The 144,179-nt window shown below is 44.9% G+C and overlaps 2 protein-coding genes and 1 long non-coding RNA gene across 4 annotated transcripts in view; 2 read left to right on the top strand and 1 right to left on the bottom strand.

The window, feature by feature from the left end:
* The first annotated feature begins 841 nt into the window (after positions 1-841).
* On the top strand, positions 842-102,109 carry CLDN11 (claudin 11). The gene is made up of 3 exons (XM_063916226.1): positions 842-1,341; positions 70,783-70,947; positions 99,558-102,109. Exons 1-3 carry the CDS (start codon positions 1,116-1,118, stop codon positions 99,791-99,793), a joined length of 627 nt encoding a protein of 208 aa, XP_063772296.1. The 5' UTR covers positions 842-1,115; the 3' UTR covers positions 99,794-102,109.
* Positions 102,110-119,818: 17,709 nt separating this feature from the next.
* The window catches only part of SLC7A14 (solute carrier family 7 member 14), a 246,794-nt gene continuing 222,433 nt past the window's right edge, over positions 119,819-144,179 (bottom strand). For both annotated transcript variants that reach the window (XM_063916224.1, XM_063916225.1), the window contains one exon: positions 119,819-133,913. In XM_063916224.1, coding sequence (XP_063772294.1) covers positions 133,597-133,913 — 317 coding nt within the window. In that variant the 3' untranslated portion in view covers positions 119,819-133,596. The remainder of the gene's footprint in view (positions 133,914-144,179) is intronic.
* The window catches only part of LOC134909407 (uncharacterized), a 14,616-nt gene continuing 4,102 nt past the window's right edge, over positions 133,666-144,179 (top strand). Inside the window, exon 1 of the long non-coding RNA XR_010175919.1 lies at positions 133,666-133,827. This is a non-coding gene — a long non-coding RNA (uncharacterized LOC134909407). The remainder of the gene's footprint in view (positions 133,828-144,179) is intronic.

The following is a 144,179-nucleotide window of genomic DNA, read 5'->3' on the forward strand; positions in this document are numbered from 1 at the left end:
GTTGTTGTGGGTTTTTTTCTGCATTAATGACCCATGAATTGTCTAAACACAAGAAACATCTTGCGTAATATAGAGGAATATTGAAAAATGACTGGTTTGACATCAGCCAATAACGTGCCTCTGTATGAGCATATTTTCAGTCCTCTGGGGCAGATGTATTAACTTGGAGAAGGCATAAGGGTGTGATAAACCAGTGATATGTGCATGGTGATAAATGCACCAGCCAATCAGCTCCTGTTAATTTATATATTGGAGCTGATTGGCTGGTTCGTTTATCACCTTGCCCATATCACTGGTTTATCACTTCCTTATGCCTTCTCCACGGTAACTAATCTCTGAGGGAAAAAAATAGCGCCTCATATACTTCTAGTGTTATACACATTGCATTACTGACATCACCCACTAGCTGTCTCCACCTGACCAGTAATTGGAAGAGAACTCTCATTCCCCAGCCTCGCACTGCGGTCTCTTAGTAGGAGCAGCCTGTAAATGAGTAATCCGGGTGCTTACTGTACCTGGGCTGGGGAACAAAGTTATGAAGGAAAAAAGGATTTATTTTTTCTTTATATGATATGCAAACCGGGAAATAATAGTACATAAAAAAACGAAATAATATGTGTGGAATGGGCTGGACAGGTTGTATTAATTTATGTATTAGGTTATATTAGGTTATTTATATTAGGTTATAATGGTTATTAGTAATTTATGTATTAGGTTGTATTAATCCTAAAACGTCATTAATCAGCCATGTGTTATTATCACAGGTAGGCTACCCCAATGTCAGGTGAGCATGAGGCGCTAGTGAGACAGCGGAGCGGCAGATGTACGGTGCACAGAGACATGTAGCGACTGGTTCCGTCTCCAGAAGCCACAATTAGGGCTGTTATGGGGTTCAGATTGCCGCCTCCCCCTCTTCCCATGTCTCCCTGTAATTGGGGGCAGGCCACCATGTCCCTGTGACTCTGCAATTGGCTAGAAGTGAGTTTGGGTCCCCCTCGTGTAGTGGGAGTGGGGAGAGGAGACAGCCCGGCGGTCAGAGGGTCTCATCATTAGCCGTACACACAGACAGGGCACAGCATCCTCCCCGCACTCCCCAGCACAGGACACCCTCTGCCATGGCCGGCACATGCCTTCAGTTTTTTGGCTTTGTCTCCAGCTTCATCGGCTGGATCGGAGTGGTAGTGGCCACCACGACCAATGACTGGGTGCTGACCTGCGACTACAGCATCAACACCTGCAGGAAGCTGGACGAACTTGGCTCCAGGGGGCTGTGGGCAGACTGCGTGATCGCCATAGGGCTGTACCACTGCAAACCCCTGGCTGACATACTCACCCTGCCCGGTAAGTGTCCTTAGCCCCCTCCCTTCCCAGTACCATCCAGAGGGTAATTGGGCTGCTTCTCACCATCACCGTTTAATATAAAAGCTTATGGTCACTCACCTTTGCAGCAGCAGTTCAGGGTTTTGTCATTGTTTCCCAATTTGTTTTATTTTGCAGTTGTAAGTTAATACTGTATGTGTGTCCTATAGGCAATCCATGTACTCTACTGTATCTGTGTCCTATAGGCAATCCATGTACTCTACTGTATCTGTGTCCTATAGGCAATCCATGTACAGTACTGTATCTGTGTCCTATAGACAATCCATGTACTCTACTGTATCTGTGTCCTATAGGCAATCCATGTACTCTACTGTATCTGTGTCCTATAGGCAATCCATGTACTCTACTGTATCTGTCCTGTTCTAAATCAGAATTTCTTGCAAACGTTGTTTATGGAGCATGTTCCTAAGCCTGCGCCTCCCTTATCTATAGGCAAAGTAGTGTTTCTGCTATGATGATCTTCCTGCACACAGTTATGAATGTGACTACTATAACACCATTAGATGCTGGGAAACCAATTGCCAAGTCACCAACATGTGACTCCTGGAATTCACAAATGATACTTGCTTTAATTAGAAACTTCTGCTGACTCCCATCATTTGTTTCTGAACGATAACCACAAGACTCAACATTTTTTTTTTTTCTTCTGGGACAGCACATTAAGTAAGATTGGTTTCATCATAACTCAAGGACTACAGCTGATACACATTGTACCTGGAATTGTCTCACATTTATCTGATAGGACAACCTTGACTTGTACCAAAGAAATACATTTTAAATCACGCTTATTGTGAATTCGTTTTAAGACCTATTTTTATAACTTTACAGTGGTACTATTACCCCTGTTATGCAGATCAGAGAACCTGGGTTATTGCTGGGGCAAGCCAGCATGACCCGGATAGTACACCTCCGGTCCGCAACACGGGTCACTACCCGGGGTTATTCCTGGGTCCGACCCAGGTCATGCTGACAAGGCTGCTAAGTGGTAGGCTCAGGAGCAGTTGGAGATGACGTCCTGTGTGAACAGCAACGACTCGGGAATAATCCGGGTCCTAGCTGCGGTCTGAAAGGGTGAGGGCTTGTGAAGCACCAGCCCCGACCCATGTTCAGTATCCCGGGTCGGAGCCGGTGCTTCTGTCGGAAAGAGATATATCTGACCATAGTGCCAGCAGACAAGATGAATGTGATTTCTGACGTTTTTCCTGCAGTAAAGGATGGCTTAGTGTTTTTATAGATACATTTTTTTTTTAGAATATGTTGTAAGAAACAAATCTGCCATGGAGGTTATGTGGTACCAGAGCCGGCCCTAACCAATATGATGCCCTAGGCAAGATTTTGGCTGGTGCCCCCTAGCACCACCGCTAGTTCTGCAGGACATGCCTGGCATGAGTCAGCTGGCAGCTCTGCTAACGTTGGGGCACCTTTTGTTTATGAAAATGCGTCTTGTTTGCATTACTATGTGGCTAGGATGCACAAGCAGCTTTTGCTGATTAAAATGATATGCAGCATGCCTATATACTGTGTGAGACTGGCTGTATCTGCATATGAAATGCTACATTACAGTGATTTCCACAGAATATAGGCATGCCGCATATCATTTTAATCAGCAGAAGCTGCTGGTGCCCCTAAGCATACCAAATGCCCTAGGCATTTGCCTAGTTTGCCTATGCCTAGGACCGGCTCTGTGTGGTACAACAGTGGTGGGTTGCTTGAATGGTTTGCTTTAATTATTTTATAAACAAATGAATGCAGATGTTATGTTTTAGAGCAGTTTGTATTATTTTTTAAGACTGTTTAACTTCCTATTTAGGAAAGCTGGTCGAATCCCTAAACCGCCTTTTTAACTACCCTAGGCGTTTGTACCCATTTACCATTCCTCTACACAATTCATACGTAACGTTACATTTATTTATTTACATTTAAATAGCGCACACATATTCCACAGCGCTTTACAGAGAGTATTTAATTCATATCAGTCTCTGCCCCAGTGGAGCTTTCAATCTATCACATGTACACACTAGTGTTAATTCTTAACCTATTACCAACAATATATTTATTCTCTTCCTATAGCCAAACAAGCTTCTGGATTTTAGTCTCTGAAATTCTGCTACCACGCTGTATACATATGACAATACCACTGCTAATTTAGTAGATTTTTTTTTTCTTTCATATATGGGGGTCTATTCATGAAGCAGTGAAAACTGTGGAGAAGTGAGCCTGTGGAGAAGAACCAATCCGCATTGAAGTAACATTTATAATTTGCATACTATAAAATTATACAGAGCAGCTGATTATACAGAGCAACTTCTTCACTTGCTCACTTCTCCACTCGTTTCACTGCTTCATGAATAGACCCCATGACCTGAAAACTGTTTACACTAATGGTTCCCAAACTGTGTGCCTAGGCACCCTGGCTCTTGCAGGGATGCCTCGGGTTGGTGGTCCAGGACCAAATCAAATTACTTATGGTCAAACCATAAACCAGTGATAGTGGCTGCCAATTATAAAATGCGTGGACAATCAGAAGCACAGCTGTATGAGGACCTGAGGATGATAGGTAGGCACAAATTACTTAATTTTATTTTTATTTAATTTTTTTTACATTTTATTAAAAAAAACTTTTTTTTTATCCTAGAGTGCTGTGAAAAAAAATGCTGGTACTCTAGGGTGCCGTGATTCAAGAAAGTTTGGGAATCTCTGGTTTTCACACATGAGCAGAGTTGCCTAGTAACCATTTTCTCAATATCTTAGGTTCAGGTGTTTTTTTTATGCAGTAATGTGCAAAATCCACCATATTTTAAATCCTCTATTCACTAATTCCGAATAAAAAATTATCGGATTCGGTGACTCTGTGATTTTTAGAATGTACGATTTTGCCGTTTCTATTCTATGCATGGCAATCATAGGGACCAACCTTATTGTAAATTAGGGTTTTTATTCTTGTGTGTGAAAGGTAAGAACCACATATTGCAGTCACATAATCTGCTGTTGGGTTCTCCTTGGTGTGTTCCTGTTCATCAGTTTATGGTAAGGGATGGATAATGCCGGAGTCCACAAGGTTCTTGCCTTTCACTTAGAATTCTGTGAAATCCCAAGCTAGATTTCCTAATTCTCTTATCAAAATTTGGGCTGACCAAATCCCAACAGTTTGCCTAAAAAACGCCATCAATCAGAATTTACCTACAATTTTAATGTGTCATAGGCCCTACACACATGCCGATTTGTTTGAAAGATATGAACGATCTCGTTCATAAATGAACGAGAACTCGTTCATATCTTTCAGTGTGGAGGCTCCAGCGATGAACGATGCGCGGCCCCGCGCTCGTTCATCGCTGGTCCCTCGTCAGCTGTGCATGCAGGCCAATATGGACGATCTTGTCCATATTTGCCTGCACTTCAATGGAGCAGCGTGACGGGGGGAGTGAAGAAACTTCACTCCCCCCGTCACTGCCCCCCCGCCGCCGGGTCGCTCGTCGGCCGTATCCGCCGTCGGGCAGCTCGGCGGCGGATCGGCTAGTGTGTAGGGCCCATAAGAAAGAATGATTGATCCCACTATTTCATAGCAACAATGTTACCAATTAGGTTAATTTAGCTCAGTTTAAATTTTTGGTTTGTAAAATGATTGTATTTCTGCTAAAGCATAAAATAGAGCTTTAAGGGTGGGTACTATCTAGACGTGTTTCTAGTGCACCACAAATTTCTTTATAATCATAATTAAAATTTATATTTCAAGCCTTTGTAGACTGTTTTGTGGACTTTCGCAGACATTGGAGAAAGACACACATAATATTCCTGTAACATGGCCCATTTATTAATTAACTTACTACTGTACTGCACTATAAATCTAAGCTGTAAGAGGTTCTGCAGCAGCACAAAAAAACCCATTAAGACACAGAGAACAGCCTGCAGTTTATTCAGCAGTCATAATTCACCTATGGATTGTATTATTAAAGTATATTTTATTTATAGATCTCTAAAGTTGGGCATACACTACACAATTATCTGTCAAATAATTTGTTTGATCTAGCTGGTTAAAATTAAAATCTGGTAATGGATGAGAGCAAATGAAAATCGACCATTTGCTACCAAACACTGGAAGATGGTCAAAACCTATCCGTGCTTAAACCAATTTGTATTAATGACAGTTTTTATCCATTTTCCAGTGTTTTGGAGCAAATGGTTGATTGTCATTTGCTGTAATCCATTGCCAGATTTTCATTCCAACCAGCCAGATCTGGTAGATTATCTACCAGATAATTGTATAGTTTATGCCTATTTTAACATATATTAAAAAACAGCAAAGAAATATGAGCTGTAATAGTGCAATCTGTAAACCGCTTTCATATGTGCAATGACATTTAGCCTTTTATGATTGTTACGTTGTTTTTTGCAATTTTATATGTGGCACACCAATGTTGACTACCTTGGATATGTCTCCTATTTATCTACATATAACATGGTGCTTAATCATCCAACAGCTTTATTGGAAACTTCATTAAACAATAGCTAATTTTGTCTCGCCGGCAGTTATCCTATTAGCCCCGATAAGCCAGCGCAGGGCGCTGCTTATTGGGTATTTTGTGTCACCTGCCTTAGGCAGGCAAAACAAAATCCCCGGAAATGGCAATGTTTCTACCAAAAACACACAGGTTTCTCTGAACCTGTTTGTTTTCGGGAGACATTTTTTTAATTTGTTTTTACATGCAACCAAATTGGATAGTCTGTAAAAAAATACAAATAAAAAATAAAAAGTGGTGAAAAATCCGCCTGATGTGTCCTCTCAGGTAATATATCTGTATAGTACCAGTATACTTCACAGCGTTCCACAACCTGTGACACAATAATGAACATAACTATTATTACCAAATAGATGTAGAGAGAAGAGGATCCCTGCTCACAAGCTTAGAATGGAAAAGGTCATTGCAGTAGTTAAAGTCAGAGGTTATGAGTATGATTTTGCAGTATTTTGTATGAGGTATGTGAATTTTCTGGAGATGATTTGTAAACTGGGCACTCACTGTACAATTATGTGGCAGATCATCTGCCAAATCTGGTAAGGGCTGAGAGCAAACTATAATTGTACATTTGCTCTCAAACACTGGAAAATGATCAAAACCTGTCGTTCAAATCTGTAATTTAACTAATTTGTATGAACAAATGTTTTTGTCTGGTTTCCAGTGTTTGGGAGCAAATGGTCAATTGTCATTAGCTCTCATCTCTTACCAGATTTTCTTTCCAATCTGAAGATGTTCTGCAGATAATTCTATAGTGTATGCATAAAAATGTAACAACAGATTACAGTATATGTGGGGAACAAAGGGCATTTTAAGAATGGCAACAGACTTGAGGGAATAGTGTTCGTCATGATATGCAGAAATAGGAAGTGGCAGTAGTATTATGCTTTACTTATAAAGCCAGGGTTGGACTGGCCTACAGTCCTTAACCACTTCAATGGCAATAACGTATGTGATGTGACCGCAGCCAGGTGTGAGTTACCTGGCCAGATCGCATCACATACGTATGGCTGGCCCACTGCTTCTTCCGTCTTAAATGGAGGAAATCTGTTATGCACAAGTGCAGGACAGACTACCTTCTGCTGCAGCGGCCCACTGGGCGTGGCACAGCGGTCATCACTCCTGAAATTGCACCCCAGAATGCCTTGCAATGTCTTCAATAATGTGAGGGGAGGGGCTAGTAAAATAAGGGGGAGGTCACGTCTTGACACTAGGGGGGTTAAGGAAAGGCCCCATAAAAAGTGTTTTTGTAGCTTGGGGGGGGGGGGGGGGGCGATTATATATTAAATATAAAAAAATGACACTTAGTGGCACATGGGGGGTGGGGCACCTCTGCCATTGGGATCTAGAGGGGTGGGGTTAGGTAATGCAGGGGATCTTTTGCCACTGGGGAGGCTGTTTCTGATTCGGGGTGGCAAGTAATTTTACAATGGGTCCCCCTAGGTATATATTTAAAAAAAAATATTTGTATATTTTATTAAAAATACTTTTTTAAATAAAAAAAACAAAACCACCAATTTCTGAGCTTTTTTTGCAACAAAAATTATCAGTTAAGTGGTTAAACATGGGCCTTCTCCAATGCATTCCCTGGTGGGCCCTTCATACCCCAGTCTGACACTGTATAGAGCACCATCATATTATATACCATTGAATGTTGATGGACTCATGATGCAAATAAATAACATATAACACACAACAGAAGGTAAATTACCTTACTATGAGAGTTGTGGGGAACAACTGATCCATAAAGTAGTGATTTAAGAATTTTAGCTGAAGATATACTGTAAGGTAGCCTAGCTGTTGCCTATTGAAAATATTAATAGTTCTGTTTTTGAAAGTTAGAGGTGGCCTTTAAAATGAAATGACAAAAATCCATTCTGTAACACGGGGCTGACTGACACAAAGGTTGAAAGATTCAGAGAGGATTGTGTGATGAGTGAGCTGCTATGATAGCCAAATGCAGGATAGAGGTCAAGGAGATTTTAAAGTACATTACTCCCTTCTGGCATAGCTGTGATGAAATCATTGGCAAATTTAGTTGGTGTAATCTTTATAGACTCTCAAGAAGCTTAGAGAAGCTTTGGATTTGAGGGTTGGGGCTCTAATCTTAAAGACAATTTGGGTATGATGCTGTGTGTTTTAGTTTGTTTGAATTGAAGTATTTACCACATCTACTTTATAATCCTACAAATCTGTATGTCTGTTTATGACATGCACAGTGAGAGTCAGGCAATAGCGTGCGTCCCCTGCTTTGTAGAATTATAATAGATGTTGTGGTACAATGCCCTTCATAAAAATGGTCGCCCGTACTTCAGCATCCTTTCTGTAATAAACCAACATGTACTTCACACTCTGGAAGGTTTTATTGTGGACTACATGGCATTGGAAGTGTTACCAGAGTAAAGAGAAATTCTCATTCATTCTAGAACTATCAGTGTTACTTATTCCTGCAGTGCTCCCTGAGTAGCATCCCTTGTCTTCAGAGAGTGTCGCTGGTTTGCTGGGAGAGCCCGGCATCTCCAGTAGTTGGCATGTTCTCCTGTTGCAAGAAAGGTAAAAGCTGCAGTGTCAAACCTTGGCTATAAAGTACATGTGCTGGTAGCAGAGGTCTTACAGCTAGCAGCTGTACTGTAAAGACCGTAAATGTGGAGTGAATGCAGAGGTGAAAGTGGAGGATTGGATGGGTATTATATGGCAGAAGGATGCTGCCACCCTGAGTGAGACAATAGAGCAGGCCTGGCCATCTTGTGGCTCTTCATCTGTTGTGAAACTATAAATCCCAGCATGCCCTGCCACAGTATTGCTATTAGGGAATGCTAAAACTGTGGCAGGGCATGCTGGGATGTCTACACAACAGCTGGAGAGCCATATGTTGGCCAGGCCTTCGATAGAGGTTAGATATTAAGCATGGGACAGATAAAAAATGGATGTGACAACCCTGGAAGCCGTAATGCGTGGACTGAAAGCTATGGAATGGGATATGCAAGATGATATTGATATTTGGAAGATGGATATGAAGGGGTAGCTGGGCGTGACAGCCAGAAAGCGTGACGTTGTTACATAAGTGAAGCATGTTCATATCGGTGCAGGGTTTGTGCTGCACACAGGCTCCTGGGTCCAGGGGGGCCCACACCACACACTCTACACCCATCACAATACATACCTCTCCATTGGTGGTGCAGATATCACTAATAACATGGCGCAGATGCCATGTTTTCAGAGAACTGCACCTTAGATATCACTGGAAATATGAAGCTTGTGCAATTTTTCACAGACAGCGGCGTATGCCAGTGCACAGTGCCAGAATCTATTCAGCACATGCACCAGTGAGGGGCGAGGGGGTGGTGCAACTTTCTCCTTTATTGAACCACCCCTAAAGTAAAGAGTAGCATCAATGGAAGCTGCATGTGCTAGAGAAGTTGGGATGAATTTGGGTGATTGACAAGAAGAATGACATTGGGCCGGATTCAAATCCTATTGCACCCGTTATCTCCCGTCTAAAGTGACGGGAGATAGCAGGGCACATTTGAATATCGCCCCTCTATCGCCCCTATCATGCTCATTACAGTCTTGTTTAGGCACGTCAAGCACGGCTAGCAAAGTGAGGCCACAAGGGTACATATTTCTACAAATTTGGGTTTTGCTGTATGTGGTTAAACATACAAAATGACAAAGTGTCGACTATGTTCATGCCAATCTTTTTACCCTGTCAACCTTTTGTACATGTCACCCTTGTGTACTGTCTACTTTTTTCATGTCGACTTTTTGACCCTGTCGATCTTTAGTTACCTCTTGACTGTCGACATATTGACTGTTGACCTGTTATTCCACACCAGGCTGAGACACCCACTTTAAGTGTCTTTAGACACTGTAATACTACTTGGTGCATCTATAGACGCCACCATCAGTCGCGCCATGGATACTTGCACCAGCCCTATGGTAGGCACAGATTTTCCATCTAAGTATGGCCTCCAATGTGACTCGTAGCATGCCCATTAGACAGCCCGTCTCCATGCATCTGAATAACCACCTCCCAGTCACCACCCAGGAGTGCCCAGTCCAGTACATTTGTCATACCGTGCATCTCAGCAGCTGTGTTTCTGTGCGTAGCAGAACATTGGCATTGCGTGCAGCTCAGAACAAGCACTATAGGCATTAAATAAGGACGCTGAGGCTGGAATGAGCAGAGAAGACTGATCAGCTACAGTATATGTGAGAGGGCTAGGTGGACAGATAGTGGAGTGGGAAGGGAAGAAGAGGGTAGACGCTTAATAATTATTTCAGGGATCAAATTTAGAGAGCAGGTGCCAGAGAGTAGGCTGTTTCTTGGGGAAGATTGTACTGTTTCATGTCAGATTTTATGAATTTTGTCTGAAAGTTAAAAACACGTTCATGGTGAGAAGTGTGATCCTAATAACGGTATCTAGATAGACAGTCAACAGGTCAACATATGGTCGACAGGGTCAAAAGGTTGAAAGGTAAAAGGTAGGCAGTGCTTAAGGTTAACAGGTTCAAAAGGTCAACATAACCATAGTCGACATACATATGGTCAATAGAGGTTTTTTGGGGGGTTTCACATATTTTTCAACTTTTGCTTGATTTACCACCCGTGTGCACTACATCGGGAATAGTAACCTTGGCCGAAGCATGGCGAGTAAAGCGAGCCCGGGAGAGTCTACGTTTTGCTATAATTGGGGGTCACATATCATGCAATATAGAAAATAACACCCAAAAAAGTTTAAAAAAACTTATGTTGACCTTTTCTGTGTCAACCATTTCAATCTCAACTTTTTGAACCTTTCGACCTTTTCTACTGTCTACCTTTTAATTCTGTCAACCTTCTGTGACCCTGTTGACTTAATTCATGTCGACAATATGGAGTCAACATAATGACTGTCTATCTAATTCCTGTAGATCTTCTATACCACAGCCTCTAATAACATGCTTTCTCTTAATGGTGTTGTGGATTCGCCTTGCGTCATGTACCCTCCATGCTTTAGTGTTCTGTTCTGCAGAAGCATAACAAAGAAAGTAATTAGCTGAAACTAGAGCTGATGTTATCAGCTTGTATAGAACAGTGACATTATTAATATGGGGCTCAGAAATACAAATGACTCCTTTCTTCTGATTGTGTGAGACAAGATGTTGTCCCTATAGTGTGACATCTCTGTTTGCTGTGTACCCTCCTGGCGTATGTTTTGAAATGAACAGGCTTAAAAATGCAATATCCCTTATGATTTTAACTCCGTTAATCTAGTGTACTTCATTTCCTGTGTCGTCATTGATATTGATACCATAAAAGAAGCAGCTAATGCCCACAAGTAAGAAATAATCTGTTCCTAGTAGCAAAAGAGAAACATTCTGTTGTGCACAGATGTATTTGTGTGCACAGACAGAGCCGGCCTTAGGTATAGGCAAACTAGGCAAATGCCTAGGGCATTTGGTATGCTTAGGGGCACCAGCAGCTTCTGCTGATTAAAATGATATGCGGCATGCCTATATTCTGTGTGTGACTGCGGCTGTATCTGCATACGAAATGGTACGTTGCAGTGTATTCCTGGAAATCACTGTAATGTAGCATTTCGTATGCAAATACAGCCGCAGTCGCACACAGAATATAGGCATGCTGCATATCATTTTAATCAGCAGAAGCTGCTTATGCATCCTAGCCACATAGTAATGCAAATAAGATGCATTTTCATAAACAAAAGGCGCCCGACGTTAGCAGAGCTGCCAGCTGACTCATGCCAGGCATCTCCTTCAGAACTAGCGGCGGTGCTAGGGGGCACCAGCCAAAATCTTGCCTAGGGCATCATATTGGTTAGGGCCGGCTCTGTGCACAGACTATGAACGTCTGGCTGGATTCTTCTCCAAATATTTTGTCTTAATATCGAATGCTGTAGATATTATTTTTCTCTGACGTCCTAAGTGGATGCTGGGACTCCGTAAGGACCATGGGGAATAGCGGCTCCGCAGGAGACTGGGCACAACTATAAAGAAAGCTTTAGGTCTAACTGGTGTGCACTGGCTCCTCCCACTATGACCCTACTCCAGACTTCAGTTAGAATCTTGTGCCCGGCTGAGCTGGGTGCACACTAGGGGCTCTCCTGAGCTCCTAGAAAGAAAGTATATTTTAGGTTTTTTATTTTACAGTGAGATCTGCTGGCAACAGACTCACTGCAGCGAGGGACTAAGGGGAGAAGAAGCGAACCTACCTGACTGGAGATAGTTTGGGCTTCTTAGGCTACTGGACACCATTAGCTCCAGAGGGATCGAACACAGGACCCGACCTCGATCGTTCGGTCCCGGAGCCGCGCCGCCGTCCCCCTTACAGAGCCAGAAGCATGAAGATGGTCCAGAAAATCGGCGGCAGAAGACTTCGGTCTTCAACAAGGTAGCGCACAGCACTGCAGCTGTGCGCCATTGCTCCTCATGCACACCTCACACTCCGGTCACTGATGGGTGCAGGGCGCTGGGGGGGGGCGCCCTGCACAGCAATATAAACACCTTGGCTGGCAAATCATCACAATATATAGTCCCAGAGGCTATATATGTGATAAATTACCCCTGCCAGAATTCCTGAAAAAAGCGGGAGAAGTCCGTCGGAAAAGGGGCGGGGCTAACTCCCTCAGCACACTGGCGCCATTTTTCCCTCACAGCTCCGCTGGAAGGATCGCTCCCTGGCTCTCCCCTGCAGTATCAAGCTACAAAGGGTAAAAAAGAGAGGGGGGGGCACTAAATTTAGGCGCAGTATAACTTATATAGCAGCTATAAGGGGAAATAATTCAGTTAATCCCTGTATTATTATAGCGCTCTGGTGTGTGCTGGCATACTCTCTCTCTGTCCCCCCAAAGGGCTTTGTGGGGTCCTGTCCTCTGTCAGAGCATTCCCTGTGTGTGTGCGGTGTGTCGGTACGGCTGTGTCGACATGTTTGATGAGGCTTATGTGGAGGCGGAGCAGATGCCGATAAATGTGATGTCACCCCCTGCGGGGTCGACACCTGAGTGGATGGCTCTGTGGAAGGAATTACGCGACAGTGTCGACTCCTTGCATAAAAGGTTTGACGACATACCAAATATGGGTCAGCCGGCTTCTCAGCCTGTACCTGCCCAGGCGTCTCAAAAGCCATCAGGGGCTCTAAAACGCCCGCTACCTCAGATGGCAGACACAGATGTCGTCACGGATACTGACTCCAGTGTCGACGACGATGAGACAAATGTAACTTCCAATAGGGCCACACGTTATATGATTGAGGCAATGAAAAATGTGTTGCATATTTCTGATGTTACCCCGAGTACCACAAAAAAGGGTATTATGTTTGGAGAGAAAAAACTACCAGTAGTTTTTCCTCCATCTGAGGAATTAAATGAAGTGTGTGAAGAAGCGTGGGCTTCCCCCGATAAGAAACTGGTAATCTCTAAAAGGTTACTAATGGCGTACCCTTTCCCGCCAGAGGATAGGTCACGTTGGGAAACATCCCCTAGGGTGGATAAAGCACTCACACGCTTGTCAAAGAAGGTGGCACTACCGTCTCCGGATACGGCCGCCCTAAAGGAACCTGCTGATAGAAAGCAGGAGGCTATCCTGAAGTCTGTATATACGCACACCGGTATTATACTAAGACCAGCTATTGCTTCAGCATGGATGTGCAGTGCTGCAGCTGCGTGGTCAGATTCCCTGTCGGAAAATATTGATACCCTAGACAGGGACACTATATTGCTAACCGTAGAGCATATTAAAGACGCAGTCTTATACATGAGAGATGCACAGAGGGATATTTGCCGGCTGGCATCTAAAATAAGTGCAATGTCCATTTCTGCCAGGAGAGGGTTATGGACTCGGCAGTGGACAGGTGATGCAGATTCTAAAAGGCACATGGAAGTTTTGCCTTATAAGGGTGAGGAGTTGTTCGGGGATGGTCTCTCGGACCTCGTTTCCACAGCAACAGCTGGGAAGTCTAAATTTTTACCCCATGTTCCCTCACAGCCAAAGAAAGCACCGTATTATCAGGTACAGTCCTTTCGGCCCAATAAGGGCAAGCGGGTTAAAGGCGCGTCCTTTCTGCCCAGAGGCAGAGGTAAAGGGAAAAAGCTGCAGCATACAGCCAGTTCCCAGGAGCAAAAGTCCTCCCCCGCTTCCTCTAAGTCCACCGCATGACGCTGGGGCTCCACAGGCGGAGCCAGGTACGGTGGGGCCCGTCTCAAAAACTTCAGCAATCAGTGGGCTCGCTCACGGGTGGATCCCTGGATCCTTCAAGTAGTATCTCAGGGGTACAAGCTGGAATTCGAGACGTCTCCCCCCCGCCGTTTCCTCAAATCTGCCTTACCAACAACTCCCTCAGGCAGGGAGGCAGTGTTAGAGGCAATTCACAAGCTGTATTCCCAGCAGGTGATAGTCAAAGTGCCCCTACTTCAACAAGGACGGGGTTACTATTCCACAATGTTTGTGGTACCGAAACCGGACGGTTCGGTGAGACCCATTTTGAATTTGAAATCCTTGAACACATATATAAAAAAATTCAAGTTCAAGATGGAATCGCTCAGGGCGGTTATTGCAAGCCTGGACGAGGGGGATTACATGGTATCACTGGACATCAAGGATACTTGCCTGCATGTCCCCATTTACCATCCTCACCAGGAGTACCTCAGATTTGTGGTACAGGATTGTCATTACCAATTCCAGACGTTGCCGTTTGGTATATCCACGGCTCCGAGGGTATTTACCAAGGTAATGGCCGAAATGATGATACTCCTTCGAAAGAAGGGAGTTTTAATTATCCCGTACTTGGACGATCTCCTGATAAAGGCGAGGTCCAGGGAGCAGTTGTTGGTCGGGGTAGCACTATCTCGGGAGGTGCTACAACAGCACGGCTGGATTCTAAATATTCCAAAGTCACAGCTGGTCCCTACGACACGTCTACTGTTCCTGGGGATGGTTCTGGACACAGAACAGAAAAAAGTGTTTCTCCCGGAGGAGAAGGCCAAGGAGCTGTCATCTCTAGTCAGAGGCCTCCTAAAACCAAAACAGGTGTCGGTGCATCACTGCACGCGGATCCTGGGAAAGATGGTAGCTTCCTACGAAGCAATTCCATTCGGCAGGTTCCATGCAAGAACCTTTCAGTGGGACCTGTTGGACAAGTGGTCCGGATCGCATCTTCAGATGCATCGGCTGATAACCCTGTCTCCGAGGACCAGGGTGTCTCTGCTGTGGTGGCTGCAAAGTGCTCATCTTCAAGAGGGCCGCAGATTCGGCATACAGGACTGGGTCCTGGTGACCACGGATGCCAGCCTTCGGGGCTGGGGGGCAGTCACACAGGGAAGAAACTTCCAAGGACTATGGTCAAGTCAGGAGACTTCCCTACACATAAACATTCTGGAACTGAAGGCCATTTACAATGCCCTAAGTCAGGCAAAACCCCTGCTTCAAAACCAGCCGGTACTGATCCAGTCAGACAACATCACGGCAGTCGCCCATGTAAACCGACAGGGCGGCACAAGAAGCAGGACGGCGATGGCAGAAGCCACAAGGATTCTCCGATGGGCGGAAAATCACGTGTTAGCACTGTCAGCAGTGTTCATTCCGGGAGTGGACAACTGGGAAGCAGACTTCCTCAGCAGACACGACCTCCACCCGGGAGAGTGGGGACTTCATCCGGAAGTTTTCAACTGATTGTAAACCGTTGGGAAAAGCCACAGGTGGACATGATGGCGTCCCGCCTAAACAATAAGCTAGAAAGATATTGCGCCAGGTCGAGAGACCCTCAGGCGATAGCTGTGGACGCTCTAGTGACACCGTGGGTGTACCGGTCGGTTTATGTGTTCCCTCCTCTTCCTCTCATACCAAAGGTACTGAGGATAATAAGGAGAAGAGGAGTAAGAACTATACTCATTGTTCCGGATTGGCCAAGAAGAGCTTGGTACCCGGAACTTCAAGAAATGATCTCAGAGGACCCATGGCCTCTGCCGCTCAGACAGGACCTGCTGCAGCAGGGGCCCTGTCTGTTCCAAGACTTACCGCGGCTGCGTTTGACGGCATGGCGGTTGAACACCGGATCCTGATGGAAAAGGGCATTCCGGAGGAAGTCATTCCTACGCTGATTAAAGCTAGGAAAGAAGTTACCGCAAACCATTATCACCGCATTTGGCGAAAATATGTTGCCTGGTGTGAGGCCAGGAAGGCCCCAACGGAGGAATTTCAACTGGGCCGTTTTCTGCACTTCCTACAGTCAGGGGTGACTATGGGCCTCAAATTGGGTTCCATTAAAGTCCAGATTTCGGCTCTATCGGTTTTCTTCCAGAGAGAACTGGCTTCACTACCTGAAGTTCAGACTTTTGTTAAGGGAGTGCTGCATATTCAGCCACCTTTTGTGCCTCCAGTGGCACCTTGGGATCTCAACGTGGTGTTGGATTTCCTAAAGTCACATTGGTTTGAGCCACTAAAAACCGTGGAATTGAAATATCTCACGTGGAAAGTGGTCATGTTGTTGGCCTTGGCTTCGGCCAGGCGTGTATCAGAATTGGCGGCTTTGTCATGTAAAAGCCCTTATCTGATTTTCCATATGGATAGGGCAGAATTGAGGACTCGTCCCCAGTTTCTCCCTAAAGTGGTATCAGCTTTTCATCTGAACCAACTTATCGTGGTGCCTGCGGCTACTAAAGACTTGGAGGCTTCCAAGTTGTTGGACGTAGTCAGGGCCCTGAAAATCTATGTTTCCAGGACAGCTGGAGTCAGAAAGACTGACTCGCTATTTATCCTGTATGCGCCCAACAAGTTGGGGGCACCTGCTTCAAGGCAGACTATTGCTCGCTGGATCTGTAGTACGATTCAGCTTGCACAGTCTGCGGCTGGACTGCCGCATCCTAAATCAGTGAAAGCCCATTCCACAAGGAAGGTGGGCTCTTCTTGGGCGGCTGCCCGAGGGGTCTCGGCTTTACAACTTTGCCGAGCAGCTACTTGGTCGGGGTCAAACACATTTGCTAAATTCTACAAGTTTGACACCCTGGCTGAGGAGGACCTAGAGTTTGCCCATTCGGTGCTGCAGAGTCATCCGCACTCTCCCGCCCGTTTGGGAGCTTTGGTATAATCCCCATGGTCCTTACGGAGTCCCAGCATCCACTTAGGACGTCAGAGAAAATAAGAATTTACTCACCGGTAATTCTATTTCTCGTAGTCCGTAGTGGATGCTGGGCGCCCATCCCAAGTGCGGATTGTCTGCAATACTTGTATATAGTTATTGTTTAACTAAAGGGTTATTGTTGAGCCATCTGTTGAGAGGCTCAGTTGTTGTCATACTGTTAACTGGGTATTGTATAACGAGTTATACGGTGTGATTGGTGTGGCTGGTATGAGTCTTACCCGGGATTCAAAATCCTTCCTTATTGTGTCAGCTCTTCTGGGCACAGTATCCTAACTGAAGTCTGGAGGAGGGTCATAGTGGGAGGAGCCAGTGCACACCAGTTAGACCTAAAGCTTTCTTTATAGTTGTGCCCAGTCTCCTGTGGAGCCGCTATTCCCCATGGTCCTTACGGAGTCCCAGCATCCACTACGGACTATGAGAAATAGAATTACCGGTGAGTAAATTCTTATTATATACAGTGGTGCTTGAAAGTTTGTGAACCCTATATAAATTTCTATATTTCTGCTGAAATTTGGCCTAAAACTACCTAAAATTTGCACACAAGTTCTAAAAGTAGATAAAGAGAACCAAATCAAACAAATGAGACAAAAAAAAATTAGACATGCACATTTTTTTTATTGACGAAAATGATCCAATAGTATGTGAACCTTTAGGCTTAGCAGATATTTTGAAGGTGAAATTAGAATAAGGTATTTTCAATCTATGGAATTACAATCAGGTAAAGTCTGATGTTCACATGTGTGGAAGTGTATCATGTCACAAACAAAGAAGATTTCTGAGGACCTCAGAAGAAGAGTTGTTGATGCTTATCAGGCTGAAGAAGGTTAAGCCTCGTACACACGGGGAGAAGATGTGTGCTGAGCGATCTCTCACAGACCGCTCAGCACACATATCTCCCCCGCTCAGCACACAGCGCGACATGTGTTGAGCGAGGGGGGGGGCCCTCGTTTCACCCAGCGATTGTGCCTGCATGCAGGCCAATGTAGCATCGGCGATAGAGCCGAGCATCGCTATTGCTGTAGGGGGTACACACGGAAGATCTGTGCTTAGCTTCTAAGCAATCTAGTCAGATTGCTTAGAATTTAAGCACAGATTTCTCCGTGTGTACCCCCCTTTACAAATCCATCTCTAAAGAGTTTGAACTCCACCAATCAACAGTCAGACAGATTGTGTACGAATGGAGGAAATTCTAGACCATTATTACCCTAGCAGGAGTGGTCGACCAACAAAGATCACGCCAAGAGCGATTGTGCATGCAGGCCAATCTAGCACCGGCGATAGAGCCGCGTATCGCTATCACTGTAGGGGGTACACACGGAAGATCTGTGCTTAGCTTCTAAGCAATCTAGTCAGATTGCTTAGAATTTAAGCACAGATTTCTCCGTGTATACCCTCCTTTACAAAACCATCTCTAAAGAGTTTGAACTCCACCAATCAACAGTCAGACAGATTGTGTACAAATGGAGGAAATTCCAGACCATTATTACCCTAGCAGGAGTGGTCGACCAACAAAGATCACGCCAAGAGCAAGGCATCTAATAGTTAGCTAGGTTACAAAGGAACCAATGGTAACCTCTAAGCAACTGAAGGCCTTTCTCATATTAGGTGATTGTTATTGTTCATGAGTCCACCATCATTGAATAACAGTGGTGTGCATGGCAGGACTGCAAAGAGTAAGCTGCTGCTCTCCAAAAAGAACATTTCTGCACGTCTGCAGTTTGCTAAAGATTACCTGGACATGCCAGAAGGCTATTGGAACAATGTTTTGTGGACAGATGAGTCCAAACTAGAGTTTTTTGTTGAAATGAGAAGCGTTATGTTTGGAGAAAGAACACTGCTTTGCAGCATAAAAACCTCATACCATCTGTGAAACACGGTGGTGGTGGTGGTGGTATCATGGTTTGGACCTGTTTTGCTGCATCTGGCCTATGACGACTTGCCATCCTTGATGGGACAATGAATTCTGAATTATACCAGAATATTCTTAAGGAAAAAAAGTGTTGTAACTTTTGAACCATAACTGCTATTTGCAGCAATACATTTTTCAGCAAATTCTGATGTTTGACATGTTACACGACCCCCTTTCCATTTGAAGAAACTGACTTAGATTCAAGATGGTCGATTTCAAGATGGTGCCCAAGTTCGGTACATACCCTAAAAGATAGCCCACCTTAACCATACCTTACTGGAGTATTCAGTTTTCTCATTTTCTGCACAGTTTTTGTAACAAAAGGGTGTACTGTGACTTTTGAATCACCTTGTATAATAGATAAACCACTCTTGGGTATGCAGTCGCATACTAATATACGTTCAACCACCCAAGGCGTGTATATATATATATATATATATATATATATATATATATATATATTTAACACAATATACCCAACTGCGCTAGAGCTAATGGACAGCAGCACCTCTAGAAGAGCCCCCCGCTAGCAAGGGACTCGAAAATGGGATATGTAAAACAATTCTGAGGGCGCTACTTGTGTTTATTAAAAACAAAATGATAATAAGGTGTTAGAAAGCTGTATAGTACCACTATACTAATTGCATAAAAGTCTTTGTGAAACACAAACTCCTTCAAATAGATACAATTTATTTTACAAAACCACACAAAAGAGCAGTAATGCTCAGATTAACAATAGATTTTACATAAATGTGTAGATTAATCCAATTTGGACAGGGTAAATTGCTTTTGTCGAATATTTGTTCAGGTGGTGGTAAATGAAAGACAAAAAGACACAGAACCCAATGTGTTTCGTCCCGAAGGACTTCTTCAGGAGCAAGTATCAATATTAATAGGCAAATATGATATACAGGAGTATGTCACTAGAAGTGCCGGTTTGAAAAAATCTGAAAACAGATTGGTTTTCCATATAGGAAATTACTACAGAATTCATTAAAATCGGATAAAACAGGAACTTTTATATATGGTTACCAACGATTATATTGGACCAAAGAAGCAAATGAACAAAGGGAACACTATGGAACAATTTATGTTTCCAATGGATGAAAAACTGGATTCGCTGAACCAGCACCATAAATAGTAGCAGCCTGGTGTGTGTCTGTCAAAGTTCCAATAGTGAAAACTCATTGGTAACCATATATAAAAGTTCCTGTTAGGGACCTTCATTGATTGAAGATTTTTATCCGATTTTAATTAATTCTGTAGTAATTTCCTATATGGAAAACCAATCTGTTTTCAGATTTTTTCAAACCGGCACTTCTAGTGACTTACTCCTGTATATCATATTTGCCTATAAATATTGATACTTGCCCCTGAAGAAGTCCTTCGGGACGAAACACATTGGGTTCTGTGTCTTTTTGTCTTTCATTTACCACCACCTGAACAAATATTCGACAAAAGCAATTTACCCTGTCCAAATTGGATTAATCTACACATTTATGTAAAATCTATTTTTAGTCTGAGCATAACTGCTCTTTTGTCTGGTTTTGTAAAATAACACCAATAGCTCCCTCAGAATTGTTTATATATATATATATATATATATATATATATATATATAGAAACAAAAAGTTCAGCACTCACCAAAATGAGCTCACTTATCCTCACAACATCAATGAATAAATGAATAAATAATGGGGGTTTAGTTAGTGAATTGGCCAATGCACGGAAGCCTGCATACCGCTCGCCAAGGTACCCCACCTTCATGCAGGTCCTACACTATCACAAAATCATAAAAATTAAAACCTTCGCACTGTATCACATAATATAACTGCAAATATGCCCTCTTGGTGTAAGGTGTACCTGCCATGAACTGCATGGCTTTTAAAAGGTACACTAGTCACCTGACACTGGCTGATAAATTACTAAAGGGCAGCTGACACAGGTTTAAGGTAATTGGGGTGCATGAACAAAGTTTGTGGCCACAGTTAATGAGTTAACCAAGGATTAACCCTGAAATACACCAGCAAATAGAAAACCACAGCACTCGCCACACCAGAAGCGGGGTGCAGTATCCGCACTCGCCACCTAGAGTGGGGTGCATGTAGCCCATGGCCACCTACTCAAAAATATAGAAACAAAAAGTTCAGCACTCACCAAAATGAGCTCACTTATCCTCACAACATCAATGAATAAATGAATAAATGATGGGGGTTTAGTTAGTGAATTGGCCAATGCACGGAAGCCTGCATACCGCTCGCCAAGGTACCCCACCTTCATGCATATATATATATATATGAGAGAGTGACACCTAGCAATAGTATGTCTATCTTATAAAATGGTCCATGTTTTGACAAAATAGTTATATGTGAAGATAATGTAGGGTGAGACAGATGTTTGCTGATTCTGAAGTGGCTGCTTGAATAGAATGATCATCATTGTACAAGTCATGTGTGATGAGGTCTGATGTGAAATCGTTTGAGTTATATGGGAACTATAACATTTTGGGAAATTTTTGGTCAGAAATATCTGTCATAAGGGTAAATGTATGAAGCAGTGATAAGTGTAGAGAAGTGAGCCAGTGGAGAAGTTACCCATAGCAACCAATCAGCATTGAAGTAACATTTATAATTTGCATACTATAAAATTATACAGAGCAGCTGATTGGTTGCCATGGGCAACTTCTCCACTCTTACCACTGCTTCATACATTTACCCCAGAGTGAGGCAGTGATGTGCTGCTACCCTATGAGCAGTGTCCTGTGTGAGAACTGGTACTGGTTACACTTGTGGAGTGATACAGCTGTGGCTTTGTGATTTGTTTCAAATGACAGTTGGAAGTAGATCAGGCCTGAGGTGTGTGGTCATGTTGGTGAAATCTATCTCAATATACCACACCATTTTATGAAATATATATAAAATAAACGACGTAGTGACACACACTACACAATTTTGTCCAGCAGAGGGTTGCACCATTGAAGACCACATAAGTCCAATAGTATCCAGAAAAATTAGGGCGCGCACCAATGTAAATGCAAAAGGTAGCCAAGAATGTAATAACTCACAGACTACAATAAAGTGCAGTTGATGTTTCGATCCTTTAAGGACCTTTGTCAAGACAATTAGGACAGGATAAGGATAAAGTGCAAGCAGCAGCCAACCCTCCCCAAAAAATAAATAAATATGCTTACCTTACCCTGTCTGGATTCCGACCATCGGAAAGCCGCGGTCAGTATTATGACCTCCGGCATCTTATACTCTGGCAAATCGATCCCAAACTGTGTGTGTGTGTGTGTGTGTGTGTGTGTGTATATATACATATATATATATGTATGTATATAGGGGGTCATTCCGAGTTGATCGCTCGCTGGCGTTTTTCACAGCGTAGCGAACAGGTTACTACCACGCATGCGTATGCACCGCAATGCGCAGGCGTGTCGTACAGCTACAAAGCGGATCGTTGCTGAGCGATGGATTTAATGAAGAATCCATTCGCATAGCCGATCGCAAGGAGATTGACAGGAAGAGGGCGTTCCGGGGCGTCAACTGGCCATTTTCCGGGAGTGGTGCGGCGAACCCAGGTGTTTGGAGGGCGGATGTCTGACATCAATTCTGGGACCTGCAATGCTGGATTAATCGCACAAGGTAAGTAACTCTTACCCTGGTCTTGTTCTACACAAAACGTTTTTGCATAGCAGGGCTGCACAAGCGTTCGCAGCCCTGCTATGCAAAAAAACCCTCCCCCCATAGGCGGGGTCTAGTTGATCGCACGGGCAGCAAAAAGTTGCTATGTGCGATCAACTCGGAATGACCCCCATAGTCGGGCATCTTTTTCTCTGTAAATGCAATTTGACTAGGATGCACGAGGAGACTGTGCTGATTCATTTGACTTATGGCACTGGTATATCTGTGTGGGGCTGAGTCTCTGAATCTTTATACATAGTGCTACAATGTAGCAGCCGCAGCTTTGTTCTGCTCCATATACAGACTCAGGGGATAATTCAGACCTGATTGCTGGGCTGCTAACTTTGCTGTCCTGTGATCAGATAGTCGCCGCCTCCAGGGGGAGTGTAAATTCACTGTGTAAGTGTGTGATCGCATGTGTATGCCAAGCTGCGAAAATACAGTGTGCACAGTGTGTGCGCAGCCCAGGACTTACTCCTACAGTGCGATGAGAACAGGCTGATCGGGGCCGGAGCTGACGTCAGACACCCTCCCTGAAAACGCTTGGGCACGTCTGTGTTTTTCCGGACACTCCCTATAAACCAGGCATGTCCAAACTGCGGCACTCCAGCTGTTGAGAAACTACACATCCCAGCATGCCCTGAGCCAGCTATAGCATTCTCTGACAGCAAAACTTTGTCAGGGCATGCTGGGATATGTAGTTTCATAACAGCTGGAGGGCCACAGTTTGGACATGCCTGCTATAAACGCTCAGTTGCCACCCACAAACGGCCTCCTCCTGTCAATCACCTTGCGAACATTCGTGCAAACTGATTTTTCGCACCATCCCGTCGCTGACCGGCGATGCCCATTGTTGTTTTCTGACTCTAGTGCGCATAGCGGTGCATATGCATGTGCAGTTACTATCTGATCGTCCGCTGTGCGAAAACGCACAGCAGCGATGAGATCTGAATCACCCCCTCAGTCACACACAATACACAAGTGTTGTATATCAAATAAATCAGCACAGTCTTCTGGTGTGTACTAGTCGCATTGCATTGTGACGAAGATGCATTTTCGGTTAAAAAAAAGATGTCTGACGTTAGTAGAGTTGGACGGTACTTGGCTGCTCAGTCTTGCCAGGCATCTTGCAATACTTGCCTACTCTCCTGGGTCCTGCGGGGTACTCCCGATTTTTGGGGTAGTCCCCCGCAACCCGCAGAAGAGTGGGCATCCCTCCCGCATTCTGCGCATATCCTAGTGAAGAGGGCAGAATGGGATAACAGTAACAGGAATACGCTGTACGTGTGGAGAGAGAGGGCCGACTACCGCGATTCTATAGTAATCGCGTCATTTAGGTCGCAACCCATATTTAAATATGCGGGATTGGTGGCACTTTACTGTAAGTGGGCGGGTCCTATTAACGCGAGCGCCCCAGGCCCACCCACATCACAGTGTACCTGTTTATCCTCCCCGGGCTTCTGCCGGAGAGGACAAGTTAAAAGTAGGTAAGTATGCATCTTGCACTGCATAGCGTATTTAGTCCAGATGTACAGTATGTGGACATATCTCTAAACACACAAGATTTTCTGTGTCATGAGATGTGTAGTATTCGGTATTTCTCTATCGTCCTTGTGGATGCTGGGGTTCCTGAAAGGACCATGGGGGGATAGCGGCTCCGCAGGAGACAGGGCACAAAAAGTAAAGCTTTCCGATCAGGTGGTGTGCACTGGCTCCTCCCCCTATGACCCTCCTCCAGACTCCAGTTAGATTTTTGTGCCCGGCCGAGAAGGGTGCAATCTAGGTGGCTCTCCTAAAGAGCTGCTTAGAGAAAGTTTAGCTTAGGTTTTTTATTTTACAGTGAGTCCTGCTGGCAACAGGATCACTGCAACGAGGGACTTAGGGGAGAAGGAGTGAACTCACCTGCGTGCAGGATGGATTGGCTTCTTGGCTACTGGACATCAGCTCCAGAGGGACGATCACAGGTACAGCCTGGATGGTCACCGGAGCCGCGCCGCCGGCCCCCTTGCAGATGCTGAAGTAAGAAGAGGTCCAGAATCGGCGGCTGAAGACTCCTGCAGTCTTCTAAAGGTAGCGCACAGCACTGCAGCTGTGCGCCATTTTCCTCTCAGCACACTTCACACGGCAGTCACTGAGGGTGCAGGGCGCTGGGAGGGGGGCGCCCTGGGAGGCAAATGAAAACCTTTTTTGGCGAAAAATACCTCACATATAGCCCCCAGAGGCTATATGGAGATATTTAACCCCTGCCAAGATTCACTAAATAGCGGGAGACGAGCCCGCCGAAAAAGGGGCGGGGCCTATCTCCTCAGCACACAGCGCCATTTTCTCTCACAGAAAGCCTGGAGAGAAGGCTCCCAGGCTCTCCCCTGCACTGCACTACAGAAACAGGGTTAAAACAGAGAGGGGGGGCACTGATTTTGGCGATATTGAGATATATATAAAGATGCTATAAGGGAAAACACTTATATAAGGTTGTCCCTATATAATTATAGCGTTTTGGTGTGTGCTGGCAAACTCTCCCTCTGTCTCCCCAAAGGGCTAGTGTGGGTCCTGTCCTCTGTCAGAGCATTCCCGGTGTGTGTGCTGTGTGTCGGTACGTGTGTGTCGACATGTATGAGGACGATGTTGGTGAGGAGGCGGAGAAATTGCCTGTAATGGTGATGTCACTCTCTAGGGAGTCGACACCGGAATGGATGGCTTATTTAGGGAATTACGTGAGAATGTCAACACGCTGCAAGGTCGGTTGACGACGTGAGACGGCCGACAAACTATTAGTACCGGTCCAGGCGTCTCAGAAACACCGTCAGGGGCGTTAAAAACGCCCATTTACCTCAGTCGGTCGACACAGACACGGACACTGAATCCAGTGTCGACGGTGAATAAACAAACGTATTTCTCATTAGGGCCACACGTTAAGGGCAATGAAGGAGGTGTTGCATATTTCTGATACTACAAGTACCACAAAAAAGGGTATTATGTGGGAGTGAAAAAACTACCTGTAGTTTTTCCTGAATCAGATAAAATAAAATGAAGTGTGTGATGATGCGTGGGGTTACCCCGATAGCAAATATTGGCGTTATACCCTTTCCCGCCAGAAATTAGGGCGCGTTGGGAAACACCCCTTAGGGTGATAAGGCGCTCACACGCTTATCAAGTGGCGTTACCGTCTCCAGATACGGCCGCCCTCAAGGAGCCAGCTGATAGGAAGCTGGAAAGATATCCTAAAAAGTATATACACACATACGGTGGTTATACTGCGACCAGCGATCGCCATCAGCCTGGAGATGCAGTGCTGGGTTGGCTTGGTCGGATTCCCTGACTGAAAATATTTTATTCATATAGAGCATTTAATAGGATGCATTCTATATATATGTACGTGAGATGCACAGAGGGATATTTGCTCTCTGGCATCAAGATAAGTACGTTGTCCATATCACCCAGAAGATGTCATGGACACGACAGTGGTCAGGTGATACAGATCCCATACGGCACATGGAAGTATTGCCGTATAAAGGGAAGGAGTTAGTTGGGGTCGGTCCATCGGACCTGGGGACCACGGCAACAGCTGGGAAATCCAACCTTTTTACCCCAAGTTACATCTCAGCTGAAAAAGACACCGTCTTTTCAGCCTCAATCCTTCCTTTCCCATGAGGGCATGCAGGCAAAAGGCCAGTCATATCTGCCCAGACATAGAGGTAAGGGAAGTAGACTGCAGCAGGCAGCCCCTTCCCAGGAAAAGAAGCCCTCCACCGCGTCTGCCAAGTCCTCAGCATGACGCTGGGGCCATGCAAGCGGACTCAAGGTGGGGGGGTAGTCTCAAGAGTCTCAGCGCGCAGTGGGATCACTCGCAGGTTGACCCCTAGATAGTACAAGTATTATCCCAGGGGTACAGATTGGAGAGTCGAGACATCTTCTCCTCGCAGGTTTCTGAAGTCTGCTTTACCAACGGCTCCCTCCGACAGGGAGGCAGCATTGGAAACAATTCACAAGCTGTATATCCAGCAGGTGATAATCAAAGTACCCCTCCTACAACAAGGAAAAGGGTATTATTTTTCCACACTATATTGTGGTACTGACGCCAGACGGCTTGGTGAGACATAGTCTAAACTGAAATCTTTGAACACTTACATAAAAGGTTCAAATCGAGATGGAGTCACTCAGAGCAGTGATAGCGAACCGGAAAAAAGGGGACTATATGGTGTCCCTGGACATCAAGGATTACCTCCATGTCCAAATTTGCCCTTCTCAACAAGGGTACCTCTGGTTCGTGGTACAGAACTGTCAATATCAGTTTCAGACGATGCCGTTTGAATTATCCACGGCACCCCGGGCCTTTTACCAAGGTAATGGCCGAAAAGATGTTTCTTCAAAGAAAAAAGGCATCTAAATTATCCCTTACTTGGACGATATCCTGAAAAGGGCAAGTTCCAGAGAACAGTTGGAGGTCGGAAGAGCACTATCTAAAGTAGTTCTACGACAGCACGACTGGATTCTAAATATTCCAAGAATCGCAGCTGTTTTCCGACGATACGTCTGCTGTTCCTAGGAATGATTCTGGGCATAGTCCAGAAAAAGGTGTTCCTCCGGGAGGAAAAAGCCAAGGAGTTATTCGACCTAGTCAGAAACCTCCTAAAACCAGGCCAAGTATCAGTGCATCAATGCACAGGAGTCCTGGGAAAAATGGTGGCTTCTTACGAAGCGATTCCATTCGGCAGATCTCAGGGGATTTGCTGGACGAATGGTCCGGATCGCATTTTCAGATGCATCAGCGGATAATCCTGTCTCCAAGGACAAGGGTGTCTCTTCTGTGGGGGCTGCAGAGTGCTCATCTTTTAGAGGGCAGCACACTCAGCATTCAGGACTGTGTTCTGGGGACCACGGATACCAGCCTGAGAGGCTGGGGAGTAGTCACACAGGGAAAAAATTTCCAAGGAAGTGTGGTCAAGTCTGGAGACTTCTCTCCACATGAATATACTGGAGCTAAGGGCAATTTACAATGCTCTGAGCCTAGGAAGACTCCTGCTTCAAAGTCAACCGGTGCTGATCCAGTAGGACATCATCATGGCGGTCGCCCACGTTATCAGACGGGGCGACACAAGAAGCAGGAGGGCAATGACAGCAAGGATTCTTCGCTGGGCGGAAAATCATGTGATAACACTGTCAGCAGTGTTCATTCAGGGAGTGGGCAACTGGGAAGATTTTCTCAGCATAAATGAATTCCACCCGGAAAAGTGGAAACTTAATCTGGAAGTTTCCACATGATTGTAAACCGTTGGGAAAGACCAAAGGTGGTTATGATGGCGTCCCACCTGAAGCGCCAGGTCAAGAGACACTCAGGCAATAGCTGGGACGCTCTGGTAACACCGTCGGTGTACCAGTCGGTGTATGTGTTCCATCCTCTGCTTTTCATACCCAATGTATTGAAAATGATAGGAAGGAGAGGAGTAAGAACTATACTCGTGGCTCCGGTTTGGCCAAGAAGGACTTGGTTCCCGGAACTTCAAGAGATACTAAGAAGGGTCTTGATTCGGCAAGAACCGTGTCTGTTCCGGGACTTACCGCAGCTGCGTTGACGCCAAGGCGGGTGAACGCCGGATCCTAAGGGAAAGAGGCATTCCGGAAGAGGTCATCCCTACCCTGGTCAGAGCCAGGAAGGAGGTGACCGCACAACATTATCACCACTTAGGTGAAAATATGTGCCAGGGTGTGAGTCCAGGAAGGCTCCACGGAAGAATTTCAACTAGGTTAATTTCTACATTTCCTGCAAACAGGAGTGTCTATGGGTCTCAAATTGGGTCCATTAAGGTTCAAATTTCGGCCTGTTGATTTTTTTCCAGAAAGAAATTGGCTTCAGTTCCTGAAGTCCAGAAGTTGTTAAGGGAGTACTGCATATACAGCCCCTTTGATGTCTCCAGTGGCACTGGGCGATCTCAACGTAGTTTTGGGATTCCTAAAAAATCACATTGGTTTAAACAACTCAAATCTGTGGATTTGATATATCTCACATGGAAAATGACCATGCTGTTGGTCCTGGCCTCGGCCAGGCGAGTGTCAGAATTGGCGGCTTTATCTCACAAAGCCATATCTGATTGTCCATTCGGACAGAGCAAAGCTGCGGACTCGTCCCCAGTTTCTCCTTAAGGTGGTGTCAGCGTTTCACCTGAACCAGCTTATTGTGGTACCTGCGGCTACTAGGGACTTGGAGGACTCCAAGTTGCTGGATGTTATCAGGGCCCTGAAAATATAGTTTCCAGGTTGGCTGGAGTCAGGAAATCTGACTTGCTGTTTATCCTGTATGCACCCAACAATGCTGGGTGCTTCTGCTTCTAAGCAGTCGATTGCTCGTAGGATTGGTAGCACAATTCAACTTGCACATTCTGTGGCAGGCCTGCCACAGTCTAAATCTGTTAAGGCCCATTCCACAAGGAAGGTGGGCTCATCTTGGGCGGCTGCCCGAGGGGTCTCGGCATTACAACTTTGCCGAGCAGCTACGTGGTCGGGGGAGAACACGTTTGTAAAATTCTACAAATTTGATACCCTGGCAAAAGAGGACCTGGAGTTCTCTCATTCGGTGCTGCAGAGTCATCCGCACTCTCCCGCCCGTTTGGGAGCTTTGGTATAATCCCCATGGTCCTTTCAGGAACCCCAGCATCCACAAGGACGATAGAGAAAATAAGAATTTACTTACCGATAATTCTATTTCTCGGAGTCCGTAGTGGATGCTGGGCGCCCATCCCAAGTGCGGATTATCTGCAATACTTGTACATAGTTATTGCTAACTAAATCGGGTTATTGTTGTTGTGAGCCATCTTTTCAGAGGCTCCGCTGTTATCATACTGTTAACTGGGTTCAGATCACAGGTTGTACAGTGTGATTGGTGTGGCTGGTATGAGTCTTACCCGGGATTCAAAATTCCTCCCTTATTGTGTACGCTCGTCCGGGCACAGTACCTAACTGGAGTCTGGAGGAGGGTCATAGGGGGAGGAGCCAGTGCACACCACCTGATCGGAAAGCTTTACTTTTTGTGCCCTGTCTCCTGCGGAGCCGCTATCCCCCCATGGTCCTTTCAGGAACCCCAGCATCCACTACGGACTCCGAGAAATAGAATTATCGGTAAGTAAATTCTTATTTTCTGTATACTGCCTTCTGCAAAGCCTATGGGTGGGTACACACTGAAGCGACTAGCAATTTTTGCGACTACACTGACTATTTCCCTTGAGCCCAGAACAAGTGATTCTGACCCTACACACACTGCAATCTTGCTAACGACCTAACAATATGTTGTATTGTTATGTCGCTAGCGATGTATTGCTGCTCCTGTACACACTAGAACAACCTTCATGCCACTCAATTCTAGGGAGTGGCATGAAGGTGACGCATAATTGCTACAACATATTGTTTGTCATACGGTTAGCTGTACTCACTGTGCGATAGGCGCAAAATCCCTAGTGATATTGCTAGGTTTGATGTGCAGCACTGATGACAAGGGGCCTAATTCAGACCTGATCGCAGCAGCAAATTTGTTAGCAGTTGGGCAAAACCATGGGGGTCATTCCGACCTGATTGTAGCTGTGCTAAACGATCACTTACACTGACATGCGGGGGCACGCCCAGCACAGGGCTAGTCCGCCCAGCATGTCATGCCGCCCCCCCCCCCCCCCCATCCCTGCACAAGTACAAAAGCATTGCACAGCGGCGATGCTTTTGTACTTGAAGAGTAACTCCCGGCCAGCGCAGCTCCTGCGGCTGGTCGGGAGTTACTCGTTGCTGACCTGGGTCGCAGCGGCTACGTGTGACGTCACGCAGCCGCCGCGGTCCGCCCCTTGCATGGTCCGGCCACGCCTGCGTTGGCCGGACCACGCCCACAAAATGGCAGTCAAACGCCGCCGTGCTGCCCCCTCCCACCCAGCGACCGCCTCTGCCTGTCAATCAGGCTGAGGCGATCGCTAGGCAACGACAGCCGTCGGCTGTCAGCCATGTGCCAGCGCACTGTTATGACCTGATTGCTGCACTGCGATAAACTGCAGCGAGTGATCAGGTCAGAATGACCCCCCACGTGCATTGCAGGGGAGGCAGATATAACATGTGCAGAGAGAGTTAGATTTGGGTGGGGTGTGTTCAAACTGAAATCTAAATTGCAGTGTAAAAATAAAGCAGCCAGTATTTACTCTGCACAGAAACAAAATAATCGACCCAAATCTAACTCTCTCTGCACATGTTATATCTGCCACACCTGCAGTGCACATGGGGGGTCATTCCGAGTTGTTCGCTCGTTATTTTTTTCTCGCAACGGAGCGATTAGTCGCTAATGCGCATGCGCAATGTCCGCAGTGCGACTGCGGCAAGTAAATGTACTATGCAGTTAGGTATTTTACTCACGGCATTACGAGGTTTTTTCTTCGTTCTGGTGATCGTAATGTGATTGACAGGAAGTGGGTGTTTCTGGGCGGAAACTGGCCGTTTTATGGGAGTGTGTGAAAAAACGCTGCCGTTTCTGGGAAAAACGTGGGAGTGGCTGGAGAATCGGAGGAGTGTCTGGGCGAACGCTGGGTGTGTTTGTGACGTCAAACCAGGAACGACAAGCACTGAACTGATCGCACTGGCAGAGTAAGTTTCGAGCTACTCAGAAACTGCTAAGAAGTGTCTATTCGCAATTCTGCTAATCTTTCGTTCGCAATTTTGAGAAGCTAAGATTCACTCCCAGTAGGCGGCGGCTTAGCGTGTGCAAAGCTGCTAAAAGCAGCTTGCGAGCGAACAACTCGGAATGACCACCATGGTTTTGCCCAACTGCTAACAAATTTGCTGCTGTGATCAACTCTGAATTACCCCCATGAGCCAGTAGCTAGTGACCAGCGGGAGCGCACAATCATGCGTACACACTGAGCGATGTAGGCGATATGTAATTTCAAAACGGCATTATTTTGGTGCAGTCAAATACCACAAATGGAATCAAACAATCAAAAAGAAATGTATTGTCAGTATAGTATTAACTAAACTTTCAAATTGCTACAAAGTTTATGGACCAAGGGGGTAATTCAGACCGCATTACAGCGATCGCAGTCTGTATTTTTTTGTGGAGTGCGCATGCGCACCCTGGGAGCCCAGTGAGATACTAAAAGCATCTCTGGGCTGCAATCGCCTCTGCCTTGTTGACAGGCAGATGCGGGAGGGGGCGTGCCAACGGCGTTAGAATGCCGTTGGCAGGGCACGGTCCAGACCGCTGGGGGTGCAGGCCGCGCGCTGCGACCAGGGATGCGGCGGGTAGCTCCCGGCCAGAGCCAGAGCTACTTGCCGGGTGCAAAAGCATCGCCGCCATGCGATGCTTTTGCACCAGTGCGGGGGGGTGGCAGAGCCAGACATGCTCTGCCCCCTGTGCTGGGCGTCTCCCTGCATGTCTGAAAAAATGATCGTAGATCAGGTCTGAATTAGGCCCCAAGTCTGTTGAAGATGAGTGTAATCTGGGCATTTTGAATGCACACATATCCACTATATTTAATTTAATATGGATTATTGCTGTTTGTGTATTTCTGCACATAAGATATAGATGAGTTGTGTTTGTCTTTGCATAACAGCATATTTGGCTAGTCCTTACCATCAGCATAGAAACATAGACTTTGCCGTCAGATAAGAACCACTTGACCCATCTATTCTGACCCTTTTTTAACTATATTGTTACCTCAAACCCTGGGGCAGATGTATTAAGCCTAGAGAAGTGAGAAAGAAGTGATAAGTGGAAGGCGATAACTAGAGATGAGCGGGTTCGGTTCCCTGAGAACCGAACCCTACCGGACTTCACTACCCGAGCACGGATCCGAGTCAGGCTCGCGTTTTCCCGTCTGACTCGGAAACCAGAATGAGGAAAAACGTCATCATCCCGCTGTCGGATTCCATATAAGGAGCCACGCGTCGCCACCATTTTCACTCCGGCATTGGAGAGTGTAGCGAGAGGACGTGTTTCAGTCCTCAGTGTCCTGCATCAGTACAGTGGTAGTGTCTTGTGCTGCATCAGTCCAGTCACAGTGGTGGTGTCCTCTGCTGCCATATGTCCAGTGCTGCTGTATAAGTCCCATCCAGTGGTGCTGTGTTGTACTGCAGCAGTTCAGTGGTGGTGTCTTGTGCTGCATCAGTCTAGTCACAGTGGTGGTGTCCTCTGCTGCCATATGTCTAGTGCTGCTGTATAAGTCAAGTCCATTGCAGTGGTGCTGTGTTTTCCTGCATCAGTACAGTGACAGTGTCTTGTGCTGCATAAGTCCAGTCACAGTGGTGGTGTCCTCTGCTGCCATATGCAGAGCCGGCCCTAACCAATATAATGCCCTAGGCAAGATTTTGACTGGTGCCCCCTAGCACTGCAGCTAGTTCTGCAGGACGTGCCTGGCATGAGTCAGCTGGCAGCTCTGCTAACGTTGGGGCGCCTTTTGTTTATGAAAATGCATCTTATTTGCATTACTATGTGGCTAGGATGCGCAAGCAGCTTTTGCTGATTAAAATGATATGCAGCATGCCTATATTCTGTGCGCGACTGCGGCTGTATCTGCATACGAAATGCTACTTTACAGTGATTTCCACAGAATATAGGCATGCCGCATATCATTTTAATCAGCAGAAGCTGCTGGTGCCCCTAAGCATACCAAATGCCCTAGGCATTTGCCTAGTTTGCCTATGCCTAGGGCCGGCTCTGGCCATATGTCCAGTGCTGCTGTATAAGTCCAGTCCATTACAGCGGTGCTGTGTTTTCCTGCATCAGTACAGTGGTGGTGTCTTGTGCTGCATCTGTCCAGTCACAGTGGTGATGTCATCTGCTGTCATATGTCCACTGCTGCTGTATAATTCCAGTCCATTGCAGTGGTGCTGTGTTGTCCTGCATCAGTCCAGTGGTGGTGTCCCTGTGCCGCTGTGTATGTCAAGTGGTACTGCCGTATATGTCCAGTGATACTGCTGTATTTAAAAACAGTAAATATCAAACCCGCGCTCCAACTCAATAGTGCTGCGGCGCCTGCTGGAATGGTCACCTCCACTCCAAGAATGTCCACAATAAAAGTTCACAATTTGCAGATGCGCGCTCCTTCTGGAATAACTCAGGATGTCTGACCACAGGAAATCTTCCAACTCTCCTACAGTCTTTAAATCAAATGCGGTTCATCTCCAGAATATTATCTCCCCTTGTCCATATACCTCAAACAGAACAAATAATGGGGGATAATAGTGAAGTACAGTTTATTAAGATAATACAATAAAACAGCTCCAATAAAATAAATCCAAAAAGCACACCCAAAGCACAAAAAGCACAATTCTAGGTCAAGGTGTGCGTACCAAAATACGTGGGGCGTCATAAGATGCCCACCCAGTAGCGCTTGTATAACGTTACTCAGGTACCTCCCGGGATATCAGCACCCATTTACCGCTGGCCAGGTACCTTCGTTCATGTAGTTGGTCTGCAATCAGTCTGTCCTAGATACCACCAACGCGTTTCTGCTCCTTAGAACCTTTTTCAAGGTGTGTGGTGGACTGGATACTTCCTGGGTATTTAAACCTATAGATGTGGTATCATTGGTCCAGACTGCTCAGACCTTAATTAGTCCATATTAGTATATATTTTCCTAAAAACTGCGGATTTGCACATGGAAAGCACGGTCTCCTGTGCGTTCCACCGGGTTACTTCCTCCCTTCGGACCGCACATTGAACCATCCGTAATGGGGACACATAATATTATAGGGTGCGTAAAACATGTTAAAAAGGTCACCTATATTATACAATCATTTAGGATGGTCACATATATTATACAATCATTTAAGATGAATGCCATAAAACTCTTTCATATGTTTGTTAAAACACCCCTAATTGGGACACAATTACCGTCTAGGTATATAAATATTCCCACTTAAAAATGTATCATCCTGTTATAAGGTGCTTGGTACATACTGAAAAAAAAGTCACTTGTACTACACAAATAGTTGAAATAAATACCATAAAAAATATCCTTTTTAAAAAACATCAATCTTTCCCATATAAAATACCCATATAAGAAGCTTATTACTTTTGTAGAAGATATTTTTTAAACTAATAACCTTAAAAGCGAAAACAAATTAAAGAAACCATTTAAGTTCGAAATCTAAATTAAGTCCTTTAGGTGCCAAAGTTCCCATATTAAAAATCCATTTCATCTCAGTTTGTGCCAAATTTTCCTCTATATTACGCTTACACCAATGGTTTTGAACCTATTTTATACCAATCACTTTAACTCTAAGGGATTAATTTTATGTACTTCTCCAAAGTGTTTGGAGACTGAATGATTTTCATATCACTTTTTGATGTTTCGAATGTGCTTTGACCAACATTCTTTCAATGGTCTAGAGTTGTGCCCGATATACTGTAAACCGCAACTACATTCCATTAAATAAACACAATTTTTAGTGTTGCAAGTTATAAAATCATTAATAGTATAGACTGTCCCTGTCATTGATTTAAAGTCTTCAATTTTACTGGACTGATTAGTGTGTGTTCTGCACATCTGACATAAACCGCACCTATGAAATCCTTTGTTTTTTATTTGTCCTGATTTTTTGGGGGGAATGGCACTTTTAACTAATTTCTGTCTTAAATTAGGAGCTTTTCTATATATAAATTTGGGATTCTGTGATATAAATGTTTCTAAAACGGGGTCTCTTCTTAATAGATGCCAATGTTTCCTTATAATGGTCTCAACTTCCTTATGTTGACCATTATATGTTGTAATAAAAGGTAAGACTATATCATTATTTTCTTCTCTTGCTCTTATTTTGAGAAGATCAACCCTATCCAGTTTCTGAATTTCCTCAATATATTTGTTTACTTGATGTCCATTGTAGCCCTTAGATAGAAATTTGTTCTTCAGGACTCTAGATTGTGAACTAAAGACCTCCACATCCATGCAGTTTCTCTGCATTCTTCTAATTTGTCCCTTTGGCACATTGTTGATCCAATTTGTATGATGGTTACTGTTAACAGGGATGTAAGAATTGCTGTTGGTGGGTTTAAAAAACGCCCTAGTTTTTAACAGGCCATCTTCTATATAAACCGTCAGATCAAGGAAATTAATTTATTTTCTACTGGAATTAAACAACAATGATATATTAAAATCATTAGTGTTTAAAAAATTATAAAACAAACCCAAATCTCCATCCGTTCCTTCCCATATAAAAATAATGTCGTTAATAAACTGGTACCATAATTTGATGTTAATTAAAAAGGGATTTGTTTCCGTCCACACATAGTTATCCTCCCACAGGCTCATGAACAAATTGGCATAAGCGGGGGGAAATCGTGTTCCCATTGCTGTGCCCACTTTTTGTTGGTAAAACTTGCCATTGTGCCAGAAAGAGTTATTGTTTAAAATAAATTTAATACTATCTAAAATGAACGGTATTTTTTCAGTCTCTACATTTCCTTTCTGGAGATGATATTCTACTGCCTTTATTCCTTTTGTATGTTCTATATCCGTATATAAACTACTAACATCCGCTGTATCCAAGATAAATTCTGCTCCCAATTAAAATCTCCTAATTTTACCAAAATATCTGATGTATCCCTTATATAGGATTTCATTTTGAGGACTTCGGGTTGAATATGGTGGTCTACGAAGTATGAGAGATTAGATGTGATCGAATTTGTCCTGGCCACTATCGGTCTACCCGGAGGATTGTCAGTATTCTTGTGAACCTTTGGTAGAATATAGAACACCGGGAGACTGGGATCTTTTACGTTAATATACTTCTTGGTTTCTTTTAAAATGCCTTTATTCTTATACTTAGCGACTAAACTTCTTAATTCCTTTTCGATTCTTTCACTCGGATTTCCTCTTTAGATTGAATAAGTACCTTTATCCTCCAGCTGTCCCTTTACCTCCTGTTCATATTTCTGTACATCTAGAACCACAATTCTGCCTCCTTTGTCTGCAGGTTTTATAATTATTTCTTTATCACTTAACATTTGGATAGCTTCTCTCTCTTTTCTGGTGATGTTCTGTTCTTTCTTCCATCCTGGTTGAATCTTTTCCAGATCTGATATTACTTCTTTATTAAAGCTCTCCACAAAATATCCTCAAGCAAAGGTAAGGTTGAATAAAGACTTTGTTCTAAATGGATCTCTTTCAAGGGTGGTCTCACCTTTCTGACTCAAAAAATATTTATTTGAGACACTTTTCGTACAAACCTTTGGACATCCAAATAAGTTTCAAACTTGTTTAGTTTGTTATCCGGCGCAAATTTTAGGCCTTTCTCAAGAACTTTTCTCTAACGTCCTAGTGGATGCTGGGACTCCGTCAGGACCATGGGGGGGATAGCGGGCTCCGCAGGAGACAGGGCACATCTAAATAAAGCTTTTAGGATCACATGGTGCGTACTGGCTCCTCCCCCTATGACCCTCCTCCAAGCCTCAGTTAGGTTTTTGTGCCCGTCCGAGAAGGGTGCAATCTGGGTGGCTCTCCTAAAGAGCTGCTTAGAAAAAGTTTTTTTAGGTTTAAATCTCAGTGAATCCTGCTGGCAACAGGATCACTGCATCGAGGGACTTAGGGGAGAGATTTCCAACTCACCTGCGTGCAGGATGGATTGGAGTCTTAGGCTACTGGACACTTAGCTCCAGAGGGAGTCGGAACACAGGTCCTCCTGGGGTTCGTCCCGGAGCCGCGCCGCCGATCCCCCTTACAGACGCTGAAGACGGAGGTCCGGAAAGCAGGCGGCAGAAGACTCCTCAGTCTTCATGAAGGTAGCGCACAGCACTGCAGCTGTGCGCCATTGTTGCTACACGTCTCACTGATTCAGTCACGGAGGGTGCAGGGCGCTGCTGGGGGCGCCCTGGGCAGCAATATTAAATACCTTTAGTGGCAAAATAAATACATCACATATAGCCATTAAGGCTATATGTATGTATTTAACCCAGGCCAGTTTTCTTAAAACCCGGGAGAAAAGCCAGCCGAAAAAGGGGCGGAGCTTATTCTCCTCAGCACTCAGCGCCATTTTCCTGCTCAGCTCCGCTGGTGAGGAAGGCTCCCAGGACTCTCCCCTGCACTGCAAAACAGGGTAACAAGGAGAAGGGGGGCATAATTTGGCGATATTGATATATTAAAAGCGCTTATATCAAAAACAACACCTTCTAGGGTTGTTTATATACATTTATAGCGCTTTTGGTGTGTGCTGGCAAACTCTCCCTCTGTCTCCCCAAAGGGCTAAGAGGGTCCTGTCTTCGATTAGAGCATTCCCTGTGTGGCTGCTGTGTGTCGGTACATGTGTGTCGACATGTATGAGGACGATGTTGGTGTGGAGGCAGAGCAATTGCCGGTAATGGTGATGTCACCCCCTAGGGAGTCGACACCGGAATGGATGGCTTTAGTTATGGAATTACGTGATAATGTTAGCACATTACAAAAGTCAGTTGACGAAATGAGACGGCCGGAAAACCAGTTAGTACCGGCTCAGGCGTCTCAGACACCGTCAGGGGCTGTAAAACGTCCCTTACCTCAGTCAGTCGACACGGGTACCGACACAGATGAATCTAGTGTCGACGGTGAAGAAACAAACGTATTTTCCAATAGGGCCACACGTTATATGATCACGGCAATGAAGGAGGCTTTGCAGATCTCTGATACTGCTGGTACCTCAAAAAGGGGTATTATGTGGGGGGTGAAAAAACTACCTGTAGCTTTTCCAGAATCAGAGGAATTGAATGACGTGTGTGATGAAGCGTGGGTTAACCCAGATAGAAAACTGCTAATTTCCAAGAAGTTATTGGCATTATACCCTTTCCCACCAGAGGTTAGGGCGCGCTGGGAAACACCCCCTAGGGTGGATAAGGCGCTCACACGTTTATCAAAGCAAGTGGCGTTGCCGTCTCCTGATACGGCCGCCCTCAAGGATCCAGCAGATAGGAGGCTGGAAACTACACTGAAGAGTATATACACACATACTGGTGTTATACTGCGACCGGCAGTAGCCTCAGCCTGGATGTGCAGTGCTGGGGTAGTGTGGTTGGATTCTCTGACTGAAAATATTGATACCCTGGATAGGGACAGTATTTTATTGACTCTAGAGCAATTAAAGGATGCTTTTCTTTATATGCGAGATGCTCAGAGGGATATTTGTACTCTAGCATCAAGAGTAAGCGCGATGTCCATATCTGCCAGAAGAAGTTTATGGACGCGACAGTGGTCAGGTGATGCGGATTCCAAAAGGCATATGGAAGTATTGCCATATAAAGGAGAGGAATTATTTGGGGTCGGTCTTTCGGACCTGGTGGCCACGGCAACTGCCGGCAAATCCACTTTTTTACCTCAGACCCCCTCCCAACAGAAAAAGACACCGTCTTTTCAGCCGCAGTCCTTTCGCTCCTATAAAAACAAGCGACCAAAAGGACAGTCTTATCTGCCGCGAGGCAGAGGAAAGGGTAAGAGAGGGCAGCAAGCAGCCCCTGCCCAGGACCAGAAGCCCGCCCCGGGTTCTACAAAGCCATCAGCATGACGCTGGGGCTTTACAAGCGGACTCAGGAGCGGTGGGGGGTCGACTCAAGATTTTCAGCAATCAGTGGGCTCGCTCACAAGTGGACCCATGGATCCTGCAGATAATATCTCAGGGTTACATGTTGGAGTTCGAAAGGTCTCCCCCTCGCCGGTTCCTAAAGTCTGCTTTACCAACGTCTCCCTCAGAAAGGACGTCGGTTTTGGAAGCCATTCACAAGCTGTATTCTCAGCTGGTGATAGTCAAGGTACCCCTCCTACAACAGGGAAAGGGGTATTATTCCACACTATTTGTGGTACCGAAGCCGGACGGTTCGGTAAGACCTATTCTAAACCTGAAATCCTTGAACCTGTACATACAGAAATTCAAGTTCAAGATGGAGTCACTCAGAGCAGTGATAGCGAATCTGGAAGAAGGGGACTTCATGGTGTCCCTGGACATAAAAGATGCTTATCTGCATGTCCCAATTTACCCCTCACACCAAGGGTATCTCAGGTTCGTGATACAAGACTGTCATTATCAGTTTCAAACGCTGCCGTTTGGTTTGTCCACGGCCCCTCGGGTCTTTACCAAGGTAATGACCGAAATGATGGTTCTTCTACGAAGAAAAGGCGTATTAATTATCCCTTACTTGGACGATCTCCTGATAAGGGCAAAGTCCAGAGAACAGCTGGAAGTCGGTGTAGCACTAACCCAGGTAGTGCTTCAGCAACACGGGTGGATTCTGAATCTTCCAAAATCTCAATTGACCCCGACAACTCGTCTGCTGTTCCTGGGAATGATTCTGAACACGGTTCAGAAAAAGGTGTTTCTCCCGGAGGAGAAAGCAAGGGAGTTATCCGAACTTGTCAGGAACCTCCTAAAACCAGGAACTGTGTCAGTACATCAATGCACAAGAGTCCTGGGAAAGATGGTGGCTTCTTACGAAGCGATTCCATTCGGCAGATTCCATGCACGGACATTTCAGTGGGATCTGCTGGACAAATGGTCCGGATCGCATCTGCACATGCATCAGCGGATAACACTGTCACCAAGAACAAGGTTGTCTCTCCTGTGGTGGTTGCAGAGTGCCCATCTGTTAGAGGGCCGCAGATTCGGCATACAGGACTGGGTCCTGGTGACTACGGATGCCAGCCTACGAGGCTGGGGAGCAGTCACACAGGGAAGAAACTTCCAGGGCGTGTGGTCAAACCTGGAGACGTCCCTTCACATAAATATACTGGAGCTAAGAGCGATCTACAATGCTCTAAGCCTGGCAAAATCGCTGCTTCAGGGTCAGCCGGTGTTGATCCAGTCGGACAACATCACGGCAGTCGCCCACGTAAACCGACAAGGCGGCACGAGAAGCAGAAGAGCAATGACAGAAGCTGCAAGGATTCTGCGCTGGGCGGAGAATCATGTCATAGCACTGTCAGCAGTGTTCATCCCGGGAGTGGACAACTGGGAAGCAGACTTCCTCAGCAGACACGACCTTCACCCGGGAGAGTGGGGACTTCATCCAGAAGTCTTCCACATGATTGTGAACCGTTGGGAAAGACCAAAGGTGGACATGATGGCGTCTCGCCTCAACAAAAAATTGGACAGATATTGCGCCAGGTCAAGAGACCCTCAGGCAATAGCTGTGGACGCTCTGGTAACACCGTGGATGTACCAGTCAGTGTATGTGTTCCCTCCTCTGCCTCTCATACCAAAGGTACTGAGAATTATACGGAAAAGAGGAGTAAGAACAATACTGGTGGCTCCGGACTGGCCAAGAAGAACTTGGTATCCGGAACTTCAAGAGATGCTCACGGAGGATCCATGGCCTCTACCTCTAAGAAGGGATCTGCTTCAGCAGGGACCTTGTATGTTCCAAGACTTACCGCGTCTGCGTTTGACGGCATGGCGGTTGAACGCCGGATTCTAAAAGAAAAGGGCATTCCAGAGGAAGTTATTCCTACCTTGATTAAGGCTAGAAAGGAAGTGACTGTACAACATTATCACCGCATTTGGCGAAAATATGTTGCGTGGTGTGAGGCCAAGAAGGCTCCAACGGAAGAATTTCAATTGGGTCGATTCTTACATTTCCTGCAAGCAGGATTGTCTATGGGCCTAAAATTGGGGTCCATTAAAGTTCAAATTTCGGCCTTATCAATCTTCTTCCAGAAGGAATTGGCATCAGTGCCTGAAGTACAAACTTTTGTCAAAGGTGTACTACATATACAACCCCCAATAGTGCCTCCAGTGGCACCGTGGGATTTGAACGTAGTTTTGAATTTTCTCAAATCTCATTGGTTTGAGCCTCTAAAATCGGTAGATTTAAAATACCTTACATGGAAGGTAACCATGCTATTGGCCCTGGCTTCCGCCAGGAGAGTTTCAGAGTTGGCGGCTTTATCATACAAAAGCCCATATCTGATTTTCCATTCGGACAGGGCAGAACTGCGGACACGTCCTCATTTTCTCCCTAAGGTGGTTTCGGCTTTTCACTTGAACCAGCCTATTGTGGTGCCTGCGGCTACTAGCGACTTGGAGGACTCCAAGTTACTGGACGTTGTCAGAGCATTAAAAATATATATTTCAAGGACAGCTGGAGTCAGAAAATCTGACTCGTTGTTTATATTGTATGCACCCAACAAGATGGGTGCTCCTGCGTCTAAACAGACGATTGCACGTTGGATCTGTAGCACAATCCAACTTGCACATTCTGTGGCAGGCCTGCCACAGCCTAAATCTGTAAAGGCCCACTCCACAAGGAAAGTGGGCTCATCTTGGGCGGCTGCCCGAGGGGTCTCGGCATTACAACTTTGCCGAGCAGCTACGTGGTCAGGGGAGAACACGTTTGTAAAATTTTACAAATTTGATACTCTGGCTAAGGAGGACCTGGAGTTCTCTCATTCGGTGCTGCAGAGTCATCCGCACTCTCCCGCCCGTTTGGGAGCTTTGGTATAATCCCCATGGTCCTGACGGAGTCCCAGCATCCACTAGGACGTTAGAGAAAATAAGAATTTACTTACCGATAATTCTATTTCTCATAGTCCGTAGTGGATGCTGGGCGCCCATCCCAAGTGCGGATTGTCTGCAATACTTGTACATAGTTATTGTTACAAAGATCGGGTTATTACTATTGTTGTGAGCCATCTTTTCAGAGGCTACTTCGTTTTTTGTTATCATACTGTTAACTGGGTTCAGATCACAAGTTGTACGGTGTGATTGGTGTGGCTGGTATGAGTCTTACCCGGGATTCAAGATCCTTCCTTATTGTGTACGCTCGTCCGGGCACAGTACCTAACTGAGGCTTGGAGGAGGGTCATAGGGGGAGGAGCCAGTACGCACCATGTGATCCTAAAAGCTTTATTTAGATGTGCCCTGTCTCCTGCGGAGCCCGCTATCCCCCCCATGGTCCTGACGGAGTCCCAGCATCCACTACGGACTATGAGAAATAGAATTATCGGTAAGTAAATTCTTATTTTGTTTCATCTTTTGTCAGGACGTAATTGCTCAAGTTAAAAATGTTTGTTTTTTCTAATGGGGAATTTTTTTTCTAATTCAACTGAATGAATTTATCTTTCAACCCTCTAGCTCTTTTCCCCCTTTTTTTTCTTTGAGCGTCTGAAGACTAAAATCTATTGAATCTCCTCCTGCTCGAGCCTAAAAAATCTTTGTCATTAAATGCCCTGAATCTGTTGTTACTCTCTCTGTATTGGTGGTCCCGTTCTTTTTGGCTACTACGCCACTCGTGCTTAACATAAAAGTCTGTTCTTTTTCGTGGCCTCTCTGTCCTCTCTGTCCGCTCACGATTTTCTTCATATACTCTCCTATTTCCATTCTGATATCTCTTAAAGGGCTGTTGTCTTCTATACTTATTTTCTGGAGTTCTTTCTTTTTCTATCTGTCATCCATCTATGTCTCCTCTCCTCGTTAGGGTTCCTTTCTGATCTTTTTGGTGGGATTTAATCACAATCACACAGGGATTCTTCTCATGCCTCCCCTAGTGTTGTAGGGATAATCTGATCAACTTCTTCTTCTTCCTCATTTTCAGAAATTTCTACCTTCTCTCAAATATTTTCATATTTTCTTTTTTTCTCTTAAAATGACCTCTTTTTCTCTTTTTATTATCCTTCTTTCTATTTTCCTTTCTATATCATGATATTCCTCTAACTCTCTAAAAGGAGCTAGATCGGTTGTAAAACTTTCAATTTGTTTCTCTAGCTGATCTAGATTTTTTTCTCCTTTCTTGTACAATGAGCTTCATAAGTGATACTGAACAGTTATCTATTATAAGATTCCGTTTCTTATAAAATTCCGCACTTTCGCTGTCTGACGAAGGTTTTTTATCTATTTTTAGTCCTATTGGAATTCATTTTTCTGAAATATACGGCTCTAGAGTAGTCGCTTTCCACCAAACTTTCCTTTCCTTAATGAGGATATACTCTAATGTCTTCATTATAGTTTCCATCTCAATTATATTCCCCTGTGTTCTACTTGCTCCTTCTACTGCGTTTTCATTACTATCAAAAACTGAACTTAGTAATAATTTTCTTTGTTCCCTATATCCCAGCATGGTGCTGCAGGTTCAAGGTGTGACAAATACAAACAAATGCAAAAACAGTAAATCTCAAACCCACGCTCCAACTCAATAGTGCTGCGGCGCCTGCTGGAATGGTCACCTCCATTTCAAGAAAGTCCACAATAAAAGTTCACAATTTGCAGATGCGCGCCCTTTCTGGAATAACTCAGGATGTCTGACGACAGGAAATCTTCCAACTCTCCTACAGTCTTTAAATCAAATGCGGTTCATCTCCAGAATATTATCTCCCCTTGTCCATATCCCTCAAACAGAACAAATATTGGAGGATAATAGTGAAATACAGTTTATTAAGATAATACAATAGAACAGCTCCAATAAAATAAATCCAAAAAGCACATCCACCACAATTCTAGGTCAAGGTGTGCGTACCAAAATACGTGGGGTGTCATTTGATGCCCACCCAGTAGCGCTTGTATAACGTCTCAGGTACCTCCCGGGATATCAGCACCCTTTTACCGCTGGCCAGGCACCTTCGTTCACGTAGTTGGTCTGCAATCAGTCTGTCATAGATACTACCAACGCGTTTCTGCTCCTTAGAGCCTTTTTCAAGGTGTGTGGTTGACTGGATAATTCCTGGGTATTTAAACCCATAGATGTGAACTTTTATTGTGGACTTTCTTGGAGTGGAGGTGATCATTCCAGCAAGCGCCGCAACACTATTGAGTTGGAGCGCGGGTTTGAGATTTACTGTTTTTGCATTTGTTTGTATTTGTCACACCTTGAACCTGCAGCACCATGTTCAGTTTTTGATAGTAATGAAAACGCAGTAGGAGCAAGTAGAACACAGGGGAATATAATTGAGTAAAGTAAAGTATGGTGGGAGGCGACTACTCTAGAGCAGTATATTTCAGAAAAATGAATTCCAAGAGGACTAAAAATAGATGAATTACCTTCGTCAGACAGCGAAAGTAAGGAATTTTATAAGAAATGGAATCTTATAATAGATAACTGTTCAGTATCACTTATGGAGCTCATTGTACAAGAAAGGAGAAAAAATCTAGATCAGCTAGAGAAACAAATTAAAAGTTTTACAACCGATCTAGCTCCTTTTAGAGATTTAGAGGAATGTCATGACATAGAAAGGAAAATGGAAAGTAGGATAATAAAAAAAGAAAAAGAGGTAATTTTAAGAACAAAAAAGAAAATATTTGAGAGATAAGGGGGTATATTTACTAAGGTCCCGATTTTGACCGAGATGATGTTTTTTCTTCAAAGTGTCATCTTGGGAATTTACTAAACTCAAATCACGGCAGTGATGAGGGCATTCGTATTATTTTGGAAGTCCTAGGAAAAAATTACGAATCAATACACCATCGGTCAAATACGCCTGGAATTTGGTAGAAATCGGTCATTTACTAAAAAGTGCAAATCACAAACACTGCCGACAATAGCCAAACACTGCCGTGATAAAATACAAATCGTGAAAAAGTGCTAAAAAAAAACAGACCTGCTTTTTTTTACCGTGTTCGGATAGGCATGCACGGATCCATGAGATCCGTCCATGTTTTTCAGTGGGAAGGGGTGGGAAAGTTTTATTTTTTTCTAAAAAAAAATGCGTGGGGTCCCCCCTCCTAAGCCAAACCAGCCTCGGGCTCTTTGAGCCGGCCCTGGTTGAAAAAATATTGGGGGGAAAATGACAGGGGTTCCCCCATATTTAAACAACCAGCACCGGGCTCTGCGCCTGGTCCTGGTTCCAAAAATACGGGGGACAAAAAGCGTAGGGGTCCCCCGTATTTCTGAAACCAGCACCGGGATCCACTAGCCAGATACATAATGCCACAGCCGGGGGACACTTTTATATAGGTCCCTGCGGCCCTGGCATTACATACCCAACTAGTCACCCCTGGCCGGGGTACCCTGGAGGAGTGGGGACCCCTTCAATCAAGGGGTCCCCCCCCTCCAGCCACCCAAGGGCCAGGGGTGAAGCCCGAGGCTGTCCCCCCCATCCAAGGGCTGCGGATGGGGGGCTGATAGCCTTTTTGTCAAAAAATGAATATTGTTTTTAGTAGCAGTACTACAAGTCCCAGCAAGCCTCCCCCGCAAGCTGGTACTTGGAGAACCACAAGTACCAGCATGCGGTGGAAAACCGGGCCCGCTGGTACCTGTAGTACTACTACTAAAAAAATACCCCAATAAAGCCAGAAGACACACACCTTGAAAGTAAAAGTTTAATACATACATCCACACCTCCATATACACATACTTACCTATGTTCACACGAGGGTCGGTCCTCCTCTACATGTAGAATCCATGGTGTACCTGTTGAAAAGATTATACTCCCAAAATCCAGTGTAGATGGCTCCTCTTCTTTTCTATTTGTAATCCTGGTACTTTGCAAAATAACAAAACGGACACCCGACCTCGCACTGAAAGGGGCCCCATGTTTTCACATGGGACCCCTTTCCCCGAATGCCAGGAACCCCCCCTGACTTCTGTCTAAGAGGGTTCCATCAGCCAATCAGGGTGCGCCACGTTGTGGCACCCTCCTGATTGGCTGTGTGCTCCTGTAGTGTATGACAGGCAGCACACGGCAGTGTTACAATGTAGCGCCTATGCGCTCCATTGTAACCAATGGTGGGAACTTTGTGGTCAGCGGTGAGGTTACTTTCGGTCAACCGCTGACCACAAAGTTCCCACCATTGGTTACAATGGAGCGCATAGGCGCTACATTGTAACACTGCCGTGTGCTGCCTGTCATACACTACAGGAGCACACAGCCAATCAGGAGGGTGCCACAACGTGGCGCACCCTGATTGGCTGATGGAACCCTCTTAGACAGAAGTCAGGGGGGGTTCCTGGCATTCGGGGAAAGGGGTCCCATGTGAAAACATGGGGCCCCTTTCAGTGCGAGGTCGGGTGTCCGTTTTGTTATTTTGCAAAGTACCAGGATTGCAAATAGAAAAGAAGAGGAGCCATCTACACTGGATTTTGTGAGTATAATTTTTTCAACAGGTACACCATGGATTCTACATGGAGAAGAGGACCGACCCCCGTGTGAACATAGGTAAGTATGTGTATATGGAGGTGTTGATGTATGTATTAAACTTTTACTTTCAAGGTGTGTGTCTTCTATTTTTATTGGGGTATTTTTTTAGTAGTAGTACTACAGGTACCAGCGGGCCCGGTTTTCCACCGCATGCTGGTACTTGTGGTTCTCCAAGTACCAGCTTGCGGGGAGGCTTGCTGGGACTTGTAGTACTGCTACTAAAAACAATATTCATTTTTTGACAAAAAGGCTATCAGCCCCCCATCCGCAGCCCTTGGATGGGGGGGGACAGCCTCGGGCTTCAACCCTGGCCCTTGGGTGGCTGGAGGGGGGGACCTCTTGATTGAAGGGGTCCCCACTAGAGATGAGCGCCTGAAATTTTTCGGGTTTTGTGTTTTGGTTTTGGGTTCGGTTCCGCGGCCGTGTTTTGGGTTCGACCGCGTTTTGGCAAAACCTCACCGAATTTTTTTTGTCGGATTCGGGTGTGTTTTGGATTCGGGTGTTTTTTTCAAAAAACACTAAAAAACAGCTTAAATCATAGAATTTGGGGGTCATTTTGATCCCAAAGTATTATTAACCTCAAAAACCATAATTTACACTCATTTTCAGTCTATTCTGAATACCTCACACCTCACAATATTATTTTTAGTCCTAAAATTTGCACCGAGGTCGCTGTGTGAGTAAGATAAGCGACCCTAGTGGCCGACACAAACACCGGGCCCATCTAGGAGTGGCACTGCAGTGTCACGCAGGATGTCCCTTCCAAAAAACCCTCCCCAAACAGCACATGACGCAAAGAAAAAAAGAGGCGCAATGAGGTAGCTGTGTGAGTAAGATTAGCGACCCTAGTGGCCGACACAAACACCGGGCCCATCTAGGAGTGGCACTGCAGTGTCACGCAGGATGGCCCTTCCAAAAAACCCTCCCCAAACAGCACATGACGCAAAGAAAAAAAGAGGCGCAATGAGGTAGCTGTGTGAGTAAGATTAGCGACCCTAGTGGCCGACACAAACACCGGGCCCATCTAGGAGTGGCACTGCAGTGTCACGCAGGATGTCCCTTCCAAAAAACCCTCCCCAAACAGCACATGACGCAAAGAAAAAAAGAGGCGCAATGAGGTAGCTGTGTGAGTAAGATTAGCGACCCTAGTGGCCGACACAAACACCGGGCCCATCTAGGAGTGGCACTGCAGTGTCACGCAGGATGTCCCTTCCAAAAAACCCTCCCCAAACAGCACATGACGCAAAGAAAAAAAGAGGCGCAATGAGGTAGCTGACTGTGTGAGTAAGATTAGCGACCCTAGTGGCCGACACAAACACCGGGCCCATCTAGGAGTGGCACTGCAGTGTCACGCAGGATGTCCCTTCCAAAAAACCCTCCCCAATCAGCACATGATGCAAAGAAAAAGAAAAGAAAAAAGAGGTGCAAGATGGAATTGTCCTTGGGCCCTCCCACCCACCCTTATGTTGTATAAACAAAACAGGACATGCACACTTTAACCAACCCATCATTTCAGTGACAGGGTCTGCCACACGACTGTGACTGATATGACGGGTTGGTTTGGACCCCCCCCAAAAAAGAAGCAATTAATCTCTCCTTGCACAAACTGGCTCTACAGAGGCAAGATGTCCACCTCATCTTCACCCTCCGATATATCACCGTGTACATCCCCCTCCTCACAGATTATCAATTCGTCCCCACTGGAATCCACCATCTCAGCTCCCTGTGTACTTTGTGGAGGCAATTGCTGCTGGTCAATGTCTCCGCGGAGGAATTGATTATAATTCATTTTAATGAACATCATCTTCTCCACATTTTCTGGATGTAACCTCGTACGCCGATTGCTGACAAGGTGAGCGGCGGCACTAAACACTCTTTCGGAGTACACACTTGTGGGAGGGCAACTTAGGTAGAATAAAGCCAGTTTGTGCAAGGGCCTCCAAATTGCCTCTTTTTCCTGCCAGTATAAGTACGGACTGTGTGACGTGCCTACTTGGATGCGGTCACTCATATAATCCTCCACCATTCTATCAATGTTGAGAGAATCATATGCAGTGACAGTAGACGACATGTCCGTAATCGTTGTCAGGTCCTTCAGTCCGGACCAGATGTCAGCATCAGCAGTCGCTCCAGACTGCCCTGCATCACCGCCAGCGGGTGGGCTCGGAATTCTGAGCCTTTTCCTCGCACCCCCAGTTGCGGGAGAATGTGAAGGAGGAGATGTTGACAGGTCACGTTCCGCTTGACTTGACAATTTTGTCACCAGCAGGTCTTTCAACCCCAGCAGACCTGTGTCTGCCGGAAAGAGAGATCCAAGGTAGGCTTTAAATCTAGGATCGAGCACGGTGGCCAAAATGTAGTGCTCTGATTTCAACAGATTGACCACCCGTGAATCCTTGTTAAGCGAATTAAGGGCTGCATCCACAAGTCCCACATGCCTAGCAGAATCGCTCCCTTTTAGCTCCTTCTTCAATGCCTCCAGCTTCTTCTGCAAAAGCCTGATGAGGGGAATGACCTGACTCAGGCTGGCAGTGTCTGAACTGACTTCACGTGTGGCAAGTTCAAAGGGCATCAGAACCTTGCACAACGTTGAAATCATTCTCCACTGCACTTGAGACAGGTGCATTCCACCTACTATATCGTGCTCAATTGTATAGGCTTGAATGGCCTTTTGCTGCTCCTCCAACCTCTGAAGCATATAGAGGGTTGAATTCCACCTCGTTACCACTTCTTGCTTCAGATGATGGCAGGGCAGGTTCAGTAGTTTTTGGTGGTGCTCCAGTCTTCTGTACGTGGTGCCTGTACGCCGAAAGTGTCCCGCAATTTTTCTGGCCACCGACAGCATCTCTTGCACGCCCCTGTCGTTTTTTAAAAAATTCTGCACCACCAAATTCAAGGTATGTGCAAAACATGGGACGTGCTGGAATTTGCCCATATTTAATGCACACACAATATTGCTGGCGTTGTCCGATGCCACAAATCCACAGGAGAGTCCAATTGGGGTAAGCCATTCCGCGATGATCTTCCTCAGTTGCCGTAAGAGGTTTTCAGCTGTGTGCGTATTCTGGAAAGCGGTGATACAAAGCGTAGCCTGCCTAGGAAAGAGTTGGCGTTTGCGAGATGCTGCTACTGGTGCCGCCGCTGCTGTTCTTGCGGCGGGAGTCCATACATCTACCCAGTGGGCTGTCACAGTCATATAGTCCTGACCCTGCCCTGCTCCACTTGTCCACATGTCCGTGGTTAAGTGGACATTGGGTACAACTGCATTTTTTAGGACACTGGTGAGTCTTTTTCTGACGTCCGTGTACATTCTCGGTATCGCCTGCCTAGAGAAGTGGAACCTAGATGGTATTTGGTAACGGGGGCACACTGCCTCAATAAATTGTCTAGTTCCCTGTGAACTAACGGCGGATACCGGACGCACGTCTAACACCAACATAGTTGTCAAGGACTCAGTTATCCGCTTTGCAGTAGGATGACTGCTGTGATATTTCATCTTCCTCGCAAAGGACTGTTGAACAGTCAATTGCTTACTGGAAGTAGTACAAGTGGGCTTACGACTTCCCCTCTGGGATGACCATCGACTCCCAGCGGCAACAACAGCAGCGCCAGCAGCAGTAGGCGTTACACGCAAGGATGCATCGGAGGAATCCCAGGCAGGAGAGGACTCGTCAGAATTGCCAGTGACATGGCCTGCAGGACTATTGGCATTCCTGGGGAAGGAGGAAATTGACACTGAGGGAGTTGGTGGGGTGGTTTGCGTGAGCTTGGTTACAAGAGGAAGGGATTTACTGGTCAGTGGACTGCTTCCGCTGTCACCCAAAGTTTTTGAACTTGTCACTGACTTATTATGAATGCGCTGCAGGTGACGTATAAGGGAGGATGTTCCGAGGTGGTTAACGTCCTTACCCCTACTTATTACAGCTTGACAAAGGGAACACACGGCTTGACACCTGTTGTCCGCATTTCTGGTGAAATACCTCCACACCGAAGAGCTGATTTTTTTGGTATTTTCACCTGGCATGTCAACGGCCATATTCCTCCCACGGACAACAGGTGTCTCCCCGGGTGCCTGACTTAAACAAACCACCTCACCATCAGAATCCTCCTGGTCAATTTCCTCCCCAGCGCCAGCAACACCCATATCCTCCTCATCCTGGTGTACTTCAACACTGACATCTTCAATCTGACTATCAGGAACTGGACTGCGGGTGCTCCTTCCAGCACTTGCAGGGGGCGTGCAAATGGTGGAAGGCGCATGCTCTTCACGTCCAGTGTTGGGAAGGTCAGGCATCGCAACCGACACAATTGGACTCTCCTTGTGGATTTGTGATTTCGAAGAATGCACAGTTCTTTGCTGTGCTGCTTTTGCTAGCTTGAGTCTTTTCATTTTTCTAGCGAGAGGCTGAGTGCTTCCATCCTCATGTGAAGCTGAACCACTAGCCATGAACATAGGCCAGGGCCTCAGCCGTTCCTTGCCACTCCGTGTGGTAAATGGCATATTGGCAAGTTTACGCTTCTCCTCCGACAATTTTATTTTAGGTTTTGGAGTCCTTTTTTTTCTGATATTTGGTGTTTTGGATTTGACATGCTCTGTACTATGACATTGGGCATCGGCCTTGGCAGACGACGTTGCTGGCATTTCATCGTCTCGGCCATGACTAGTGGCAGCAGCTTCAGCACGAGGTGGAAGTGGATCTTGATCTTTCCCTAATTTTGGAACCTCAACATTTTTGTTCTCCATATTTTAATAGGCACAACTAAAAGGCACCTCAGGTAAACAATGGAGATGGATGGATTGGATACTAGTATACAATTATGGACGGGCTGCCGAGTGCCGACACAGAGGTAGCCACAGCCGTGAACTACCGCACTGTACTGTGTCTGCTGCTAATATATAGACTGGTTGATAAAGAGGTAGTATACTCGTAACTAGTATGTATGTATAAAGAAAGAAAAAAAAACCACGGTTAGGTGGTATATACAATTATGGACGGGCTGCCGAGTGCCGACACAGAGGTAGCCACAGCCGTGAACTACCGCACTGTACTGTGTCTGCTGCTAATATATAGACTGGTTGATAAAGAGATAGTATACTCGTAACTAGTATGTATGTATAAAGAAAGAAAAAAAAACCACGGTTAGGTGGTATATACAATTATGGACGGGCTGCCGAGTGCCGACACAGAGGTAGCCACAGCCGTGAACTACCGCACTGTACTGTGTCTGCTGCTAATATATAGACTGGTTGATAAAGAGATAGTATACTCGTAACTAGTATGTATGTATAAAGAAAGAAAAAAAAACCACGGTTAGGTGGTATATACAATTATGGACGGGCTGCCGAGTGCCGACACAGAGGTAGCCACAGCCGTGAACTACCGCACTGTACTGTGTCTGCTGCTAATATATAGACTGGTTGATAAAGAGATAGTATACTCGTAACTAGTATGTATGTATAAAGAAAGAAAAAAAAACCACGGTTAGGTGGTATATACAATTATGGACGGGCTGCCGAGTGCCGACACAGAGGTAGCCACAGCCGTGAACTACCGCACTGTACTGTGTCTGCTGCTAATATATAGACTGGTTGATAAAGAGATAGTATACTCGTAACTAGTATGTATGTATAAAGAAAGAAAAAAAACCACGGTTAGGTGGTATATACAATTATGGACGGGCTGCCGAGTGCCGACACAGAGGTAGCCACAGCCGTGAACTACCGCACTGTACTGTGTCTGCTGCTAATATATAGACTGGTTGATAAAGAGATAGTATACTCGTAACTAGTATGTATGTATAAAGAAAGAAAAAAAAAACACGGTTAGGTGGTATATACAATTATGGACGGGCTGCCGAGTGCCGACACAGAGGTAGCCACAGCCGTGAACTACCGCACTGTACTGTGTCTGCTGCTAATATATAGACTGGTTGATAAAGAGATAGTATACTCGTAACTAGTATGTATGTATAAAGAAAGAAAAAAAAACCACGGTTAGGTGGTATATACAATTATGGACGGGCTGCCGAGTGCCGACACAGAGGTAGCCACAGCCGTGAACTACCGCACTGTACTGTGTCTGCTGCTAATATATAGACTGGTTGATAAAGAGATAGTATACTCGTAACTAGTATGTATGTATAAAGAAAGAAAAAAAAACCACGGTTAGGTGGTATATACAATTATGGACGGGCTGCCGAGTGCCGACACAGAGGTAGCCACAGCCGTGAACTACCGCACTGTACTGTGTCTGCTGCTAATATAGACTGGTTGATAAAGAGATAGTATACTCGTAACTAGTATGTATGTATAAAGAAAGAAAAAAAAACCACGGTTAGGTGGTATATACAATTATGGACGGGCTGCCGAGTGCCGACACAGAGGTAGCCACAGCCGTGAACTACCGCACTGTACTGTGTCTGCTGCTAATATATAGACTGGTTGATAAAGAGATAGTATACTCGTAACTAGTATGTATGTATAAAGAAAGAAAAAAAAAACACGGTTAGGTGGTATATACAATTATGGACGGGCTGCCGAGTGCCGACACAGAGGTAGCCACAGCCGTGAACTACCGCACTGTACTGTGTCTGCTGCTAATATAGACTGGTTGATAAAGAGATAGTATACTCGTAACTAGTATGTATGTATAAAGAAAGAAAAAAAAACCACGGTTAGGTGGTATATACAATTATGGACGGGCTGCCGAGTGCAGACACAGAGGTAGCCACAGCCGTGAACTACCGCACTGTACTGTGTCTGCTGCTAATATATAGACTGGTTGATAAAGAGATAGTATACTCGTAACTAGTATGTATGTATAAAGAAAGAAAAAAAAACCACGGTTAGGTGGTATATACAATTATGGACGGGCTGCCGAGTGCCGACACAGAGGTAGCCACAGCCGTGAACTACCGCACTGTACTGTGTCTGCTGCTAATATATAGACTGGTTGATAAAGAGATAGTATACTCGTAACTAGTATGTATGTATAAAGAAAGAAAAAAAAACCACGGTTAGGTGGTATATACAATTATGGACGGGCTGCCGAGTGCCGACACAGAGGTAGCCACAGCCGTGAACTACCGCACTGTACTGTGTCTGCTGCTAATATATAGACTGGTTGATAAAGAGATAGTATACTCGTAACTAGTATGTATGTATAAAGAAAGAAAAAAAAACCACGGTTAGGTGGTATATACAATTATGGACGGGCTGCCGAGTGCCGACACAGAGGTAGCCACAGCCGTGAACTACCGCACTGTACTGTGTCTGCTGCTAATATATAGACTGGTTGATAAAGAGATAGTATACTCGTAACTAGTATGTATGTATAAAGAAAGAAAAAAAAACCACGGTTAGGTGGTATATACAATTATGGACGGGCTGCCGAGTGCCGACACAGAGGTAGCCACAGCCGTGAACTACCGCACTGTACTGTGTCTGCTGCTAATATAGACTGGTTGATAAAGAGATAGTATACTCGTAACTAGTATGTATGTATGTATAAAGAAAGAAAAAAAAAACACGGTTAGGTGGTATATACAATTATGGACGGGCTGCCGAGTGCCGACACAGAGGTAGCCACAGCCGTGAACTACCGCACTGTACTGTGTCTGCTGCTAATATATAGACTGGTTGATAAAGAGATAGTATACTCGTAACTAGTATGTATGTATAAAGAAAGAAAAAAAAACCACGGTTAGGTGGTATATACAATTATGGACGGGCTGCCGAGTGCCGACACAGAGGTAGCCACAGCCGTGAACTACCGCACTGTACTGTGTCTGCTGCTAATATATAGACTGGTTGATAAAGAGATAGTATACTCGTAACTAGTATGTATGTATAAAGAAAGAAAAAAAAACCACGGTTAGGTGGTATATACAATTATGGACGGGCTGCCGAGTGCCGACACAGAGGTAGCCACAGCCGTGAACTACCGCACTGTACTGTGTCTGCTGCTAATATATAGACTGGTTGATAAAGAGATAGTATACTCGTAACTAGTATGTATGTATAAAGAAAGAAAAAAAAAACCACGGTTAGGTGGTATATACAATTATGGACGGGCTGCCGAGTGCCGACACAGAGGTAGCCACAGCCGTGAACTACCGCACTGTACTGTGTCTGCTGCTAATATAGACTGGTTGATAAAGAGATAGTATACTCGTAACTAGTATGTATGTATAAAGAAAGAAAAAAAAACCACGGTTAGGTGGTATATACAATTATGGACGGGCTGCCGAGTGCCGACACAGAGGTAGCCACAGCCGTGAACTACCGCACTGTACTGTGTCTGCTGCTAATATATAGACTGGTTGATAAAGAGATAGTATACTCGTAACTAGTATGTATGTATAAAGAAAGAAAAAAAAACCACGGTTAGGTGGTATATACAATTATGGACGGGCTGCCGAGTGCCGACACAGAGGTAGCCACAGCCGTGAACTACCGCACTGTACTGTGTCTGCTGCTAATATATAGACTGGTTGATAAAGAGATAGTATACTCGTAACTAGTATGTATGTATAAAGAAAGAAAAAAAAACCACGGTTAGGTGGTATATACAATTATGGACGGGCTGCCGAGTGCCGACACAGAGGTAGCCACAGCCGTGAACTACCGCACTGTACTGTGTCTGCTGCTAATATATAGACTGGTTGATAAAGAGATAGTATACTCGTAACTAGTATGTATGTATAAAGAAAGAAAAAAAAACCACGGTTAGGTGGTATATACAATTATGGACGGGCTGCCGAGTGCCGACACAGAGGTAGCCACAGCCGTGAACTACCGCACTGTACTGTGTCTGCTGCTAATATATAGACTGGTTGATAAAGAGATAGTATACTCGTAACTAGTATGTATGTATAAAGAAAGAAAAAAAAACCACGGTTAGGTGGTATATACAATTATGGACGGGCTGCCGAGTGCCGACACAGAGGTAGCCACAGCCGTGAACTACCGCACTGTACTGTGTCTGCTGCTAATATAGACTGGTTGATAAAGAGATAGTATACTACTAATATTATATATACTGGTGGTCAGGTCACTGGTCACTAGTCACACTGGCAGTGGCACTCCTGCAGCAAAAGTGTGCACTGTTTAATTTTAATATAATATTATGTACTCCTGGCTCCTGCTATAGCCTATAACTGGCACTGCAGTAGTGCTCCCCAGTCTCCCCCACAATTATAAGCTGTGTGAGCTGAGCAGTCAGACAGATATATAATATATATAGATGATGCAGCACACTGGCCTGAGCCTGAGCAGTGCACACAGATATGGTATGTGACTGACTGAGTCACTGTGTGTATCGCTTTTTTCAGGCAGAGAACGGATATATTAAATAAACTGCACTGTGTGTCTGGTGGTCACTCACTATATAATATATTATGTACTCCTGGCTCCTGCTATAACCTATAACTGGCACTGCAGTAGTGCTCCCCAGTCTCCCCCACAATTATAAGCTGTGTGAGCTGAGCAGTCAGACAGATATATATAATATTATATATAGATAATAGATGATGCAGCACACTGGCCTGAGCCTGAGCAGTGCACACAGATATGGTATGTGACTGAGTCACTGTGTGCTGTGTATCGCTTTTTTCAGGCAGAGAACGGATTATAAATAAAACTGGTGGTCACTGGTCACTATCAGCAAAACTCTGCACTGTACTGAGTACTCCTAATGCTCCCCAAAATTAGTAAATCAAGTGTCTCTCTAATCTATTCTAAACGGAGAGGACGCCAGCCACGTCCTCTCCCTATCAATCTCAATGCACGTGTGAAAATGGCGGCGACGCGCGGCTCCTTATATAGAATCCGAGTCTCGCGATAGAATCCGAGCCTCGCGAGAATCCGACAGCGTCATGATGACGTTCGGGCGCGCTCGGGTTAACCGAGCAAGGCGGGAAGATCCGAGTCGCTCGGACCCGTGAAAAAAAACATGAAGTTCTGGCGGGTTCGGATTCAGAGAAACCGAACCCGCTCATCTCTAGTCCCCACTCCTCCAGGGTACCCCGGCCAGGGATGACTAGTTGGGTATGTAATGCCAGGGCCGCAGGGACCTATATAAAAGTGTCCCCCGGCTGTGGCATTATGTATCTGGCTAGTGGAGCCCGGTGCTGGTTTCAGAAATACGGGGGACCCCTACGCTTTTTGTCCCCCGTATTTTTGGAACCAGGACCAGGCGCAGAGCCCGGTGCTGGTTGTTTAAATATGGGGGAACCCCTGACATTTTTTTACCCATATTTTTTCAACCAGGACCGCCTCAAAGAGCCCGAGGCTGGTTTGGCTTAGGAGGGGGGACCCCACGCATTTTTTTTAAAGATTTTAACAATGATTTCTATTTTAATAAAGGTGCACAATGAAGCCCAGCACGGATCTCTCAGATCCGGCCGAGATTCATTGTGTTAAAGTCGGCAGTGTTTTACAAGTCACTCACGTAAAACACTGCAAAAAAAAAAACGAATGACATCGACATCGGTAAATACGAAAATGCAGAATACGACAGCTTAGTAAATTAGTCGTAATAAATTTTCGATGTCATTCGTGATTGAACTTTAACCTCAGTCGGGAAAATACGAATTTTAGTAAATATACCCCAAGGTATACATTTATGAAAATGAGAAAGAAGATGGAGTTGATCAGATTATCCCTACAAAACTAGGGGAGGAACGAGAAGATTCCCCATGTGATGGTGATAAAAACCCACCAAGAAGATCGGAAAGGAACCCTGACGAGGAGAGGAGACATAGATGGATGACAGAAAAAGAAAGAACTCACACGATCCAGAAAATAAGTATAGAAGACAACAGCCCTTTAAGAGATATCAGAATGGAAATAGGAGGGTATATGAAGAAAATCGTGAGCAGACAGAGAGGCCACGAAAAAGAACAGACTTTCATGTTAAGGACGTGTGGCGTAGTAGCCAAGAAGAACGGGACCACCAATACAGAGAGAGTAATAACAGATTCAGGGCATTTAATGACAAAGATTTTTTTAGGCTCGAGTAGGAGGAGATTCAAAAGATTTTAGTCTTCAGACGCTCAAAGAAAAAAAGGGGGAAAAGAGGTAGAGGGTTGAAAGATAAATCCGTTCAGTTGAATGAGAAACAAAATTCCCCATTAGAAAAAAACAACATTTTTTAACTTGAGCAATTACGTCCTGACAAAAGATGAAACAAAAGTTCTTGAAAGGCCTAAAATTTGCGCCGGATAACAAACTAAACAAATTTGAAACTTATTTGGATGTCCAAAAGATTGTACGAAAAGTGTCTCAAAGAAATATTTTTTGAGTCAGAAAGGTGAAACCACCCTTGAGAGAGATCCATTTAGAACGAAGTCTTTATTCAACCTCACCTTTGCTCGAGGATGTTTTGTGGAGAGCTTTAATAAAGCAGTAATATCAGATCTGGAAAAGATTCAACCAGGATGGAAGAAAGAACAGAACATCACCAGAAAAGAGAGAGAAGCTATCCAAATGTTAAATGATAATAAAGAAATAATTATAAAACCTGCAGACAAAGGAGGAGGAATTGTGGTTCTAGATGTACAGAAATATGAAGAGGAGGTAAAGAGACAGAGGATGAAGTTACTTATTCAATCTTAAGAGGAAATCCGAGTGAAAGAATCGAAAAGGAATTAAGAAGTTTAGTCGCTAAGTATAAGAATAAAGGCATTTTAAAAGAAACTGAGGAGAAGTATATTAACGTAAAAGATCCCAGTCTCCCGGTGTTCTATATTCTACCAAAGGTTCACAAGAATATTGACAATCCTCCAGGTATACCGATAGTGGCTGGTACAAATTCGATCAAATCTAATCTCTCACACTTCGTAGACCACCATATCCAATCCGAAGTCCTCAAAATGAAATCCTATATAAGGGATACATCAGATATTTTGGTAAAATTAGGAGATTTTCATTGGGAGCAGAATTTTATCTTGGGTACAGCAGATGTTAATAGTTTATATATGGTTATAGAACATACAAAAGGAATACATGCAGTAGAATATCATCTCCAGAAAGGAAATGTAGAGACTGAAAAAATACCGTTCATTTTAGATAGTATTACATTTATTTTAAACAATAACTTTTTCTGGCACAATGGCAAGTTTTACCAACAAAAAGTGGGCACAGCAATGGGAACACGTTTTGCCCCCGCTTATGCCAATTTGTTCATGATCCTGTGGAAGGATAACTATGTGTGGACGGAAACAAATCCCTTTTTAATTAACATCAAATTATGATACCGTTTTATTGACAACATTATTTTTATTTGGGAAGGAACGGATGAAGATTTGGGTTTGTTTTATAATTTTTTAAACACTAATGATTTTAATATATCATTGTTGTTTAATTCCAGTAGAACAGAAATTAATTTCCTTGATCTGACGGTTTATATAGAAGATGGCCTGTTAAAAACTAGGTCTTTTTTAAACCCACCGACAGCAATTCTTACATACCTGTTAACAGTAACCATCATCCAAATTGGATCAACAATGTGCCAAAGGGAAAAATTAGAAGAATGCAGAGAAATTGCATGGATGTGGAAGTCTTTAGCTCACAATCTAGAGTCCTGAAAACAAATTTGTATCTAAGGGCTACAATGGACATCAAATAAACAAATATATTGAGGAAATTCAGAAACTGGATAGGGTTGATCTTCTCAAAATAAGAGCAAGAGAAGAAAATAATGATACAGTCTTACCTTTTATTACAACATATAATGGTAAACATAAGGAAGTTGAGACCATTATAAGGAAACATTGGCATCTATTAAGAAGAAACCCCATTTTAGAAACATTTATACCACAGAATCCCAAATTTATATATAGAAAAGCTCCTAATTTAAGACAGAAATTAGTTAAAAGTGCCATTCCCTCCAAAAAATCAGGACAAATAAAAACCAAAGGATTTCATAGGTGCGGTTTATGTCAGATGTGCAGAACACACACTAATCAGTCCAGTAAAATTGAAGACTTTAAATCAATGACAGGGACGGTCTATACTATTAATGATTTTATAACTTGCAACACTAAAAATTGTGTTTATTTAATGGAATGTGTACGTATAAAGTAAATTATAGTATATATATTACTAAGTGCAAGTGCCTTTTTAGGAACATATGTACTAATATGGACTAATTAAGGTCTGAGCAGTTTGGACCAATGATACCACATCTATGGGTTTAAATACCCAGGAATTATCCAGTCCACCACACACCTTGAAAAAGGCTCTAAGGAGCAGAAACGTGTTGATGGTATCTAGGACAGACTGATTGCAGACCAACTATGTGAACGAAGGTGCCTGGCCAGCGGTAAAAGGGTGCTGATATCCCGGGAGGTACCTGAGTAACGTTATACAAGCACTACTGTGTGGGCATCTTATGACACCCCATGTATTTTGGTATGCACACCTTGACCTAGAATTGTGGTGGATGTGCTTTTTGGATTTATTTTATTGGAGCTGTTTTATTGTATTATCTTAATAAACTGTACTTCACTATTATCCCCCATTATTTGTTCTGTTTGAGGGATATGGACAAGGGGAGATAATATTCTGGAGATGAACCGCATTTGATTTAAAGACTGTAGGAGAGTTGGAAGATTTCCTATGGTCAGACATCCTGAGTTATTCCAGAAGGGGCGCGCATCTGCAAATTGTGAACTTTTATTATACTGCGTATATGTCCAGCGGTACTGCCGTATTAATCCAGTGATACTGCCGTATATGTCCAGTGGTACTGCCATATAATTCCAGTGATACTTCCGTATATATCCAGTGGTATTGCCATATAATTCCAGTGATACTGCCGTATATGTCCAATGGTACTGCCGTATAAATCCAGTGATATTGCCATATATGTCTAGTGGTACTACCGTTTAAATCCAATGATACTGCTGTATAATTCCAGTGATACTGCCGTATAATTCCAGTGATACTGCCGTATAATTCCAGTGAAACAGCCGTATAATTCCAGTGGTACTGGTGTATAAGTCCAGTCCAGTGGTACTGCCGTATAATTCCAGTGATACTGCAATAATTCTAGTGATACTGCTGTATAATTCCAGTGGTACTGGCGTATAAGTCCAGTGATACTGCCGTATAAATTCAGTCCAGTGGTACTGCTGTATAAATCCAATGGTGCTGCCGTATAATTCCAGTGGTACTGGCGTATAAATCCAGTTATACTGACGTATAATTCCAGTGGTACTGGCGTATAAATCCAGTGATGCTACTGTATAAATCCAGTCCAGTGGTATTGCCATATAAGTCCAGTGGTTCTGCCGTATAATTCCAGTGGTACTGCCATATAAATCCAGTCCAGTGGTACTGCCGTATAATTCCAGTGATACTGCAGTATAATTCCAGTGGTACTGGCGTATAAATCCAGTGATACTACTGTATAAATCCAGTCCAGTGGTACTGCCGTATAAATCCAGTGGTACTGCAGTATAATTCCATTGATATGGCTGTATAATTCCAGTGATACTGCCATATAATTCCAGTGGTACTGGCCTATAAATCCAGTGATGCTGCCGTATAAATCCAGTCCAGTAATACTGCCGTATAAATCCAGTGGTACTGCCGTATAATTCCAGTGATACTGCCATATAATTCCAGTGGTACTGCCGTATAAATCCAGTCCAGTTGTACTACCATATAAATCCAGTGATACTACCGTATAATTCCAGTGGTACTGCCATATAAATCCAGTCCAGTGGTGCTGCCATATAAGTTTACTGGTGCTGTCCTGTGCTGTATATTATTTACTTCAAATAAAAAGATTATTAATATTTAATCCAAATATTTTTCACAGGGTTTGCCCTGTGTGGTGTAGAGGTACGCTCTCCTGTACCACATATTGTTATATAACTCCAGAAAAATAATGGAGAACAACAATTTAGAGGATAAAATGGGCAAAGATCAAGAACCACTTCCTCCTAGTGCTGATGCTGCTGCCACTAGTCATGACATAGACGATGAAATGCCATCAACATCGTCAGCCAAGGCCGATGCCCAGTGTGATAGTAGAGGGCATGTAAAATCCAAAATGCCAAAGTTCAGTAAAAAGACCCAAAAAATAAATTTAAATGGTCTGAGGAGAAACGTAAACTTGCCAATATGCCTTTTACGACACAGAGAGGCAAGGAACGGCTAAGGCCCTGGCCTATGTTCATGACTAGTGGTTAAACTTCACATGACGATGGAAGCCCTCATACTGCCACTAGAAAAATTATAAGAGTTAAGCTGGCAAAAGCACTGCAAAGACCTGTGCGTTCTAAGATGGTATCACAAATCCCCAAGGAGAGTCCAAGTGTGTCGGCAGTTGCGATGCCTGACCTTCCCAACACTGGACGGGAAGAGGTTTGCACGCCCTCTGCAAGTGCTGGAAGTAGCACCCACAGTCCAGTTTCTGATATTCAAATTAAAGATGTCACTGTTGAAGTACACCAGGATGAGGATATGGGTGTTGCTGGCATTGAGGAGGAAGTTGACGATGAGGATTCTGATGGTGATGTGGTTTGTTGAAATCAGGCATCGGGGGAGACACCTGTTGTCCGTGGGATGAATAAGCCCATTGTGATGCCTGGGCAAAATACCAAAAAAGCCACCTCTTCGGTGTGGAATCATTTCTCCACAAATCCGGACAACAGGTGTCAAGCCATGTGTTGCCTATGTCAATCTGTAATAAGTAGGGGTAAGGATGTTAACCACCTAGGAACATCCTCCCTTATGTGTCACCTGCTGTGCATTCATCAGAAGTCAGTGTCAAGTTGTGAAACTTTGGGTAAGAGCGTAAGCAGTCCACTGACACCTAAATCCCTTCCTGCTCTTGTACCCAGGCTCCTGCTAGCCACACCACCAACTCCCTCAATGTCAACTTCCTCCTCAATCAGGAATGTCAGTAGTCCTGCAGGCCACGTCACTAGCAAGACTGAGGAGTCCTCTCCTAACCGGGATTCCTCCGGAGGATCCTTGAGTGGTATGCCTACTGCAGCTGTTGCTGCCGCTGCTGTTGTTGCTGCTGAGAGTCAATCGTCATCCCAGAGGGGAATTCGGAAGTCCACTACTTCAACTAAGCAATTGACTGTCCAACAGTCCTTTGTGAGGAAGATGAAATATGACAGTAGTCATCCAGTTGCAAAGCGGATAACTGAGGCCTTGACAGCTATGTTGGTGTTAGACGTGCATCCACTATCCGCCATTAGTTCAGTGGGACTTACTGAATTGATGGAGATAGTGTGTCCCCGGTACCAAATCCCATCTAGGTTCCACTTCACTAGGCAGGCGAAACCGAGAATGTACAGAGACGTCAGAAAAAGTGTCCTCTGTCCTAAAATATGCAGTTGTACCCACTGTCTACTTAACCATGGACATGTGGACAAGTGGAATAGGGGAGACTAAGGACTATATGACTGTGACAGCCCACTGGGTAGATGCATTGCCTTCCGCAGCAACAACAGCAGCGGCACCAGTAGCAGCATCTTGCAAACGCCAACTCATTCCTAGGCAGGCTACGTTAGGTATCACCGCTTTCCGTAAGAGGCACACCGCTGCCAACCTCTTGCAAAAACTGAGGAACATCATCGCACAATGGCTTACCCCAATTAGACTCTCCTGGGCATTTGTGATATCGGACAACGCCACCAATATTGTGCGTGCATTACATCTGGGCAAATTCCAGCACGTCCCATGTTTTGCACATACAATTAATTTGATGGTGTAGAATTTTTTGAAAAATGACAGGGGCGTGCAGGAGATGCTGTCTGTGGCCCTAAAAATTGCGGGCCACTTTTGTCATACAGCCACCGCGTGCCGAAGACTGGAGCGCCAGCAAACACTCCTGATCCTGCCTTGCCATTACCTGAAGCAAGAGGTGGTAACGATGCTGAATTCAACACTCTATATGCTTCAGAGGATGGAGGAGCAGCAAAAGGCCATTCAAGCTAATGCATCCACCTACGATATAAGCAAAGGACCTGACTCAAGTGCTGTGGAGAATGATTTCCGTCTTGTGCAAGGTTCTTCAACTCTTCGAACTTGCCACACGTGAAGTCAGTTCAGACACTGCCAGCTTGAGTCAGGTCATTCCCCTCATCAGGCTTTTGCAGGAGCAACTGGAGAAATTGAAGGAGGAGCTAAGACGGAGTGATTCCGCTAAGTATGTAGGACTTGTGGATGGAGCCCTTCATTCGCTTTGCCAGGATTCAAGGGTGGTCAATCTGTTGAAATCAGAGCACTACATTTTGGCCACCATGCTCGATCCTAGGTTTAAAGCCTATGTTGTATCTCTCTTTCCGGCAGACACAAGTCTGCAGAGTTTCAAAGACCTGCTGGTGAGACAATTGTCAATTCCAGCGGAACGTGACCCGTCATCAGCTCCTCCTTCATTTTCTCCCGCAACTGGGGCTGCAAGGAAAAGCATAAGATTTCCTAGCCCACCCGCTGGCGGTGATGCAGGGCAGTCAGGAGCGAGTGATGACATCTGGTCTGGACTGAAGGACCTGCTAACAATTACTGACATGTCTACTGTCACTGCATATGATTCTGTCACCATTGAAAAATGGTGGAGGATTACATGAGTGACAGCATCCAAGTAGGCATGTCAGACAGTCTGTATGTATACTGGCATAAAAAAAGGCAATTTGGATGCCCTTGCACAAACTGGCTTTATTTTACCTAAGTTGCCCCCCCTCCAGTGTGTACTCCGAAGGAGTGTTTAGTGCAGCCGGTAACCTTGTCAGCGATCAGCGTAGGAGGTTCCTCCACAAATTGTGGAGAAGATGATGTTCATCAAAATGAATTATAAATTAATCCGGTAAGACCTTTATTAGCAATTGCCTCCAGAAAACACACAGGGACCTGTGATGGTGGATTCCAGTGGGGACAAATTAATACTCCGTGAGAGGGAGGATGTACACACTGAAAGGGGTGAGGAATCGGAGGATGAGGATGAGGTCGACATCTTGCCTCTGTAGAGCCAGTTTGTGCAAGGAGAGATTGATTGCTTCTTTTTTGGTGGAGGCCCAAACAAACTAGTCATTTCAGCCACAGTCGTGTGGCAGACCGTGTCGCTGAAATGATTGGTTTGTTAAAATCTGCATATCCTGTTTATACAACATAAACAGTGGGTGGGTGGGAGGGTTCAAGGACAATTCCATCTTGCACCTCTTTTTCTTCTTTGCATCATGTGCTGTTTGGGGACTAGTTTTATAAAGTCCAGGGGTACTGCCAAATAAGTCCAGTCCAGTGGTGCTGTCTTGAGCTGCATCAGTCCAGTAGTGGTGTCTTGTGCTGCCGTAAGTCCATTGGTGGTGTCCTGTGCTGTATATTATTTACTCCAAATAAAAGGGTTATATACATTACTTATATTGTTATCCAAATAATATTTACAGGGTTTGCCCTGTGTGGTTCAGGGATACGCTCGCCTGTGCTGCATATTATTATAATAGCTCCAAATAAAAGGGTTGTTATTATCCAAATTAATTTTACAGGCTTTGCCGTGTGTGTGTGTGTGTGTGTGTGTGTGTGTGTGTGTGTGTGTGTGTGTTTGGTTTAGGGGTATGCTCTCCTGTGCCACCAATATTTTGCGTGTATTACATCTGGGCAAATTCCAGCATGTCCCATGTTGTTTTTGCCGCACACTTGTGTCGCTTAGCTTAGTCATACAGCTGCCTCATTACACCTGTTTTTCTTCTTTGCATGATGTGCTGTTTGGGGCCTAGTTTTTTAAGTGCCATCCAGTCTGCCACTCCTAGGTGGGCCAGGTGTTTGTGCCGCACACTTGTGTCGCTTAGATTAGTCACACAGCTACCTCATTGCACCTCTTTTTCTTCTTTGCATCATGTGCTGTTTGGGGACTATTATTTAAATCTGCCATCCTGTCTGACACTGCAGTGCCACTGCTAGATGGGCCAGGTGTTTGTGCCGCCCACTTGTGTTGCTTAGCTTAGTCATCCAGCCACCTCGGTGCAACCTTTTAGCCTAATAACAATGTTGTGAGGTGTGAGGTGTTCAGAATAGACTGGAAATTAGTGGAAATTAATGTTATTGAGGTTAATAATACCGTAAGATCAAAATTACCCCCAAATTCTGTGATTTTAGCTGTTCTTATGTTTTTTTCAAAAATCATCCAGATCCAAAACCAAAACACGAAAGGGTGGTTTTGGCAAAACCAATCCAGATCCAAAACACAAAACACAATAAGTGCCCGCCGCACATCTCTAGCTATAACGCACCAGCCAATCTTAATGGGTTTGAAAAATGACAGGAGCTGACTGGCTCATTACCTTCCACTTATCACTTCTTTATCATTTCACCAGGATTAATGCATCTGTCCCCCTACTTAAGGATATCATTATGTCTGTCCCATGCATGTTTAAATTGCTCTACTGTCTTAGCCTCTACCACCTCTGCTGGAATGATATTACACTTGTCCACTACTCTTTCTGTGAAGTGATATTTCCTCAAATTTCCCCTGAATCTGCCTCCCTCCAGTTTCAGTGTTTGTCCTCGTGTTCTAAGGTATGCGGTTGTTAGGTCGACCACACTTAGGTGAACAGCCAGTAGGTCGACTACTATTGGTCGACATACATTAGATCAACATGGTTAAAACGTTGACATTGACAAAAAGTCAACACGGGAAAATGTCAACATGAGTTTTTCAATTTTTTTTGCATTTATGTAACTTTTTCCTACTTTACGATCCATGTGGACTACGATTGGGAATAGTAACCTGTGCCGAGCGCTGTGGTAGTGGAGTGGGGCACCTTGCTCGAAGCATGGCAAGCGAAACACGAGCCATGCGAGAGGATGCAATAACTAACTGGGGTTTCTGCTGATGTTTCGGAGTAAACTACACCAAAAAAAAGGGAAACTCCCACAACCCTCATGTCGACCTTTACCCGTGTCGACATTCAAGCCATGTTGACCTTTTTCCTGTGTCGACCTAGTGCATGTCGACCAATAGTGGTCGACCTAGTTAGGGTTGACCCAATGATCCACACCCCTGTCCTTATACTTCTCTTCACTTGAAGAATGTTTCCCTCCTGGACTTTGTTAAAACCCTTGATATTGAAAGTTTCTATCATGTCCCCCCTTTCCCTTCTCTGCTCCACACTAAACATGTTGAGATCTTCTAGTCTTTCCAGGTAAGTATTGTGATGTAGGCCATGTACCGTTTTAGTTGCCTTTCTTTGTACTCTCTCTAATGTATTAATATCCTTCTGAAAATATGTCCTCCAGAACTGAACACAGCATGTACAGTACAGTGCTTACATCTCCCTATAGTAGGCGCAAAAAGTACTGCAGTTGTAAATAGTTCCAAGTCTGCATGAGCTACATTTGCTTGAACATGGCCTCACTGAATTGTGCTTACACGAGGACACCTCTTCCCACCTCAGTTACACCCCTCAGTCACAATGTTCAGTGCATCCAACTTACATATTACTTTCCACGGTCATATTTGCACGTGCTTGTTTTGAGTGTGCGTAGTGCAAATTTACGCAAGTCACGCTACAGGTGTACGTAAACTCTGCATCAGCCCCTAGTTCTCTATTTCCCTTTACTTGTGATGCCAAATATTCTGTTAACTTAAAGGTATCTGTAAATACAATTTTTTAATTCATTTAGGTAAAATAAAATGCTGGTGCACGCTCTAAGCTCTAAGAAGACTGATAAAATCATTTTAACATTGAGTATATGTGAGGTTATAAGGACATGTTTTGCCAAAGGTGCATGCCCATCCACCACGTCGAGGTAAACTTCATCAGATGGGTCCCTAACATCCCTAATACTCACACATTGAGGGATATCCTCTGCGGCTAATTGCTGCACCCGAGCAATTCACTTAGTTGGGATTACCCCGCATGTGAAGGCCTGATGTTGGATTGAACCTCACTGCTCCATGAACTGCGTGGTAAAGTCCATGAGAAATAGCAAGATCAGGGGTTTGCGTGCTGGGAAATCCATTGATTCAGCAGTTTACGTGAAATCGGGATTCCGTGCCTGAAATCCCTATTTTAGACACGGGAAAATGGCTATTTTAGTACCAGGGATTTTAGCTGGCAATTAGCCGTGGGGTTGAATATATACCATAGTATCAATTTATCTAGGACTCACCTATAATAGTGCCCATTCTAACATGTAGTAGACAGCAATACAGGAAAGGGCAGATGGCAGGTTTACTAAAACTAAGCAGAGGGTTATAAATTATTATCGTCAGATAGACAGGGTGGGAGCTTTCCCCCCGGTATCCCTCCAGCACACTAAAAATTACCTGTAACAATACCTGAACCTGTCTGGTAATAGAATTTCAGAGAAATTGGTCACATGCGTTTGCAAAGACATGTTTAGCTGTTGGCCGCGTCAAGGCTTCTCCGATATCATCAGTCCTAACACTACATAATGGCAGTGCCCCATGTGATTTGTCTACAGTAAGGCCTCATGATAAAGGCTCATACTAAAACACATCCAGACAGAGCTAGCTTACCTGGGAGCCACCCCCAGGATCTCCCATTAGCACTACAAGGAACAGCATGCCTTCCAAATGCTGCTCCCATTCAATGCCTTCTCACACATGCAAACAAACATGTCTTTGCAAACGCATGTGACCACTTTCACTGAAATTCTATTACCAGATAGGTTCAGGTATTGCTGCAGGTAATTTTTAGTGTGCTGGGGGGGGGATACCGGGGGGGAGGAGGGGGAGCACCCCCCTCTCTGTCTGCTGTTTGTTTCTGACCCCCCCCCCCCCCTTCTACCACCTGATATATAATCAGGGCCGGTTCTGGCGCTCTGAGCGCCCCGGGCAGCAATAGGGGGCGCGGCTTCATACAGGGGGCGTGGGCATTTAAGCCCCCTGTACAGACTGAAATGATGTGCGGTGCGCGATGTCGTCATCGCGCACCGCACAGCAAAGGTCCTCTCCACGAAGGGAAACTAGACGCGTAGCGTCTAGTTCCCTTCGTGGAGAGGACCTTTGCTGTGCGGTGCGCGATGACGTCATCGCGCACCGCACAGTAAAGGACCTCTCCATGAAGGGAAACTAGACGCGTACGCGTCTAGTTTCCCTTCACAGCGGCAGCGGGGGGCAGCGGCCAGTGGCAGCAGGCGGGCAGCGGGGGGCACACAGCAGCAATGGATCTTGCCCTGGTGCGGCGCCCTCCGGATGGCGGCGCCCCGGGCAAAAGTCCTGCTTGTCCGTGGCAAGATCCGCTACTGTATATAATTATCTCCAGGAATGACTGAGCAGCTACCACTGTTTGTTATCAATTATTATCAAAGCCAACGTTTGTAGGTACCAATCCTGTGGGGCCCTAAGACTTGTCATAGTATTGAAGCAGATTTATTTTATTGCAACCTGTAAGCCGGTTACTCATGGTCTTCTATGCCTCTCTATCACTTCCTTAGTATAAATATATGTTATTGAAATACAAAAATGTGTGAATTCTGCAGAAACTATTTCTCTATCACACTAAGCACTGATAGGCTCACTGTACCCAATACTGAATCAGGCCCTGATCAGATCTTTGTGCTATTGATAGCCCCAGAGCTCTATTTCAGGCATGAGCTCTAGTGCAGTATTGTACATTACAAAATTGAAAGTCTTCGCATCAGAACCAATCTAATTTCAATGGGTGTAACGGAATACCAGGGAGACTCCCTGAATAGCAGCAATCTCCCTGACTCCCTGAAGAGTGTAGCAGTCTCCCTGATTGTGTCTTACAGACTGAAGCTTGAACTGTTATGGGGGCCCCTTCGCAACCAACAACAATAGGGCAACATTCAACTAGGTCCAAAGGGCCTTGCTTCCCTTGCAAGGATGGCAGAGAATGAGGTGATGCGGTAGAATCACCTCACATAAACCCCGCTTCATTAATCACCTCACAGCACTCCCCCCCTTCTATAAACACCTGACATCACACACCACTCAAAGCCAGCAAAATTACTTTATTAGATGCCTCCTTGTGCCAGGCTCCTTCTCCCCTTTCTTTGCTCCCATCCTCCTTCCTAGGACGGGCCATCTCAGGCTCTGCCATTCCTGCGAATGTCGCAAAGAGAAGTTCTACAGCCTGTCGGGAAAATAATTTCATTTAGATACACGTTTCACGCTATTTACAGAACACAAATTACAGAGCAAGACTACAACTCCCAGCAGCTCCCGCAGTTCTAAGCGACGCAAATCTAAGCTGTAATAGCAGCTATGCTATTAGAAGGCTAGAAGGCTGGTTGTCATGGTCTTATTGGTGACCAGTTATAACCATACAGTACATAAAAATCAGAGGCGAAAATCCGAATTTTGCAATTGGCTCTAGCCTAAGGGCTGAGCTGTAGAACTATTAAGCTGTGCACAAACAAAGAATTTGGGGATCCAACTACCAAAATGTAGGCTATGAGTAGATTTTGGGGAGCTCAACAAGCCCATACAGCCTGGGGTTCAGGTGCTGCAAGCCCCATGAAAATGTAGAATTTTGACCAATTAGTAAATAGATATAACTGGAACATTTTGAGGCTATATGAAATGGGTATTCAAGCATATTAAGTACTTCAGCCCACTGGCTTATGATTATATCACTAATATAACCATTTTTTTTAAATAACACATACTTTAAAAACTCCATTGATTTTGTTGAAAAATTCACTAACTAGAAAATAGTTGCTTCAGGGCCCCTCCGGGATTAGGGGCCCTGAAGCTTAAGCTTCATTAGTTCCATAGTAGGTCCGCCCCTGCTATGGCTACATCAAATAATGTTTTTCGCCGTTACATAGAACCACCTGTGAGTAGAACACAGTACATGAACAAGCCTCAAAAGGTATTAGTGTGTTTTTCACCAACCTGTAGATCTTCCTAAGCAGCAATGCTCAAGCGGAGCAGTACGCATCCACTCTAATGCTGCGATCATAGATGCTGGTTATACAGTCACCCTGAAATGTTTTTTCGAAAGTAGTCGATGAATGTATGAATTTTTTATTGGTTAATAATAGTTGCCATGTACTTTAGTTTAACGTCAATCCTAGAGAAAAGCTAGCAGTTGGGTGTCTGTGGGTGTGCTTATTGATATGTTGCTTATCACTGACTAAAATGCATCCTGTTGCTGTTGACAGCTCACATCCAGGCAGCCCGCGCCCTGATGATAACAGGTTCGTTCCTGGGACTTCCTGCTGTCTTCCTGCTGCTCTCCGCCATGCCCTGCATCCGAATGGGCCATGACCCTGGAACTGAGAAACACAAGCGCTTTCTGCTGGGTGGCGTGCTAATCGTCATTTTGGGTAAGGCAAAAAGGAAATGCCCGAAGAGGGTATGTTTTACAACTGTTTCCTATGGTGTGAACAGCAGCTGGCACCCAGTGTGACGATAGTAACGATGGCTGGATATGAATGTTCCGATGACCTGTTTATTGTTACCCACATCTTGTTATCACAAACTAGCAATATCAAATTCACAAAATAACAATATAATTTGGATTATGTATGAAAAGTAGCATAGCCTGGAGGCCAGAAGGAGTGTCAGTAACTAGGACATATACTGTATGACTAGTGAGATAGTGATCCTCCCAATGGAGGTAATGTTGATTTTAATCACTAAAAGTGTTGCTATTTATGAGGATTACAAGTCCAGTATTGGTTATATAAAGGAGAATCTGCAGATTATCTGAGAAGAGTTTAAGAGGTAACTCTGCCCAAAACATTGTTGTGCCATCTTCTTTTTAAGTCTTATGCTGTTTGCGCTATTTACTAATGTCTACTCAGCCACTATTGGACAGCTACTCCATCAGGGAAGAACAGGGTGCCACTTGTCCTCACTTTCTCCAGCACATCTGTGTTATGTAAAAGAACAGTCAGCATGCTCAGACACCGTTTATAGGGGGTAATAGATCAGAGTTGATCGCAGCAGCAAATTTGTTAGCAATTGGGCAAAACCATGGGGGTCATTCCGAGTTGATCGCACGCTGACGATTTCCGCAGCGCAGCGGTCAGGTAAAAAAATGGCAAAACTGCGCATGCATATGCGCCGCAATGCGCATGCGCGTCGTACGGGTACAAAGAGCGTCGTTGCTGTGCAATGCTTCTAGCGACGAATCCATTCGCACAGCCGATCGCAAGGAGATTGATAGGAAGAGGGCGTTTATGGGAGTGGTTGGGCAAACGCAGGCGTGTCCAGGAGTTTGCAGGGCGGGTAACTGACGTCAATTACAGGACCTCCGTCGCTAGAATCATCACACAGGATAAGTAACTACAGGGCTGGTCTTGTTTTGTACAAAAAAATGTGTTTGTGTCGCTCGGCTGCACATGCAATCGCACACTTGCAAAGCGAAAATACACTCCCCCGTGGGCGGCGACTATGCGTTTGCACGGCTGCTAAAAGTGGCTAGCAAGCGATCAACTCGGAATGAGGGCCCATGTGCACTGCAGGTGTGGCAGACATAACATTTGCAGAGAGAGTTAGATTTGGGTGGATTCTTTTGATTCTGTGCAGGTAAATACTGGCTGCTTTATTTTTACACTGCAATTTAGATTTCTGTTTGAACACAGCCCACCCAAATCTAATTCTCTCTGCACATGTTATATCTACCCCCCACCCCCGCAGTGCATATGGTTTTGCCCAACTGCAAACAAATTTGCTGCTGCGATCTACTCTGAATTTTAGGCCCATAGAGCACATATTGGTGGTCATTCCGAGTTGATCGCTCGCTAGCAGTTTTTAGCAGCCATGCAAACGCTATGCCGCCGCCCACTGGGAGTGTATTTTAGCTTAGCAGAAGTGCGAACGAAAGGATCACAGAGCAGCTACAAAGTTTTTTTGTGCAGTTTCAGAGTAGCTCAAAACCTACTCAGCGCTTACGACCACTTCAGACTGTTCAGTTCCTGCTTTGACTTCACAAACACACCCTGCATTCGCCCAGCCACCCCTGCGTTTTTCCTGGCACACCTGCATTTTTCCAAACACTCCCTGAAAACGGTCAGTTGACACCCAGAAACGCCCACTTCATGTCAGTCACTCTGCGGCGTGCAGTGCGACTGAAAAGCTTCGCTAGACCCTGTGTGAAACTACATCGTTCGTTGTAATAGTACGTCGCGCGTGCGCATTGCGCCGCATACGCATGCGCAGAAGTGCCGTTTTTTTGCCTCATCGCTGCACAGCGAACGAATGCAGCTAGCGATCAACTCGGAATGACCACCATTGTCTTCCTCACTGCAGCCCATCATGCCAGTAGGGTGTATTCCATCTAACAGTAAGGAGTGCGTGTCACATAGTGTAAATTCTCTCTTATTGTGTTTTTTTTTGTATATTTTGATTAATTCAGTATTTATGTTGCAGGAATTATAGAAACACTCCAATAACTACACTATCAATTTTGGAACAAATCAATGATTCAGTGATGAAAATAAAAAAATAAAAAAATCCATATTTGTCACAATCCACATATTGCAAATGTTGGCTTCAATACAAATAATTACTTTACATTCAAGAATTAAAGTTCAGGAGAGTAGATAATGTACCATATAAAATATAATTTTCCCAATTTGGAAACAAAAAAGTTTTGAGCATGTATTTGGTTACCATTGGCAGCATTTAGCTATGGCACCCTGTCATGCTTTGGCATTACCCATTATACAGAATTTTGATATAATTTGCACTTGAGTTATTCCTTGCCATGTTATGAGTTTTGTTTTGATTTTTGGTTCACCTTAATACTACCACCAAATAGGGCTATTTTTCATCCAGAACACTGTTCTTGAAGTATTTCTGAAAAATTACGGGGGGTGCTTCCACCAGTAGCAGTTTAAGAAAAAAACACTAATAATGGCAGTCGCCGAGGAGGAGACAGACACTATAGGTCCTTCTTGACCTCTAGCATGTGTCAGTGAAAGGCACAAATAGCATTATCCAGAAGTGCCTGGAAACCTGTAGCCGCTGGGAGAAGATGCAGAAATGCATCTACTCCCATTAAACCCCTGACAACGCACATGAAACACTTGGCAATGTGCATGAAACCCCTGGTAACGAGCTGGAAACCCCTGACAACAAGAATGAATCCCCTGGCAATGAGCAGGAAACTCCTGGCATTGAGCATGAGACCCCTGACATGAGCATGAAACCCCTGGCACTGAGCATGGAACCAGAGCATGAATTCCCTGGCAACAAGCAGGATACCCCTGACAACAAGCATGGAACCCGGAGCATGAAACCCCTGCCAACGAGCATGAAACCCCTGCCAACGAGCATGAAACTCCTGGCAACGTGCATGAAACCCCTGGCAATGAGCATCAAACTCCTGGCAACGTGCATGAGCAGTACGTATGGTGTAATGGTTAGCATTACTGCCTCACAGCACTAAGGTCATGGGTTCGATTCCCACCATGGCCCTAGCTGTGTGGAGTTTGTATATTCTTCCCATACTTGCGTGGGTTTCCTCAGGATACTCCGGTTCCTCCCACAATCCAAAAATATACTGGTAGGTTAATTGACTTCTGACAAAAATTAACCCTAGTATGAATGTGTGTGTATATATATATATCAAATTCAAACGTCCCGGCACTCCTTTGACACGTCTGGGTCTTTCTGTGTGCTCCCGTGTCCTCCTAAAGGGGATTGCACCCCTCAGTATGCAGACAATGGAGAAAGGCGGCACTCCAGAGGCTTCACAAACAGCAGATATCACTACAAGTGTTTATTGTAACATATCGACGTTTCGGGGCCAGCTGCCCCTTTCTCCAGACCCCCTGCCACACACACACACACACACACACACACTGCAGCTCCTCCCCTGGGAGTTCCTGAACCTATTTTTCCACACAAAAAAATAGCACTGCCACCAAATGTACAAAAACTAGTGATGAGCGGGTTCGGTTATACTCGGTTTTACTCAGTTCTCAAAACAGCATCTTATTGGCTATCCAAAACACGTGACATCCGTGAGCCAATAAGATGCCGTTTTGAGAACCGAGTAAAACCGAACCCGTTCATCACTAACAAAAACACCACAGAAAACTCCAACACAGGATCTTTGCCAGCTGAGGTACATACACCAATCAGCCATAACATTAAAACCACTGACATATGAATTGAATAACATTAATTATCTTGTTACAATGGCACCTGCCAAGGGCTGGGATATATTAGGCTGCAGTTCTGGCTCTTGAAATTGATGAGTTGGCAGCAGGCCAAATGGGCAAGCGTAAGGATCTGTGCAACTTTGACAAGGGCCAAATTGTGATGGCTAGACAGTGGCTAGAGCATCTCCAAAATGACAGATCTAGAAAAATAACAGAATGTGGTTGCTTTTATTCATAAATATTCCCAATATCTGGTAAAAGCCTAGTTTAGTCTCTTTACCGCTGTGGCTTTCTTTCACACCCATGCTGAGCCTTTCAGTCTGGTCACATGCCATTATCAGTGTTAGTAATTTCATTATGTAATACCTGCATAGGTTATGTCCTGTTTATTTCACAGGACTTTCATTTTCCAGAAAATACTTTTTTTCTTTTACATGTATATATATATATATATATATATATATATATATATTTATTTATTTGAAAGAAAGTGTTATTTTTCCAAACCACCGCCAGGACATACTTTGTGGTTTTGGTTCTGCATCAATCCATGACATCATCATTCAGTGCCGTAACTAGGCATTTTAGCGCTGTGTGCAAGAAACGACATTGGCGCCCCCTCCCCCCATGTAAGATAGGGGCGAAAAATATGTAGGGGCACGGCTTTATGGGGAAGGGGCGTGGCCACAAAATAATAGCAATTCATACTACGGTGCACAGTAGTCTCCATTATTCAAATGACGCTGCACAGTAGCGCCACTACACCAGGTAGAGACCCTTTTATACATTACAGCAGACATTGTCCCCCTTTTTACACATTACAGCAGACAGTCCCCCTTTTTACACATTACGGCAGACAGCATCCCCCTTTTTACACATTACGGCAGATGGTGTCCCCCTTTATACACATTGCAGCAGCCAGCGTCCCCCTTTTTACACATTGCGGCAGCCAGTCCCCCTTTTTACACATTGCGGCAGCCAGTCCCCCTTTTTACACATTGCGGCAGCCAGCCCCCTTTTTACACATTGCGGCAGCCAGGCCCCCTTTTTACATATTACGGAAGATGGTGTACCCCTTTTTACACATTGCGGCAGCCGGTCCTCCTTTTTACACATTACGGCAGCCAGTCTCCCTTTTTACACATTGCGGCAGCCAGTCCCCCTTTTTACACATTGCGGCAGCAAGTCGCCTTTTTACACATTGCGGCAGCCAGTCGCCTTTTTACACATTGCGGCAGCCAGGCACCCTTTTTACATATTACGGCAGATGGTGTACCCCTTTTTACACATTGCGGCAGCCGGTCCTCCTTTTTACACATTACGGCAGCCAGTCCCCCTTTTTACACATTGCGGCAGCCAGTCCCCCTTTTTACACATTGCGGCAGCCAGTCCCCCTTTTTACACATTGCGGCAGCCAGGCCCCCTTTCTACACATTGCGGCAGCCAGTCCCCCTTTTTACACATTGCGGCAGCCAGGCCCCTTTTTTACACATTGCGGCAGCCAGGCCCCCTTTTTACACATTGCGGCAGCCAGGCCCCCTTTTTACACATTATGGCAGACGGTGTCCGAGAGAGAGAGAGAGAGAGAGAGATACTTACCATCTCCCCGCTGACAGGCTCCTCGTGCAGCTTCCTCGGTGCAGGCAGGTGAGAAGGAGGAGAAGGGATGGGGACTGGAGCCGCAGCAGCGCTATTTCATTGGTAGTAAGCGCCGCTGCAGCAGTCCCCTCTTCTTCCGTATTGGCTGCCTGGCGCTGCAGTGGATGCTGGGGTGGAGGAACCACATCCCAGCATCCACAGCAGCGCCAGGCAGCCAATACGAAAGGAGAGGGGGCTGCTGCAGCGGCGCTTACTACCAATGAAATAGCACTGCTGCGGCTCCAGTCCCCCTCCCTCCTCCTCCTTCTCACCTGCCCGGCGCTGCTCTCTTCTCCCTCCACAGCGCGGCGGCGCACAGCACAGAACAGGCGGCATGTAATGAGTCAATTTGACTCATTACATGCCGCTGACCGTGCGCCCTCAGGGCAACTGCGCTGTGTGCCAAGCCCACTTGGCACACACGTAGTTACGGCCCTGTCATCATTGTCCCAGCTCATCCACTGGCCCCAGCTAGAAGTAATTATCATGGGGGTCTTGTAAAATAAGAATTTACTTACCGATAATTCTATTTCTCATAGTCCGTAGTGGATGCTGGGGACTCCGTAAGGACCATGGGGAATAGCGGCTCCGCAGGAGACTGGGCACATCTAAAGAAAGCTTTAGGACTAACTGGTGTGCACTGGCTCCTCCCCCTATGACCCTCCTCCAAGCCTCAGTTAGGATACTGTGCCCGGACGAGCGTACACAATAAGGAAGGATTTTGAATCCCGGGTAAGACTCATACCAGCCACACCAATCACACCGTATAACCTGTGATCTGAACCCAGTTAACAGCATGATAACAGAGGAGCCTCTGAAAGATGGCTCACAACAATAATAACCCGATTTTTGTAACAATAACTATGTACAAGTATTCCAGACAATCCGCACTTGGGATGGGCGCCCAGCATCCACTACGGACTATGAGAAATAGAATTATCGGTAAGTAAATTCTTATTTTCTCTAACGTCCTAAGTGGATGCTGGGGACTCCGTAAGGACCATGGGGATTATACCAAAGCTCCCAAACGGGCGGGAGAGTGCGGATGACTCTGCAGCACCAAATGAGAGAACTCCAGGTCCTCCTCAGCCAGGATATTAATTTTGTAGAATTTTACAAACGTATTTGCTCCTGACCAAGTTGCTGCTCGGCAAAGTTGTAAAGCCGAGACCCCTCGGGCAGCCGCCCAAGATGAGCCCACCTTCCTTGTGGAGTGGGCATTTACAGATTTTTGGTTGTGGCAGGCCTGCCACAGAATGTGCAAGCTGAATTGTACTACAAATCCAACGAGCAATAGTCTGCTTAGAAGCAGGAGCACCCAGCTTGTTGGGTGCACACAGGATAAACAGCGAGTCAGATTTCCTGACTCCAGCCGTCCTGGAAACATATATTTTCAGGGCACTGACAACGTCTAGCAACTTGGAGGCCTCCAAGTCCCTAGTAGCCGCAGGCACCACCAATAGGTTGGTTCAGGTGAGACGCTGAAACCACCTTGGGGAGAAACTGAGGACGAGTCCTCAATTCCGCCCTGTCCGAATGGAAAATCAGATAAGGGCTTTTTCAGGATAAAGCCGCCAATTCTGACACGCGCCTGGCCCAGGCCAGGGCCAACAGCATGACCACTTTCCATGTGAGATATTTTAACTCCACAGAATTAAGTGGTTCAAACCAATGTGACTTTTGGAACCCAAAACTACATTGAGATCCCAAAGTGCCACTGGAGGCACAAAAGGAGGCTGTATATGCAGTACCCCTTTTACAAACGTCTGAACTTCAGGGACTGAAGCTAGTTCTTTTTGGAAGAAAATTGACAGGGCCGCAAATTTGAACCTTAATGGACCCCAATTTCAGGCCCATAGACACTCCTGTTTGCAGGAAATGTAGGAATCGACCCAGTTGAATTTCCTCCGTCGGGCCTTACTGGCCTCGCACCACGCAACATATTTTCGCCAATTGCGGTGATAATGTTTTTGCGGTTACATCCTTCCTGGCTTTGATCAGGATAGGGATGACTTCATCCGGAAAGCCTTTTTTCCTTCAGGATCCGGCGTTCAACCGCCATGCCGTCAAACGCAGCCGCGGTAAGTCTTGGAACAGACAGGGTCCTTGCTGGAGCAGGTCCCTTCTTAGAGGTAGAGGCCACGGATCCTCCGTGAGCATCTCTTGAAGTTCCGGTTACCAAGTCCTTCTTGGCCAATCCGGAGCCACGAATATAGTGCTTTCTCCTCTCCATCTTATCAATCTCAGTACCTTGGGTATGAGAGGCAGAGGAGGGAACACATACACTGACTGGTACACCCACGGTGTTACCAGAGCGTCTACAACTATTGCCTGAGGGTCTCTTGACCTGGCGCAATACCTGTCGAGTTTTTTAATCATGTGGACGACTTCTGGGTGAAGTCCCCACTCTCCCGGGTGGAGGTCGTGCTGAGGAAGTCTGCTTCCCAGTTGTCCACTCCCGGAATGAATACTGTTGACAGTGCTATCACATGATTTTCCGCCCAGCGAAGAATCCCTGCAGCTTCTGCCATTGCCCTCCTGCTTCTTGTGCCACCCTGTCTGTTTACGTGGGTGACTGCCATGATGTTGTCCGACTGGATCAACACCGGCTGACCTTGAAGCAGAGGTCTTGCTAAGCTTAGAGCATTGTAAATGGCCCTTAGCTTCAGGATATTTATGTGAAGTGATGTATCCAGGCTTGACCCTAAGCCCTGGATATTCCTTCCCTGTGTGACTGCTCCCCAGCCTCGCAGGCTGGCATCCGTGGTCACCAGGACCCAGTCCTGAATGCCGAATCTGCGGCCCTCTAGAAGATGAGCACTCTGCAACCACCACATGATGGATACCCTTGTCCTTGGTGACAGGGTTATCCACTGATGCATCTGAAAATGCGACCCGGACCATTTGTCCAGTAGGTTCCACTGGAAAGTTCTTGCGTGGAATCTAACGAATGGGATTGCTTCGTAGGAAGCCACCATTTTTACCCAGAACCCTTGTGCATTGATGCACTGAGACTTGGTTCGGTTTTAGGAGGTTCCTGACTAGCTCGGATAACTCCCTGGTTTTCTCTTCCGGGAGAAACACCTTTTTTCTGGACTGTGTCCAGGAACATCCCTAGGAAACAGAAGACAAGTCGTCGGAACCAGCTGCGATTTTGGAATATTGAGAATTCAATCGTGCTGCCGCAACACTACCTGAGATAGTGCTACACCGACTTCCAACTGTTCCCTGGATCTTACCCTTATCAGGGAATCGTCCAAGTAAGGGATAACTAAAATTCCCTTCCTTCGAAGGGATATCATTTCGGCCATTACCTTGGTAAAGACCCGGGGTGCCGTGGACCATCCCTACGGCAGCGTCTGAACTGATAGTGACAGTTCTGTACCATAACCTGAGGTACCCTTGGTGAGAAGGGTAAACTTTGACATGAAGGTAAGCATCCTTGATGTCCCAAGACATCATGTAGTCCCCTTCTTCCAGGTTCGCAATCACTGCTCTGAGTGACTCAATCTTGAATTTGAACCTCTGTATGTAAGTGTTCAAAGATTTTAGATTTAGAATCGGTTTCACCGGGCCGTCTGGCTTCGGTACCACAATAGTGTGGAATAATACCCCGTTCCCTGTTGCAGGAGGGGTACCTTGATTATCACCTGCTGGGTGAATGGCTTCCAAAACTGCCTCCCTGTCAGAGGGAGACGTCGGTAAAGCCGACTTTTGGAAACGGCGAGGGGGAGACGTCTCGAATTTCAATATGTACCCTTGAGATATTACCTGAAGGATCCAGGGGTCTACTTGCGAGTGAGCCCACTGCGCACTGAAATTCATTGAGAACGGGCCCCCACCGTGCCTGAGTTTGTAAGGCCCTAGCGTCATACTGAGGGCTTTTGCAGAGGCGGGAAAGGATTTCTGTTCCTGGGAACTGGGTAATCTCTTCAGCCTTTTTCCTCTCCCTCTGTCACGAGCAGAAAAGAGGAACCTTTTGTCCGCTTGCCAACAAAGGACTGCGCCTGATATACGGCGTCTTATTTTGAGAGGTGACCTGGGGTACAAACGTGGATTTCCCAGTTGTTGCCGTGGCCACCAGGTCTAAAAGACCGACCCCAAATGTCCCCTTTTAAAGGCAATACTTCCAAATGCCGTTTGGAATCCGCATCACCTGACCATTTTACTGGTAGAATTGGACAACGCACTTATACTTGAAGCCAGTCGGCAAATATTCCGCTGTGCATCATGCATATATAGAAATGCATCTTTTAAATGCTCTATAGGCAATAATATACTATCCTTATCTAGGATATCAATATTTCCAGTCAGGGAATCCGACCATGCCAACCCAGCACTGCACCTCCAGGCTGAGGCGATTGCTGGTCGCAGTATAACACCAGTATGTGTGTGAATAAATTTTTGGATACCCTCCTGCTTTCTATCAGCAGGATCCTTAAGGGCGGCCATCTCATGAGAAGGTAGAGCCCTTGTTCTTACAAGCGTGTGAGCGCCTTATCCCCCCTAGGGGGTGTTTCCCAACGCACCCTAACCTCTGGCGGGAAAGGGTATACAGCCAATACTTTTTAAGAAATTATCAATTGTTATCGGGGGGAAACCCACGTATCATCACACACCTCATTTTATTTTTCAGATTCAGGAAAACTACAGGTAGTTTTTCCCTCACCGAACATAATACCCCTTTTTGGTGGTACTCGTATTATCAGAAATGTATAAAACATTTTCTATTGTCTCAATCATGTAACGTGTGGCCCTACTGGAAATCACGGTTGTCTCTTCACCGTCGACACAGGAGTCAGTATCCGTGTCGGCGTCTGTATCTGCCATCTGAGGTAACGGGCGCTTTAGAGCCCCTGACGGCCTATGAGACGTCTGGACAGGCACAAGCTGAGTAGCCGGCTGTCTCATGTCAACCACTGTTTTTTTATACAGAGCTGACACTGTCACGTAATTTTCAACAGTACATCCACTCAGGTGTCGACCCCCTAGGTGGTGACATCACTGTTACAGACACTCTGCTCCGTCTCCACATCATTTTTCTCCTCATACATGTCGACACAAACGTACCGACACACAGCACACACACAGGGAATGCTCTGATAGAGGACAGGACCCCACTAGCCCTTTGGGGAGACAGAGGGAGAGTATGCCAGCACACACCAGAGCGCTATATATATATATACAGGGATAACCTTATATAAGTGTTTTTCCCCTTATAGCTGCTGTATGTTTTAATACTGCGCCTAATTAGTGCCCCCCTCTCTTTTTTTTAACCCTTTCTGTAGTGCAGGGAAGAGCCAGGGAGCTTCCCTCCAACTGAGCTGTGAGGGAAAATGGCGCCAGTGTGCTGAGGAGATAGGCTCCGCCCCCTTTTCGGCGGCCTTATCACCCGTTTTTCTGTATATTCTGGCAGGGGTTAAATGCATCCATATAGCCCAGGAGCTATATGTGATGCATTTTTTGCCATGTAAGGTATTTTTATCGTGTTTTATTGCGTCTCAGGGCGCCTCCCCCAGCGCCCTGCACCCTCAGTGACCGGAGTATGAAGTGTGCTGAGAGCAATGGCGCACAGCTGCAGTGCTGTGCGCTACCTTATTGAAGACAGGAACGTCTTCTGCCGCCGATTTTTCCGGACCTCTTCGCTCTTCTGGCTCTGTAAGGGGGCCGGCGGCGCGGCTCCGGGACCCATCCAGGCTGAACCTGTGATCGTCCCTCTGGAGCTAATGTCCAGTAGCCAAGAAGCCCAATCCACTCTGCACGCAGGTGAGTTCGCTTCTTCTCCCCTTAGTCCCTCGATGCAGTGAGCCTGTTGCCAGCAGGTCTCACTGAAAATAACAAACCTAAACTAAAACTTTCACTAAGAAGCTCAGGAGAGCCCCTAGTGTGCACCCTTCTCGTCGGGCACAGAAATCTAACTGAGGCTTGGAGGAGGGTCATAGGGGGAGGAGCCAGTGCACACCAGTTAGTCCTAAAGCTTTCTTTAGATGTGCCCAGTCTCCTGCGGAGCCGCTATTCCCCATGGTCCTTACGGAGTCCCCAGCATCCACTTAGGACGTTAGAGAAAAGTAGGGTTTTTATTACTTTGTACTGCTTCCGTGTTGAGGATGAGTAGGACTTGTCTTTAGTGTTTTTGAGGTATATGCTGAATTCCACTAATGGGGTTAAATAATTATCTTACCATTGTCTGCATATAATGTCTCTGGCTGAGCCATATGAACTGTCTTGCAGTCATTTCTGATCTTTTATATGAGTTCTGTATTAGTTATGAAACTGTATAATTCAAAAATGTGTTTATCAAATATGGTACTTAAAATGAAAATGTGAATATGAAAAGTCTGTTTCTTTATTCAGAAAATTCTATTTCTGGCATTGTAACCCATTTCTCTGTAAGGAAGTCAAATGATTACGCAGCAAATAGAACGAAAAGAAGCCTTATTCTTTCCTGTGTCTTAACTCACAGCCAAAGTTATCAGTTAAAGGAACACTGCGCAGTGTTGTGCTGTGAGTAATGCGCAGTGGGGTGGGGGTGGGTAAACATAAAATGTGTAGCCAATTTTAGCATTGGAAGGGAGGCGCATCCAGTGTCGGACTGGGGCATGTAGGGCCCACCAGGGTAATGCAGTGTTAGGAGCCTATGTGAAGGGTGTGGCCAGTCTGCAGAGGGGGTGTGGCCTGCCACCTTATTGGTTTGACTAACCATTAGAGAGTGCAAGGATTGGGCCCCTTCATAAATATATACAGTAAATTCAGCAGCTGCATGCATGATAATGTACCAGATTAGTAACAGAAATGTAGAAAATACACCATAGTCCAGTATAAGGTAACACATGTGTAATGTGTAATTCCAGTGCACAGTCTAGAACCTGATCCTTAGAGCAGGAAGTGGGCCCCCAGGCAGGAGGGCCCACCGGTGGTTTCCACTGTACCCCTGTGGGCCAGTCCAAACCTGGGCGCATCCTAACTATAAAGCTGCCAAATGCTTATGAATACGACTTTGAATTGTCTGCAAATGCTCAAAGTAAGCTCGCAAGAGCAGGGACTTCTTTCCGCATGTGCCTTTCCTTTTCTTACACTATCTTATAATCCATACTTCCTCTAATGGCACCTAAACCCTGGTTTTCTATACCTGTCCTATATTGTCTTCAACTGTAAGTGATGTTTTCTTGTTTGCTCATTTGATTACGTACTGTGTGATGGGCGCTGCGGATCCCTTGTGGCGCCATATAAATAAAGGATAATAATAATAATATAGTGATACATGGTTACCTCGCACACATGCTCAGTGTAACAAAAAGACAAGATCCATCAACAAAACAAAGTCTTAGGCTGCGTACACAATATCTCATAGGATCCGGCTGATATCGGCCGGTTCCTACCGATATTGTATAGTGTGTACACTAAATATAGTGTACTATGCGCGCTCCTGCAGGTCATATGCTGTATCGCACGTCAGACCTGCATGCATTTTCTAGTGCCCAGCTTAGCAGTAGGTGGTTACAGAGAGAAGCATCACCTTGGAATTTACAAGATGGATGCTGCTGGCTGCCCTCTTCTGTACTTCTGCACTGACACTGCTGATATTATGTGTCTAGGTATGTTTGCAGGATGGCAGTCATTAGGTCGACATACATTGGGCCGACCACGTTTGGTCGACATGGAGAAAGGTCGACATGAGTTTTTCACTATTTTTTTTATTTTAACCTGTGCCAAGCGCAGCGAGGCGCCAGTGCTCGAAGCATGGCAAGCCATGCGAGCCATGTGCACTAATTGGCGTTCCCCGTCACTTTTCGAAGAAAACAACACCACAAAAAGTAAAACAAACTCATGTCGACCTTTTCCCATGTCGACCTAGCACATGTTAACCTAATGACCTTGTCGACCCAGTGATCATGTTGACCTAATGCATGACGACCAAATGTGGTCGACCTAATGTATGTCGACCTAACTCATGTCGACTTAATGAACCACACCCATGTTTGCATCTATAAACGAAAAGGAGACAGTAGTGCTTTTCATTTCCCACTAACAGTTCCGTGACATATGGGTCTATTTACTAAGCCTTGGAGAGAGATAAAGTACCAGCCAATCAGCTCCTAACTGCCATGCCACAGACTGGGTTTGAAAAATGACAGATAGGATCTGGTTAATTGGTACTTTATCTCTCTCCAAGGCTTGGTACATAGGGGGTAATTTAGACCTGATCGCTAGGCTGTGTTTTCGTACAGCGGGCGATCAGGTCTAAACTGCGCATGCGTATGCACTGTAATGCGCAGGCGCATCACATGCATACAAAGCGGATCGCCGCTCAGCGATGGGTTTGTTAGAAGGATCCATTCACACAGGCGATCGCAAGGAGAATGACAGGAAGAAGGCGTTTGTGGGTGGTAACTGACTGTTTTCTGGGAGTGGTTGGAAAAATGTAGGCGTGTCCAAGCGTTTGCAGGGAGGGTTCCTGACGTCAATTCCGGCTCCAGACAGGCTGATGTGATCGCAGCGGCTGAGTAAGTCCTGGGCTGCGCAAGATCTGTTTATACAGCTCTGCTACATCTGCGTTCACAACCTTGCACAGCTAAAATACACTCCCCCTGTAGGCGGCAACTATCTGATCGCAGCAGTGCAAAATCGCCTGCTAGGGGAGATGTACTAAGTCTTGGAGAGAGATGAAGTGGATAGATATAAAGTACCAACCAATTAGCCCCTAACTGCCATGTAAAAAATGCTACTTTCACACTTCATCATCCTTGAACACAGGTCACCCAACACAGAGCACGGAACCATGGGAAACCTTTTAGAAACTAATTTCAATAATGTTCTCAGCAAGGGCACTGACTTTTTCCATTTAGGTATAAAGTTGAGAATAATTACCTCTCATATGAAATCACAATTCTCCCATTTTAATGTTGACGTAGCTGCAACTTTTTTGTTTCTGTGTTTTTGACGAGCTAACATCCAGCTGAGGATCAGTGATGGGTTTGGGAAACAAATAAATAATGTCCAAGGTAAAATGATGAGTGAGTCATGAGTGAGTCACCACAGCCCTGCGGAGAGTTAATAATCTATCTGGTGAACGTGACTCCCTCATCTCACCGCCCAAGTAAAGGCACCTCTTGACTGCTGATGAGCACTGTCATGAGGAATCAGTATGTTTTACTAATGCTTTCCTGGAAAAGCTACACATCTCTGGAAATCAGGATTCTAGGAGTTCCCTAAAGATAACAGTTTAGTCTTCATAACACAGCTCCTCCATGATAACTCCTCCCCCATGTGATGTCCGCCTTCTGATTACTTTAACTAATATAGTCTAGCACCCGCCCTGCTGAAATATTTACTAATAATTTGCTCTTCTTTTTAGATTCCTTCTGATGCTTTTAGCTGTCCCTTTCTATGGGCAGGCACACTTAAGGGCCCTACACATTGGCCGATCCGCCGGCAAGCTGACCGACGGCGGATACGGCCGACGGGCGACCCGGCGGCCGGGGGGCAGTGACGGGGGGAGTGAAGTTTCTTCACTCCCCCCGTCACCCGGCTCCATTGAAATGCAGGCAAATATGGACGAGATCATCCATATTGGCCTGCATGTACAGCCGACGGGGCACCAGCGATGAACGAGCACGGGGCCGCGCATCGTTCATCGCTGGTGACACCACACTCAAAAATATGAACGTTATCTCATTCAATAATGAACGAGATCGTTCATATCTTTGAGGAATATCGGCCAGTGTGTAGGGCCTATTACTTTGTTCTCAGACTCAATGATAGATTTATACTAATTATAAATGGAATGGTATCAGTTGGTAGGATTATGTGGAAGAGATAAAAAGGAAGCTGGTCTCTGGCTGACTGAGGCTACTACAAAGACTGACATCCAACAAGACTGTAATGAGGAAATACACAGCAGGAAAGTTTCAAGGAAGGAAACAAAGTACAAAATGAATAGGAAAACAGATAAACAAGCTGTTACAAATGATTACACTGGTCACATTAATCATGTCCTGTTTTTTGTTTTTTGAATCTATGTGAAACAAAATGAATTCAACCAATGTGTTATACAGTAAATGTGCCCACCTGTTTCCATATTGATTACATTAAAGTTAATTGATTGATTGCTTCTTAAATAGTAGTTTGCTAAATTATATATTGCCGTGAACTGGGTGTTTGTTGTTTATATCCCTGATTTTGAAACAAGAAAACAAAGACAGATCCATTTCTGTTGTCGCCTTCATTGTGACAAGTTGTATTGTGAACAAGTGATGGAAAGTGACAATGCTGTAACATGTTCATCTGTTTTTATTGGCATGAGTCGGTTCTTGGCACATTCCTCCATTGATTGCTACAAACAGCCATTATGTGTGATAATGGCTCTCATTGTGAGGGAGAGCGTTGCAGATCTGAGGTAGTGTAGCACAGGCTTACCCTGGTGACTCATTCTACTTCTGTTCAAGATGGTTTACACTGCTCTTCAGTGATTTTTTTATTCTAAATAGTGGCATAAGACCTCTTGTATGGCCCTTACATTCTGCTGGCAAAATAGTTGAATTTACTAGTGTTTTTTATGCTAGTAAACAAGTATGGGATTATTGCCCCATTGGTTTCAATGGAAGTCCTAGGAAGTTTCCCCAGTGCCTTGCCAAGTGCAAGTTTTAATTAACCACTGCATGTGAAACATGAAATAACTCATTTACTGCCAAGCAGTTTTTTTTTTTAATTGTTTTTTTTTTTTTCAGATTGTTTGTTTAATTGAAGCATGAGGTGGAAGCCCAGAGCACTGCACGAGGCCCAGCTTCTTATTTACTTTTCAGTCATTCTCCAGCTTCTTATTCACTTTTTATTATACTAAAACTATTAAATCAAGTCAGAACACTGAGTTAACATTCTATAATCAAAATCTTGTCCTCTACACAAATTTCAGTTGTATTTTTGGATGGCTCAACGAGGTTTTGGCCATGAAATAGGGCAACAAAGTGGGCACAGACACCTGATTTTGTGATGTTAAATAAGTAGCAGTAGTTGTACAATGGTTGGACAGCTTTGGTCGGCGAATTTGACACTTAGGGGGACATTTAATAAGCAGTGATAAGAGCGGAGAAGTGAGCCAGTGGAGAAGTTGCCCCATCAACCAATCAGCAGCTCTGTATAATTTTATAGTATGCAAATTATAGATGTTACTTCAGTGCTGATTGGTTGCCATGGGCACTTCTCCACTGGCTCACTTCTCCACTCTTATCACTGCTTAGTAAATGTCCCCCTTAGAACCCACACAGGGTGGTCACTTAAATGTGGCCCACTTGCAATTTCCCTTGACTGACAAGGCTTTGAGCATGGAATAGGGCAGTAAAGCAAGCAGTCACCAGATAGGGTCCTCTACTATCTGCAACCTATGGCCTCAAGTGAACCCACCGATAGTACTATTTTTTGTTTTGTTTTTCCCCAGATTCTGGAGTTGCACCAGACAGCAACTGGGGGGCACTGCAGTGGCTATATGGGATACCCACTTCCTGTAACTAAGGGCCCAGAGTTATAGAGGAAAAAATAAACTAGATGATGGCAGAGAGATGGGAGTGGGTCAAAATAGCAGTTCCAGACCAGGCCACTCAGGGGACAGCCATGGCCAGGGTAATGCATGGTGCTACAAGACCCTCCCTCTGCACTGGCCTCTGTTCCTGCCGCACAGCCATAGGTAGAGCACTACTCCAGAGCAGTCCACCCCAGGCCAATCTTGGGTACTATCAGGCAGGAAAGGGTTTGATTCCGCACAGTGCTGATATGAAGACAATCGCATACATGTATGAATAATTTGTATTGTAGTGACCAAGATGTGTTTAATTAAGCCTTATTTAAGGAAAGTAGATGTGGTTAGTGGTGCTCCCAAGAGTCAGGGAAACTATGTCGAAGTACAAAAGAGAGTTTTCTCTTTTCTCATTTATACTTTGACAATCTTGGGTACTGCTTGACTTCTCCCCACTTGGGAGAGGGAGGAGGCGTGGTAGGTTGAGCAGACCCAAGACACCACAGATCCTCTGGGAGTGCTGCAGGGGCAGACGGAGCATGGTAGGATGCGACCAAGGTGTTTTCTACACTTTTTTTAAACCATAGAGTGTGGGGCGGAGTATTTTATGGGTTCTGTAGTCCCCTGATTCCTTAGATCTCAACCAGTGATACAAATCGCTATAAAATCTGTGTTTTTAAACAGAAGTCATGTAGTCAGTTCCTCCATCATCATGTAGAGAGCGATCCTCTTGAACTGCAGAGAGATGGAGAAAGGGAATGTGAACTTTTCAGAGACAAGGTACTATGGCAGCGCTACCAAATAAATATAAATATAAAATGGATTGTCTGTAAGGTGTACACAATTTAATAAGTATAAACTACACACATAATAATTTAAAACTTTAAAAAGGACTGAAAATCACCCCAAATTTTATCTGTGCAAAATTCTGCCAATGTGGGTTGGACCACTTGAAATTGCAAAGGACAGTTCTTACTCCTATGGAGCTGACGGCTCAGTCCCATGTACCATAGATCTGACCATAACATCCGCTGGAGGATATTTCCAAATGGAAAGAATGGCAATCAAAGTCCTCACCAGAGCTGCGGTTGTCTTTATTGCTTGGGTCTGTGGTCGGCACGTGTTAGGAGAAGACCATGAAGTTAAGTCCAGTCCAAAGAAGTACCCGGCATGCACAATGGGTAAAAAGTCCTATAAACTGGGTATAAGAAGGCCCACTTATACCGCAGTTTATAGGACTTTTTACCCACTGTGATGAGTGGCCCCCAGCATTTGTTTTAGTGGTCACATATTTTGCTAAAATAGCAAAATCTGCTACCAATTCTGAATAACCCCTATGACCGAATTCATAAGATGTCTGACTTCTTGAACATGGAAATAGGCATATTCATTAAATTGAGAAGACAAAACTCAGGTGAGAGGAAAGAGAGAGTCCCAGTAATTATTTCTGAAAGTCTCCTTATTGTGTGGCAGAAGGTCGACAACAGAGAACAGTGCCACCAAATATGAAGGTGCTTACCTGGTGCAAGTCCACAACGCCAACAAAGGTTTGAAAGAATTGAGAAATTTTGGTTGAGAGTAGTGGGCCATCTGTACCACCTGGAAAGGATTTTATATTGTATTTCCAAAACTCTGACAGAGCAGAGGTGGCATGGGTATAACAAAATATTTGGGACCACTGTTAATCAGAAATCTCCATTCCTAATTCTGCGTGCCATAATCAAGTGCATGCAGGGAGTCAGGAGGATGTACTACGTAAGCAGAGGTGATAAATGGTGGAAATCAAATGTTTGGAGGGGTTTTAGCTATGCAGAGGGCTCATGACATCTTGAAGGCATAGGACAACCTTAAGAAGAAAGGGTCTTAAGGTTAACATCTGCCACAAGTCTTGGGTAGACCCCTTTTCTTCCTAAGTTCCATCAAAACTTTCCACCGCATTACTCAGTCTCCAGCTACTCTCAGAAAGTGTGAACCTTGATAACTTGGTGAAAAAAAGTGAAGGAGAAGCTGCTTTATTCTATACAAAAGTGTGGATAATCATTCCACCAGTCACATTGCATTTTCAGGCACCGTCAGCCCTGATTACTAGGGGCACATGCCGCACCTCATGCTCCTGAACACCACTGTCCTCTTGGACTTGAATCAAGGCCAGGGGCAGATTTAAGGGTCAGAGCACCCATAGGCATAACAGTAACAACCGCCACCTTCTGCCTAATTGTATTATTTTAATTAATTGCTCATAAGCCCTCATTTGATGGCAATTTATTAGAATTTAAAAAAAGTGATGACATTTTGTATTATTTTTAATTAAGCATACAACATACAGGGACAGTATGTGGATGTCCTACCAATTTACGCTGGTTTATGGTACAGTAGATTGGAAATATTTTGCAGTTACTGATACCTTTTGAGATGACCAAAGCATGCATCCAAGTGCCGCTCCTCCCTAGGCACGTAACTCGTGCCTAATGGGAAATTTACCACTGACCAAGGCAGCCTATCCATCCATCATAGGGCTATTTTCCCCTCTGAAATAGAATACTTGGGGGAAAATGCTTTAGCCTTTTTTCCCCCTTGACCTTGGTCAAAAAGCTGAGAAGAAGCGATTGCCAGTTTCTAAGGAATATTTATTATGGTTTGCCACAGATGGTTTAGCCATAGGTGGCAGAAAGCCAATTGTTCTCCGCCACTGATGGCATCCTGTCAGCATTGTGTTTTTTTTTTAAGTGTATAAACATAGAAACATAGAATTTGACCGCAGATAAGAACTACTTGGCCCATCTAGTCTGCCCATTTTTTTTTTACCATATTTTTATCTCAAACCTTATTTGATCCTTATTTCTTTGTAAGGATATCCTTATGTCTATCCCATGCATATTTTAGCCTCTACCACCTCTGATGGGAGGCTATTCCACTTGTCCATTACCCTTTCTGTGAAGTAATTTTTCCTCAAATTTCCCCTGAACCTACCTCCCTCCAGTCTCAGTGCATGTCCTCGTGTCTTATTGCTTCTCTTCATTTGGAGAATGTTTCCCTCCTGGACTTTGTTAAAACCCTTGATATATCTGAAAGTTTCTATCATGTCCCCCCTTTCCCTTCTCTGCTCCAAACTATACATATAGAGATTTTTTTAGTCTTTCTGGGTAAATATTGTGATGTAGGCCATGCACCGTTTTAGTTGCCTTTCTTTGTACAGTCTCTAATGCATTAATATCCTTTTGAAGATATGGCCTCCAGAATTGAACACAGTATTCTAGATGAGGCCGTACCAATGACCTATACAGTATAGGCATTGACCTTAGCCCCGCCCCTTTTGTCACATCTGTAAGCTGCGCCCCTGAACATGAATGGACAGTGGTGCATCATTCCCACAACAGGGAGGCATACACCAATGTTAATCATCGCTTGTGGTCATTGATGGTTACACCACCGATAGCCATCCCTAATTTGTGACAGTTTAGAAGCACCAATAGTGACCTGTGGAGGCTGCTTTGGCATTCGGAAATGGAGGGACTGCGGCAGATATCAGAGTTATTGTTACATCGTGGGGATGCTTAGATTTTGTGGGGATCCAGCGAAAATGGGTGTTATGGGGAGATTTCCCACAATTTTACTTTTAATAAATACCCCTAAATCTGCCAGATGGATAATTGAAAATTGCATCGTAGTAGTGGATCCTCTTGTATGAGCTAATAAACACACGCTCAATAATTCATTGTTTTATTTCTAAGTTGATTGACTTTGTGAAGCTGGATATCTGTTATCTGGTAGGAGAAGAGTGACTACATCCAATATTTGTTCACTGATTCTGTTTAACATGTGTTAGTAAGTGGAATACATTCCCCTTTGATGCATTATTATTTAAATAACTCTCTATTGAGTGACTCACTCTTACACGCAGCCAGAATTTCAATACCCTAAGGTTTAATGAAATACATTTAGATTAGATTTTCAATGCAAGAGTTAAAGCCTCCTTTTTAAGGAATTATGCCAGTAGTTTTATGTCTGTTACCTGAACAAAGAATTACACAGCTCTGATTCGCACCACTTATACAAAGCAATATAATGACATTTATATTAGTCATACTTGATCTAGAAATGACTATCATTTTATTTAAGACAAGATAAATGATCAATGTAAAAACACAATGTTTAAGTCGAAATCTCTACAATCTGTCGGGTGGTCTTCAGTTTGTCGGCTGTCGGGATCCCGGCGCACAGTATACCAGCGCTGGAATCCCGACAGCCGGCATACCGACACCTTTTCTCCCTCTTGGGGGTCCACGACCCCCGTGGAGGGAGAATAGATAGCGTGGCGTGCGTAGCGTGGCGAGCCCACAATGGGCTCATTTGCGCTTGCCTAGCTGTCGGTATGCCGGCGGTCGTATGCTGGCCGCCGAGAGCCCGGCCGCCGGCATACCCTACTACACCCCAATCTGTCTATAGGCCTATAATATATATTTGTGTCAATCTATATGAGGCAGAGACATTTTGAGAAATGAGATAGCAGTTGTGTAGCCATTTTTTTGCGTGGGCCACCTCCCATGAAAACATTCTGAGTCTTTGCAGCCTTCATGCACCATATTTCTGGCAATTTCTTCAGCAATATGGTTCCAACAGCTGCCCAATCAGACTTTGTTCTGAGTGCAGTCCCTACAAACCCATTTTAGATACACCAATATAATAAAAAAAAAAGGTAGCGCTTGTCGATTAAATCTGAACGCTCATACCTGTAAAGGAAAAGTGATTATAAATAATGTATACAGCTCTTTTGAGAAAAAATTGATGATGGAGGTAATTTATATCTTTTTAAATGTGGAGGGTAACCGCGGCTCACCTTTTGGTTTTCCGGTCCTGGTTCCCTCCTCGCGGCTGTTGGCGTCCGTGGAGCTTTGCAATGAAGTCTAGACAAAGGACGCCAACAGCCGCAAGGAGGAAACCAGGACCGGAAAACCAAAAGGTGAGCCGCGATTAGTGGCTCACATAAGGTAGGGTGAGTAGGAAAAGATAGGTTGCTCTCAAAGCATTATACAAAGCACCATCTAACCCGGACCGTACAATGGAACCCTCCACATTTATAAAGATATAAATTACCTCCATCATCAATTGTTTCTCAAAAAAGCTGTATACATTATTTATAATCACTTTTCTCTGACGTCCTAAGTGGATGCTGGGGACTCCGTAAGGACCATGGGGAACAGCGGCTCCGCAGGAGACAGGGCACAAAAGTAAAAGCTTTAGGATCAGGTGGTGTGCACTGGCTCCTCCCCCTATGACCCTCCTCCAAGCCTCAGTTAGGTTTTTGTGCCCGGCCGAGAAGGGTGCAATCTAGGTGGCTCTCCTAAAGAGCTGCTTAGAGTAAAAGTTTTGTTAGGTTTTTTATTTTCAGTGAGTCCTGCTGGCAACAGGCTCACTGCAACGAGGGACTTAGGGGAGAAGAAGTGAACTCACCTGCGTGCAGGATGGATTGGCTTCTTAGGCTACTGGACACTAGCTCCAGAGGGACGATCACAGGTACAGCCTGGATGGGTCACCGGAGCCGCGCCGCCGACCCCCTTGCAGATGCCGAAGAGAGAAGAGGTCCAGAAACCGGCGGCTGAAGACTTCTCAGTCTTCATGAGGTAGCGCACAGCACTGCAGCTGTGCGCCATTGCTCTCAGCACACTTCATACCAACGGTCACTGCGGGTGCAGGGCGCTGGGGTGGGGGCGCCCTGGGCAGCAATGAAAGTACCTATTCTGGCTAAAAATACATCACATATAGCCTCTGGGGCTATATGGATGTATTTAACCCCTGCCAGGTTGTCAGAAAAACGGGAGAAGAAGCCCGCCGAAAAGGGGGCGGGGCCTATTCTCCTCAGCACACAGCGCCATTTTCCTACACAGCTCCGCTGCTAGGAAGGCTCCCAGGCTCTCCCCTGCACTGCACTACAGAAACAGGGTTAAAACAGAGAGGGGGGGGGGGGGGCATTTTATGTGGCGATATTATTATATATTAAGATGCTATAAGGGAAAACACTTATATAAGGTTGTCCCTGTATAATTATAGCGTTTTGGTGTGTGCTGGAAAACTCTCCCTCTGTCTCCCCAAAGGGCTAGTGGGGTCCTGTCCTCTATCAGAGCATTCCCTGTGTGTGTGCTGTGTGTCGGTACGTGTGTGTCGACATGTATGAGGACGATGTTGGTGAGGAGGCGGAGCAATTGCCTGTAATGGTGATGTCACTCTCTAGGGAGTCGACACCGGAATGGATGGCTTATTTAGGGAATTACGTGATAATGTCAACACGCTGCAAGGTCGGTTGACGACATGAGACGGCCGGCAAACCAATTAGTACCTGTCCAGGTGTCTCAAACACCGTCAGGGGCTTTAAAACGCTCATTACCTCAGTCGGTCGACACAGACACGGACACTGACTCCAGTGTCGACGGTGAAGAAACAAACGTATTTTCCATTAGGGCCACACGTTACATGTTAAGGGCAATGAAGGAGGTGTTACATATTTCTGATACTACAAGTACCACAAAAAAGGGTATTATGTGGGGTGTGAAAAAACTACCTGTAGTTTTTCCTGAATCAGATAAATTAAATGAAGTGTGTGATGATGCGTGGGTTTCCCCCGATAGAAAATTATTGGCGTTATACCCTTTCCCGCCAGAAGTTAGGGCGCGTTGGGAAACACCCCCAAGGGTGGATAAGGCGCTCACACGCTTATCAAAACAAGTGGCGTTACCGTCTCCAGATACGGCCGCCCTCAAAGAGCCAGCTGATAGGAGGCTGGAAAATATCCAAAAAGTATATACACACATACTGGTGTTATACTGCGACCAGCGATCGCCTCAGCCTGGATGTGCAGCGCTGGGGTGGCTTGGTCGGATTCCCTGACTGAAAATATTGATACCCTTGATAGGGACAGTATTTTATTGACTATAGAGCATTTAAAGGATGCATTTCTATATATGCGAGATGCACAGAGGGATATTTGCACTCTGGCATCAAGAGTAAGTGCGATGTCCATGTCTGCCAGAAGATGTTTATGGACACGACAGTGGTCAGGTGATGCAGATTCCAAACGGCACATGGAAGTATTGCTGTATAAAGGGGAGGAGTTATTTGGGGTCGGTCCATCGGACCTGGTGGCCACGGCAACAGCTGGAAAATCCACCTTTTTTACCCCAAGTCACATCTCAGCAGAAAAAGACACCGTCTTTTCAGCCTCAGTCCTTTCGTCCCCATAAGGGCAAGCGGGCAAAAGGCCAGTCATATCTGCCCAGGGGTAGAGGAAAGGGAAGAAGACTGCAGCAGGCAGCCCCTTCCCAGGAACAGAAGCCCTCCACCGCTTCTGCCAAGTCCTCAGCATGACGCTGGGGCCGTACAAGCGGACTCAGGTGCGGTGGGGGGTCGTCTCAAGAGTTTCAGCACGCAGTGGGCTCACTCGCAAGGGGACCCCTGGATCCTACAAGTAGTATCCCAGGGGTACAGATTGGAAATTCGAGACGTCTCCCCCTCGCAGGTTCCTGAAGTCTGCTTTACCAACGTCTCCCTCCGACAGGGAGGCAGTATTGGAAACAATTCACAAGCTGTATTCCCAGCAGGTGATAATCAAGGTACCCCTCCTACAACAAGGAAAGGGGTATTATTCCACACTATTTGTGGTATTGAAGCCAGACGGCTCGGTGAGACCTATTCTAAATCTGAAATCTTTGAACACTTACATACAAAGGTTCAAATCAAGATGGAGTCACTCAGAGCAGTGATAGCGAACCAGGAAAAAGGGGACTATATGGTGTCCCTGGACATCAAGGATGCTTACCTCCATGTCCCAATTTGCCCTTCTCACCAAGGGTACCTCAGGTTCGTGGTACAGAACTGTCACTATCAGTTTCAGACGCTGCCGTTTGGATTGTCCACGGCACCCCGGGTCTTTACCAAGGTAATGGCCGAAATGATGATTCTTCTTCAAGGAAAAGGCGTCTTAATTATCCCTTACTTGGACGATCTCCTGATAAGGGCAAGGTCCAGAGAACAGTTGGAGGTCGGAGTAGCACTATCTCAAGTAGTTCTACGACAGCACGGGTGGATTCTACATATTCCAAAATCGCAGCTGATTCCGACGACACGTCTGCTGTTCCTAGGGATGATTCTGGACACAGTCCAGAAAAAGGTGTTTCTCCCGGAGGAGAAAGCCAGGGAGTTATCCGAGCTAGTCAGAAACCTCCTAAAACCAGGCCAAGTGTCAGTGCATCAATGCACAAGAGTCCTGGGAAAAATGGTGGCTTCTTACGAAGCGATTCCATTCGGCAGATTTCACGCAAGAATTTTTCAGTGGGATCTGCTGGACGAATGGTCCGGATCGCATCTTCAGATGCATCAGCGGATAATCCTGTCTCCAAGGACAAGGGTGTCTCTTCTGTGGTGGCTGCAGAGTGCTCATCTACTAGAGGGCAGCAGATTCGGCATTCAGGACTGGGTCCTGGTGACCACGGATGCCAGCCTGAGAGGCTGGGGAGCAGTCACACAGGGAAGAAATTTCCAAGGAGTGTGGTCAAGTCTGGAGATTTCTCTCCACATAAATATACTGGAGCTAAGGGCAATTTACAATGCTCTGAGCCTAGGAAGACCTCTGCTTCAAAGTCAACCGGTGCTGATCCAGTCGGACAACATCACGGCAGTCGCCCACGTAAACAGACAGGGCGGCACAAGAAGCAGGAGGGAAATGGCAGCAAGGATTCTTCGCGGGGCGAAAAATCATGTGATAACACTGTCAGCGGTGTTCATTCCGGGAGTGGACAACTGGGAAGCAGACTTCCTCAGCAGGCACGACCTCCACCCGGGAGAGTGGGGACTTCATCTGGAAGTCTTCCACATGATTGTGAACCGTTGGGAAAGACCAAAGGTGGACATGATGGCGTCCCGTCTGAACAAAAAAACTGGACAGGTATTGCGCCAGGTCAAGAGACCCTCAGGCAATAGCTGGGACGCTCTGGTAACACCGTGGGTGTACCAGTCGGTGTATGTGTTCCCTCCTCTGCCTCTCATACCCAAGGTACTGAGAATTATAAGACGGAGAGGAGTAAGAACTATACTCGTGGCTCCGGATTGGCCAAGAAGGACTTGGTACCCGGAACTTCAAGAGATACTAAGAAGGGACTTGCTTCAGCAAGGATCATGTCTGTTCCAAGACTTACCGCGGCTGCGTTTGACGGCATGGCGGTTGAACGCCGGATCCTAAGGGAAAAAGGCATTCCGGAAGAGGTCATCCCTACCCTGGTCAGAGCCAGGAAGGAGGTGACCGCACAACATTATCACCGCATTTGGCGAAAATATGTTGCATGGTGTGAGGCCAAGAAGGCCCCCACGGAGGAATTTCAACTCGGTCGATTCCTGCATTTCCTACAAACAGGAGTGTCTATGGGCCTCAAATTGGGGTCCATTAAGGTTCAAATTTCGGCCCTGTCGATTTTCTTCCAGAAAGAATTGGCTTCAGTTCCTGAAGTCCAGAAGTTTGTCAAGGGAGTACTGCATATACAACCCCCTTTTGTGCCTCCAGTGGCACTGTGGGATCTCAACGTAGTTCTGGGATTCCTCAAATCACATTGGTTTAAACCGCTCAAATCTGTGGATTTGAAATATCTCACATGGAAAGTGACCATGCTGTTGGCCCTGGCCTCGGCCAGGCGAGTGTCAGAATTGGCGGCTTTGTCTCACAAAAGCCCATATCTGATTGTCCATTCGGACAGGGCAGAGCTGCGGACTCGTCCCCAGTTTCTCCCTAAGGTGGTGTCAGCGTTTCAACTGAACCAGCTTATTGTGGTACCTGCGGCTACTAGGGACTTGGAGGACTCCAAGTTGCTAGATGTTGTCAGGGCCCTGAAAATATAGGTTTCCAGGACGGCTGGAGTCAGGAAAACTGACTTGCTGTTATCCTGTATGCACCCAACAAACTGGGTGCTCTTGCTTCTAAGCAGACGATTGCTAGTTGGATGTGTAGTACAATTCAGCTTGCACATTCTGTGGCAGGCCTGCCACAGCCAAAATATGTAAATGCCCATTCCACAAGAAAGGTGGGCTCATCTTGGGCGGCTGCCCGAGGGGTCTCGGCTTTACAACTTTGCCGAGCTGCTACTTGGTCAGGGGCAAACACGTTTGCAAAATTCTACAAATTTGATACCCTGGCTGAGGAGGACCTGGAGTTCTCTCATTCGGTGCTGCAGAGTCATCCGCACTCTCCCGCCCGTTTGGGAGCTTTGGTATAATCCCCATGGTCCTTACGGAGTCCCCAGCATCCACTTAGGACGTCAGAGAAAATAAGAATTTACTTACCGATAATTCTATTTCTCGTAGTCCGTAGTGGATGCTGGGCGCCCATCCCAAGTGCGGATTGTCTGCAATACTTGTACATAGTTATTGTTACAAAAATCGGGTTATTATTGTTGTGAGCCATCTTTTCAGAGGCTCCGCTGTTATCATGCTGTTAACTGGGTTCAGATCACAGGTTGTACAGTGTGATTGGTGTGGCTGGTATGAGTCTTACCCGGGATTCAAAATCCTTCCTTATTGTGTACGCTCGTCCGGGCACAGTATCCTAACTGAGGCTTGGAGGAGGGTCATAGGGGGAGGAGCCAGTGCACACCACCTGATCCTAAAGATTTTACTTTTGTGCCCTGTCTCCTGCGGAGCCGCTGTTCCCCATGGTCCTTACGGAGTCCCCAGCATCCACTACGGACTACGAGAAATAGAATTATCGGTAAGTAAATTCTTATTTTCCTTTACAGGTATGAGCGTTCAATTTTAATTGACAAGCGCTTCCTTTTTTTTAAATTACATTGTACGTTTTTTTAAGTTGCTGACACATAAACAAGCACAGTACAAATTATATATTTAGATACACCAATGTAAGCGAGGTCATAGAGGACTATTCATTTTTGCAAATGTGATAAATAGGAATACGTTAAAGTTAAAATGGGGTTGGTTGTTCATAGAGCACGGTGTTGCTCAGTAAATGGCTAAAGCAAACATTTTTCCTTATAGCTACTTTCAGAAAGGAGAATATGTTCATGGAATAATCTCCCAGCTTTTCTAAAATATATAAAATAAAATAAATAAAAAAAATACACAATTTGTAGGATTTGTAGGTTCTTGCATGTTTTTCTGTAAACACACCCATTGTATGTAGTGTTGTGAATATTTACTATCTCCAAGTCTTTATCATTCTACTTTACTGTACGATATGCCCAACATGAGCTGTTAGATGCCACATAAACCTCCTCTAATAACACCTAATTCCTGGAATTGCGGGTCATATCCTGGATGTTGTTTCTTTTTATCTGATTATATAGTAAAAAAGCATTAAATTGCCACATGAGCAATTAGGATGGTCACATACATGTCTTTTGTTTGGTTTTTTGTGTGTGACTATTTTAGAACAAATCAACACAAAATCAATTTTGTGTTAAAGTTACAATGACATCAATATTACGGTAATTTGATGTTATACCACTTCATATGGTCAGCTTCAACTCTGTATTGACTGTGAACACATCCAGATAAAAGTTAAATGTGTTTTCAGTGAGTGCTTGTTAATGGAATGATGACATTTCCGTGTGATTACCTGTGAACATTATCAGTTGTCTAAGTTTATGATTCTAATTCTGCTTTGTTTGGATCTCTGTTCTAGCACTGAGTACTGTCATGGCCACCATATGGTTCCCAGTTTCTACTCACAAGGAGACTACGATTGTGACTTTTGGATACTCCCTGTACGCCGGATGGATAGGAGCGGCGTTCTGCTTGTTTGGAGGAATTGTTATTGTATGCTGCTCAGGAGAATCTCAAGCATTCATGGAAAACCACTTTTATTATTCTTCCCAGGGGTCTGGTTCCCCAACCCATGCTAAGAGTGCCAATGTGTAGGATGGAGTGGTGAGGCATGGCTGATTTTCCTGAGCTCTCAGTACAACATTGTTGGACTTTAGTAACATGTGTGCCTTCAGTTATATCTGTGTATGCTGGTCTGCAGTGTAAGTGGCATACAACGGACAATTTCACATACAATTCTTTAATATTCTTGGTGCTCGGCGTAAAAGAATGAACATTGGGATGTCATAGTACTTTTTATTCTCTCCCTTAATGTCAGCATCACATTCACTGTATTCTGTTGTACAATGAATGGGTAAAGATAACTTTTCTTCCGTTCCTGGCGCAGTTATTTGTTCTACTAAAATTTCAACTGACATTTCCCAAACCCCCTTTAGTACTTTTTTGTCCATTATTTTAAGGGCACGGATAAACATTTTGTTAATAAAAATGGCTAATGTGAAGAACAAGGCAGGAGTTGGGGATTTGCTGATGGATTGTGTCATTGAGTCACTTTTATTATATACCAATTAATGTGGGCTCATCAGTAACATCATTTGTGGCTGGTCATGTCTAACGTAAACACCTGGAGAAGTTGCTCATTGATCTTGGTTCTGAGAAATGGGTAGTGTGATTGCCTATAGCAGAAATATGGCAGTATCTAATTTTCTGTTCATTGTGATTCAGTCCTAAGGATTCACAATTTCTTTAGCAAACCTTTATGTTTAATATATGGGGTTTGTAGTGTTTGTTGCCTGCTGTCCAATTTAAATAATTGTGTCCTCCATCAAGTGAGGTGTGTACTGTATGTATGTAAAGCAAATGTTGTTATTTTGGCCAAGATACAAACGGTTTCAGGAATTGTAACAGAACAAATAAAATGTTATTAATTCTGCAACAGACCATCTACAACACTAGACTTATTTATGTAAATGGCCTTTCTACGCAAATTGGATCATAATTTATCTAACACCATAAAAGTGTAAATTTGGCCTTTTCTCCCATAGGTATATTTCCCATAGCACATTTACAAGTCATAAGTTAAATGTTCACTTTTGTATACTACACTACTACTATTTGCTCATTAGTGATTGATATTAACATATACAGGTTGAGTCTCCCTTATCCAAAATGCTTGGGACCAGAGGTATTTTGGATATGGGATTTTTCCGTATTTTGGAATAATTGCATACCATAATGAGATATCATGGTGATGGGACCTAAATCTAAGCACAGAATGCATTTATGTTACATATACACCTTATACACACAGCCTGAAGGTCATTTTAGACAATATTTTTTATAACTTTGTGCATTAAACAAAGTGTGTCTACATTCACACAATTCATTTATGTTTCATATACACCTTATACACACAGCCTGAAGGTCATTTAATACAATATTTTTAATAACTTTGTGTATTAAACAAAGTTTGTGTACATTGAGACATCAAAAAACAAAAGTTTCACTATCTCACTCTCACTCAAAAAAGTCCGTATTTCGGAATATTCCGTATTTCGGAATATATGGATATGGGATACTCAACCTGTATAAAGGGCTGCGGCCCCTTTACAATTAGGGTGCCTAGATTTACATGGTATTATCTCTGTATTTTGTAATCCCATAATAGTTCTGAACAACATCTCCTAATCCAGTGCTAATGGCCTGTCGTTAACCCATGTGTAAATAATACAGATTGACCAAGCAATACTGGTGACTCACTTGTGATCCAGTAGATCTGTTACAATTGATGTGCTAGCACTTTTTTATTTCATTTTTCCATCTTCCCAACACAGAATAGCAGTATGTTTAGTACACGGAGTAATTTATTTGTTTTACGACTTACCTCAAATCCATGGTTCTGGTTCATATGTTTAGCTGTCTAATAGAACCAATATAATGCTGGCTTCCATAATGACGGACTAGATGACATTGTGCTATGATGGAACTGCAGGTCATATTAAGAGATGACCCATAATTCTGAAGTATAAGAGAATTCATGGCCTGTTACTAACCCACGAGACAAGGATTTGGCTTTGACAAGTGAACAATAATGTTATAGTAATGCCAAGTTCAGTACTGTAAATAATACTATGCAGTTTATGTAATAGGGTTGAGTTTTCAGAAGCAGCATCTTTCCGGCGATCTCGGATGCAGATTTAAAGCATCAATAATGTAAAAGTTTTTAAATTAATGTCAGTTTAAATGTGTAGCTGAGATTGCTGCGATCACGCTGCTTCTTTACTCTCAGACCCTATAGCATAACCCTTGTTTTTTAAATGTTAGGTCTTTTTTTACATTATTAACTACTTGTAAATGTACAATAATTGTAATAATGCAGCTTGATATGGAATAAAGTACCTTGAACTTACAGTATGATTTCCTTTCACTGGTCAATTGTTCATATAAATATTACATTTATATCACTCATGCTGGGTTCATGTAGGGTCATAGCTCTAGGCATGTTTACACAGATTAGACTTTTATTGGAGTGACACTTCGCCCGTTAAAGGCTGCCCGTGATGCCACTGTAAAGCTTGGTAGTAAGAAGAACTTATGCTAACATTATGATCCTATGTACTGCTAGAGACAGGGCCGGATTAAGCCTTGGGGGTGCCCGGGGTACTTTAGACAAGGGGTCCTCGGTGGAATATATATAAGATTGTGCATACCTCCCAACATGACCCATTCCAGGAGGGACAACATGCTCTGTACATGGATTTCCCTCTTAATATAGGATCGTAGTCACCTGTGTTAAACTATTTAATTGATAAGAAAGGTATTTCAACACAGGTGATTGCAATCATAATTTAAGAAGGAAGTCCAGGTAGAGAGCATGTTTATCTTGTCGCATGCAAAAATAGCAGCAGCCTCTGTACTACTTGCACACTGGGACAGGACTCAGGAGGACTGTGTGTGTGTGTGTGTGTGTGTGTGTGTGTGTGTGTGTGTGTGTGTCTCTTTCTCTCGACCCTCATTAGATAATAAGTTACACAGGGCTCCCACCCAGGTGTGGAGAGAGCTGTAATTGACACAGGGATCCCACCCTGTGTCACTTACAACTCTCTCCACCCTCCTATCTCTCCTCTTGTTGTGAAGCTCCGTCGATAGTTCATGAAATCTGATACTCTTGTGTCTCTGCCTGCACTGCATACTGTCCTGCTCGCATTCTGGCTGTCTGGTTCTGCTGCTGCATAAGAGGGAAAGCTAGTGATGTCAGTATCAGTGGCGTAACTAGAAATTTTTCTCCCCCAAGCCAAAAAATTCTTTGGCGCCCCCCCCCCCCCCCCCATAATTGGCACTATTAAAGGAATAAATGTGCGCGCGCCGCAAAATAGGGTGTGTGGCTTCATTGGGATGGGCGTGGCTTCAGATAAAGGGGCGTGGCATTGCAGGAAAAGACTACGTTATACCCCAGTTTTCCAACCTGCACGCCCAGACGTTAGCCACCACTGGAAAGAAAAATAATCCTGATTCATTCCCCTTACATTATTTGTAATTTTTCCTCCTTATAGTAATGCCCAGTACACATTATGCCACGTACTGCAATGGCCCTTAGATATTATGCCACACACAATAATGCACATGACACAATATGCACACACCATAATGCCCCCGACACATTATGCCACACACCGTAATGCCCCCGACACATTATGACAGGAATCGCAATGCCCGTTATACATTATGCTACACACTGCAATGCCCCTGATACATTATGCCACATACCACAATGCCCGTGATATAGTATACAACACACCGTAATGCCTGACACATACCGCAATGCCCGTTATACCCTATGCTACACACCGCAATGCCCGTTATACATTATGCCACACTGCAATGACCCTGAGACATTATACCACATACCACAATGCCCGTGATACAGTATGCCACACACCGTAATGCCTGTGACACATTATGACACACACCGCAATGTCCGTGATACATTATGCCACACACCGTAATGCCCATTACACATTAAGTCCTACAGTAAGGCTTCTAATTACTTTTAAATTACCTGCTCGTTGCCAGGGGTTTCATGCTCAGGGTGTCATGCTCGTTGCCAGGGGTATCATGCACTGGGTGTCATGCTCGTTGCCAGGTGTTTCATGCACTGGGTGTCATGCTCGTTGCCAGGGGTTTCATGCACTGGGTGTCATGCTCGTTGCTAGGGGGTAGTGCTTGTTGCTAGGGCTGTGCTCCCAGTGCCACATATGTCCCCAGTGCCAGATATTACCCCACGGTGCCAGGTACTCACATGACCCCAGTGCACAATATAGCCCCCCCCCCATGTGCCAGGTACACATATACCCCCCCCAGTGCCACATATGCCCCCCAGTGCCAGATATTCCCCCTCAGTGCCACATATGCCCCCAGTGCCAGATATCCCCCCCCAGTGCCACATATGCCCCCAGTGCCAGATATTCCCCCTCAGTGCCACATATGCCCCCAGTGCCAGATATCCCCCCCCCCAGTGCCACATATGTCCCCAGTGCCAGATATTCCCCCCCCCCCAGTGCCACATATGCCCCCAGTGCCAGATATTCCCCCCAGTGCCACACATGCCCCCAGTGCCAGATATTCCCCCCCAGTGCCAGATATTCCCCCCCCAGTGCCACATATGCCCCCAGTGCCAGATATTCCCCCCAGTGCCAGATATTCCCCCCCAGTGCCAGATATGCTCCCAGTGCCAGATTCCCCCCCCCCCAGTGCCACATATGCCCCCAGTGCCAGATATTCCCCCCAGTGCCACATATGCCCCCAGTACCAGATATTACTCCCCCAGTGCCAGATATGCTCCAAGTGCCAGATTCCCCCCCCCCCAGTGCCACATATGCCCCCAGTGCCAGATATTCCCCCCCAGTGCCATATATGCCCCCTCCCCCGCCGCCGCTGCTCCCCCGCTGGTTTGTGTTGGAGGGACACGGAGGGCACAGCGCGCGCCTCTCCTGTGTCCCCTCCTGCATCATCTCCGGCGGCCGCGGGTCTAATAAACGAAGTGCCGTTCGTGAGCTCTGATTGGCTCACGAACCGGCACTTCTTCTATTAGACCCGCGGCCGCCGGAGATGATGCAGGAGGGACACAGGAGAGGCGCGCGCTGTGCCCTCCGTGTCCCTCCAACACGGCAGGGAGGGTTAGTAGGAGCAGATTGACATGCGGACGCTCGTCCGCATGTCAATCTGTGCTAAATCAGTGGCGCCCCCGCAGCCCCTCGCCCCCAAGCCACCGCGAGGGCTGCGGGGGCAGTAGTTACGCCACTGGTCAGTATGTTCTGTCCAGGGGTCCCTGACAGAGGGGGGCCCGGGGTACATTATGCCCGGCATCTCCCCCTTAATCTGGCTATGTCTAGAGATCAGGTAAGTATTACAGCCAAGCTGCCAGGATCCGGGTGCCATCTCTAGCAGGAGTCTGATTTTCTTTGCTTTAAGATGCAATGTTCTCCAGTGGCTCTTTCTGCTACAGTGAAGGCCAGATCCACCTGCTTTGGGTGAAGTTGTAATTTAGTGGAAGGTGAATGTATACATGGGAGATCACAATGAAATATCATTGTTTTGAAACAAGATACCTTTTTTATTTCTCTTACGTCCTGGAGGATGCTGGGGTCCACATTAGTACCATGGGGTATAGACGGGTCCACCAGGAGCCATTGGCACTTTAAGAGTTTGAGAGTGTGGGCTGGCTCCTCCCCCTATGCCCCTCCCACCAGACTCAGTTTAGAAAATGTGCCCAGAGGAGCCGGTCACAGCTAGGGGAGCTCTACAGAGCTTTTCTAGTTAAAGTTATTTTTAGAGTTTATTATTTTTACAGGAGGCTGTTGGCAACAGCCTGCCTGCAGCGAGGGACTAAGGGGGGGGGGAGCAGTGTCCGCCCTGCGGGTTCTGAGCCACTGTCTCCGCTGACTGGACACTGAGCTCCAGAGGGGTCTGATCGCTCTCCGCCACAGGGGACTGCTCGCCCCAGCAGCATGCCGCCAACCCCTTATTGTGCTGAAGAGTGGTGAGTGAGACCCCGCCCCCCCTAGCAAGCGGGTGGCCGGTGTGAAGATGGCGGCAACGGGGAGGGAGAGCAGTATTAACTGCGCTACTGTGAAGGTTCAGAGGCACATGGTGCGGTGCTGTGAGGGGCGCCCTGAGCCAGCGCTTACCCCCACACTGGTCCACAAGTCTGTCGGGGTCCGCGGATCTCAGCCAGCAAGTTTTACCTCAGGCCAGTATAATCTATGAAGAGCGGGAAGACAGCACCATTAAGGGGGCGGAGCTTCCCCTCAGAGCGGACCCAGGATGATCCCATTCCATGTAATCAGGATAGCACTGGTTTAACACAGATACCAGCAAGGGAACCAGAGTGGTTTTCCTCTATCAAATCTTGGATTTATCAGATTTCTGACAGGGTTGCAAGTACAGGTTAAGTATCCCTTATCCAAAATGCTTGGGACCAGAGGTATTTTGGATATGGGATTTTTCCGTATTTTGGAATAATTGCATACCATAATGAGATATCATGGTGATAGGACCTAAATCTAAGCACAGAATGCACTTATGTTTTATATGCACCTTATACACACAGCCTGAAGGTAATTTTAGCCAATATTTTTTATAACTTTGTGCATTAAACAAAAGTGTGTCTACATTCACACAATTCATTTATGTTTCATATACACCTTTATATACACAGTCTGAAGGTCATTTAATACAATATTTTTAATAACTGTGTGTATTAAACAAAGTTTGTGTACATTGAGCCATCAAAAAACAAAGGTTTCACTATCTCACTCTCGCTCAAAAAAGTCAGTATTTCGGAATATTCCGTATTTCGAATATTTGGATATGGGATACTCAACCTGTAATGAATCTGCAACCCAGGTATTACAGAGCTCTATGGCAGTATGGCCTGGTTCTGGTACCTCAGGACGCCCCGTTATATACCCCCACAAACATGCGCTTGTGCATGTCACACAAGACGACACGGATACCGATTCTGACACTACAGATGGTGATGGGGATGTGTTGCGGGGGTCCGCATCTCTTGCAAAGGGGGTGCTATTGTTGATGGAGGCTATCAGGGATGTGTTAAATGTTAATGATACCACACCTGAGCAGGTTGAGGAGGCTTTTCTCACTGAAAATAAAAAAGCCTCGCTAATCTTACCTGCGTCAAAGGAATTGAATGCTATATTTGAAAAAGCATGGGTAAACCCTGAGAAAAAATTCCAGATCCCTAAAAGGGTCCAGGTGGCATTTCCTTTCCCTGAGGAGGATAGGAAAAAATGGGAAAACCCGCCGATTGTTGACGCCTCTGTGTCCAGACTCTCAAAGAAGGTGGTTTTACCTGTTCCAGGATCTACCGCCTTAAAGGAGCCAGCTGATAGGAAAATTGATAACACGTTTAAATCAATGTATACTGCTTCAGGGGCCATATTACGTCCCACTATTGCTACTGCATGGATTGCAAAGGCAATAGTAAAGTGGTCGGCTACCTTACTTGAGGATTTGGATATGATGGATAGGGATGACGTTGCATTGTATTTACGCAACATACATGATTCTGCAGGTTTTATGGTAGAATCCATGAAAGGCCTGGGTTCCATGGCTGCGGGAATATCTTCCATGTCTGTTTCAGCTCGTCGGGGACTGTGGCTGCACCAGTGGTCGGCCGACGAGAAGTGTGGAGTCCCTACCCTATACAGGTCAGGCTCTCTTTGGGGAAGCTCTAGATGCGTGGATATCCACTGCTACAGCGGGTAAGTCTCCGTTTCTTCCCTCAGCAGCACCTGCTCCGAAGAAATCTTTCTCTTTATTTGCAATGCAGTCCTTTCGGCTTAACAAGCCTAGAAAGGCCAGAACTTCCAATACCTTCTTTAGGGGAGGTCGGGTTAAGTCCAAGAAACCTACCGCTGCAGGTTCCCAGGAACAAAAGCCAGCTTCGGGTACGCCAAAGTCCTCTTCATGACGGTGGACTGCACGTCCCGGTGGTGGGGCCAGTGGAGCGAGACTCAGACACTTCAGTCATGTCTGGGTATCGTCCGGCCTGGATCCCTGGGTGGTAGATGTTGTGTCTCAGGGATACAGGCTGGAATTTCAGTCTCTCTCCTCATCGCTTTTTCAAGTCAGGCTTGCCAACTCTGTTGGAGGACAGCACTGTACTACAAGACACTGTCCAAAAGCTGGTAGAGGCACAGGTCATTGTGCCAGTACCACCTCACATGCTGAATAATGGTTACTATTCGAACTTTTTTGTGGTACCAAAACCGGATGGTTCGGTCAGGCCCATTCTGAACCTAAAATCATTGAACCCCTTTCTAAAGGAGTTCAAGTTCAAGATGGAGTCTCTCAGTGCAGTGATATCAGGTCTGGAAGAAGGGGAATTCCTGGTATCCCTGGATATCAAGGATGCGTACCTCCACATTCCGATCTGGCTGCCGCATCAGGCTTATCTTCGCTTCGCATTGCTGGACTGTCATTTCCAGTTCCAGGCACTGCCATTCGGCCTCTCCACAGCACTGAGGGTGTTTACCAAGGTGATGGCGGAAATGATGATTCTCCTCCGCAAGTAGGGTGTGAACATCATTCCATATCTGGACGTCCTGTTGATAAAGGCATCGTCCAAGGAGAGGCTGCGGCAGTCCATTGTTCTCACAACGCGACTGCTCCAGAGTCACGGTTGGATTCTGAACCTTCCAAAGTCACATTTGGAACTAACTCAGAGGTTGTCATTTCTGGGAATGATCCTGGATACGGAAGTGTAGAGGGTGTTTCTTCCGCAGGAAAAGGCGTTGGTGATACAAGCCATGGTCCGGGATGTCCTGAAGCCACACCCTGGGTGTCGGTTCATCAATGCATTCGCCTATTGGGAAAGATGGTGGCCTCTTACGAGGCTCTCCAGTACAGGAGGTTCCACGCTTTGACCTTCCAACTGGATCTCCTGGACAAGTGGTCAGGATCTCACCTCCACATGCACCAGAGAATTCGTCTGTCGCCAAAGGCCAGGATTTCACTCCTCTGGTGGCTCCAATTGCCTCACCTTCTGGAGGAACGCAGGTTCAGGATTCAGGGCTGGGTCCTTCTAACCATGGATGCGAGCCTACGGGGCTGGGGAGCAGTCACTCAAGGAGTAACCTTCCAAGGACGGTGGTCAAGCCTGGAAGCCGGCCTGCCCATCAACATCCTGGAACTAAGAGCCGTCTACAACGGTCTTCTTCAGGCGGACCCTCTTCTGAGAAATTAGGCCATTCCAACGGACAACGTAACAACAGTGGCTTACATAAACCGACAAGGTGGAACGAAGAGCACAGCGGCAATGTCAGAGGTAACAAGAATAGTCCTCTGGACAGAAGAGCACGCGTTAGCGCTGTCAGCCATCTTCATTCCGGGAGTAGACAACTGGGAAGCAGACTACCTCAGCAGACACGATCTCCATATAGGAGAGTGGGGACTCCATCCGGAGGTGTTCAAGGAAATAACAGATCTTTGGGGTTTACCCCAAATAGACATGATGGCCTCTCGTCTCAACAAGAAGCTTCAACGTTATTGTTCCAGGTCGAGGAACCCATAGGCAGTGGCAGTGGACGCCCTGGTGTCTCCGTGGGTGTTCCAGTCAGTATACGTGTTTCCACCACTCCCACTCATCCCAAGAATCCTAAAGCTCATAAGGAGAACAAGGGTTCAAGCGATCCTCATTGCCCCAGACTGGCCAAGAAGGGCTTGGTACGTGGACCTTCTGAATCTACTGCAAGAAGAGCCGAGGCCTCTTCCTCTTCGGGAGGACCTGCTGCAGCAGGGGCCGTGTGCCTATCAAGACTTACCGCGGCTACGTTTGACGGCATGGAAGTTGAGCGCCTGATTCTTGCTCGGAAGGTCATTCCGAAGACGGTTATTCCTACCCTCATACAGGCTAGGAAAGGGGTAACGTATAAACATTACCATCATATTTGGAAGAAATATGTCTCTTGGTGTGAGTCCAAGAAGTTTCCTACGGTGGGACGTTTCCTCCTCTTCCTGCAAGCAGGAGTGGATATGGGCCTGAGTTTGGGATCTGTGAAGGTCCAGATTTCAGCCCTATCCATTTTCTTTCAGAAACAATTGGCTGCCCTCCCTGAGGTTCAGACCTTTTTGAAGGGAGTTCTGCATATCCAACCTCCCTTTGTACCGCCTACAGCGCCTTGGGAACTTAACGTGTTGTTGCAGTTCCTCCAGTCGGATTGGTTTGAACCTCTACAGGAGGTAGAGGTCAAATTTCTTACATGGAAGGCGGTCACTTTGTTGGCCTTGGCTTCTGCTAGACGTGTGTCCGAGCTGGGGGCTTTATCCTGTAAAAGCCCTTACTTGATCTTCCACGAAGATGGATCTGAGCTCCGCACTCGTCAGCAGTTTCTTCCGAAGGTTGTGTCAGCATTCCAATCAACCAACCTATTGTGGTGCCAGTGGCTACTGACTCCTCAATTACATCAAAGTCCTTGGATGTCGTAAGGGCTCTGAAGATATATGTGAAGAGAACATCTCGTCACAGAAAGTCAGACTCTCTGTTTGTCCTCTATGATCCCACGAAGATTGGGTGTCCTGCTTCTAAGCAGACTAGTTCTCGCTGGATTAGGTTCACTATCCAGCACACTTATTCTACGGCAGGGCTGCCGTGTCCAAAATCTGTTAAGGCCCACTCTACTTGTAAGGTGGGGTCTTCCTGGGTGGCTGCCCGGGGTGTCTCGGCAGTGCAACTTTGCCGAGCTGCAACTTGGTCTGGGTCGAACACGTTTGCAAAGTTTTCCAAGTTCGATACTTTGGCCTCTGATGATCTGCAGGAGCCTCAGCGTTCTCCCTCCCGTTCTGGGAGCTTTGTTACATCCCCATGGTACTAATGTGGACCCTAGCATCCTCTAGGACGTAAGAGAAAATAGGAGTTTGGTTACCTACCGGTAAATCCTTTTTTCGTAGTCCGTAGAGGTTGCTGGGCGCCCGCCCAGCGCTTCGGTCTCTTGCAAATGTTATTTGGTTCAGTACAACTTCGTTTTAGTTGAGTACTGCATTGTTACTTGGTAAGTAATGTTTCAGCAGTTGCTGAATGTTCAAGCTATGTTGGCTTTGCGTGCCTTGTATGTGTGAGCTGGTATGAATCTCACCACTATCTGTGTATAATCCTTCTCTCGAAGTATGTCGTCTCCTCGGGCACAGTTTCTAGACTGAGTCTGGTGGGAGGGGCATGGAGGGAGGAGCCAGCCCACACTCTAAAACTCTTAAAGTGCCAATGGCCTGGTGGACCCGTCTATACCCCATGGTACTAATGTGGACCCCAGCATCCTCTACGGACTACGAGAAAAGGTTTTACCGGTAGGTAACCAAAATCCTATTTTTAGCTTTGTGTATAACAGTGTTATCTCCCATGCATATTCAAAATATATTGTGTGGTAATGGAATGGAACCGCACCACCTCAAGACTCTTTTACATGGGTGGCCTCTATTAAAAATGTCTCCTCTTTCCTAGTCTGTGTGAGCACTGAGCAGTATGACTGATGTGACTTATTAAACACAAATATGGCATACTTGCCTACTTTTGAAAACTAGTTTCAGGCAGATTTTAGTCGGCATCAGAACGCGCCGTGCACAGCACGGACCTCTGTTTAGGGGGCGTGTCATTCTCCACCCAAAGGGGTGTTCTGCAGTGGCAGGTGGTAATTTAAGTGCAGTGTGCTACCAGAGAGGGATTTTGTATGGGTGGCATGTGCAGTTGTAAAAATTGCTAATTTACATTGCACCCAAGTCAGAATGATCCCCAGTATGTGACAATGGTTGACTCAACAAAAATTAGTCCTGAGTAATGAGTATTTTTAAAACCTCCACTGTTTGGGCACCCCAGTGGGCAGTGCCATCCTACACACACACATACACACACACTCGGGCAGTGCCATCCTACACACACACGGGCAGTGCTATCCTATACACACGGGCAGTGCTATCCTATACACACACACGGGCAGTGCCATCCTACACACAGGGGCAGTGTCATATTACACACACACACGCTGGAGGCAGTGCCATATTACACACACACACACACACACACACACTGGGGGCAGTGTCATATTACACACACGCACACTGGGGGCAGTGCCATATTACAGACACGCACACCCACACACACACTAGGGACAGTGCCATTTTATACACATGCACACTGGGGGAAGTGCCATATTACACACACACACACACACACACACACACACACACACACACACACACACACACACACACACACTGTGGGCAGTGCCATATTACACACACACACCTGGGACAGTGCCATTTTACACACATGCACACTGGGGGAAGTGCCATATTACACACACACTGGGGGCAGTGCCATATTACACACACACACACACACACACACACACACACACACACACACACACTGGGGGCAGTGCCATCCTAAACACACACTCACTGGGGGCAGTGCCATATTACACACACGCAGTGGGAGCAGCACCATCCTACACACACACACACACACACACACACACACACACACACACACGGGGTAGTGCCATCCACAACACACACTGGGAGTAGTGCCATCCTGAACACACACACACACACACTGGGGGCATTGCCATATTACACACACTGGGAGTAATGCCATCCTGAACACACTCACACACGCAATGAGAGCAGCACCATCCTACACACACACACACACACACACACACACACACACACACACACACACACACACACACACACAGGGGGTAGTGCCATCCACAACACACACTGGGAGTAGTGCCATCCTGAACACACACACACACACACACACTGGGGGCATTGCCATATTACACACACTGGGAGTAATGCCATCCTGAACACACACACACACTCGGGGCATTGCCATATTACACACACACACTCACACACGCAATGAGAGCAGCACCATCCTACACACACACGCACACACACACACACACACACACACACACACTGGGGGCATTACCATATTACACACACTGGGAGTAGTGCCATCCTGAACACACACACACACTGGGGGCATTGCCATATTACACACACACACTCACACACGCAATGGGAGCAGCACCATCCTACACACACACACACACACACACACACACACGCGCGCACACACACACTGGGGGTAGTGCCATCCAGAACACACACACTGGGAGTAGTGCCATCCTGAACACACACACACTGGGAGCAGTGCCATCCTACACACACAGGGGGCAATGGGTGGGCAGAACTATGTAGCCCTGTGTGTGGGGGTATAGGTGCATACACACGGAGCGATATAACTGAGCGGTTTTGACTATATAGTCAAAATCGCTCAGAAAGTTAGTGCAGATCGCTCCGTGTGTATACAGGCAGCGATAGCGATGCGCGTCCCCGCTAAGTCGCTATCGCTGGGAAAAATAGTCAGTGCCGGCAAGTCAATTTTGGCTATGTCGCTGGTAAAGTTAGTTAAAATCGCTAGAGGCCAGCGATTTTTCCCAGCGATAGCGATGTTGCAGGCGGCGGTGGTGCGGGCGGCGGCGGGTTGTGGCGGCGGTGCGGGCGGCGGCGGGTTGCGGCGGCGGTGCGGGCGGCGGCGGGTGGCGGTGTGGGCGGCGGCGGTGCGGGTGGCGGTGCGGGCGGCGGCGGGTTGCGGCAGCGGTGCGGGCGGCGGAAATTTACCTTTCTCTTGCAGAGTTTGGCAGCGGAGCGGTACCAGTTTCAAAAATGGCGCCTCAGCGTCATTTTTGAAATTCAAGATGGCCGCCGCGAGCCAATCACGGCTCGCCGCGTCATCGCCCCGCCCCCTCCCGCTGACTTATATAAGTCAGCGCGAGGCAGCGGCTGTCAGTCCGACGGCGGAGGAGGAGCGGAGAAGAGCTCCTGAAGACGCCGTGGAAGTCCTGGATGGGCGGCGGCTATGCAAAAGAGCTTAGCAGCCGCCGCCCACCAGGTGAAGACGCCGGAGCAAGACCCCAGAAGCCCTGGGGAGGTGGCGCCCCCCAGGTGAAGACGCCGGAAGCCCTGGGAAGGCGGCGGCCATGCAAAAGAGCTTAAAGGCCGCCGCCCCCAGGTGAAGACCCAGTTTAATAAAGGATTTTTAAAAGAATGTGTTGTGTTTTTTTTTAAATATTTTCTTTACAGGTGGACTACAGGTGCCAGCGGGCCCTTTATGTCCGGGCATGCTGGCACTTGTGGTTCTCCAAGTGCCAGCATGCTGGGGCAGGCTTGCTGGGACCTATAGGCCTCCTGTAAAGAACAATATTACTATTGAAAGGCTATCAGCCTCCCATCCACCGGCCCACGGATGGGGGGGACAGCCTCGGGCTTCACCCCTGGCCCTTGGGTGGCTGGAGGGGGGGACCCCTTGATTTAAGGGGTCCTCACTCCAGTGTACCCCGGCCAGGGGTGACTAGTTGGGGGGGTAATGGCACGGCCGCAGGGACCAATATAAAAGTGTCCCCCGGCTGTGGCATTATCTCCCTGGCTAGTGGAGCCCGGTGCTGGTTTTAAAAATACGGGGGACCCCTATGTCTTTTGTCCCCCGTATTTTTTAAACCAGGACCGGACGCAGAGCCCGGTGCTGGTTGTCTAAATATGGGGGAACCCTACTCATTTTTTCCTCTGTATTTTAACAACCAGGACTGGCTCAAAGAGCCCGAGGCTGGTTTTGCATAGGAGGGGGGACCCCACGCAAATTTTTTTTTTTAACTTTTAGCTATTTAAATACCAGCCACCCTGTAAATTCATCCTATATATGACACTCATCCCCTTATTTAAATGAGATAGTCAAAATCTCCCATAGCCAAAATCTCTTGCATAGTTAGACAAAATCTCTGGTAAAGTTAGTCAAAATCTCCTACTGCCAGTTCAAGGGAAAAGTTAGTCAAAATCTCTCATAGCCAAAATCTCTCCGTGTGTATGCACCTTATGGCTGTGGATAGAAGTAGGATGAACATTGTAAATGACCAGATGTAAGGAGTGGGTGGGGGCAGGGGAGTATGTAGTAGCAGGGAAGGTGAGCACCCAGTGTAATGGGAGGGAGAGAGGAGCTGGGGATTACCCAGTGGTCGGGGAGGAGGTATTCACTCACTATGTGGTAGGGGGTGTTACTGCTGCTCTCAGCTGTCCTTCTGGCTCCCAGTCCCCAGCGGGCCGTTGCTGTAACATCGCTGGGCGGCTCTATGATTACTTCAGAACAGTACCGCGGCCAGCATTTTGCTCCCTCTGTGCGGGACATGTGGTACTGCACTGCCCAATCACTGCCCAGAAATGTCATCACTAGAGGCAGCATGTAATCAGCTGCTGTGTCTTCAGATAGGCTGCTATTTCCTGTTGCTAAATGCTATGTACTGGTCTCCATGAAAATGGTGACCTGTGCATGCATTACAGTCCGGGCGCTGCAGTTAATAATCCGGGGGATTTGCGTGCTGTGTCGGGGCAGCGTGAGACTCCACTGTGATCCGGGAGCCTCCCGCAGGATGCGGGAGGGTAGGCAAGTATGAAATATGGTGCATTTCTATAGGATAGAATGCCAGGTAAGTAAATGTAAAGACTATATTTCCCTCTATGGTAGAACAGGTCCTTTGAGTGCCATTAACAACTACTTTTATAGCACTAGAACATAGCTAACCTAATTTTCTATGTCAGCCTTAGCAATCTTCACTGAAATAAAAATAGTCACATAGCATAATCCCTACAGTGCAGGAAATGTGAACATCTGCTAGGCACACTGACAGCACTCTCCTCCTGAAGCTGATTTATTGCATGTCACACAAGGTCACAAGGAAGTTGCTGCACCACCCCGGCTGCATGGACTGCCTGCAAGCTGGCTAATTTGGTATAATTAATATTGAAAGCACCAGTCACCTGTAAATGATACATATCTTTCTGTATCTATGTAGCAGTGTGCTAATCCTCTGCTCTTTCTGGTTACTTACCCAGGACTCTCTTGCTCTAGCATCACCCGCAAAGAAGCAGGGTTTAGGCCTCTGAGGAAGAGCCAGTGTAGCCAAAAAACTCCAGCTGACTGCTAACCCCTGGGTTGTGCTACTATCGTTAATATAAAGTTTCAACATGAATGTAGTCTCTTCCTCAGTACATTTCACGCTGTTACTTTAGAGTGTTATCCAATAAAGGACAACCCATTTAACACCATATTGCTAATAAATGGAGATTGTGTACACACAATTACATCTGCACATCTAAGTGGATATTATCCTTTACAATACATCTGTTAAAAATGCTGCCCTGCATAAACTCTTCTAGCATAAAACATGCATATGCTGTCAGTATGCAGCACTGGTCCAATGCCAGATGAGACATGGTAAAGATATAGGGGGTATTCAGACCCGGCCGCTAATGCAGCACGCAGCACAATTTACCAGTGGAAGCAAACTGTGCATGCGCAGTGGCCACATTGCGTCTGCACGGACTTACACATTTGCGGCCACATCCCCAATGAATGTGACTGCAATGTGATTGACAGTGGTGGGCATTCAAGGGTGGTGATTCAGCGTGGGGGTGCGAGCCACATGGGTGTGGGCCGGTAGGTGTGGGCCGGTACCACTTCCGGGGCAGCTGCCTCACATCACATGCAGCTGCTCCGATAAAGAAATGGCGGACAACCGCCTGCCAGGGGTCAACCTTAGTTCCAGTTTAATTACGGACACATTGGGAAGCGGCCTCACACATGCTGGATGGCTTTGCCCTATGCTATTCGGCCACCAGTATGTGAGGAGAAGAACGCAGATCTGGCTGTGTATGCAGTGATCTGCGTTCATCTCTGAATAAGGTCTGTAGTGTCTATTAATGGTTAATTAACATTGCTTGGATCCCTAAATGTGGCTCTAGGTAAAGCACACTTGGAGTTGTATTATATGAATATTTGCACAGCCTATGCTCTGAAAATTGCACAGCCACATGATAAAGAGTTGCAGCTGCTGTGCAATAGCATACATCTCTGAACAGGCCCACAATGACTACTCGTACTCTAGATGATGGTAGCTTGTTGCAAACTAGGCAGAGATGCAACACATGCAATTACTGAAAAATAGGGGCTAATTCAGTTCCCAAAGGATCTGCGTCCTGATGTGCAAAGTACCGATGTTTGGTACTTTTACACATGCACAGGATCCGTTCAATCAGTGACAGTCTGTTTGGGGGCTACAATGGCTTCAGTTTGTGAGAACTGAGGCGTGTCATCGCATTTCAGTGGGAGGGAAGAGGCCAGGTCTCCACCATTGGATAGAGATTTCATGGCCTCTTATGAGGAACTGTGATGGGTGCACGTAGACTTTATGGGTGATGCAAGCTGCCCGATGGTGTCCTAGTGATCCAATGGAGCTTGGATCACTACTTCAGCAGGAGGCTTCTAATTATTGTAGATGCCTCCTGCTGCATTTACTAACAGAGCAATCGCTGCTAACGATAGCTACTCCAGCCACATCCCAATTAGCCTCATTGTTTCATTGCACATTATGGACCTAATTCAGATCTGATCACAGCAGCAAATTTGTTAGCTAATTGCCAAAACCATGTGCACTGCAGAGGAGGCAGATATAACATGTGCAGAGAGAGTTATGGGCCCTACACACACGGCGATGTGCCGCCGAGGTGCCCGATGGCCAATACGACAGGCGGGCGACCCGGCGGTAGGAGGGGGGTGACGGGGGGAGTGAAGTTTCTTCACTTTCCCCGTCACCCGGCCCCATAGCAATGCATGTAATATGGACGAGATTGTCCATATTGGCCTGCATGCATACGCGACACAGCTTCAACGATGAACAAGCGCAGGGCCGCACATCGTTCATCGTTGGTGCCTACACACTGAATGATATGAATGAGTTCTCCTTCATTAATGAAGGAGAACGTTTATATCGTTCACTGTTATCTGCCAGTGTGTAGGGCCCATTAGATTTGGGTGGGTTATATTGTTTCTGTGCAGGGTAACTACTGGCTGCTTTATTTTTACACTGCAATTTAGATTGCAGATTGAACACACCCCACCCAAATCTAACTCTCTCTGCACAAGTTCTATCTGCCCCTTCTGCAGTGCACATGGTTTTGCCCATTACCTAACAAATTTGCTGCTGCGATCAGATCTGAATTAGGCCCAATGCGGCAGACGTATTAACCTGGAAAAGCTATAAGGAAGTGATAAACCAGTGATATGTGCAAGGTGATAAACGAACCAGCCAATCAGCTCCAATATGTAAATTAACAGTTAGGATCTGATTGGCTGGTGCATTTATCACTGGTTTATCATTTCCTTATGCCGTCTCCAGGTTAATACATCTGCCCCAGTGTTTGAGCAATGTGTGCCTGATTTATATCCAACTCTGCATCAGCTCCTTGGTATGTAACGTAACTTCAAGGGCCAAATTAATAGGGTCAGTGTTAGAAAAAAGTGCTGATATTTCAGTGGTTTTGCTGCAGGATTTAAAGCAGTATTTATTTTTAAGACAAAACCAACCTTTTCTGGTTCTAAAAATAAAAAAAGACAATTTAATTCCTGGGGGAAAATTACAGAAAAATCAGCACTTTATTACATTCAGACCCTTCATTTGCAAAACAAAACTGTTTCTATGCATTAACAATTATAAAAAAAAAAAATGTGAAGAGATAGCTTTTTTTTTTTTTTTTTAATAATTCATAGCGTTTGTTGCATTGAGGCATAAATGAAGACATTACTTATATTGCCACACGTTGCTTTAATTAAAAAAGTCACACATAAAAGCTTTACCCATTTATTAAAATATACACGATTTGGTCATTTGTATTTTCAGATGATAGCATCAGATCAATAAATGTAACACACAATTGTTTGCAAATAAGTCACTCTATAATATATATGCGTATATTTAGTTTCTCTCCTTAGTTTACACAACAATAACCCATTGTCCAGTGCACCAATGGGGCTTTAAATCCACAAACACTAACATATACAGCATTGTCGGTTGCAGAAATAACGCAACAAAGAGGCCATGTGCTAAATAGAACACGGACAATAACAAAATATGAGATACAGAGCAGCCTAGAACTAATGTAAAAGACAATGCAACATAAGACAGACTTCAAAATAACTGTCAGATTGGAGGACTCATGTAGTCAACCTGCGCTCTACAGTTGTCAAACTGCAACTCGGTGGTAAGAACAGAATTTTTAAGTAGGAGAATCTAAGTTTGTTATCTTCACACGTATACTCTACAAATTTTATATATATATATATATATATACATAAACTCCACACCAACGGCACACAGGGGATGAATAATAATTCACTTCAACAGCAGTTTATGCCAACGTTTCAAAGTTTATCCTTTTTCGTCAGGGCTACAAATACATAATACAACCATCTTACCTTTTATTGATAAAACACCCCGTGCACCTTCCCGCCGTCATTCCACGGCACTGAAATACTGACGTCATTCCGCCGGAGACACCAGAACACCAGGCTCCTTTGGATGACGTATGTGACAATTACACCCATCACCTAGCAGCAATATAAACATTGAAATTACAAGTACATGTACGATTACCATACTACTCTTCAAAAACAATAATTGAAAAAAGGGCTTGACACTGAAATACTGAGTATTTAGAAACAATTCAGAAACAATTCAGATTTAACATCTCATTTAACCCTTTTGGTGCTAGCGTATTTAAACGCATTATCCAGCGGGATAATGCGTTTAAATACGCTAGCACCAAAAGGGTTAAATGAGATGTTAAATCTGAATTGTTTCTGAATTGTTTCTAAATACTCAGTATTTCAGTGTCAAGCCCTTTTTTCAATTATTGTTTTTGAAGAGTAGTATGGTAATCGTACATGTACTTGTAATTTTAATGTTTATATTGCTGCTAGGTGATGGGTGTAATTGTCACATACGTCATCCAAAGGAGCCTGGTGTTCTGGTGTCTCCGGCGGAATGACGTCAGTATTTCAGTGCCGTGGAATGACGGCGGGAAGGTGCACGGGGTGTTTTATCAATAAAAGGTAAGATGGTTGTATTATGTATTTGTAGCCCTGACGAAAAAGGATAAACTTTGAAACGTTGGCATAAACTGCTGTTGAAGTGAATTATTATTCATCCCCTGTGTGCCGTTGGTGTGGAGTTTATTTAGGGATCTGGCTGTGGATCTGAAACGTGCACCGGGGTAAGCAATGCCTGTATTGGAGTGCCGGTCTGGAAAAGTTATATATATATACATATATATAATGTGTGTGTATGCAGGTTGAGTATCCCTTATCCAAAATGCTTGGGACCAGAGGTATTTTGGATAACGGATTTTTCCGTATTTTGGAATAATTAGATACCATAATGAGATATCATGGTGATGGGACCTAAATCTAAGCACAGAATGCATTTATGTTTCATATACACCTTATACACACAGCCTGAAGGTAATTTTTGCCAATATTTTTTATAACTTTGTGCATTAAACAAAGTGTGTGTACATTCACACAATTCATTTATGTTTCATATACACCTTGTATACACAGCCTGAAGGTCATTTAATACAATATTATTAATAACTTTGTGTATTAAACAAAGTTTGTGTAAACTGAGCCATCAAAAAACAAAGATTTCACTATCTCACTCTCACTCAAAAAAGTCCGTATTTCGAAATATTCCGTATTTCGGAATATATGGATATGGGATACTCAACCTGTATATGTTAGAGGTCAAAAATCCGGCACTCTCAGGAATAGTGTATAAAAAAATGTCTCTCGAGTGGCGCTGCCAGCGTGTGTGAGCTTGTGTATGTATAGATATATATTTATAAATAGCTGCAGAGGTATACCGAAGACAAAGGCTGAAATGGCACCTTTCTAATTCCGTACACAAAGTTGTTTGTACTTAGCATTAAAGTTGACAACATAGTGAATAATAATAATTTAGACTTTTGCATCTAGAAAAAAAAAACATTTTTAAATTAAATCCCTACATTTGGGGATTCAGGTTGCCATATTACAGGCACCCCTAACCCCTTTATAGCAGAGAAACTTTATATATAGACACCTGTACACTTCCTATCAACCAGAATACCTCTCACTATACAACTCGCAGCATGGTCTGTTAATGCCTGTCTGACTACTATATATCAGTGACTAAAAGCCAGACATTGTATTCCCTGTTGTATAGTGTTACTTATATCACAGTGTAATAAGGGACACGGTGTTATTAAAAGAATGGTTCTCTCTCTTGTTAAATATATTTAAAGTTTTATTGTAGCAACAGGTTGAGGTAGCTTTCAGGATTCATTTTTTTTTACCTCCTAAACTAATACTTACCTTTGGTTAGCTGATATACAGTAGTTTAATACAAATTCATTGTTTTGGATTAGATTTTTTAAATATTCTAAATAGTTCAAATAAATTTAGGTTAAATAAATAAGGGAGAGGGCGCCCTAAACTGCACACCCTAACTGCCAGTAATGAAGGTGCTACCAGCTGAGACCTGTAGTGCTACACACAGAGAACGGGTGCCGGTGCACAATACAAACATTACTGAATAATAATAATAAACTAAATATAGATGCTATTATTGTATGAAATGTCAATAAAATCCATCTCAGATATGTAGAATGCATTACCCCAATATATTTGATATACAAGTCTACATGTTAAATAAAAATTAGGCAGTTTATAGAAGTAGTGCTATAAATATATGACTGATAAGAAGTTATAGGCAACATAACCCAAGACACAGGAAACATGGATACATTTGAATAAGGGCAAGGCCACAACTTTTTTTTAACATAACAGCTTATTGAATTATATGTAATGGTGAGTTTAACCAGTCATAAAAATGAGTGCCAGCCTGAGGATATCCATATATCAGAGCCTTAGCGACCAGCCCAGCCAGCAGCGCCATACAGTGACCCAGATCACTGAAGTAAATGCATCTGAATGTGTTCTTAGTTCCTTACCCAACTGGTCCATCATGGATTTTAGCACTTTACCATAGTGTCAACATCTCAAATATCTCAAACTACAATCTTCCTAGAACTATGTGAACCCAGCTCACTAGGAAATGCAACTGGAACTAAAATGGTATCATAGTGGGCAAAACAACTACAATTTAAGTGAATACGTGAGACCATAAATAGTTACTGACCTCCTTTCATGCCTTCCCCATGACATTTCTCTACCCCGGATAATCGGGTGTGGTATAATAGATGGACAAAGTAATGGTCGCCAGTCAATAGGTTGACACCAAATCATCGACATGCATTAGGTCAACAGGTACACAAAGTAGACATATGAAAGGTCGACAGGTTCAAAAGCCCAACATGACAATGGTCAACAGATCTTTTTGGACCAAATCTTGTATATTTCATGTTCTATGACCACCATCAGTACAAATGTAGATCCTCGCGGGCTCGCTTCACTTACCACAGGTTACTATTCCCAAAAGATGTCCACATGGACAGTAAATAAAGCAAATCTTGGTAAAACATGTGCAAAACCCCAAAAACGTGTAGGCCATTTGTGCGTTGACCACTGTCATGTTGACCTTTTGAAACTGTCGACCTTAAGCATTGTTATCCTTTTGTACCTGTTGACCTAATGCATGTTGACCATATACTGTCGACCAATACACTGTCGAGCTATCATCTGGATACCAGATAATCTGCACTAATCACAAGTCATACATTTAATGCTGGGTACACACTGGCCGATATATATAGCTGGCCCTTCAGCCAGTGTGTACCAATGATATGTCTGTGAACGCCGTCGTTCACATCATATCGCGTCGGTCCTGCAGTACACACGATGATCAGTATATCTATAGATATATTGGTGCATCGTTGTGTGTGTACGGGCGGTCAGCCAACCACCTGTACACATGCTGTAGTGGCCGCCAGTGACTGATGGCTTTACTGGGCGGCCGCATGTAAATGCCCATCCAGTTCGTGATGTCAGTCACAGCGGATCGGGCAGTGTGTATGTACAACACACTGCACAATCCGGCTGTAGATATATCTGCAGATCCATTGATTGGGTGTCGTGGACACCCATGAGTGAGAATAGTCCCTGTTAGTCGGCATGCTGACTGTCAGGATTTAGAATGTATGGGATGTAGCTGTCGGTATTGTGACCAGCGGTCTCCTGACCGCCGGTCACATAACTACATCCTGACAGAAATGAGGTTAGAGATATAGGGTTGGGTGGTAGTTATTAAGTCCTCATGTCAGGATATTAAAGTGGAGTTTGAAGGGGATTGCAAGTCAGTGAAGGAGGTTGCAGAGGGGAGAGGCTGACACAGTGCAGTTAGAAAGGAACATTAAATGTGCAGCAGTATTCATGATAGGTTGAGGTGGGGAAAGACAAGTAAAGGAGACCAGAAAGCTGGATGTTACAGTAGTCATGCAGGTAGATGATGAGTATGTGGACAAGGGCTTCGGTTGCATGTTTAGTTTGAGAAAAGGCTGGGACATCCAGGATGATTCGGGAAGAGACTCAAGCAAGCACTCTAGAAGAGAAGTTGGGAAGATAGGTAAATGTGTACCATATCTTTAAAAGGGGCGATCCATGAGGAACTGAAGGAACTGACGACTTTTCCATGGAAGGAGGAAAATAGAGAAGTGACACTGGTAACCTAAGGGTGGTAATGACTTTTGCTTTCACCCAGGCAAGAAAAAAAACACACTTGAAAAAGATCATATGACCTACACTTATTATCTGTCCAAAGAAACAATCTGTCTGTTCCTCAGTCTCTAACCCATCCATTCAATATTCATAATAATTTGCAACAATTCTAACAAAGTTCACCTTATCCAAATCAAGCTGGGCACATTAGGCCAGCCAATCACCACACACCATCACCCAAAAAGAGGACACGAAAACCAATTGAATTGCATACTTATTTTGCAACCAACACAATTTGGTATTGTAATAATCAAGAAAATTAAGCTGCACAGTAAAATAATCTTGCATCTGCCAGCACACTCTAATGCAATAATTAGGAACTTTGACATCCACTGTGGCCAAGGATATATGCCTACAGAAAACATTTCTGTTCGGCATTACCCAACACGCAAATACCAGCTGACCCAGCAATGATTGCAATTCATTCATCTTAGCTTTTCAGGCAAACCAATAAGGTCTACCTCAATATCCAGAAAACACAGCATTTGCCTAGCCCCTTCTGCCTTCTCCTTTGTTACAAGTATACAAGTACACCACGTGACAAGACAATTAACATTAATAAATAAATCATCCAATAACCAAGCAAATAATCACAACCCGAAACCTGTGAAACTATCTACTATAAAACTACTACTGAATAATTAACAAATACATAATATAACCTTGAAAATAACAATCACTTGAGCACAGGAAGTAATTACCCAAAGGACCAGGTAGAAAAAACACGTAATGAATTAAGTGGGACTTCCAAGGTTCTTCCTTGGGAACAAGCCAAAGAGTGACACATGGCGATTATGACAAGTAGCACAGTCAAATATACAGGTAATTTTAACAAACTCCACTTTCGTTAATAAATCATTGCATTCAATATCTATTAGTACAAAAAGAAATATAAAACAAACAAACAAACAAACAAACAATAATACAACCTCCAAAGTAAGCCTCTACTGCTACTGTATATAAACTGTGTCCCTACCTTGGATCCCTTCTTAAAGGATGGAACATCTGGATACAGAAAATTACATTGTCAGCACTTGTTTTTAAATATACAGGTGCAACAGCTCTCATGAAAAGACTACAAGATGTATTGTTTCTTTAGTTGGTTCGAGTCTAAGATGCTAGTTCTGTCTGAAAGTGGATAGTCCCATGGAGACACACAGGACCTGAATCAGAGCCACATGCAATGCTGATGTTTCTTTTGCTACTGTGTGTGTGTGAAAATCCGTACAAACTGCCATGGTACATGCATTACACAGTGAGTATGCACACAGGCACTGTTGCAATCGAGATGCATGGTATCAGCAATGTCTTGGAATCTTGCTGCTTGTTCCTGGGACTAGGAGCTGCATAGATGCACGGATATGGACTGTCTTATCGACGTGTTATGGAAGTATTGTGGGTGTGTTGCTGAAGTGTTTGCATACACAAATGCTCAATCATTCACAATGGCGGCCATACTCAGATGGAAAATCTGCATCTGCTATAGGGCTGATGCAAGTTTTAATGATGATGTAACTTATAGTGGCTTCTAAAGATGCACCAGGTGGTGTTGCAGTGTCTACAGATGCTCATAGTGGGCATCTCAGGCCTTGCACATTCAGACCCATGGGTGTACACCAGGGAAGGGCTTTGTTGCAGAATCTGCATCAAGTCACAGACATACGACCACCAAAAGATGCGTCTGCATCGACCTCTGAGTCAGGCCCATGAGCAAATCTTATTCCTCATGACTGCTATTTCCTGCATAACTGTACTGTCCACCATATGATAGACCCCAAATGAGATCCAAATGATCTAACAAGGAAAATCAAAGGGGTCTATGTACAAAGCCTTGGAGAGAGATAAAGTACCACCCAACAGCTCCTAACTGCCAAGTTACAGACAGTATTTGAAAAATTACAGCTAGGAGCTGGTTGGATGGTACTTTTTCTCCATCCACTTTATCTCTTAGTACATAGTACTTAGGCTTAGTACATAGACCCCCTAAGTCTTTAAACTTTGCAAACAAAATGGTAGCATATACACAAAACTCTTGTAGTCAATTACTAGCCAAACAAGGCAGTTCCTCCAATGTTTGACTAGGAGACTCACCACCTTCTAAACATCTAAGAATAGCCACCGTCTTCTTACCGTGCTAATTAAAAGTGGACATGTAACACGTGATTGATTAGCAGATCTACAGAGAGCAGACCCTTTCTCCATCCTAAACTGTCTTCTCCATGTCAAAAACCACATCTTCCAATACCTCACTCATGCCCCTGCTACCACTCAGACCCCCAATGTTTACACCACGATCACTAGTCTGTACTCTATCCTATATACATGCTCAATCCCAATCATAGAACTTGTCAGGTTCCTGGAGAAGGATGCTACAGATAAGCCGAAGAAGAATGTGTAGGTGACAGATGCTGATTAAAATTGACGTTGCAGATGGTAGAATACCTATTGGAGCAGATGCAGCTACAGCACCCCCAGCATGCATCTGTGCTTTCACCATACTCATGACATAACTAATTCCTCAGCTATCTCCAAACTGGTGCCATGGGTCCAGCAATCATGGCTCCCTTTTTCTTAGGGATGTGATTACTAAGATTTAACCCTTAGTAAAAACATGTAAATGGGTATAGAAATAGAACTTATTGTATCCATTAATCACATACACACTAGAATTTGTACTAGAGGTCAGCATTTTCCCAACACTGGTGTTGATATGAATGACATTTCTCTTCCCCTTGTCTCCCATCACCTTAACCACAAGTTAAGAGCTCTTTAAATGCCACATATCAAATGCAACATTACACAGTGCCAGTGGTAATCAGCCGTAGGCTCCTCCAATCAGACTTCACCATCTAATAATGCAATCTGACAAATAATGTTAGTATGTAAAGCAAATAACTTGTTTATTGTAAGCGGCATTCAGTGAAAATGATTGATAGTTTACATTTTTTAGCCAATAGCAAGATAAGGTAGATATGTTGGTTATGCGTGTATGTATAATGTAGCATATGACTTGAGGAAGACAAAACCTTGACCTGGGCCAAATTGCTGTATCACATCCAGGACACTGATCCTGTTACTGTGCGCTCAGAATGAGCAGCATGATTGGCCCACATTTCACCAGCATTAATCACATGCTAAAACTAGCTTCTCACTCTTTTATATACAATGCCAAAGATAAGTGGGTAACAGACATCAAAGCAAGTAACTAAAAAAATGTTTTTCAAATAGCTAATGTCTCAAAAAAAAATTTGCGCACATAAAAGCACAGAGGAAATGTGACTTTGCAATGCATGTAAACATTTGAATGAATGTTTACCAGAATCTAGTTATTCAAATAAATGTCAAAACCAAGATCTTTTATAATACTTAAAGGAGGGTCTGATAGCTTTTGGCTCTAGAAGGCACAAACAAGTGACTTGTACTACAGCAGTACCATCATGTTTGCAGGAAAGATACAGGAAGGCTTGCAATGTCAGGAGCTAACATTGAGTCGGGCTATGTCCTCATAGTGGATCTGCCTATCGCATGATTCAGTAATGTGATAGGTGATAATCTTTTACATGTTGTCTCCTTTAAAACATACTGTATATATCCTGCTGGGCAGTGGAAATTCAACTGTTCCTTGCTCTCAGCTGAAGTGCAAGGGCTGATGTCGGAAGGTAGAAGTGTTTGCCGAAGAGATGTTTGCACAGACAGAGGAAATGTGTGATGGAGGAGTGAAGGTGATTTCCACTTTGGTAAGCGAAAGGGTGGTTTTCTGTTGGCTTTCTGCATGGTACTGGGGGTGCTGTGCCAATGCCCAGTCCGCATCAGAGCTTTAGTTTTACATCATCTCAGAGCTGGCAGTCTCTGGGAACTCATCATTTACTTTTAATGAGCCTGTTGGAACTTTACCTGTTACACACATTTGTCATAATTAATAAATTCAGTCCCAATTTCCCTCTACTCTCATGAACAATTTCAGCCATAAATAAGGCTAAACTCAGCAGAACCTTCGGTGAAAAACATACAAGTTAATTGGAGTTTTATGCCATGTTTCTTCCGTTGCACAGTGCCCATCTGGAGGTTGTTTCAGCCTCTCCGCAAACCAAGGGGCATTTCTTAGTTCTGAAGGCATCTCCCAAGAGTGAGGGTAAGGGTGCATCTTCTTGTGGGTGGACTAAGACAAAACATTTTGTAGTGTGCATTTGCTCCCTAAATAACCTATGTGTGTGGGTGGTATGACCACTTGAATCATGCAGTAACGGAAAATAGGAACAAAATAAATGTACTGTAAGTCTGAAATCTGAAAAATGTCCTGAGTGAACCAAATGTAGTCCAAGTTCTACAGATGTTTCTTAAAAGTGCTGTACTTCCCTGAAACATTAATGGCAATTAGCCATATACAGTCATGCAGTCATTCCACAGGATCATCCACATAAAGCCTCTAGATCTGTGGCCATTTGGGTGATACATATGTTGGCCAAATACTGCTCATATATGGGCAGTTGGCCTAAAAAAGTGGATTGCCAGATATGACCAGACCAAGCTTATATATTGACCAGGGGCTACAAAAACGGACTGTGACTTCGACATAAACGGAAGCCTGAGAAGTCAATGCACGTTGCAAAGCAGCAAATGATACATTTAGATTTCTGAAATTGCCATCTGCCCGTGCAATACCTGCTGTGTGACAGCTTTGCTGGTTATGATTAGCAGACAGTTACAAACTAGATGTTAGATGTTTGCAAAGATTGTACAACTAATGGAAACCTTGATAACCTGCACAAACAATTCTGGACTGTGGTCAGGAGAGGGCTGGCAGTGTGGGCATAGAAGTTACTGCTCTCTGTGACATGTATGCATGTGCAAATGCTGACCAGCACTAATATATTGACAGGTCTTACTAACTCAGTAGTGCATGGACTCTGTGTATAGCATCGTGTGGCTATCACTGGCCCACATAGACCATTATGCAGCTTTAGGAAGAGGCAATAGTGAATCATAGCTATCATGCAGGCAGACATATCCAACATGGCTGGCTTCCTCAGCATCTGTTCACATTTTGACATATCACTATAAACAAGAACCACTGTACCATGGGTCAAATTTTTTTTATTTACTCTCATCGGGCTGCATGTTGTTGGTCCTCTACTTCCCAGGTTGGCAGTCATCCTCCATCGCACGTTGCTAACCCTCCCGTTTAATCTTTAATGCAGAAATGTTAGAGACAAGCTTACAAGTTTAAGTAAAATAGGTATACATAGGTTTTATTGCCCCTTTTTTAACAGTTTAGGAGGTTGGATGGAAATATGTATTATTTTGCTATGGAACCTTTGTATTATATTTCTTTGTATTGCTTGCTTCCTGGAAAAAAGCTATTAAATAATCCATACTCCATTCATGGCAGGAGGGAAACATCAAACATGCTGATTCTTAATTTAGTATTTAAAATGCAACTGGAGTATCAGATAACAATTTATTGACTGGCGTTTCACTGGAAACATAATGATCAAAAACTAGGAGAAACTCTGAAAATGTTTTTTTTTTTACTTTTTATGTTAGAAAATAAAGGTAAAGGGATAGATCTACTAAAATGTCCAAAATGGTAAAGTGGAAGTGTTGCCCAAAGCAACCAATCAAATTCTAGTTAGAATCTGATTGGTTGCCCTGGGCAACACCTCCACTTTTCATTATAAGAACGTTTTATATATCTAACCAATGTGTTATATGTATGAAATTAACTGAACATCTATATAGCAGATTTAGGTGTAGAAGCAGGGAAGATGGCAATATTTATTTAACAGATCTAGAGATCACACTAGCTCTACAGTACACAGTAAGTGTTATAGGAAAGGAGCCACTCGCATTGCCCGCAGCTAAAAGAAAAGCCAGAATAGTAGACAGCCTAACAAAGTGCACGCATGGTTATTATTTTAATATGTATTTTTATAAACATGTTTTCTGGTGAGAACTCCCATCTTTTAAACATTAGAAAAGGGTTTACATGGAGGATTAGGATTTATTAACCCTTAGTAATGTATGGGAAAGCACAATTTAAATATGTTTCTATTATATTAGATTAAGGCATGTATATGTATATTTATTTCTCTCGTCTTACATCTGTGATAAAATTGCACTTTGTGTAGTTTTGAATGGTAGAGAGAGCACGTGAGGATGGGATGCTTACACACTGCTCTATATGCTCTCATTTCACCTATAGACAGTGGTTCAGTTATCACCAGTCATCACTATACACAACCAATCTTCACCTACAGTATATCAGAGGTTCTCTGAAAAATAAATAGGACGATTAGGCATGAAGATATGCAGTTAGACATGTCATGCAGCATAAAGCCTTCTCCATTGTACCCATATACCCTTAGGTTAATTCTACAACATAAACACAAGCATTACACACATAAGCATACATAATACTGTATATGCAAGACATCTTTTGTATTAGTTCCCACTGAGCTACAGAGTATATAGCCTACTTATTAAAGATGAGAGAAATATAATAAAACATTTTGCAAGCTGAGTTTTGGGGTAGGATTATGAGCTTTTTGGCTCATGGATAAAGTTGGAATGAACAGTCATCCATTCTTCTGTGTGTGGTGGTGAAGGAAGGACTTGAAACACTTAAGGCCATATTCCAGTGGTGAAACCTGAGAAGTTTTGCGGCACATTCGGAAATAGGCAAATATTTGGCCTTACATTTAAGTCAGAAATAGTAAAGAAATTAGAAATACTGGCCTCACTTAAGTTGAGACAGACATAATTACTGCTATAATGTCCATAATAAACTGGACTGCGATACATGATTTAATTTATAGGGGACCTGTCACATCGGTTTTGTTGGTAATGCAATCAATCCATACCCTGGCAAAGTGGCATTGCTGAGGAATGAGTCCTGGGATTGGACTTGATATTGGCGCTTATGGATGAGTACACTTTAAGCACACTGGGGGGAATTCCATTGTTTTTCCCCACAGCTGCCACTAGATGACGCCGACGGAGCATTTCAATTGCTGCTCCATTCAGGCACAAATAGCTACAGGAGGACACATTTCCGCTCGCAGCCTCCTGAGGTGGTGAGCTGAGCTGTACAAAAAGTCGGCTGTTGGGGCACCCCAAAACATTTTGAATATCATTTGAATATCGTCTGTGATCTGTCACTTTAGACTTGAGATCCGGCACATAAAAAATTGAATTGCCCAGATTATCTCTATGAAAGTAAATCATGCAAAGATGTTATCCAATGACCAATGATTTGGTTGGTAGCTGCTTAAAACTCATTCATTTAAATGCATTATTTCTCATACTGTAAGAAGTGACACAAAATAACTCTGGCTATATAGGATATCATTGTTCATCTGAATATAGAACAATAGACTTGGGCAAGGTTACATGATGTTACACTACACTCTGTCTTGCCTATAACACTTTCATCCTTTAATAGTGTATGTAAAATATTAATCACTGACAGTGCATAATAAATATAATGAGGTGGAAATAACACAATATCCACAAACATGCTAGTAATATTAACAGCATTAAATAGGTTCGGTTGTGAAAATAAAAAGTAAAGAAACAAACAACTTTTTGTAAAATAAAACTAAGAAATGCAAATACAGTGTCCTTGATTAAAGAAAAAGAAAAAAAGAAAAATTCTGTCATGTAAAAATATTTGCTTTCAGCTGCATTTAGAATCTTGGTAGCCAGGAGTATTGAGGGACATGTAACTTTAACTGCATGTTATATATAATAAGAAAAGACCTTTTAGTTTACACTGGCTTTGTTTCCAGTTTAATAAGGATAATAAATAAGTACTGGCTTAATAATGTGTGACAATAACAATCTAAATCTGCACAGCTACTAAGATGTTACATTTCAGGTTAAATCATCAATAAATCTGATATTACAAACCTGAGGGAAACATTCATCGTGAGGATAATCATCTCATAACTTCTCTCTTACCAAATTCATGTAATAAAACACCTCTTACAGAGATCCTAGGACCCAAAAGAGCATAACAGATACTATTCATATCAAAGTGCAGCAAGAATATATGGTGCCACTGCCCAATATATTTACCTAAAATATTTATATACAATTTAATATTTTCCCCTTGTATACATAGAATGGATTTTCAAATGTAATAACAAAACAAAAATCTACTGTGTATCAATATTACGTTTTCCTCCAAACTGTTTTGTGCACAGCGTTTTTTTCATTCTATCACATTCATGATTTATTTCTACGTAGTTATGGTGGCAATAAAGCAGTGACATCAATAGTTTATCTCATTTATATGTCTAAATAGTAATATCAAGATAAAGGACATGATGTGCGATTTTTAGATCAAGAACAATCCCTCTTTTAACCCCAATATATGCAGGGGCGCCCCAAGTTGGGGGGCCAAGCTATCTGATTTTGGGGCCCCTAAATAACTGAATGTTGCCCCCTCAGGGACCGGTGAGCTTACCCACCATACCATGTTTCTGATGTCAGATATATATATATATATATATCTATCTATCTATCATGGTCTATCTATATTTATTTAGCTCTATCTATCTATCTATCTATCTATCTATCTATCTATCTATCTATCTATCTATCTATCTATCTATCTATCTATCTATCTATCTAATCTACCTGCACACACACAAATATGCACACATTTATGTTAAAAACAGCATAAAGGACACTATGTGGAATGCACATAATAGTGTTTTAGAATAAAAGTACAACATTAATGGGCCCATTCATTAGCCATTAAGCATATTTATTGGCATTTGGGTCCATGGGGAGGTAAGGATAGAGAAAGGACGAAGGGGTAGCTGAAGGGTAAGATCGGAGGAACATATAAAGTGGGAGGTGAGAAGGGTGCAGGGTCCCAGAAGCGGGGCTAGTCCTCAGTAACTAGCAACACACTGTAGGGACTGGAGCTGGGTGCACTGGGTAGTAGGGCACTGGAGGTGGGTGTAAAAACGCTATGGGGTGAGAAGAGGTGGAGCAGCCACAAAGGGGATTATCTCCATTCTGACACTGCCTGTGGCACACTAGATGGTGCCCTGTTATCCAGCACATTGACTGGCACCTCTCAAATGTTTGGGGGGGCGGGGGGCGAGCCATCCCCTTGTCATCCACCCGTTCCAACACCTATGAGTACGTTTATTCAGTTATGCTGGCTTTATCATCATTTGGGCAATATTTATACATGTGCGGGATTATCAGGAATCTGTTATCCCCTAAATCAGAAACTGTTGTGCACAAGTATGTAAGGCGCAGTTCCATATTCAATCACTGGCATGCAAAACAGCCTTCCAGTCAAACCATACTATACTAGGGTGGCTTCATATATATACCATATGTTCATTACATGTATACAAAGCATATACTGACAATTTACATGGGATTTGATGCCCATGAAATCCTTTTTTTAACCTGCCTGAGGTCCTGTGCTTACCACCATTAGAAATTATGTGGATCCTATATTCTGTGCACCACCTGCACCTTTCACTGGAACATTGCGTTATACATTTCCTGCCTATTAATATTTATTACCCATTATAATTAGCTGTCCTGACAACGCTTTAATGCAGAGCTACTGTAAAAAAATCTCCAATTCCCATTCTATCCAACAAATTTCTATAACAGCTTTAATGGGTAACCCTTATATTATGTTTTTGCATCACAATTTTCTTTGGTGCTTCTACTGTGTAACTGTGAATATACTTTATATGTAATCTTATATCATTTATGCCATTCTGGAGCAGATTCCCTGGTGCCTCTCTCCATTCTTCTCTCTCCTTGTCTTTTCATTTCTTGTTCCAATAACTGACACTGAAAATCTTAAATTATTAACTGTATAAATACTTCTGTATATAAATCGTACAAGTTCACTGCAATATTGCCATCAAAACGTTTTAAATATTTATCTAAATCCTGAATACAACTGCTAGAGAATACATGAGAACAAAAATAGAACATTTTAATCTGTGTTGTGTTGTGTTGTATTAAATTCATTGAAATGACTTAAAAATATATAGTAAAATAATTTAAGCTAAACTTGTATGAAAATGAAAATCAGCAAAACGTTAAACACTTGTTTACATCTTAGTAAGCAGCAGACTGTGTGAGATAGAAGGGAGTCCCTATGCAGGGTCTTGAAGCTGTAGTCTTCTAGGCCACAGCTGAGGTGGATTGCAATCACAATGCATTACTTTTATTCTGGGTAGTCTAACTCCTCGTTGGCAATCAGAGCATCAATGTCCTGCTTATGCTTCCCTTTAGTTTTGGACCTGCTGTTTGTTCGGCTGTTGTCCTGTGCCTCTGACGTCTGCTGATAGTAGGTGCCTTTTGTTTCTGCACTTCCCCAGTCCTGGGGCTTTTCTTCTTCTGGAGGGTATGAGAAGCCATCATCTACTGAAAATGTGTCATCAACATCATACCGCTGGTAGGTGCTCTGATGGAGAACCTCTTCTCTTGCACTAACTTCCAATGTGCTGTTCCACATACCGTAGCCAAAATATATCAGCAAACCTAAATAACCACAGAGAGAGTAGCTTAGCATGTGATGAGGCTAATGGTGGTATGGAGATGAGAAACAAATCATACATTATGATACCATATTTTCCTTCCTCCCATCCTTGTGACATAAACCACTGATCATTTCCGCAAATTTCACTGGATATTTTTGGCGAGATATAATAGGGTCCAAGATTTTTATGTGGGACAAACTTGCACCTTCTCGCACATTAAAGGTGAGTTTGTTGCACAACTTGCACAGTTTAAAAGCCAGCGAGTTTGTAAGCTTGAGTCTACTACAATGTGTGATGTAGGGCAAGTTTCTTATGCTAGTAAAGCCACACCTTGTAATGTGAATTGCTAGATCTGTGAATGCTTCTGTCAGGAAAAGCTAAGAAAAAGTTACAATAAAAAACAAAACAAAAAAACAACAACAATGTGCTACCTTCCCAATAAAAGCATAACGAGCCCTGGGCTCATTGAGCTGGTCCTGGACAAGAGGACCGAAGGGCTTCAGGGGATGTAGGTAAGTATGTGTGAGCGTGAGTGTGTATGTATGCTCTTTTAAACTGTTACTTTCACAGTGTGTGTTGTCGTTATTTTAATATTTATTTTACAGGGATACTACAGGTACCAGCGGGCCCTTTAATGCCATGCATGCTGGTACTTCTGGTTCTCCAAGTACCAGCATGCAGGGGTATCTGTAAAAGACAATATTGTATCAAAATTTTACACTTAAAAGCTACTAACTTGGCAACCACCTCCCAGGGATGCCGGGGATAGCCTCAGGATTCAGCCCTGGCCTTGGGTATCCTGGAGGGTCGGGGCTGTATGGGGGGTCCCAATAAAACCTCCAGTAATCCCCGGCCAGGGCTGACTAGTTGGGGGGTAATGCTACGCCCGCCAGGACCAATATACATTTTTTCCCCCTCTGTGGTATTACCTCTCTGGCTAGTGGAGCCCAATGCTGTTTTAAAAAAATATGGAAGAGCGCTATGGAACCGTGACTGGTCTAAGAGCCCACAGGGGGGGGGGGGTGGGGGGGAGGGGGGGTTAGGGTTGCATGTCATTTTATATATATAGTTTTTTCAATTTTAAGGGGGATATCCAATTAGCCCCGGTAATTTACCGGGGCTAATTGTCCCGCTGGGGGCTAGCTAATTAGCCCTGATAAGCCACTGCACGCGCCGGCTTATCGGGGATTTTGTTTCACCTGTTCCGGTAGGCGAAGCAGAATCCCCGGAAACAGACCCGTTTCACTGAACCTGTGTGTTTTTGGGAGAAGGTGTTTTTTGTTACAGGCGAACCATCTGGATAGCCTGAAACAAAAATATCGGTGAAACATCGGAAAAAAGGCAGAAAAACTGCAGTTTTTCGTACCCGATGTATTACCGGGGATAGTTGGATATCCCCCTAATGCTTTCTTAACTTTCATTGACAGAAGCATGCGCGGATCTCGTTGATCTGTGCATGCTCCTATCAAACTCAACAGCCAGGAGCTGGTCTGTTTTCTCATACGTCCTAGTGGATGCTGGGGATGATTCAAGAACCATGGGGTATAGACGGGATCCGCAGGAGACATGGGCACTTTAAGACTTTGAATGGGTGTGAACTGGCTCCTCCCTCTATGCCCCTCCTTCAGACTCCAGTTTAGATTCTGTGCCCAGTGAGACTGGTCACACACAGGGGAGCTCTACTGAGTTTCTCTGAAAGACTTTATGTTAGGCCATTAGCTCCAGAGGGTCTGATCGCTAGGTATGCCTAGATGCTCGTTCCCAGAGCCCGCCGTCACCCCCCTTGCAGAGCCAGAAGTCAGAAGACGGGCGAGTAGAAGAAGATCAGAAGACTTCAGTGACGGCTTTGAGGTACCGCACAGCGGCCGCGCTGTGCGCCATGCTCCCACACACACAGGCACTGTAGGGTGCAGGGTTCGGGTGGGGGGGGGTCACCCTGGGCAGCATATAAATCCTCAACAGAGTCTGGCAAAAGAATATATAAGTGCCTAGGCACTGTATTTAACCCCCGCCAGTATAAATATATGTAAGAATAGCGGGGCTGAAGCGTGCCATTAAGGGGCGGGGCTTACCCCTCACAGCTCATTTCAGCGCCATATTCTCCTCACAGAGACGCTGGTCCTTCCAAAACACTGCTGTACAGATCAGAGTGAAAAATGAGGGGGGGGGGGGGGGCACAGTTGTTTGGTGCAACATAAGTTAAAAATAAAAAGCTCACTATATAATGAGCGCCGTGGAAATGAGCTGGTAAACTCCTTCTGTGTTTCCCCGACAGAATGTACTGGGGTCTATCCCTTATAGCCAATGTCGGTGGGTGTTTGGTACACGTGTGTCGGCATATCTGAGGCTGAGTGCTCTGCCACAAACGGCTGTGGGAATGACTCTGTCGGCACCGCCGGCTCCTAATGGTACTTGGTACATGTAAATAAGTGTCAACATGTCGGTAGATGTATGTTCTTCCCAAGGGAAAATTATATGGGAGACACAGACGTGTGGGGGTGACCCTGTCGGCACCAACAATATCTGACTGGGTAAAAATTGGCATGATAATGTGATGCATATCAGAAATGGCTATACCTATATGTATATGTATGTATAGTAAGGTTGCATAGGTCTGTGGCATGAACACAGACGTAGTAATATTTATAGAGGGTGTCATATTCATAGAATAGATTTCCCTCAGACCCCTTGGGATCGCAAAAATTTTATTTTGCCCAGTTACTACTCCCTGAGATCGACAAGAATACTGTTTCTTATGTCGACCATAATGTTTCCTGATAAGATCCACAAAATCGGCATTCAGTACATGTTTCATACACATTAAGAACGTATTAACGTCACTAGGGACCTGCTGTTCCTGACAAGGGATATATATATATGAGTTATATATATATAGATATATGTGTGTATAGGTGTATTTAAAGGTATATATATGTATATATAAAAAATTTATAATGAATGCTGGCGCCTTGTTCAAAATACTCTGGGTCAGCCGTGACAAGATGGTTTCAAATCCTCAAGAGGATTCCGAGTGTTTATTCTTTTCCCGCCATGAATAGAATAAAGTGAGAGTCGGCCCCTGTTCTGCACGGAGCCCTGTCACAAAGGATCGTTTGCAGGAAAATATGTGATACTCTAATTATGTGTCCGCGTGTACGTTGATTATACTTGCATTACATGCGCATGGGGGAGTAGTGGTATGCAGGGTACTCCTTAAGTTGGGTCATATCTATAACATTGCAGCACACTGCCGTGCGACTACAAGGGTTATAGGACTCTTGGGTTCGCGGGCCAATTCCATGGCGGTCTCGACTAGGAGGGCATGGTGGATTCACCAATGGAATGCTGATGCTGACTCCGAGAAGAACTGGAGTCTCTTCCCTATGAAGGTGAAGCCTGGTTTGGTGATGGCCTTGTTAAGTCGATCTCGGCAGATGCCACTGGTAAGTCTACCTTCTTTCCCTATGTTCCCTCACAAAGGTTGGTGACGCATTATTGTAGGATGCAGTCATTTCAACCGAATAGATACGGATTTCCCTTTCTTTGCAGGTAGAGGAAGGTGAAAAGGTAAGAGGTCAGCAGCCTTTTCAAGTTCGCAGAAGAAGAAATCATCCTCTGTTTCTGCCACATCCACCGCATGACGCTGGGTCTATCTTGCAGGAGCCCACACGGGTGGGACCACGTCTAATACTCTTCAGTCAGTCCTGGAACGGACATGGACCAGTGAGTTTTAAGAATAGAGTCCCAAGGGGGACACCAGACGTTTCCCCTCACCGATTTTTCAAATAGACCTTACCGATTCTCCTCTAGACGGGGAGGTAGTATGCGACGCAATACAAGAGTTGTGTCAGGATCAGGTCATTGTCCTGCTGTCCCGGTTACAAAAAAAAAAAGAGAAGCTGTTATTCAAGCTTTTTCGTGCTCCCATGGCCGGACGACTCGGTCAGACCAATCCTATATCTGATACAAGATGGAATCTCTCAGGGCAGGGATCTCCAATCTGAAAAAGGAGAAAGGGGGTCTAATTACGGTTTCTTCCGCATTAGGCTTACCTGGGTTTGCTATTCAGGATTGCCATTACCAATTCACCGGAATGATGGCGGTAGGATGGTTTTCCTTCGACAGTAAAAGAGTCATTATTATTCTGTACTGGGACGCTCTCCTGATTACGGTGACATCAAGAAACCAAGTGGTGCAAAACGTTGCATTCTCCTGACAGTTCTTCAACAACGTGGTTGGCTCCTGAACTTGCCAGACTCACTGTTGATCCCAACTACGCAGTTGTCGGCATTGGGAATAAAGGCCCTCATTCCGAGTTGTTCGCTCGCAAGCTGCTTTTAGCAGCTTTGCACAAGCTAAGCTGCCGCCTACTGGGAGTGAATCTTAGCATAGTAGATTTGCGAACGAAAGATTAGCAGATTTGCGAATAGACAGTTCTTAGCAGTTTCTGAGTAGCTCGAGACTTACTCTGCTACTGCGATCAGTTCAGTCAGTTTCGTTCCTGGTTTGACGTCACAAACACACCCAGCGTTCGCCCAGACACTCCCCCGTTTCTTCAGACACTCCCGCGTTTTTCCCAGAAACGGCAGCGTTTTTTCGCACACACCCATAAAACGGCCAGTTTCCGCCCAGAAACACCCACTTCCTGTCAATCACACTACGATCACCAGAACGAAGAAAAAACCTCGTAATGCCGTGAGTAAAATATTTAACTTAATAGCAAATTTACTTGGCGCAGTCCCACTGCAGACATTGCGCATGCGCATTAGCGACTAATCGCTCCGTTGCGGGAAAAAATGAACGAGCGATCAACTCGGAATGACCACCAATGTTAGATACAGAACTGATGAGAGTTTGTTTCTTCCAGTGAAAAAAAAAAAAAAAGCTCTGAGGATCCAGAGTCTGGTCAGACCTGCAACAGTGTCAATCCATCAATACATTCCGTTGATGAAAAAGATGGTTGCGCCCTACGAGGCCATTCAGTGAGCAGGTTAAATGCAAGGGTGCTTTTAGCGGGACCAGTTGGACAAGTGGCCCGGTTCCCACCTGGGATAATCCTGTTTTTTCAAGACCAGAATTTCACTCCTGTGGTAGCAGCGCAGTTCTCATAAGCGCAGGTTCGGGTTCCAGGACTGGATCCTAGGGACCACGGATGCATGCCTTCGAGGCGGGGGAGTTGTCACACAGGAGGAAAACTTCCAAGGAAAAGGGTCAAGTTAGGTTACTTGTCACCACATTAATGGTCTAGAGGTAAGGGCCGTTTATAATGGTTTTCTACAAACAAGAACCGAAGCAGCAATGGCAGACGCCAGAAAGATTTTCCGCTGGGCGACGAAATCATATACGCGCTCTGTCAGCGATGTTCGTCCCAGGAGTGGACAATTGGGAAGCAGACTTCCTCGGCAGACACGTTCTCCATCCAGGAGAGTGATGTCTTCATCCAGAGGTTTTCACAGAAGTGACAGGTCGTTGAGGAATTCCTAAAATAGACATGATGGCGTCTCGCCTCAACAAGAAACCAGTTCCAGGTCGAGGGACCCTCAAGCAATAGCGGTGGACGCCCTAGTGACACCGTGGGTGTTTCAGTATGTCTATGTGTTCCCTCCACTTCCACTCATTCCAAAGGTGATAAAGATCATAAGAAGAACAAAGGTTCAAGCAATCCTCATTGTTCCAGATTGGCCAAGAGGGCTTAGTATCCAGATCTTCAGGAATTATTCATAGGAGATCCCTGGCCTCTTCCTCTGAGGGAGGATCTGTTACAGTAGGGGCCGTGCGTGTTCCAAGACTTACCGCGAATTCATTTGACGGCTTGGAGGTTGAACGCCGGATCCTAGCCCGAAAGGGTATTCCCAAGGAAGTCATCACTACTCTTATTCAGACCAGAAAAGGAGTAACGTCTAAACATTACCACCGTATTTGGAGAAAATACGTGTCTTGGTGTAAATCCAAGAAGGCTCCTATGGAAGAATTTCAGTTAGGACGTTTTCTCCGTTTTCTACAAGCCGGTGTGGATGCGGGCCTAAAGCTGGGCTCAACTAAAAGTTCAAATTTCTGCTTTATCAGTTTTCTTCCAAAAACAATTGGCCTCACTTCCAGAAGTTCAGACCGTCGTGAAAGGCGTATTGCACATCCAACCTCCTTTTGTGCCCCCTGTGGCACCATAGGATCTTAACGTGGTGTTGCAGTTCCTTCAATCTAATTGGTTTGAACCTTTATAGGAGGTAGAGTTGAAATTCCTTACTTGGAAAGTGATCATGCTATTGGCCTTGGCCTCTGCAAGGCGGGTGTCTGAATTGGTGGCTTTGTCTCACAAGAGCCCCTATTTGATCTTCCATGAAGATAGAGCGGAATTGAGAACTTGCCAGCAATTTTTGCCAAAAGTGGTGTCATCGTTTCACATGAACCAACCTATTGTGGTGCCAGTGGCGACTGACGCCTTAGAAGAATCAAAGTCTCTAGATGTGGTCAGAGCTTTGAAAATGTATGTAGCTAGAACGGCTCAGATTAGGAAAATGGAGGCTCTGTTTGTCCTATATGATCCCAACAAGATTGGGGCTCCTGCTTCCAAGCAGACTATTGCACGCTGGATCTGTCATACGGTTCAGCAGGCTCATTCTACGGCTGGATTGCCGTTACCGAAATCGGTGAAGACCCATTCTTCCAGAAAGGTGGGCGCATCCTGGGCAGCTGCCCGAGGGGTCTCGGCATTACGTCTTTGCCGAGCAGCTACTTGGTCGGGTTCAAACACCTTTGCAAAGTTTTACAAGTTTGATACCCTGGCTGATGAGGACCTCTTGCTGGGTCAATCGGTGCTGCAGAGTCATCCACACTCTCCCGCCCGTTCTAGAGCTTTGGTATAAACCCCATGGTTCTTGAATCGTCCCCAGCATCCTCTAGGACGTATGAGAAAATAGGATTTTAATTCCTACCGGTAAATCCTTTTCTCTTAGTCCGTAGAGGATGCTGGGCGCCCGTCCCAGTGCGTACTGTATCTGCAGTTATTGGGTATGGTTACACACATGGTGTGTTGCGTTTAAGTCAGCCTGCTGCTGACGTTATTCATGCTGTTGCGTGCGTTTTGCTGTTATTGGTTGTGTTTACACACAGGTTGTGTTACGTTTTCTGTCAGCGTATTGCTGCATATTATTCATGCCGTCGGCTGGTATTCTATTGAATGCCACGTTCTGCGGCATACTGGAGGTGTGAGCTGGTAAGATGCTCACCGTGGTTTAACAATAAATTCTTTCCTCGAAATGTCCGTCTCCCTGGGCACAGTTACTTAAACTGGAGTCTGGAGGAAGGGAGGAGCCAGTTCACACCCATTCAAAGTCTTAAAGTGCCCATGTCTCCTGCGGATCCCGTCTACGCCCCATGGTTCTTGAATCGTACCCAGCATCCTCTACGGACTAAGAGAAAAGGATTTACAGGTAGGTATTAAAATCCTATTTTTTTGCATTATTCTTAGTAATGTTTTAGGTGCGAGTTTACAACTCACAACCATTTACATTGCCCAAATTTTATATGTGCAATGGCAAAACATCTGAATGCAGGTTTTGCCATTGCCAGTTGCAGGATTGCAGGAAACATGCAAGTTTGCATGTTTCCGCATCCTATTACTTTGTGTGAGTTTGTGCGAGTTTAGTGCTAAACTCGCACTTTTTCAAAACTCGGACCCTATTACATCTCACCAATTATATGAAAAGTGATGTCAATGCCATTTAATGGCACAACACTCAAATAACAGATCTCTAGAATGACAAGGATGAGTGCAATCTAATTTTAAGTATGTGCTCTTATGTCTGCTCATTTCAAAAAGCCTTTATATTAAATGTTGCAAATCTTTGGAATTCCATCTCTGTAGATCCATGCATCGAAACCTGCAGTCTCTTGCTTATAACCACTCCCACTGTAGCTATAGTAACCATAGTACTAGTTAACGTGTTTTCAAACTGCGGCACTTGTTATCTTTTCTACTATATCTCCTAACATCTATTTAGGTTGTAACTAAGTTCTATGGGAAGGGACCACAGTCCCGATAATTTCCTCTATTTTCTGCTTTCAATATACGTTATGGGCCTAAATTATGTTTGTACATAATGCTGATGTTTGCGCACCGGAACGATTATCAGCAAACTGCACATGTGCTGCGATCGCATTGTGCACGTGTGATCCCTTTGTGATCACACTTGCAGTGAGGATTTAATTGGAGGGGTGACTGACAGGAAGGGACTGTTTGGGTGAAGTAATAGAGAGTGGTGGTAAAAACACAGGGGTGTCGTGGCCTTTTTTGGTGCATGTATCTCCCTTCAGCTGCAATCATGTACATAGAGAAACATCATGCCAGTGTCGCTATTGTCGCATGCCAGTCTGCATAGCCATAGGTCTACCCTTACAGTCAATGTTCCTTGTACTTGTGTATAGGCTGTGAATGCAGTGCTGGATTAAGCAGGGGGCCCAGGGGGTAAGTACCCCCAGGCCCTGCAATCTTGGGGCCCCCCAGCTGGACCTACAGTACAGGGTCGATTCTACTTCTTTCCATGCTTCACTGCCAGCAGCAATGGAAGCTGCATATAGAGCTGCTGCTGACTGCAGAGCCTGGAGAAAAGTAGAATCTTCCCGATGCCTCCAGCTCTATATATCTAATATATATATGCGTATAAGTCGACCCGAATATAAGCCGAGGCACCTAATTTTACCACAAAAACCTGGGAAAACTTATTGACTCGAGTATAAGCCTAGGGTGGGAAATGCAGCTCTAGCCGTACACAGCCCTCATAGTGCCAGATATGCCCTCATACTGCCAGATATGCCCCCACAGAGCCAGATATGCCCTCATGCTGCCAGATATGCCCCACAGTGCCAGATATGCCCCACAGTGCCAGATGTGCCAGATATGCCCCACAGTGCCAAATATGCCCTCATGCTGCCAGATATGCCCCACAGTACCAGATGTGCCAGATATGCCCCACAGTGCCAGATATGCCCCACAGTGCCAGATATGCCCCACAGTGCCAGTTTGTTACTTACCCTCCGTCGCTCCCGCGCTGTCCCGTCGATCCCGCGCTGTCTTCTGAAGGAGGGACACGGAGAGCACAGCGCTCGGCTCTCCTGTGTCCCTCCTGCGTCTCCGGCGGCAGCGGCGTGTGTGTGTGTTAAAGGAAGTGCCGGTTTCTGGCACTTCCTTTAACACACACACGCCGCTGCCGCCGGAGACACAGGAGGGACACAGGAGAGCCGCGCGCTGTGCCCTCCGTGTCCCTCCTTTAACACACACACGCCGCTGCCGCCGGAGGGACACAGGAGAGCCGCGCGCGGTGCCCTCCCATGTCCCTCCTAAATACTCACTCGCGTATAAGCCGAAGAGGCTTTTTCAGCACAAAAAAAGGTGCTGAAAAAGTCGGCTTATACTCGAGTATATACGGTATATATATATATATATACAGGTTGAGTCTCCCTTATCCAAAATGCTTGGGACCAGAGGTATTTTGTATATGGGATTTTTCCGTATTTTGGAATAATTGCATACCATAATGAGATATCATGGTGATGGGACCTAAATCTAAGTACAGAATGCATTTATGTTACATATACACCTTATACACACAGCCTGAAGGTAATTTTAGCCAATATTTTTTATAACTTTGTGCATTAAACAAAGTGTGTCTACATTCACACAATTCATTTATGTTTCATATACACCTTACACACACAGCCTGAAGGTCATTTAATACAATATTTTTAATAACTTTGTGTATTAAACAAAGTTTGTGTACATTGAGACATCAAAAAACAAAGGTTTCACTATCTCACTCTCACTCAAAAAAGTCCGTATTTCGGAATATTCCGTATTTCGGAATATTTGGATATGGGATACTCAACCTGTATATATATATATATATCTTGCAAATGGGGAGGAGGCACAGTGGGCACAGCCAAGGGTGCGGTGCTGACATAAGGGAGAGGGTCCCCCCTGTCTTAAGTGCCGCGGGCCCGCGAAGGCTTAATCCAGCCCTGTGTGAATGCGTATGCAGTTGAGAATGAGTTTGCGATGGGTCTGGTGGGCGGCTCTTCTCATTTCTGGGTGGCAGCTACATTTAGCCTAGAAAATCACACTTGTTAAAGCATGTGCGTACAAATGTGAATTAGGCCCAATGTTTCTATGTCAGTCTATAAACTTACATACATGCACACAGGCCCATATACTCTTATATCACACAGGGGAAGTGCAGTCTACTGACACCTAATTGAGAGTACTGAACCTCCC

The sequence above is a fragment of the Pseudophryne corroboree genome, chromosome 4, assembly GCF_028390025.1.
Source record: "Pseudophryne corroboree isolate aPseCor3 chromosome 4, aPseCor3.hap2, whole genome shotgun sequence".
Taxonomy (NCBI): Eukaryota; Metazoa; Chordata; class Amphibia; order Anura; family Myobatrachidae; genus Pseudophryne; species Pseudophryne corroboree.

Coding starts and splice junctions, on each gene's coding strand:
- CLDN11 (XM_063916226.1), top strand. CDS start 1,116: ATGGCCGGCACATGCCTTCAGTTTTTTGGCTTTGTCTCCAGCTTCATC. Junction 1,342..70,782: donor TGACATACTCACCCTGCCCG/GTAAGTGTCCTT, acceptor TGCTGTTGACAG/CTCACATCCAGGCAGCCCGC. Junction 70,948..99,557: donor CGTGCTAATCGTCATTTTGG/GTAAGGCAAAAA, acceptor TCTCTGTTCTAG/CACTGAGTACTGTCATGGCC.